The 112,181-nt window shown below is 40.0% G+C and overlaps 4 protein-coding genes across 11 annotated transcripts; 2 read left to right on the forward strand and 2 right to left on the reverse strand.

Moving 5' to 3' along the window:
• Positions 1–1,075: 1,075 nt before the first annotated feature.
• On the reverse strand, positions 1,076–10,733 carry cep126 (centrosomal protein 126). Of its 3 annotated transcripts, none has more exons than XM_023280485.3 (11): positions 10,372–10,732; positions 10,019–10,138; positions 8,241–8,386; positions 8,026–8,140; positions 7,678–7,810; positions 4,243–6,220; positions 3,170–3,288; positions 2,770–2,839; positions 1,971–2,180; positions 1,800–1,864; positions 1,076–1,710 (listed from the first exon to the last, which is right to left on the reverse strand). In XM_023280485.3, exons 1-11 carry the CDS (start codon positions 10,404–10,406, stop codon positions 1,627–1,629), a joined length of 3,075 nt encoding a protein of 1,024 aa, XP_023136253.2. In that variant the 5' UTR covers positions 10,407–10,732; the 3' UTR covers positions 1,076–1,626. The 3 variants fall into 3 exon arrangements, 2 of the variants coding, with proteins under 2 accessions (XP_023136253.2, XP_023136252.2); XM_023280484.3 differs by having other exon boundaries at positions 7,678–7,813; positions 10,372–10,731; XR_004848205.2 differs by lacking the exons at positions 1,076–1,710; positions 1,800–1,864 and having other exon boundaries at positions 2,119–2,180; positions 3,097–3,288; positions 7,678–7,813; positions 10,372–10,733.
• A 1,043-nt stretch (positions 10,734–11,776) lies between these two features.
• trpc6b (transient receptor potential cation channel, subfamily C, member 6b) lies at positions 11,777–19,582 on the forward strand. Of its 2 annotated transcripts, XM_055011930.1 has the most exons (13): positions 11,791–11,906; positions 12,245–12,346; positions 13,310–14,078; positions 14,276–14,461; positions 14,610–14,774; positions 15,226–15,442; positions 16,002–16,229; positions 16,630–16,894; positions 17,053–17,248; positions 17,492–17,698; positions 17,883–17,939; positions 18,281–18,356; positions 18,454–19,582. In XM_055011930.1, exons 3-13 carry the CDS (start codon positions 13,332–13,334, stop codon positions 18,618–18,620), a joined length of 2,511 nt encoding a protein of 836 aa, XP_054867905.1. In that variant the 5' UTR covers positions 11,791–11,906; positions 12,245–12,346; positions 13,310–13,331; the 3' UTR covers positions 18,621–19,582. The 2 variants fall into 2 exon arrangements, with proteins under 2 accessions (XP_054867904.1, XP_054867905.1); XM_055011929.1 differs by lacking the exon at positions 12,245–12,346 and having other exon boundaries at positions 11,777–11,906.
• Positions 19,583–20,528: 946 nt separating this feature from the next.
• pgr (progesterone receptor) lies at positions 20,529–27,237 on the forward strand. The gene is made up of 8 exons (XM_023280490.3): positions 20,529–21,820; positions 22,228–22,337; positions 23,174–23,290; positions 23,557–23,862; positions 24,167–24,311; positions 24,484–24,614; positions 24,974–25,131; positions 25,230–27,237. The coding sequence occupies exons 1-8, from the start codon at positions 20,937–20,939 to the stop codon at positions 25,383–25,385; spliced, it is 2,007 nt and encodes a 668-aa protein (XP_023136258.2). The 5' UTR covers positions 20,529–20,936; the 3' UTR covers positions 25,386–27,237.
• On the reverse strand, positions 26,323–97,917 carry LOC111575400 (rho GTPase-activating protein 42). 5 transcript variants are annotated; one of them, XM_023280487.3, is made up of 25 exons: positions 97,632–97,917; positions 79,177–79,272; positions 76,221–76,282; positions 49,667–49,738; positions 41,073–41,174; positions 40,736–40,846; positions 39,242–39,346; positions 38,310–38,439; positions 37,795–37,895; positions 37,158–37,267; positions 36,490–36,546; positions 34,702–34,780; positions 34,350–34,389; positions 33,982–34,044; positions 33,721–33,795; positions 33,063–33,147; positions 32,807–32,865; positions 32,103–32,208; positions 31,747–31,906; positions 31,098–31,248; positions 30,424–30,819; positions 29,937–30,093; positions 28,673–28,735; positions 28,490–28,569; positions 26,323–27,750 (listed from the first exon to the last, which is right to left on the reverse strand). In XM_023280487.3, exons 1-25 carry the CDS (start codon positions 97,783–97,785, stop codon positions 27,662–27,664), a joined length of 2,703 nt encoding a protein of 900 aa, XP_023136255.2. In that variant the 5' UTR covers positions 97,786–97,917; the 3' UTR covers positions 26,323–27,661. The 5 variants fall into 5 exon arrangements, with proteins under 5 accessions (XP_023136255.2, XP_054868361.1, XP_054868362.1 ...); XM_055012386.1 differs by having other exon boundaries at positions 30,424–30,864; XM_055012387.1 differs by having other exon boundaries at positions 30,424–30,829; positions 31,096–31,248.
• Positions 97,918–112,181: the final 14,264 nt, after the last annotated feature.

The following is a 112,181-nucleotide window of genomic DNA, read 5'->3' on the forward strand; positions in this document are numbered from 1 at the left end:
TTTGTTGTTGTTTATATCTATGCATGTACAGACACTGGAAATCTAAAGGATGGAGTTCATGAACAGGATGTTTTTTCTCAAATATGCTTCTTTTTTTAAGAAAATGCACCACTTTGTCATGAAAAGAAAGTCCACAGTGAGGCTTTGTTGGGCTGGTTATTTCTACTGAGCAAATTTTTGGCTTTCTGACAAGACTATTTATCCTATTCAGATGAAATTTTTGTGTTTTTTCTCCCTCTAATCACCTCATGTCCACTGGTTAAAGGTGACACCGATGTCCCTTCTCAAATAACCACAGCAGAGAAGAAAATCTCTTGGCACACAACTTGTCAAAGGGCTTCTGCCGCTGCAGGCATCGTCATACACCAAAGCTGAACATATTTCCTCTCTTTGTGGCTGCTCTCAGTTTTGGTGTAAGATAACAAGAAGGTGATGTGGCAGTGAAGCACCGCCGTCCTGTCACATCATTTTTTATAGCTCCTTGTTGAAGCAGTCAAGAAACCTGCAGTTAAACCAGAAAAGATAAAAGTTTCATCACCGTTCAACTGAGCATGGGCTTCCTCCATCTCTTGGAGCAAGTCCTAGCAGGCTGACTGAGGGGCAAAACCAGACACGCCGGCGAAGGAGGGGCAACTGAATTCACTTCAATAAACCCTCCAGCCTTTTTCCCCCTCATGCACCTATTGTTTGGCAAGGAAGACAGAGAAGCTTTTAATTAATAATACATAAAAATGCATTTGCTGACAGTTAAATTAAATAAATACGGTCTTTTGTCAAATGATGCTGCTGTAATTAGAGGGTATTATTAATTGAATCAGGACTATTAAAGCAAGAGTAAAGTTCAGGGTAGATGCAATCGTAACAAAAGATTCTGGAAGCCCTCTGGCAGGGACTCAGCTTGCTGAGCCAGTAGGTTGAGTCTCGAAGACATAATCATGTATTCTACTGCCCTGAAAGAAAGACAAACACACCTTCAATGTTGCGACACTTCTCTTCAGAAGCCATTTCCGGACCTCGCTGACTGTGCATGCAAGGCTAAGAAAAATTACAATACTGCCAAAGATAGTGAACCCAGTCAGCTTATCAGTGTGTTGACAACAAGCTTTATTCAGTTCACCGCCAATATTGTCGCAAAATAGTTCCCATGAAATTATAGTTTTACTAAATAAAGTAAAATCAGAATGGGGCAGCCTTGAAAACATCTCATACAAATCTACACTTTATGTATTTTGCAGTCAGTGCTGGCCGTGAGTCAATTATAAGATGGTATAAGCGAAACAGAAACAGATTGAAGCCAGCATCACTTTCATAGGCACTTAGGAGTTTGATTGCTTATTATTATGTTGCTTAACAAAATCTAAATTAATTCTTTGTGGCAATGTGTCCAAGCAGATGGTAAAAATGCAAAACTAACACACAAACTCAAAATTCAATTTGGTTTAATTTCGCTTTTGTTTTGTTTTTCGTCAATCTGCTGTTGCTAATCTCTTAGATCTTTAAGTTGCTGCAGTAGGCACGTTTGTTGAAATGCATTTTGCTGGGTAATAAAGTGCTTTGATAAACAGTATGGTGCAGGACAGTATGCACTGAGATCAATGGAAAGTACACAACCGTACAAGCTTCACGTCAGAATTTCTTCTGGTGTCGAGAGCGGTTGTTGACTGAGGATGCACGACGCTTGTAATGGCTTGTGACTTTCGCTTCTCTGGTCTGCAAACACAAACAGAAGGGAAGGAATAAAAGATTTTCAACAACTATTTGTGTTAAGGAAAGCAAAAAAATCCCTTAGAAATACTCACATAGGCGGGATCAATAAGTATGAGACCATGAATGCCAGTATTTCCCCCAACATGTTCCTGTACACCTGCAAATAATAACAAGAAGGAGTGCTTATTCTGCATTGAAATGACATAACACATAATACAATTCAACCGATCTGCTAATGCAAACAGCCTTTGCAAAGTGCTCACAGTGCAGCTGGCGGTTGAGTCTGTCTAGAGAGAGAAGGATTTTCTTCTCCTCCAAGGAAATGGTGGTGAGCCCCTGCTGTCGGCTGTGCTGCTGCACTGTTCCAGATCTCTCTGTTTGGGCGGTCTCCATGGCAGCAACAATATCCCTGTCTTCTAGCAGGCCTTCAGCATGTACTTCAGCAAGGTGTAACTGGGCTGCAGTCTCAAAACCTGAGTGCACATGACAAATTACATTAAAGGCATGCAGTCTCACCCGTTTCCACTTTAATTCTGGTGTAGAATATGGTGTATAGCATAGCTGTACTATTATACTTCTAAATTTCTAATGTTTGGCTATGCATTACATAATATAAAGCACCGTTGAAAAGTTTGGGGCCACACAGACAATTTCATGTTTTCCATAAAAACTCACACTTATTCATGTGCTAACACAACTGGGTTTTCTAATCATCAATTAGCTTTTCAACACCATTAGCTAACACAGTGTAGCATTAGAACACAGGAGTGATGGTTGCTGGAAATGTTCCTCTGTACCCCTATGGAGATATTCCATTAAAAATCAGCTGTTTCCAGCTAGAATAGTCATTTACCACATTAACAATGTCTAGACTGGATTTCTGATTAACTAAATGTTGTCTTTGTAGGAAAAAAAAAATGCTTTTCTTTCAAAAATAAGGACATTTCTAAGTGACCCCAAACTTTTAAACGGCAGTGTACATACAAGAGAGAACTTTTGTAAAATTTAAGAAATTAAAAGTTTGGTTAAAATCCAAACACAGGCACAAAATGTACACAATACCTTCATTTGGAAAGGCCGTGTTGTGATTAACTGCAAATGGTCTGGCCAGCTCTGCAGTCTGTTTTGTTGGCTACACAAAGCAAAATAAACACGTCAAACCACTAGATTGACCTTACATAATATTTATGCAGCCTATAGAAAACTGTAGATGACGCACAATTACAGAGCAACTTGTAAAGAAATTATTTGTGGATAAAACTGCCAACTCAAGTCCATCCGGAATGTCCTGTCTGGAGGAGCATAAACTGCCATATCTAATCAGCTCAACCAACACTATGGACAGCACGAAACGGAGTGTAAAAACTGATTCAACAAGTTGAAACACACCCATTTATTATGCTTTAGAAGTTGCTCTCACTCTTCCTTCCCACAGGGCAACTGCACAACTGCAAGCAGGTACCTGAGAGCTCTGAAGAAGTCTTCTGTTCCCTGAGCCAGCAGGCTGTCGGCTCTGCTCAACGCAGGGTTTCCGTAAAACTTGCCCACTCTCTGGGGCATGTCTTCTGAGGATAGTTTTTCCTGTAAGAAGATGCATTCACTGGAAATATAACTACATCAACAAGCAAATTTGAGAAAGCACACATGCAAGACAAGATACAACTTCAGATAATTGTAATGCAATTGTTATTGCTGTTTGGTGTATTGCTAGGAAAGCGAAATTGATTATTTGGGGTATATTGTGCAGGCACACCTGGATGTATTTATCCATGTTGCTTAAAACGATAATGCGAGAATATATTCAGCTGCAACCATGAAGTAATTATGTTAAAAGTGCATCCTTTAGGAGTCTTTGATGTAATGGAAAATAATGTCTTAGTTCCATCTGATGTCTTTAGTAGAAGGAGCTAATGTGAGTTTCACTGTTCAGAGCATTGTGGGAGATTCAGGTTTGAGAAAAGGCAGACAACAGACTATTATGAGGCAGTAATTAAATTTTTAAAGGTAAACTAGGTCCGCCTTTCCAGATATTGTTGTCTTCTGTATCTGAAGAATATGTTGTCCTTTCAATATCAAAACATGAGTTAGCTGATCCATATGTCAGTAATTGTGTGGATCAATTTGCAACATGTAAATAATGACAAACACTAAATGTTTGAGAAGACAGATATTTCTGCAAACAATGAAAAACAGCTTTCAGTCTGAAAGGATCTCTTGGGAATCTTACACAATTCACACAAACAGCAATTAGGTAATTCATTGCATTTCCTATCAGTGTGACTACATGTGAGGACAACTGCAGTAAAAATAACAGACTCAAATAGTACCTGAGGCTGTATTTATGTTAAGAATAAGGCATAAAAAGGAACAGTATGCAGTACAGTTACTGTTCTTAAATTGTTACAGTTTGAGTTTGAAAGCAAGTGGTTAAAAAATAAGCCTGAGAGAAGCTCTTTGTTAATTTAAATGTCATCTCTGCAGGCGTACAACTAAGCCTACACCGTGTGAGGTGCTGCTAGCCAAAATATACATTACCATCCTTGGTGGTTAAGGCACTGCGGACGCCGTGCCAGAGCTGTGAAATCTCCTCATCTGTGGGGGTGCAATCTAAACAGATACTTCTTTCATTGTACGTCATCCCTCTTCTTCTGCTGTAGCTGTGAGTTTCCTGCTGACCTGAGTTGGACGTGCTCTTTGTGTTGACCTCTGAGAAGGGGCAGGTATACGAGGGTGGCAGAGGTGTGCACATAACAGCACTATCTGTTGTGATCACATGATGTGCGTTAGGTGAGAAAAAGCCCTCAGAGTTGTTCTTGTGCAGGGCCTGCCCTACAGCCAGGGCCTGTTTATAGCCCACGGTGGCAAGATCCATGCCATATGGAGTCTTAGTGATGTACGCCGTCTTGTCTTCCACTGATTCTATCCGAGGAGGTGGGCGGGGCACCATAATCTTCCCTTGGGTTTTGGCAATCTGACTCACCTCAGTGGCAGATTGAGGTCGTATGACAGTGCCCTTTCGTGTTCTTGAGGAAACAGGACCCGCTCCGGCTCTGGCAGAGCGTTCTCTCCGAGGGACCTTGGGGCCACCGGACCTGGTGCTGCTCCGCGGCACCTTGACCTCGTCTGCTCGTTCCTGGGCCGTGCTGACTTGAACCCCAACATCTGCCCATGCTTCTTTTGTAAAGTGATAACCAGTGGAGGCTGCCGGGGTCATGCTGGGTCCTGGCTTGAGAGTCCCTGAGACTGTAGCGTGACTTAGCTGGTGGTCCTCTGAGTTGTTTTTTGATTGACAAAGATTGGAAGACTTGTCCTTCATCTGTTTCATTGTGTTCTGGTCTTTGGCCTCTTTTTCCAAATGTAACTCGTCAAACCAGCGGAGCTTCTTTTTGACAGTGGTGTTGCCTGCCATGTCCTTAGTTTTAGCCCTTGTTAATTCAACACTATCTCTGATTGCTAATGCTACTTCTTTTGTAAAAATCAAATGTCCTGAGCCGTATACACACGTGGTATCTCTTGACATATATTTTGACTGCTTTTTAAGGATTCCTTTAATAAATCTGACTTCACATATTGAATGAGATGTCGCAGCTGGAACAGGGAGTTTTGGTAATTCTTCCTCAGGACATTCAAGACATTTAGGTGTGTCTGGCTGAATATTAGATTTGCATACGTGTTGCAACAATGCCGTATTTGTGGGCTTCTCAGTTTTGGGTTCTGAGTTTGAAATCTTATTGAGATTGTTTATGATTGCACTAGATTCTTTCTGGGATGACATATGGTGGTTTTCTTTTCCTGTTTGCTGAAAAGTTCCTTCCTTTGACAAATTATCTGTTGTTTTGTCATTCAAGAAAATACTTGGCTTTGGGGAAGCCCCAAACAAAATGTCTTTGCTGTTGCCATTTTTGGAAGCCAAAGGAATTTCTGTAGCTGATGGATATTTTAATTGTCTGTCATCATGGATTTTCTGCTGTCTGAGATCCAACAGAGCCTCTTGTTTGGGATATGAAGACTCGAGTGCTGCGTTGCCAAGAGCAACTCTATTTGTAACAATGGTGTTGTCAGTGGGACTGTTTTGTGCGGAGTTTACCTCGAAGTGCTCTGGATCTCCACTACTAATTTTACAAACAGTTAATAAGTTGCTGTTGTGCAGAGCGGGCTGGCTCTCTGTTTTGGTTGTTTGCTCAACAGATGTGAACCCCCAAGAAGTTTTAGGAATTTGAACCTTATGATTAGGCCGTTCAGAGTCCATTTGCTTGCTCTGCTTAGGTTCAGGCAGTTTTCCTGATCGGGTCAAGTTATCACCAAGAAGCATCATCGCTGAGAAAGAAGTTAGGTCTGACGATGGACACAAATCCTGCTGGTTTCTCGGGTCTGGATGGGTCTTCTCTGAGTGAAGCAAGAATGATGAATAGGAACTCTGCAGATGTTTTGCGCTGTGGTTGGGGTCCTCATTCTCCAAACTGTCCTTACTTGAAAGGCTCTCAGAGTTACAGGAATCAGACAGGTGACTAGCCTGAAATATGGAAGCAAAATTGAGCTGTTGTGCAAAAAATATTAATATAGTTTACAATTGTCTATATATCTAGGGGTGGAACAAGTAATAGTTATTTGAGAAAGAGATAGGAAGTGGTCCAGTTATCTCTCTTAAAGTGAATGTTCATTTCTGGTGGTCCTGTTGAGGTACATCTTAATTTCATGACTGAGATTACATTTCTAATTTTTTCTCAACAGCAATGTCACAGAGTAAAATAGTTTTGCTGGTTTCAGAAAGTATTTCTAAATGGTAATAGGAACTTGTGTTTTATATTTCTTGCATTTGAATGGAAAAATGTGTTTTATTGAGATTTCCATATTTTTTAAAATTTTTTTTAGTGTAAGGAGATTTGTTAAACCAACAGTTAAGTCAAGTCTAACAATTATCCACCTGCACCCAGGGATTGATGGAGCCAGATTTGTAATTTATTTATTCATATTTATTAACTTAAGACTATTGGTTACATGAAATATAATTTTTGGAAGGACTATTCAGTCACATTTCACTAGAGGGTGCTGTAGCTTGTGTCAGCATTGTGAGAGAAATGGGTTCACGTCACACTGCTGCCCCCTAGGGTCATTTTGTGTAGAATGAGGTACTAATAGGATGTACTTTAACTATACAGCATTCTCATCTATGAAAAATTCACAGATTCAGCCATGGACTCAATCTATCAACATATTTTGCCTCACACACCACAAAAGAAGTGTCAATATTTTAACTGCATTTTTAGATTTGTTATGTCCATAGTGAAAGTGGTTTGATTCAAATTATCATTCTGTACAATGAAAGCATAATATAATTCCACAGTTTCCATCAAGATAAAAAGAAATTTGGTGTATGGAGGGACAACACAATGATTTATTAATGCAGAAGTACTGTTAGTTGAAACCAATATGGCCAGTTCATGCAATGCAACTGATTTTTGTCACCAGAATCTTCAAGTTTTGATTACTTTGTTAGAACAAAAATGAAATTCCTTATTAGAGACCATATTTCAAATAGTAAAAATATATGGAAAGCTAATTAAAGTAGAAACAAGAGAGTAATTTCTGTGACAGTGTGTCTAAGGCTGCAGACTGACAGACACAACTGGATGAACACAAAAATTGCGGTTGATTAAAATTTGAAATGACAGAAAATAAAGTGTCAAGGCCAGACTTCATCGACTCCCTCAGGCTGTTTTTCCATTTGCTCATGTTAAGATAGGAGCTGGCAGACCTTCCCTCCCTGGAAGACTCTCATTCTTATCAATTTTTCAAGCAATTTCTAAACTTCCAAACTTAAAATAGATGGTATCCTAGCAAATACGTAACATCAAACAATAATAAAGACTGACTCATTCATTGGAATCTGGTTTTGGAGGAAGTAACCTCCTGACCACCCACAAAATGTTTTGTTCCTCACACACTGCGGTGAAGTAATAGTAAAAATACCTGTGGACTGGTATCTTGGTGCTTCTCTGTTCTGCTCTGTTCCTGAAGCAGTTTAGTGTAGGCCTCCACGGCAGAAAGTGCTTGGCGGTAGGAGGATTTGGAAACTGTGGGAGGCTTAGGAGAGGGCGTGCAGCTTCTTTAGGAAACAGCAGAAAAACATAAACAAAAGGCATGACTCTTCAAGCTAGTAAGAAAGGAAAGATTACGCAAAAATACTTTACAAATCAAAAGATTTTGGACATAAATATCACCAATGTTTGTGTGAAATTGTGAGATTTTACACTGACAGCAGTGACAGGGGTGTATGCAGTATGTGAAATGATAAAACTGTCAATCTGACTTTTTTACCTGCTAATATTACTGTTGCTGGACAAGAAAGATGATGACTGCCGGGTGTATGAACTCAAGGTGCCTTGAATTTGGTTGAGTGCATCTTCGATATTTGTGACATTCCTTCTAAAAGCTATAACACCATAAAGAAAAACATAGAAGCAGGAGTATGTCAGGAGTGTTGGTGGGTTATTTCTCATTTGTAAGCAGTATATTTGATATACTGCACTAACATTGTCTACGTCTCTGAGATGGAGGTAGATGGGCTCTTTGGAAGCGCTCAGTGGCATCCTGGACCTGCTGTCTGCGTTGCTGTAGGATGTTTTCTCTCAGACGTTGCTCCTGCATGTCCCATTGCTTCCGTCTTTCATCCAAAGCCCTGAGCCATGAAAAAGAGTAGAGCATGAACCTTGGGCACATTTTAACTGATTAAATCTAGTCTGGCCATGTTTTTGATACAGAAACCTGAGTCCATTCCCCGAGATATGATTTCAGCATTGTCATTAATAAATTAAAGCTACCGGTCAGTACTAAGTTCACTAAGACATCAGCAGAGTTAAAGAAGTTCATCATTATTGGATGTGTCAAAATGGTAAATTAAACAGTGTTGAGAACCAGAGCAAAAAGCAGCTAGGCTTTAGTTAACACATTTCTGCCCTGTTAAAAATAAACAGATTCACTGTTATCTTATACACATTATCTAATATCATTAATAATAAATGCAACTTATAAGAGCTGCACATTTGGAACTTCAGTAATTAGACTCTGCACTACAGTCCTGCATAAAAAAGGTCTTGGCCCCTAAAACTTAAATGTACAAACTTGTACCTAATATGCGACCTTGTTTAGATTAAGAGGCACAAAATAAGTTTCGGTTCAAAGTTTAAATCTTCCATTTCTTCCCTCTATTTAAATATTGTATAAAAATGTGTTTCTGGATCAACTATGGCAGACACTGATTTGTTATGTTAGCATAAAATGGAAGGGCTTATCCACCGCCTTATAATTTGTCCCTGCTTTGAATAGAAACAAAGATTATTTTTAGATTTTTTTCCCTTATGTAGACATGTCCATAAGCTACATATAATTAAGAAATTATTGTCACCGTATGGGTAAAACCCAAATCTGGCTCTAATATTAGACAATACATGTGACCTCACAGCTACAGCTATCCTCGCATTAACCTTTTTTAAGCTCTTGGTTTAAAAAAACGACGTCTCGCTTTTAGCCTCTGCTGATAACTATGGAAACACACATTTAGAACAGTATTAATATCTGTATGGGGCTGAACTTAGCAGCTTTAGCCGTCAGAGAAGTGACCCTTCAGTCACCGCTCTGGGCCAGCGGATCTATTTTCAGGTCCAGACAGCAAAATCCTGTCAACATCATCCATCCCTGAAAGGTGCTAAGCCCGGGACAGAACTCTGAGCTGTCAGCCCAGGAGGTGTGTACCGTGCAGAAGCAAAACAAACAACATCCACCTAACAAGAAATATGGAAGATGCTGTTTATGTATTAGGAAGAAACAATAAATGGACAGGTTTGGGTTGCAGAAATCAGAGAGTAGCTTGGTCTAGGATAAGAGATTCTACACTTAATGATAGCTAAAACATCAGACACTTAAACCTGAACAATAATACCAATAACGTTTGCAAAATTACTTTCCTCAATGGTATGTGCAACATTAGTTTGGATTTTGCGTTTGATATTTCATTTTTCATGTGTAAAATTTCATTGTTATGTCTGTTAGTACTTTACTACCCAAGTATCATTACCAGTATTACTTCTTACTTTTCTGCTCTACAGTTTTATTTTAAGTTTACTTACTTTATTTTCAGAAATGTATCTTACGTTTATCTTATTGTTTTCCTACTAGACACTGCAGTCCTTAATGATATGCAATTTTGTCTCTAGAACAATATCTGGCTAAAGAGTTTCCTTAGGGATTAACAAAGCTTCATCTTGTCTAGTCTTGTCTAAACACATACATGAATAATTATTTTAAATCTGACCTCCTGCGTCGGTTGGTTTCCAGGGAAAATTTGCGAGCTCTGGCTTTGCATAACGTCTGTTCTTCAGCCAAAAGTTGTCTCTCATTTTCGAGGCCTCCATTAAGTCCCAACCTCAAATTTCTGGAGGCAAACAGCTAAAGAATAGGGGTTTAAATGGCAGTTAAAACATGGATGTATGTTACCTAAATGTAACTTTCCACTTAACTGAATGAAAAGTACTTATTAAGTTGTCACAAATTAGACAGACCGGTAAAATAATACCACAGTTTTGGTCATGACTGATCTTAACACAGGTCTAGACATGTATTTTTTACAAACTTGACAAAATAAACAACTACATATGTGAAGGATACGGTTGGTAGAAGAAGTTTTCCTGAAGAACTTGCATCCTCCGGGGCTGTCGATCCTTGCAGACACCGAGCAGACATACAGGTTGAGCTCTGAGCAAAGCTGCTAGCTGCTAACTTGTCCTCTTTAGCTAACGTCGGCGGCGCTAAGTCAACTTATTCAACCGTTTTCAGGACGAAGACAAACTAGCAGAGGAAAAGTTCGAAACCACATCGCGGCAGCTTCTCCAGAAATGCTTCTTGTGTCGTTTAAAAGAGTAAAAATAAGTCTTCAATTAAGTTGGTTCGTGTAGCCGCTTCAGCTGTCTGTGTACAATCCGTCCATGATAGCAACCGAGGACGCAGTTGCTTGACAACCGGCAGAAGGCTGTTATTCCCGCCGCGTCCAGCAGAGGGCGCCGGGCTCAATGTTAATGACGGTATGCTAACTTCAGTACACCCGGAAGTGTCGTAAACTATACAGATTCAGCAACAAAGTGTGCAGAAAAACACGTGAAAACAAATATCTAAGTAAATTTAAGCGAAAAAGAAAGCAAATTAAGTGACTAAGAAATATTCAAAATTAAGAGGAGCTACAAAGAGTGATACTATTGGCTTAAAACGATGTTTACTTTGACGGTTTTGGTAACTGTCAGAAAACGGCAGCGTATTTGAAAGCACCTTAACGTTTCATATCTACTCCAAAGTTAGATGCTTTGATTGCTGATAATCAGTCATTAAAAAATGTATGAATTTTAAGTTTTGTTTGAGATGAACATAATTTATAGAATTTTAACTGGTCTCTTACAATAGTATATAAAGGGATTTTTACAAAATGCCCTAAATATGAGACACAATTTACTTACTTAAATTGAAAATAGAATGAAAAAATATGGACAAAAGACCGGTTGTGTTTAGTGCATATAATGAAATGCCCATATACTGTGAGGATTGTCAAAATCTTCATTTAAACAGTCTGGATCCTGATAATAGTTTGTTTTTGCATAGCTGGAGTATTATACTGTACTAGTGCTATATAAAGATGCATTGGTATTCTGATGCAACCGTGCTTTAAGAGGATTTGGAAAAATGAATATGCTCTTCCCCTGATTGTTTATGCTGTTATATGGACAGGATGCTACTGCATAATCTGTCTTCACTGTGTCACACCATATATGGGGGGGCTATTGCTTGTAGCCAGCACTCTATAATTACAAATTGTTTTAAAGAATCTTCTGTACCCATTTATGTCCCACCCAATAAATGATTTAAACACAGCTCTGCTTTAATAACTTGCAAATTAACAAAATTAAACATAATCTCCACACCAGAAAATAAATGTACACATCGTGTTCTAATACAAACACTAAACTCTGTAAGGAAACCGCCCACTAGGCGTGCAAAGGCAGCGCTGTCAGCATCCAGATCCAAGGTGGGATTCTAGTGGGTCTGACAGGTGGTTCAGAGGCTGACGTGAGGAGGGTTTACATGAGGTGCAGATGGTCGCGTTTGGACTTTAAAAAGAAAAAGTAAAGTCATTTGGAGGACCAGTCTTTTCTAAGGTTAGTGGAACATCCTCTTAGATTTTATTATTTCTGTAAAGCATGAGATGCATAATGTGGATAATGAAATTCTGTGTCTTATTTCCAGAGAAACATTTGAGAAATATCAATGCTGGGAAACCCTTTCAAAGAAATATTGCTGTTTTTTTTTTATCAGTTTGTCTTTCATTGACATATATACTTATGCTTTACTATTTTATAGTATTAGAAATGATAACATGACATGCACAGAGCCCATTTGCAAAAGAGATAAAAGGCTACACACACACACACACAGCATCAGTGTTATTTCCAGTTTATCATGCCACATAGCATCTTTTCTTTCCTTTCTCAACTAGTCACTGACCCACCACCGTCTTTGAGCCACATCCCAGCTACCTGTCAGGATGCAGAAGTGCAACATAACAAAAATAACAAGGCTTTCTCAGAGATCCAGGCAGGTAAACCTTGTGGAACAACCAGATATGCCAGTTCAAAGACAATAAATCTCAGCAAATGTTCTTTTTCTATGTCATACTAAGGATTTCATCTTAGTTATTATTTTCTCACCTTCCCTAGCTGAACTGCAGGGCACCCTTCTTAAATGATGTAGTCTCTGCTAATATTGACTAGGTGCCAAACATGAATCATTTGGCACTGCTCAAATTCTGCATATAGTGCATTGGCTCATTAGATTGCTTAGTCATGTAAAATCCTGTTTACTGTAATTATGACTGTATGAAGGGGTGTTGTCATCATCTTTTATCATCTGCCCCGCAGCGATTTGCTCTTGAGGTAACAATGTTATCCCAATTTAATTAGTAGGCAGAAAGTAGATTTACTTGTTTGACAATGACACAAGATGTAATTAGCATTAAAAATAGCAATTCTTGTAAGGTAGTACTTAGCAGATCTTTGTCCCAGGTATGTGGTGAACGCCACAGTTAACAAGTTTACCATGATTTTACAGAGGTATTGTTGTTAAATATTCCAGAAATGCAAAATAAATGTGGTCAGCTATCAGGCAGAGGCTGAGTGGATGGACAGTGTGATGCCAGGAAATGAAGGAGAGCAGATGATGAGACTGTGGGTGGTGTCACACATGTAGTGTGAGTTATAACTCAGCTGAGACCAACTGTGCATTGGACATTGTTGTCCATTCACTGCTTGGATCACTGCTGTCTCACTCTCAAAGAAATCTAAACAGAGCTGAAACAATAAATAAGCAGCCAGATCAATAATGTGTCTGCTTAGAGAAAAAAAATATAGGAAGTCCTAATCCTCCTGAAATGGGAGTGATTTGTTTTTGGGAGTGAAAACTAAGTGTTTTAGTGTAACAGTCACAGCTTCACAAAGTTACAATCTGTATTTGCCATCCCGTGAGAATCTTATCATGTGACTAAGCTGTGTTTACTTGTGTTTAGATGGAGCAATAAAGGGAAAGGCATGATGCTACGACAGACTGCAGCCAAACCCCACAGACAAGCTTTACGAGGAGCTGGTTATCTGCTTCACGCCCAATCTTCCTCCTGCCTTTCTCTGACAGAGGAACTGTTTTTAGAAGCTGCAGAATATGGCAATATTCCCGAGGTGAGGCGGATGCTAGAAGAGCTGCCAGGCCTCAACGTCAACTGTGTGAACTACATGGGCCAGAATGCACTGCAGCTGGCAGTTGCCAACGAGCATTTGGAAGTTACTAAGCTTCTCCTTAAGAAGAAAGACCTCGCCAGAATAGGAGACGCTCTGCTGTTAGCCATCAGTAAAGGTTATACCCGCATAGTAGAGGCCATACTGAGTCACGAGGCCTTTGCAGACAGTCGAAGGTTGACTAACAGCCCCGGCCAGGCGGAGACACACGATGACTTTTTCTCCTATGATGAGGACGGCACACGTTTCTCTCTTGACATTACTCCCATTATACTGGCCTCCCAGTGCCACGAGTATGAAATCGTGCATATACTTTTTCTGAAAGGGGCCCGTATAGAGCGACCCCATGACTACCTCTGTCAGTGCATGACCTGCAGCGAGCAGCAGAGGCACGACTCTTTCAGCCATTCACAGTCCCGGATCAATGCATACAAAGGTCTAGCCAGTCCGGCATATCTTTGCCTCTCCAATGAAGACCCGGTGATGGCAGCTCTGGAACTGAGCAATGAGCTTGCAGTTCTGGCCAACACTGAGAAGGAGTTCAAGGTGCAGTATATAACTTTGAAATTAACTTTTTTCAAAAAAATATAGCTCTTTATCATCCATCTATCTACCCATCCATCCATTATCTATGCTTCATTAGGGTCATGGGGGCTGGAGCCTATCCCAGCTGACTTGGCAGCTGGGATAAGAAGTGGACAGATTAGAGTCTTTAGTTTATAGTTATTTTTTTACTTTTACAGAATGATTACAAGAAACTGTCCATGCAGTGTAAAGATTTCGTGGTGGGGCTCCTGGATTTGTGTCGAAACACAGAGGAAGTGGAGGCCATTTTAAACGGGGACACTGAGGCACGTCAAAGCTCTGAAACCTGCAGTAGACAAAATCTTATCAGGTTAAAACTGGCAATAAAATACGAACTTAAAAAGGTAAGCTTGAACTTCTTTGTTTGCATCTTCAACTTTGTGGTTGAACAGATAGTAAGTAATATTTTTCCCTCTTCTTGTTGTTGTCCATCTGTCTGCCTGTCTTTTTTCGCACAACCACGCAAAAACCAAACCCGCTTATTTGAAACAGTTCGTGGCACATCCAAACTGCCAACAGCAACTTCTTTCCATCTGGTACGAGAACTTGTCCGGGCTACGCCAGCAAACAACAGCAGTAAAAATTCTTCTTGTGCTTGGTGTAGCTGTTGGGTTGCCTGTCCTGGCATGTATTTACTGGATAGCACCGTCAAGTAAGGTTAGTCACAAAACTATGTTCAACTTAGTAATATTTTTCTAAGGAAGCATTTCTGACACCTTTAATAGAATGAAAGAAATAAACATTGGGCTTGGCATCAAGGTGGTTTCATGTTTGCTGGAGGTTGAAATGGGCCAGTGTGACAACAATGCTAGCAACTAAAGCAGCAATATAAGGGAGTTACGGATTTGTTAGATTTGTATGCTGTTTTTCTGTTCACAGATGGCTAAAAACTCTTCCACAGATATGCTTTTCTTTTGGTGACTGGCTCAGTCACTGCTATATAGGAGACAGTTTCGCCTTTTGGCCTTAACTTTGAATTTATATCTCATGGTGCAAAGATTAGATTTTGTCAGTAGCTGCATCAACAACATGCAGAATGGATATTAAGAGTTTGGTGCAGCTCATACTAATGTTAAACTATGTTGTCTATATCGTTCTCTTCCTCCAGATAGGGAAACTAATGTGTGGACCTTTCCTGAAGTTTGTGGCCCACGCAGCTTCCTTCATGATATTTCTTTGCCTGCTGGTCCTGAACGCAGCAGACCGCTTTGGGGGAACATCACTGCTGCCTAACATGACCACCCACGATTACCCCTCACAGCTTTTCCGTATGAAGACCACCCCGTTCACATGGATGGAGATCCTCATCATATCTTGGGTCATAGGTCATTAGTGTAAACATACTTTCCGGTCCATCCTCTGTTTTCCTGATTAATGCATGCAAGTCACAACCACCCATCAACTCCTTTCCCATTAAATTACTATATTTTACATTATGCAGATTTTTTCCTCTCTCATTTTTCTGATCCTCAGCCTTGTCTGCTTCTCATGATTCAAGTCAGGCTCCTACATTTACAATTACATCACACTCCTGTGCATGCCGGGCCAAGGATATCACGACTCATTCAGGAGTTATAAATCCCCAAACATCTATCACGGCAGGAAATTGCCCACATAGATAATTATGCATTCCTACCACATGAACCATAATAAATCAACCTGGTAATGACTTTCCAAAGACAAAAAGGCAAGGTAACACTTTCAGTTAGCTCTACAGGTAAAACTTTGCAGCCACATTACTTATGCTTTGCCAGTACACAGCGATAATAAATCCTGTGTTGACTATCAACTCACATCTTATTTATTAAGTTTGTATCTATTCAGTATTTGAGAGAGAAACACTGTAGCTGTCAATCAAATGTGTGATTTTTTTTTCCCCAACAGGGAAGATCTGGAAGGAATGCAAAGGTATTTGGTCGCAGGACTTCAGGGAATACATCTCAGAACCCTGGAACCTTCTTGACTTCAGTATTTTGGCCATTTTTATGACCTCTTTCATTGCCAGATTAATGGCTTTCTGGCATGCATATTCTGCACAGTGTTATATTGACAAGCACTATGCTGACTTGTCCAACAAGACTTTGCCCTTCGAGATACAATATTTCCAGCTGGGTAAGTGTGGGCTAAAGAATTCAGATATAAATAATGAGTCAATAATTTGTTTCTCAGAATAAACTTTAAATGTTGTGTAAAATGTGTAAAAAGGGATTTGATTTTCTGCCTCAGACTTAAATATTAAGCTGCACCAGAGTTACTCTGCTTACTTATTTACAGAAAAAAGCATTAATCGCATAGGTGATTATCTTTTAATTTGAGACCCAGAACCACCAAGCTGAGTAAAATATCTGCACAGCGTTTGTAATCTACTTCATTTTCTGGTTAAGTCATTATCAAAAACATCCAGGCTATTTAGTTCTTTAAATTAAGAATCCTAACACCAGCAGCGATATTCACAGAGTGAAATTTTCTGGCATTAAAACTGTAATCATAATCAGCATTTCTTTATTTTCAGCTCGAATTCACTGGATGCCCTCAGACCCACAGCTGATTTCTGAAGGCCTCTATGCAATCGCAGTTGTGCTGAGCTTTTCTCGTATTGCATACATCCTGCCAGCCAATGAGAGCTTTGGACCTCTGCAGATCTCTCTGGGAAGGACCGTAAAAGACATCTTTAAATTCATGGTGGTCTTCGTAACAGTCTTTGTGGCTTTCATGGTGGGAATGTTCAATCTGTACTCGTACTACCTTGGAGCCAAGCACAACGACGCCTTTACGACGTATGTGTCAACCACAGACATTAATGCAGCTTTCAGTAAAATGGCTAAATCTTTTATCATTGCGCCTCTGGATACCATCTGTGTTGAAATAATACCATGCAAGGCGAACACATTGGTTGCACTATACTAATTTAATTCCCATTTCTCCGTACCTCCAGGCTTGAAGAGAGCTTTAAAACGTTATTTTGGGCCATCTTTGGATTGTCAGAAGTCAAATCAGTGGTCATTAACATCAACCACAAGTTCATTGAGAATATAGGCTACGTGCTGTACGGGGTGTACAACATCATCATGGTGATTGTCTTGCTGAATATGCTCATTGCCATGTTTAACAGCTCCTTCCAAGAAATTGAGGTACAGCTTAACAATCCTCGCTTCTAAATTAGCGTTTGTTTTTGTGTCTTGAGCAGTATCTGTGCACGATAATGAACATTTTTTTGTATTTGTTCAAAATTTGTTTTTGGAATAAGTTATATTAACCAAAAAATGGCTATAAATGTCAAGACTGACTATGAAATTCATCAGCATTCTAAACATTCAATCAAATGTTTTCTCTGTCTCTTATCCTTGATCACCCTTTCTTCTCTGTTCATTCAGGATGATGCAGATGTTGAGTGGAAATTCGCCAGAGCCAAACTTTGGTTTTCTTATTTCGAGCACGGTGGCACACTGCCCGTGCCCTTCAACCTTGTACCAAGCCCCAAATCTGTAGTTTCCCTCCTGCTGGGCGTAAGGGAATCTCTCTGGGATGCACCCTCAAGCAAAAGCAAAGAAAATTCAACCGATGAGATGGAGCTTAACAATGTGAGGCAACAGCTGCTGACACAAATGACATTTCAAGCAAGAAATGACTGAATTAATTTTGTTGGATGTAAAATAATTACTACAGATTTCAGTTATACATATTATAGTGTTTACATGTCTACGAAACCCCAAGTGTACTTGCATTAACTGCACTTCTTTTCCTGTTTGTTGTTTCTTATCTTAGCTGAGGCGACAGGAAGATAGAAGTGGGGATGAACCTCTTTGTCCAACGCGGCACCAAGTAAGGCAGTTTTTATTTCCACATGTTGACAAACTGGTGAAGAACTGAGCTGTTCAAATGACAACAAGCTGTCTTTCTTGAATGGAGTTTTACCCTCATAGTGAACATGAAAAATACAAAGCCAGTAACTCATTTTAGTGCCTTATACCCAAAGGACTCATTAAGATACTTATAGGAAAACTGTGGTAACCACCCAGAAAATGTGTCAGTCACTGCCACGTAGTGTATAATCAAGCATGTTCATTGAGCAAGTTGGCAGCTGTTTCTTCCTGAAGAACTTGTTTTTATAGAAACAGATACTGAGTCCTTTGAAGACTCAAATGGTCCGTTCTTCATTGCAGAAAATAATGACTTGCCTCATCAAAAGATTCATCTTGAAAGCGCAGAGAGACAAAGATAACGATGAAGTGAACGAAGGTGAGTTCAGCAAGTTGTCTGGATCCACCGCTTTTTATGTGTTGATGGCAAAATTACGAAAAACATCACTTGACATTGTTCACATACTGTGCCACAGGTGAACTGAAGCAGATCAAACAGGACATCTCCAGTCTCCGCTATGAGCTGCTGGAAAGGGGGAACCGTGACATGAGAACACTGGGAGATCTGGTCAGGCAGCTGGGAGAAGACATGCATGTTCAACAGAAAGGAGACAAGACGGATGAGATGGACATACTTTCATAAAACATGGAAATATTAGAGATGTGCTTACTGGTCATTCAGTCTGGGTCAAAAGGCCCGTAGGCATAAACTTACACACACAATACATATTTTCAACAAGAACTTACCAGTTAAAAGTAAATGTTATGCATTCACGAAGAAATTGTTTCCCTTTTTTCTGTAAAAGAAATCATCAGATGCTCTCTTCTCCAGTGCCTGTATCAGTACAGTTAACCACATGGTGGCACTAATGAAATATTTTCTTGTTGCTCAGGCTCTGCTACACTAATCTACACTAGTGACTGCTAACATATGATGCTGCCTGTTGCCAGCTGTTGATTTGATGTGATTTAGAGATTATTTATCCATTTGAGCAGAGAAGTGGAAAGCACTTGAGATAAAACAGAAAAACATATGTGTGAATATGTTAGTGGTAATTTGTAATTCACCTAAAATGACAGCTTTTGATGAGAAGTTACTTTTAACTGTAACAAAACTGTAACAAAACTGTAAAAATGAATCAACAAGACGGTCGCATAAACAGAACATTAACTATGTTAGATTTTTTTGTGTGTGTTTTATTAAAATGTTCATTATCTAAGCATAGCGTCTAATGAATGTAACTAAAATTTATGTTATCTAAACTTCCATGGATTACAGAGGGGTTTTGGGTTTTAAAAATCTTTGCTGCAGATGCTGTTGTGCTCTTTGATACATGCTGTGACGCAAGATAAATGTCTAAGAGCAGTCTGACCTGTTGTGTCGACAAACAGCTCACATCCATATAGCAGACCAGAGGACTAAAAGCTACCACCAGACTTAAGCTGTCAAACTCCTGAATAAAGCTACTTTGAAGCATTTATGTCAAGAAAAATGGAGGGACAGACACAACTGCTACTAAAGCATCACAATGGATGAATTGACCACAAAACTCTGTAAGGTGAACATGATGAAACCCAATAAAATGCATTCATGTGTCTGCATTATTTGACTGCAACAGTACCAGAACGTGGCATCATGTAAGAACTGAAGGCTGCTGGTCGTCACCACAAGCTTCATTTACAGACAAAAGTCTGGTGTAAAAACCAGGCCATTACAGCATTTGAAGAATACGTCACATAGATATGAATGCAGGACTGTTATCTAAGAATTAAGTGTGCCACCGTGTGAGAATCCCCTCGGTTGTCAGAAACATGACGCAGGAGATAGGACCAAGGCCTGTGTGTGCATCATAATTGCAGGCATCAGCAACATCCAAACTTGACTGATTATGTGGAATAGTAAAACCACCTTTGTTATCTAACTCCGATAACAGAAAGGGAAATTAGATGAGAACTGAGAGAGTCACTCTTAAGACACAGTGACCTTAAGACGTATAGATGACTGCAAAACACAAGATATTCTCAACTTAATTAAAGTCTCTTCACGTACAATTGGTCTAGTTCACAGTAAAACCTGATTTTTTTTGTCTTAAGCAGCATTGAATTGATATATATATATATATATATATATATATATATATATATATATATATATATATATATATATATATTTTTTTATATATATATATATATATATATATATATATATATATAACTAACTGAAAAAGACATGGAACTGGATAATTATATTTAGTAGAAAACAGATCTTACACAACCTTTCATTAGCTGACTCAAACTAATAAGATAACAGCTCACTGTCAAGTCATTTGAAGTAATGGAAAAAAAAGATTGTTAAAGATAAATTGGTGAAAGCGCCATACACTCATCGGTTCCAGTACTTTCTAATTAGCTAAAAATGTCGTCATCTTGCATTTAATTCATGAATTGTGGGGCGGAGACTAACGGCCTTTGGCATTGTGATCCATTGTGGATTCTCCTCATTGGGAAACCAAACTTTGGGTCTCCTTTTAGACCACTTCAACTCCATACATGTCTCCTAGCATGGCTCTGCATTGACTCTTCCTCTGGCATCATGTGGACTATGTAGTTAGAATAAGGAATATTGGAAATCTGTGAAAAGAGGAAAGAACATCCATTCAACTTCGAAACATGACACCCACAACCACAATAAGGACTTCTTGTTAAATGTGCCAACTTTACGCATCGGTTTAATTTCTTGAGAAGTATTATAATTACGCTCTCAGCAAGATACTGCTTCTTTTCTGACTAGCTGCAAAAATTACTCTGGATTAGACCCCATGCGAAAGAAAGGAGAAGTCACAGCCTTTCTCGACGGGGAGGAGGATTACAGGAAGGTCTCTGAGCCACAAGTTATCACACACCTTTCAGCCTCCGGGGTGCGCTTCAATCTCAGCTGTGCGCGTCGAGCATTCACCAAATGGAGAGCAAAATAAACGGAAAGATGGACACCATCAGTACTTCTATCGCTGATTCTACTGATACAGGAGTAAGTGACTTGATGGAACCTGGCTACAGTAAGTCTAATACTAAATTATCTGCGTCCTCCTCTGTGCGTAATTTTGGAAACGCTGGCACAATGATCCACGGACTAAATCCAAGCAGCGACGGCGCAGTTTTCAAAGACTGCACCGTGCTTGATACTTCACTTCCTCCAAAATATTTTTATGACCGTGGCAGTGATTTTTTTAAGAGTGACGGTGTCCAGTGGGAAGATTTAGTGAAAGTTCAGAGGACGAACGTGGCCACATCTGAAAGTTTGCCAGGCGCAAGTCTGAGCCTCTCTTCCACAACCGGAGCTTGTAAGTTCATCAAGGATGAAAAGGAAGCTTCAGTGATCATGGACACCCCCTGTCCAAACTTTGATCCCTCGTCTGAGATTTCTGCTCTCGACACCTGCTGTGGCACTGACCGGAAGCAACAGTTGGGGCTGAGCGAAGTTGAATCCACAAGCTTTACGCCGGCGACAGGGGTTCCCAGATCAGGGTTGGAGGGCTCTTCAAACTTTTTTATCGACTTAAATCAGTCAGATCAGTTAGTGAACCCGATTAGGACAGACTCCAGATGCGCCCTGCCCGGGAAGGCGGTCAATAACTTTGACGGCAGCACGCAGACATCAGGACAGGTGACAATGTACAGGAGTGAAGTTGCTCGTTGGCAGATGCAGACGTCTCCAGCTGAGCCTCAGTACTGGTGCCAGTCTGCAGCAGTAACCGGTGACCCGTTTGCACCCAGCAGCTATGATGGGATCCAGAACCAGAGTCTGTCTCAGAGGAACCCTTCACCTTTCTCTGCATTCCCCGGGTAACAACTATTTTCCACTTATTAATAGAACTTTGCACTATTAATAAAAGCTGCGTCAAACGTAATATGAAAGCAAATTTATTACACAGACCTATTCATGTGAGTTAGGTTTGCATAACGAGTAGATCAGAAAATTTACGACCTGAGTGACAGCAAATTGTTAGCCAGGTTATGAGTCAGACAACATTTCCGAGTCTGAGATAGTAAAGAAAAGAAGACAACAGTCTCTTCTGCTCACTCTTTTCATTAGTCTAGATTGCCATCTGTCTTCCATTAAAACACTGTGTGCTAGTATAATGAGTACATATCCAGTGTGTTCCTTCTATAAACACATGGGGTGGAACTGTGGAACTTTTATAGAGAAGCTCTTCAGTTTCTATGTTGTCGTTTTTTTTTTTTTTCTGCAGCATGCCACCCCAAAGACTGTGTGTGATCTGTGGAGATGAGGCTTCTGGTTGCCACTACAGCGTCTTAACCTGCGGGAGCTGTAAAGTGTTTTTTAAAAGAGCAGTTGAAGGTAAGTGAAGACAACTTTATGAAAATGATGAACTTATTTCCCGATCACTTCCAGCAAGTGAAGGGATCATTTTTCTTTTGTGATCGTGCATAATGTCTATCAAATACTTTCCGCCCATGTTTGTTTTGGTACAATTACAAAAGGGGAATTCACAAAGTGCATCTTAAGTGCTTTGTTTTATATCTGGTTTCATTTCAAGAAGTATTTTGGCATCTGGCCAGTGACCAAACCTGAATGACTGTTGGCCTTTTAACTGTATTTTCATTTCTTTACTTCATACTGTACTATACAATGTGTATTTTCCCGTTTCTTTTTTCCCATTAAAATACGGTATAATTTATATTACTTAACCTTCCAGGTACCTACAAATGAAAAATGTTGCTCTAATGCTAACTTATTTTATTGCTCCTAACAAATAAACTCCAAGACCAGTAATAAAAATACCCAACACTCAAAAAACTCTTGAATCTTGACTAAAAAATATTAACTGACCTTTGATGGTGGTGGTTAAAGATTCTTGGCAACAGTATCACATTGAGCTCACTGTGTTCTTTTTTTTTTTTTTTTGTTATCTGGCAACACAAGACATATTAGAGCCACTATGTCTCACCATGGCCATGTCACTCTGTCCTCACAGCCTTGCCTCTATCTAATTTTCTTCTTTAGATCTCTCAGAATGCGCTCTCGGTGTGGAGTGGAGTAGCCATGCTAATAGTCGAGAGCCCTTCAACACTTTCTCCCTCCTCATTATGTGCCTGTCCTGCTCCCTACATGTTTGGCAACCAAGTGCTGTTAGCATTGTGTGCATTGTCTGTATCCATCCATTCACTCTACAGGCCATCACAGCTATCTCTGCGCGGGCCGGAATGACTGCATTGTGGACAAAATTCGGAGGAAAAATTGCCCGGCGTGTCGCCTCCGAAAGTGCTACCAAGCCGGAATGATGCTCGGAGGTACCATTTGGTTGGATTTCTTTTTTAGGCTAAAGCACCTATAGAGCAGAAATGAAACTGATTTGTTATATAGTGCCAATTAGCACGCTCATATCATGACAAAAAAGCAAACTGTAAATCAAAATGAAACTTTTATAAGCGGAAGGATTCAACTTTTGAACAGTGCTACAACTCAAAATGTAAATGTAATTCACTGCAAATGTTTAATTGCCACGAACTGAGCCCTTTACCATCAGACCTAACCAGGCCTTGTATCCATGTCACAGGCAGGAAGCTGAAGCGATTCGGGGCCTTGAAAGCCTTGGGTTTGGCCCCGGCCCTGATGTTCCAGTCCCATTTGACCATGTCCAGCGACAATCAGGCCTTGACCTCCATGGCTTGCATTCCAGGCATCCATGAGATTCAACTCTCCCAGCAAATGATCACCGTGCTGGAAAACATTGAACCAGAAATCGTGTACTCTGGCTACGACAACTCTCAGCCCGATGTTCCCCATCTTCTGCTCAACAGTCTCAACCGGCTGTGCGAGAAACAGCTGCTCTGGATCGTCAAATGGTCCAAGTCCCTGCCAGGTAACGACTCTCTGCATCTCAGGGTCATCACGGTTGTTGCCATGGCGTTCCACACTGGCAGGTCTCAGTGAAGGTCTCAGCCTTAAATACAGACTGTAATAGAGGGCTTTGTAATTCCATGAATAATTGATGTAAGTGATTCCAAGTGGTGACAGGAAATGGTATAATAACGACTTGCATAAATTTGAAAAAATAAGATAAATTTGGGGCAAAAAATAGTACTGGAAAGGTTTTATGACACTACACAAGGGAGCAAATAACTCTTCAAATGGTCTGTAATAGAGGCTTTTATTTTCTTTCTAAGGGTTTCGTAATCTTCACATCACTGATCAGATGACCCTCATCCAGTACTCGTGGATGAACCTCATGGTGTTCTCCCTCGGCTGGCGCTCCTTTCAGAACGTCACCAGTGAATATTTATACTTTGCACCCGATCTGGTCCTCAGTCAGTAAGTTACTATGATCATACAGGCAATTTAAGCTGGGTTTTGTGACATTATGATTCATAACTGAGAATTTTTGAGGTGACTCTAATGCATTTATTTACAAATCAATGAGTTTGGATGAAAAAGAGACTCTTGATTGCTCACAAACAAACATTTTTATGGCTTTGTCTGTCAGGGAGCAAATGAGGAGATCTCCGATTTATGACCTCTGCCTGGCCATACAGTTTATTCCTCAGGAGTTTGCAAATCTTCAAGTTACCCGCGAGGAGTTTCTCTGCATGAAAGCCATAATATTACTCAACACAGGTAAGTATCAATTATTCCCTTGTTCGTATTTTTTTCTTTGAGTTAGCCACACTGAATATAAAGTGTTGCAAACAGAGATGCGAAGCTCTGATGACCATCTTTGGTACAGTAACACATCAAAGGCACTTTTGTACAAGGTGGCTGGACCTTGACAAGTTTAAAGTAGCAACTGCTATCAAGTCCTACTTCTGCAGTGCCTGAAAAACATTGTTGTTTTTATAGCAGCATATCCATTCCAAAGCAATAATTGCTAACTGGTATTTCTGTAACAATTACTCAGTTTTTGTTCAACTTTTATAATAGAAAAACACTTTTTCTGAATTTACAAGTGCATAAAATTGCAACCTTTCTGCTCTCAGTGCCTCTTGAAGGACTCAAAAGTCAGGCAGCCTTTGAAGAAATGAGACAAAACTACATCCGGGAGCTGAGCAAAGCCATCCAGATGAGGGAGAAGGGTGTGGTGGCCAGCTCCCAGCGCTTCTACCACCTCACCAAACTGATGGACTCCATGCATGATGTAGGCTTCCTTCACAGGGCTGAGTACAACAGCATTGATCTGTGCTACTTTAATGAGTGCCACCATAAACCTCTGTTCAAATGTCTCTCGTCTGACAGATAGTGAAGAAGGTCAACCTGTTCTGTCTGAGTACCTTCATCCAGGCAGACGCCATGAAAGTGGAGTTTCCAGAGATGATGACGGAGGTCATCGCCTCCCAGCTTCCCAAGGTCCTGGCAGGAATGGTGAGGCCCCTCTTATTCCACACCAAGTGACGATGCCAGCAGACATCCCAACTCCGTGGAGACAGCTTGTGACTGCATCAATCATCACAGTTACTGGATTCTTCATAGCCTTCATCAATGTAATCTGGCATTTATACTTTGCCAAAAATGCCTCTTATTTCCTTGAGGTGAAACAGAATGAACACCTTTCTTAGATTGTTTTTAATAGATAAATATCTTGAAAATGATAAATTTAGAGGCATCAGATATTAAAGCTCTTCTGTGTAATTCTGATTCATCCACCATTTTCTGTCCTATAACTTGTGTACAGTAGGTTATGGAAACCATTAGATATGCTGATATTTTTGTACTGAAGCTGCACAAGAGGAAAAAAAAAACTACCTACAATGAACCAAACTAAAATTCTATTCTTAGTAAAGCACCAGTGCAGAATACCATGCAACCTGCCACGTAAATTCATGGAAAACTGTGTATACAGGGAGGTGAAGCTTAAAATATCCATCTAAAAAAACCCAACAAACTTTACAGTAAGCTTAAGTGAATTAGAAACAACTTGGCACACATCTGCAACAAGGCAGTAAATTAACCGAATGTGGTATTTTCTTTTATGTGCATCAAATGCTACACAGTGACAGATGCTAATGGGATGCGTGTGGCAGCTTTATTTTCAGTCAGTGCAGTAATTCATGAAAAAAAAGCAAAAGTGAAAATTGATTTGACAAGCTTACAAAATCCCCTTGCAGTGATTCAACACCTCATCACACCTTCCTTATCCCAGGATTCAACTTTACACCAAATCGCATTTAAGTCACTGAGTTTTTTGGTTAACAAATGGGACTCGAGATGTGAAATATTGCTGCCTTGACTGAAGAAAAAATGTGCAATAAAAAACAAAAATTTATCTAGCTATGGATCGGCAGGGCCCCGTTTTATCAATCATTACCTGTAACAAAGAAGTAGAGATAGGTTTAATAAATCACACTGTTTATTTATAGACATGTTTATGCACTGTCAAGCTACAGCAGATGACTGCAAGGGAACAAACTTCCAATATATAAATGGATGTTACACATTCAGGATATGAATATCATTTCCGTGCTATGCCCCAGAAAACTCAGACTGTAAGGGAGTGTTTGTCCAGCGTTTCTGTTCAAGGTCATATCACATTCTTCGAGATGTAAATGGAAAAGAACACCCTGATCTTGGCACAAGAGAGGCTCTCAAAAACCCTCCCAAATATATTTTGGACAATCAAGAGCAAGTTCGACATTTGAGTAATCTTACAGTTTGTAATAACTGAAGGGCGAAACTTTTTTTTCTATTATTATTATTTCCTTTCTTTCATCTTATCCTGAAAAAAAATATCATTGAAGTTAACTTTTTAGAAGATTATGTGATTATGGACTTTCTTCTTTGCTAATGTTGTGACAGAAACAGAAAATTAACTATTAAATGGCATCTTTGGTATATAACACTACCCAGCTGTCTTTACGAGTACACCAGTGTACCAGCGAGTACAGTACCACCACACACATTAAAGCTTCAGGCTACATCTCATGTACTTTTCATTATAAAAACACATTTTTACACGTGACATATGTTTGATGTGACAGTGAACAGTAATAAACAGTTATGAGAAGTAACTATTTTTGATGAGCAAATGTTAAAAAAAAGATATGAGCATTAATGTACAGTACAGTCCCATGGAGCTAACAGAAAGTGCGCTGCAGCAGTGAGCAGATTCAGTGGATGAACAATGGTCCATAAACATGAAAGTTAAGGTGCAAACCCATTACGCTGTTTTTCTCTATTAGATTCTAATAGATTAGATTACTATCCTCATTTTAAATCACAGCTTGTTCAATTACAGTTAATAAAAACATGTTTATGAGACAATAGAATTCAATTAACAACTTGATGAAGGCTCTATGTTTATAATAATGGGAAGGTAAATGATTATACAATATATTTCTGGGAATAAAATTTGTGAAATGGGATATGATTGTTTTGTGATTCTGTAGGCTAATACAGAGACTAAGAACATCAGTGCAGTCAATGGGTGACATATTTACATGTGATAATAATGCCATATCTATTTCTTCTGAAACTCTGCAGAGTAATTATGGAAAAGGAGGTATATGTTTGCACTTTGATTAAAGCAGTTACTGCCTCACTTGATACCTGTTAAAACTGCATTTGATGTTAAAAAAAACAGCAATAATAGGACCATCACAATAATTAACCCTATTGTATATTCATTATTTTTTTCATGGATACCATGAAAAAGATGCAACGTTTACCACCAGTTAGAGGAAGACGACATAATTCTCCGGGATTAACCCTGTTTTTCCCTCGTATGTTGCCTGGAGCCAGCCCGGTTCAACAGAGGGGTAGACTACAAGACAAAAGAGGGACAAAAAAAAGTTCAAGAGAAAACAGATGCAGAGTCCTGATCTTGTGTAAGCTGTTTTGAATCACTTAACCTGTACTCAACGGCATTACTTTTAAGACTCGGTGAACAGCAGATCGGAGCAGATTTAGAGTAACTGCCTTTTAAATTTAGTCGAGAGGAACATAAACGGTATAACAATGGAAATCATTGCCAGGATGATTCAAACTAAAGGCTTTAAAAATGACCAGTCGAGATATGCTGAATAAGAATGCAGAGAAAAATGATCCGTTAATGTGGAGAGCAATAAAAGTGGCCCGTCTGCTCGTAAATGGAAGGGAGCATTTGTTGACGTTTTTGTGTTCGTCTGCTGGCTCTGCTGGCTGTGTTAACAGGGAACAGGCACTGGTGCCTTCCATCACTAGGTTACTGTGACCTGCCTGCATTGGTTGTGGGCCAAGTCATCTCTTAGTGGAAAAAAAAAACAAAAAACTAAGAGGCAATAAAAATCCTGGGGCTGACTGGGTTTGTGCAGCGTCTATGAGGGTTGGAGCATATTTATGTCACAAGTAACTAACACTAAGTATCAAATCCTTGCTGTAAGCTGTCAGTATACAAAACACACACTCTGTTTTTGTATACACTGTTCAAATGTCCAGTCAGTATATGCAAGAAGGCATGAGGTGAACACATCAGCACTAAATGTCAGCTGAAGAAAAAATTGCCTTGTTCTGGCTCTGCTTACCGTTTGAGAAGAGCGCCCCCTGGGGGAAGCTGAGCTCGTGGCTGTGCTCTGCCTCACAGGAATACATCGCCTTGGCGTCTCTACAAACACAAAAACAGGCAATGTCATATGAATGGGGATTAGAATATTTTGAAGAGTGGGATAAATTCATTTAAACTGATGTGTGTCATGTCTTTGCAGCACCTTCCAGCTGGTGCAGACTGTGAAGAGGAGGCGTTTTCAAAAAGCAGTGCTCTGGCAGCAACCCTGAAACAATCAGAAAAACAGCAGCACGTCCGTATTTAAAGGATGCCGTTAACATATAAAGCTCAAAAACAAAATATTTCATGAATTATGTAATTGCAAGACAAACAGGTCCTGTGATCAGATGATGCGGAGTCAGAAACATTGCCATTTATTTTTGAAAAATCATCTATTTCAACATTAGATTCTATTTTCTCACTGATATGTTTTATATCAGTGAGAAATTCAACTCATCTGACCTTATCTGACCAAAAGAAGTCTGTCCACTTTCTCTCAGCCATGCCAGCATTTCATTGTTTAGAATGAGGTGAAAGGCAGAACGACACAATACGGGAGGTTTCCTTCCTCCGGGCGGACTTGGCTTCAGCACGGTGCTGAGTTAAACTATATAACGAGGCTGCACTTGACCCTGCGCACGACAACCTCAGAGTCAAGGGGACAACAGAGCCTAGGGCAGCCTGGGCGGGTGCTATACAGGGAAACTACTCAAGAGAGAGCGTGTGACAGGCGGCTCAGACACGACAAGTCAAACAATCTATTTGTCCCGAGAGAACGAATGCAGACTGCTGCTGGGTCACATCAACCCTTAGAGCAGGCAGAGTGTAATTAAAGCCAGCTCTCCCACCAGAGCAGAAAAGACATAACTCTCTGAACACATACTCATCTGATCTTGGAGACCTCTCAATGCTCATAAACAGACGGAGGAGGAGGCTGACGACTCAGAGGGGAGAGACAGCGAAGAAGGGGGGAGGAAGACAGGAAGAAATGTTGCTGAACTGTTGTCCTCGAGCGTTACTGACTCCTAGTTATTTTGTGGGGACACATGAACTACATAATGTATATACTGTATATGTACATCCATAAATTTAGGCTGTTTAGGTCATTATTAATCGTTTTGTATCTTGCTCTCACTTATAAATTCATCATTGTGTCTAAAAAAGTTTCTCAGAGCCAGTGTGATGCATTTAGGTAGCTTGTTCACAGAGAAATTAGATTTACTATTGTATAAAACCAAACAAGCTTGAATAATTGCTATCTTTCCTCCCAGTCAGTTGATTGAACACCAGTTTCATAATAAAGTAATGACTAAAATGCCCTCAAGATAAGGTTCATGGATGACGTTACACTGCAGGTGATATCTTCATTGGAATCAGAATGAGTCATTTATACAGAGTGAAATTCTTAGTTTTTTAAAACTCATTACACTGAGCCAGGTCTCTGGTAGCCGTTGCTGACTGAGGTGTCCATCCTGCGGCGGATCACTTGTTTTGGTGGAAGATCCGGGTGCTCAGTAGGATTTAAACCCTCTTTGGACTCCAGTGTTGACAAATTATGGACAGATCCAGAGCAGCTCCCGTGGCCTTGAGGGACACACAAATAATAACTCGAGTCTCCTTGTAAGAAACACAAAGACACAAAAGTCTACCATAGCTGACACAGAATAACCCAGAAAATGAAACGTGTAAATAATATTTTAACACTGCTGTTAAAATGCTGCTTAAATCACGGGTGTACTGTCAGTTCCTAAAAGCTCTGGAGGAATAAATCACAACAATAAAACTATACAGTTTATGAATTCCATCCTGCAAGTGACATTTTCATGAGATTCCACTTCATTACCACAAGGCAAACAAAATAAATGGACTAATCACAGGCAAGTGTGAACTGGCGTTGCTCGACGATCAGCTTACCTTCAGATATATGCAGCGATTTCAGAGATGGAGCGATGGAGCGGTTCAGCAGCAACGGCCGGAGGTCAGGGCGGCAGTGGGGGGCTTTTTTGGGCGCGGGAGACAGCCTGGGTGTTGTGCTGACCGAGGACAGGCTTAGAGCGTCCTCTGACTCTCCATCTGTACGTCCCGTGTCCTCCCTGGAGCTCGACTCAGGACTGCTGACACATGCGGCGCTCCTGGGGCCGTTTGAAAGCTGTGACGGCGTCCGACGGACATCCAGGAGCGACTTGTCACGACTTGTCCTCTGTCCAGAGCAGGCTGTTTTGGAGGAGGCGTTCTGCTCGGAGGAATGGGACGACAGAGACTCCATGCTGCCCATGGGGGTGCTGCTGGGACTGCTGCTGAAAGTGTCACCTATGCAGGGACCGGTGAGGAGGCATACAAGGCCCTCATTAAAACCTGCTTGGTAAGAAAGTGCCTTACAGTGCAAGTTAAGACTAGAACATAGACCAGTTTTGGAAAAAAAAATATTATTCATTTGGACGCTATATTAGCCACATCAACAACTAATCTGAATAAATCTAGTGAGGCAATGTATGCAGATGTCTGACCAACTTTAAAGGCCACTGACTGACAATTGGCAGTTTGCGGATATGGTGACCTGTGGCACTATTCGCTGCTTTGGTACTCACTTTCTGCATCTGCCAGGCACAGCGTCGGGGTGTAGATGCTGCGGGGTTTCCTGGGCCCCGTGGACAGACAGATGGCTCTGCTCCGGCGAGAGCCAGGCCGGCTCTGGGGTAGAGGGAGGGGCACGTTGGGGTCCGGAGGCTGGTGGAAGATCTGTAGGCCCAGAAAAAAAAGCACAATCTATCCATCTCCATGCATTTTGGCATAGTTTTAAGTTAATTAGCAACTTTGTAAAGCTGGAAATGACATCTACACCATGAAACAAAGGAATATTAGAGACTCACAACTTGGTTACTGAACATATAACCAGCGGTAGTAACCTACAAATCTGCATCTTGATCCAGAAATTGTGCCTCAGTTGAATTTAGGAGGAAATATATTATGTTAGAATTTGTATTAATCTTGTAATATGTAATTCCATATACAAGATATTGACCGCATCCCCCATACACGCACATGTTTAGTGCTTTCTGTCAAAAACTTCAAAATATATTGTTCATTATCAGGGTTTTGCCCATGAATCTATTATTGGAAATATGAAAAAAGCCGGCATAATTGCAGTGGTAAGTAGGGTTTTGTAATTAAAGACCTATAAAGGAAGACATTATAATAATTAAATGGTGCTGATAGATTTGCAAATGTGACTGTCACCTTGTTGAAGTTCTCAATTAGTATCTCCACCACAATGTTCTGGAATTTGATGTTCATCATGGCGGCCACAGTCTCCTCTTGCGACCGCATCAGGGTGGGGCCGAAGATGACACCCAGGTTTGACACCGTCATCAGATTGTACTGGTTTTGTGCAGAAACTCTGCATGTAGACAACATGGGCATTTCTGTAATATTTTACTACGTGATACAGACAGTTGTAGAGACACCTACACATGTATACTGTGCAGACCAAACTGTCACAGCTTTATCTAGTTTCAACAATTTTTATTTTGTCTTATAGGGCCACTTCTTTTTTTAAGGCTGCAGCGTAGCTGATTTAATACAGGAGCACGTACGTGACAAGGTGTTTTATTAGTAACTCCAGCATTTCCTTGTTCCTCTCAGGCAGCTTGTGAACCAAAGCATGAACAGCACACACCCTGTAGTTCTGGTCATCGGACTCTGAGGGAAAGAACACAAGTTAAAATAATAAGGAGGCTGAGGTGCTAAAACTAGCAAACTGGCAATTATTAACTTTTAGAATATATTAGACCAATCAAATAAGCATTACAGTGACTGTGATCTGAGTAAATTCATACTCTGTTGTAATTATACTGTCAACCTGCCGTGTACACAGAAAAAATCTTCAAACTCTTCAAGATCAGTTTTTCTCTATTCACATTCAATTTGAGATTCCCTATGCAGACATGTAGAAGATGCACATGAGCACTGATTAAACCAATTTAACTTCTCAGTTTGACACGACGTCACAGTGATGTGATGCACGGAGCATGGAGCCATCTTCTGGGATGGAAGCGGTTTAATTGGTTCAATCTTTGCTCGTTTGATTTTTCTACTGTCAAGACCTGGATCACACTTCAGATGACTGAACGTGGACGTACACCAGTTCAAAATAAAATTCCCCTCCAAATGTTACATACAAATTCACAATATAGAATTGTAAAGATTCAAATGATCTTCTGGCAATGATAAAATGTACCTAATTAGAAACAGAATCTGCTACAGTAAAAAAATAAATAGATTTTTTCTAATAACTTACTGACAGCCATGATTAAATCTTTGTGGAGCTTGAACGTCATTAGAGGCTCCGAGAGACATCTGATGGGAAAAAAAAAAGAACATTTGACATTTTATTTCTAAAGTGACATGGGTCTTTTGAATGCAGCCACCTTCCTTTGTGAGTCAGTGGCAGCGCTGAATGCATGACTAACACCAAAAGAGGTTTCAGAGATGCATTATGGAGGCAATGATGACTCCTGACAGTTAAGGAAGCGCAGCTGGTGGGGCGAGCTGACCTGAGGTAATTCTTCAGGCCGCTGGTGATAGTTTTGTTGTCCCACGTCTCTGGATCCAGATCCATATCCACAGGTGCCTTGGACGCTATTAGAAACACATTTTACGTTTATATCAGCGATTAGGCTTTGAACTGTCTTAGGAAAGCAATGCAGCTCGACACAGCCCGACAGGCTGCTTAACAGAGAGTTAAAAACACTGACTGTCTACTTGTGTGACGAGACTAAAAAGGATAATCTGAAATAAATGTAAGTACGCTGAGTACATGTGTGGCGCCTCACAGAGATGGAGATCAAGCTTTAGCGAGATTTTGGTAATACGTTCAGACATTTCCTGTTGAAATGTATGAAATGTATGCAAACAGGATTACGCCGGGTAATTGAATTAAGTAATGACAAAGCAATATGAGGCCAGATGGCGGTTACACTGTCACACCACAAGGAGGACCTCTTTCCTTAATCTGCAGGATCATATCAAGTTTAGCTAAAGTAGTGGATCCAGTCTGAGAAAATGGTGAGAAAAGCTGCTCATATACAAGAACTTTCAAAGCCACAGAAAGTGCAATAGTGAATCAGCTACTTATAATCGCAGAACTGCTCCTGTTTTGCTATGTGGCATATGAAAAGGTCACTGATGATACTTTAATTTTCAGCTACTTACAGAAGACTGTGGTCATCAGCTTCTGTACTTTGGAGTTGACTCCTCCAATCCTGTACAGCCCCATTGTATTTATGCCTATGGAACATTGAAAAAGATCATTCATTAACCGGAATAAGGATGAAAGATTTTCACTCAAGACTTGTGCCAGTGCGATGTGTTGCCATGTCCACTAACGAATGAAACGCATTGTTGATTCTAATCACAGCCTGGCTGCGTTCGAGTCAACTGACACATGGAAGCAGAGAAATTTAAAAGCCTCACCTCTCATCTCGACCAGGTCAATGCATTTCCTTATGAAGTTAAAGCCTGCCTCATTAAGAAATGCTGTAATACAACAAAGGATAGGGTTGACATGTCAATTACCATCTGGGTTAACCACGCATAATGTAGGAAAAATCCCTTATGGCTGCGCTCAAACTAATAAGATACAAACCCTGCGCTGGAAGGCTCCGCTATGTCAGCTGAGTAGGCGTATGTCAAATAATTGTGTTAATGAACAGAGATAGCTATAGGTAACTACGTATGTGTGTGTTGGAAACTTCCTTCTGTTAGTCTAAGCCTCAGAAAGCTGATACCATACATTTCAATGATGAAAGGCTTATTAAAACAAAGAAAAAAAACACACTTACTCTCTTCCTTTTTGCTTAATATGGCTGGAAGGTTGTAGATCTAGGAAGAGTTTACAAAAACATCATTAAATTAAGGAACCCTTTGCTTCAAAACTGAACACAATTATAGCATATTTGCAAGAAAAGCTGTGAGACATTATTCTCTGCTGTCTATCACTAGCACCAGTAAAGGGTGAGGTCATGATTTCTGAAAAAGTAAATATCCTGAAGCCACCAGTAGAGGGTGCCAATGACAAATTCTTCCGTTTAGTTTGGGTTTCTTTGGGTCTCAAAACAATTACAAAACATCCGGGGCCAAACAGTAGCCAGCACAAAATGAATATTTCAAAGACAATCAGGCAAAGTTCCTCACCGGCTCCTTGCCATCCATGGCCTCCAGCCACAATCTTCTATTGGACTCTGACAGTGCCTGCAGTGTCATAACACCATGCCTGCAAAGATTTAAGAGAAAAAGCTGGTCCCAGTCTGATCTCATTGCCTTGGGGCCCATGGACAGAGCATGTTTACACTGGCTCAGACCACTATAAAAGGACTCGTGTAGCTAAAATAGCTCGTGTGCAAATGCTTGACTTCAAACTGTGCCCTCGCTTGGCTTTGTGCTTCACATTCCACTCCCAATTAAAAGCCACATGTGCTTAACATTAAAGTGAAGTAAAGTAACTTTTTGCACCCAACATGCATATACTTTAATCTTCTCTCACTCTGCTCTTGCGCTACGTAGCTTGAAACTGACCTAAAAATGATCTGCAGCTGGTACTGATACGACAATACAACAACATCGTATGATATTGGCAAACAAAGAATTTCACCCCACCCAAAAGCCATCGTTAGTACAGCATGGAGCCATGTCACCTTGCATGTGTTACAGTTAACAGGTCATTTCAACCAAATTACAAACCCCCCAGATTTTTATCTCTAGCGATATTTTGCTATGATGACAGTTCTTGATTTATTTGACCAGTTTTTGAGCTGTCTAAGATCAATACCTCCAACCAGTCACATTGAATGTGGAAGAAAATATATACAGTTGTGATGCTCACAGCACTGGAAACATTGAAAGATTCAATAACAACATCTCTTTCCAGAAAAACTGACTCTGCTTCTCTAATCGATAACACAACCTGGTTTCAGTTTTCACTGTAGGTATTTGTTGCTAAGTTGCTATGAAAACAGTTGACAGTGAGGTCTGGGTAATATTTACAGCATCAGGGACACTCTTTATAGAAAGACATGTTGCTGCTAAATTTTAATAACATTCTTTCATTGCTTTGAGCACCGCAAATGAAAGCCTATTTATTGATGTTGCAGCGGAGGTTTCAGGGACAGATGTCTCAAAATTTTGGGCAAATAAAATGTAATTATTTGCATGAATACACCTTTAGTAATTTGGGTGAACCAACCCTTTTAAAAAATGAGGTTCGGAGATGGTTGGCCTGATTATGGCTGGGATATAGGTGCAACAGCATGTTTATTATAATGAGAATGAATGGATGAGCTTGAAGCTGACTGGAGCTTGGCCCACATTGTCCTTGTGTTTGGAACATGCACCTTGGGGCATCACACTTTATGATAAATGAGTTGTCCTGCAAATAAACTGCAGTTACTGTCCGTGCTCGGCAACACTTACCAAGGGTGAGCAGTGCCGGGCCTGCTGCCGTAGTGCAACATTAACACACAGTGATGAGCTAACTCTACGTTGAAGAGGTGCACATCGTAATAATGAGTTCATATCAAGCTTTCATGATGCTTGGCCAATACAGCCACTATTAATCAGCTGGCAGCCACTTAAAGGTGTCTAGATCTTTGGTCGATCCCTGATCCTTTGCCCCAGTAAAACATTATATTCAAATCAATTATAGATGCTCCCACAAAGCTTAAAAAATTCTTAAGAGGCAAAAATGATCAATTGAAGTTCAATTACATAAATCAGTGCGTTACTTAAGTGAGTGCAGATAAGTAGAAAGAGTTCAAGAATGTATCCTGCAGCCCATATTGGCCAAGTGTCTGATTTTGTGAAGCGGTAAGAAGGCAACAGCATTTCATTAGGTCTGGATTTGAGACTGAGTGAATAATACGATTAGCAGCACACATGCAGCACATGCAACTGCTCTGAGAGGGCAGCACTGGTCAGTTCACATACCGGACTTTACAGAAAAACTGAAGTGGTCTGAAAAGAGTTCCACGATAGATGTCATTTCTACATTGACATGAACACAGAGAAAAGACGGAATGGGTTCAAAAATAGGATAAATACTGACGTTCCGGACATACAGCAAACAAGGCCTTGAGAGGGAGAGGGCTGGAGGAACATGCAGGACACAAACAGAGCTGAGGACATCTAATGATGGCAAACTGGGTCTTTGAAGATGTTAATCAAACCTGAACAGTTCTTGCATGTTCAAATGCTGTGTACTTTGTGGGCTAATCTGGAGTTAATTTCCAGTAACAGCTGGGTTCAACAGGACACAAAATGCATGAGAACAAAACACCCAACATGCAGTTTATCAATCGTAAAATAAGTTAGTTGTTATTTGTAATTGCAAAAAAACCTGCTTCCATATGTGAATAATACACTTGGCAACTATTACTATCCACAAGCCCGTATATTATGTAGCACATTGTGCAACAAATTAAGATCAGATGGAATAATCACAGCATACTGACGTGTTGATATTGAATTAGGTGATGTGCAATGTGTTTTCTTCAAACATACTGACTAGAAGTGGGGGTTAAAGTATTAAATATCACATTCTGTGCACATTTCCAGTCCATTAAAGTGAGACATTATTGAGAATATGCATCACAGACCTCTCCACCACTTCAATATCAAAACAGAAACGCTTGTCGATGGAGTCCGTTTTCCTCCGAATGCAGGACTTGAGCTTGAACATCTCAGGCTGATTCAGGACAAGGCCATTCTGAAAATAAAAACAATAAGTATTAACAAGTATAAGCTAAAAAAATGAATAAAAACAGAAGTATGAATAGATATGTTAAGGTTTAAATTCTAATTCTGCCAGTCTGGAAACATCCAATTAGTGAAAACCAAAACTTACAGGATGAGTTTCTTAATGTAACAGACAAAGTGTGAAATAAATATCTGTCATAATTTGATCTGCAAGACGTCTGATGAAGTTATTCTGACGCTCCAACTCTGTTAAGGGTTACTTTCATTTCTCCCCTTTCTTGTTGTTTGTGGAATTTGTTATCTTTGAAGAAGTTTAGTGTTCTTTGAGTTGACAATTCTTTTGTTTTCTGTGCCCATTTTTCAGTTCTGCGGCTTTGAATTTTTCCCTTTTATTCCCTGTGAGGTGTAAACATTCTGTTAGGCCTCAAGCAGCCTGTTGGTTTCACCCACACAGATTACACTTACTCAGTCTTTTCTCAGTTTGCATGTACAACTAAGCAAAACACACCTAAATTACACTAAACTAAACTAAACTACCTGTTTTCCAGATGATTTAGTTTCAGTGTTACTCATGGAGAAGGTCTTGCTGCCTTTGTCATATGTGCAGTAGTGACGTATCCAAGTGCATCCGAGAGGACCTAGGAGGAAAACATGAGGAAGAAAATAGTTGAGCCAAATATTCATTTTTTTTCCCCTCTGAATTACAGGCTTCTGGAAAGACTTCTGAAAATCAATTTGCAATTTAAGTGCGATAAATCAAAAGTTGTTTATTGCAGCTGATAAAAATCTACCATTTTTGGTTCTTCCTCCTTCTCCCCCCCACTCCTCCACCCCCATACAATCCCTGTTTGAGAGCACATCAAAGTGAATCTGTAAACAGGATGAATTATGAGCTCTGTGCGAGAGGATCTTTTCTGCAGAGGCATGAGAAAGAACTCAAGACATGTTTATGGTGATGAATGTAAAACCATGCACTTATAAGTAGAAGACTGGGGGGGGCGAGGTGGGGAGAAAAAGCCCTAAAGGCTTAGAGTCCAGTGAGGAAGACTCACGTTTCTCCTGGACGTACAGGAAGCCTTCCATCGTCCACTGGCCGGGGGGTTTATAGTCCTGATCTGCAGACCTTATCCTCTTCATCAGCTTCTCCACTTCCTGCTTGGTGCTCACAAAGTTGTTCCGTGTCTATGTGGAAAAATGCAGGATTATGTTATCAAGCCTTGAACAAATTAACTCTGTTATACTGGCATTTTGTTGTGGTTTCTCATCGAAAAAAAAGACCTTATTTGCCTCCGACAACAAATAAAGGAAAAATGTCCAACAATTGACAAATGCTTTGTATTTGTGCAGCTGCATGAGAACACCTGAGGAAAAGAATAACTGACATTTGTGAGCCGTTGGGAAATACAGACACAAATCTATTTCCAAAACATTACATTTTTAATACTGTATCAGAAAAAAAAAAAAAACGTACTTGCAGGGATCTAAAATTAGAGCAAAGACTCCGTTGTTAATCCTCTTTTTGTGGAGTCATAAAGGTCACCATGGGGCTGTTTCATAGAGTGCTGAGACAGCCTCACCTTCTCTGGTACCTATTAGAGCTCGCTGCATCCCACGACATGGAGAGAGGGTTACGGAGTGAAAATTGTCAGGGCAATGGCGGTGACATTTTGGGTCAGAGAGAAATTTGGACCCTCAGGCTGGAATTGGTGAGGTCATAGAGATGGAAGTCGGGGGCAAGGCAACAGCTGCAGGTTTACTCCCGACTCTAAGTCTTTTTTGACACAGTACCAGTAAATGGCCCGCAGAAACTGCTTGCAATGCAACGCTGAAAATATCGATCCTCTGTGCAGCAAAGAATTCCATTTAATCACGCAGCTATCCATTTGTGAAAACTCTGCTTGTTATATCAGGGTATGATAAGCTGCAGAATCTGATTACGTGGCTGGTTGCCTTTGTATACAACCCCTGAGGTGTTGAGACTTACGTTCTGTAGGTTGAACTGGAGCTGCTGTTTGTACGGCTCAAATTCATGAGCCAGCTCATATCCTTCATGGTAGAATGTAAACAAACCCTGAAGAAAGGCCAGGAGCTGGAGAGGGACAATATGCAATGTGATTTATTGAGGTATTAAACATTATGGAGCTTGATTACCAATTCACATGATGGAGCATGTTTTAAGGGTATATTGTAAAAAAAACAAAACAAAAAAAAAAACACCATCAATTATGAGCACAAGAAACAATAATCACTATCATAATCACACTAATTATAATTTTGTTTCTATAAAACATCAGGGATTTCTCAGCCATGCATTAAATTATTACATTGTCATCTAAAAGTAACACTATTCAGTTTAATTCTGTGCTATCACTCATTTTGTCAAAGTATCTGTCAACCCGCCTTTGAAGGAAAACTCTAATTATGATGTTCATATCGCACAGTCAGTTACAACAAATTAAGTTATCATTAATTAGCATATTAGTTGAAATTAAACACTTTCACAATGAAGCACTGAACACTGCATATAAGAGATAGTGAGAGAGAGAGAGAAAAGGGAAAAGTTTCAGAAAGCTGTGGCTCTTTATGGCTGACAGATATTGATCTTATTTTCTGTATAACACAAACATCCTTGACCATTGTAAAGAAAAAGCACCAGGAGTATTGTTGGGAGGAAAAACTGATCCCATCTCTAGCATGGAAGATCCCGCGAACACAGAGCTACTCTCAGTCAAATCCTCAGACACAACCGCTGATTTGATTTCTAGGATGAGGCTTGGTATATCAAATGTTCAAGGATGAACCATCTTATCTGTGCCCAGATTCATCACAGGCAAGGTTGAGCCTTGTCATTTTTTCCCCAGCACTACCTGGGGCCTGGAGATTTACATTTCTGGCCTGGGTTGTGGGTAACTTGCCAGTGGATGTAAACAAACGTGAGTGGGGCTTTTAAAACAGACTCTTTGCTCCCATGTCACGTTCGCAGACTTTTAACACCCACAGAATTTATTGCTTCCCGAAAACCTCTGCACTAAATATGTTAGAATTGACTTTACATATCTGTAATGCGGCCGCTTTTATGAAGCCTTTGATATGCACTTGCACTTTGTCTTGTTGTGTTTGACAACAAATACTTCATCTAATTTTATCCACCGGCTAAATGGATCGACTGTATTACAGAGAATTTGTGATGAAGATGACAAATGTGTGGAATATACAAGTGCAGATATATAGAGTTTGTACCTTGGAGAGATGTATAATTGCGGCTGTCTTCACTCAAGGGAGGCATAACAGACATTTAAAAAGCCACTTCCAGTAGCCGTAAGTACAAAGATCTGATGTTGTTTTGACTATATGCCAATAAAACTAATCTTTTATCTAAATATACAGCAGAAAAAAGACACAGCTATTACTGCAACTTCAATATGCATTTAGCACTAACTGAGAATACAGAAATATGCAAAACTGACACGTCTCTTACCGGCTCAACAAACTCAAATTTCTTCTTTTCTTGCACTTCTTGTATTTTGAAAACGTACTCAAGAGATGCATCATAGAAGAGTTGTCTCTCCTTATCAATCTGCGTGTCGGCCTGAGAATGAACAAACAAAGCAGGGTTAGAGTCGTAACAAAGACAGAGGTCAGACCTGTGTGGACACAGAGTTAATGCTTGCATCTCCACATGGCAACAGTGTGTGCTTAAGGAGCAGAGAATAGCGCACAAACAATAGCTTTATTTCCAGAGGGACACTCAGCTGACCATAAAACCGCATTATTCAAAGACATGTTGGGGATGAGCAAATTTGTTTTGGTCTTACCTCCTGCAGATATGCCTCCTTCTTTTTGCATGACAAGTTGAGGTGTCTCTCTAGCGTGGAGTAATATTTCTCTGTTTCCTTATCAAACTTCTTCTTCCCCTCCTAAAAAAAGGCCCAAAAGAAATACAAAGGGGCTTAAACATTACCAGAAATAGGTTACCTATTCCTGATCTTGGGGGTATGCGATTCCATTGCCACTAGGTGGAGGTGTAACTGCATTTTCACATGCCATTTGCCCCATGTCATTTAAAATTCCTGTCAATACATTATTACAGGTCATAAAAGCGGCATATGACATGTGTAATGACGAGCAGACAATGTCGGCATGACTGTGCATTATCAACAGGGCTTCTGAGAAATATGCGTTGTAATTCTCACGCTGCCCCAGCTGGGGACATAAGTTCACAGCAAAACATAACACTGTAAATCACCAATAGCATAATGCATTTGGCACCGTCACAGACAGGACCGGCTGGATGCCGTTTGCATTTTCTCCCCTCCTTGTTATGCGTCGCTATCCACCTGGAAAGACAAGTCAAGCTCAATAGCCACGAGTCCCAGGAGTCGAGACACAGTGTTCCAGAAGACGTTGAGGAAGGCACAGGAAATGGGCTTTTCATTCCAGATGCCCATCTATACAGCATATGGACTAAGAGATTGAACATTTCACACCAAAAAACGATCCAATTTGCAGGCCTTAATCAAACTCTGTCCAAGCAGAGAGAACCTGTCTGCGTCAGGGCATTCAAGTGTCTCATCTGCAAGTCTGACCTCCAAACCAAGATGTGCCTACTTAATGCCCATCTCGCTACGCAAACATTCATAAAGGAGCTAGAGGACAGACAGAATAAGGGGTGGGGGGCGGGGAAAGTGTGAGGAAATGGCCACTGTAACCAGATCCTGCTTGTTTGTTTTCATTCCCATGGCCCTGAAATTTAGCAAGTCTAATCTACGAGCTACTGATATGACCTAGAACGGCGTTCTGCTTCAGCAGCCCCCAGAGCAGTTAAACAGAATGGAGGAATTCACCAGCAGACACGGTAACGCTCCTACATAACTGTTACAAGTACAGCAGAGAAATCAATAGATAATTTCATGTAGTAGCATCTTATTTCCATCTTTCCTGTCATGTCTGGCCCAGAAATGATCTTTTCTGGAGTGGGGGTGAGAAAAAAATCAATTGCGCCAGTGCCCTCTTTTCTGAAACAAAGAAACAAATAAACAGGTGGATAGCAAAATAAACAAATGATTAAAAAATGATATCATACTGACAGGAAATAAATTTCCCTTTAGGATTGTTTTATTAGAGAACAAAAAGGAGCTCACTGTCTGCTCCGCCATTGTCAGTGCTGTTGACGTGACATTATTTTGTAAGTACGCATACAGCTGAAGCCCTGGGGAGAACACACACACAAACACACACACACACACAGCCCAGAAACACACACATTGCCCAGAAAAACACACACACACTCATGGAGGATCACATTAAATTAAGAGCTTTAGGTTTAGCTGAGCCTCACAGTCACAGCAGGAATCTCCCTGCACTGCTGACCAGTGTGAGCTTGCCAGAAAACTCCTCACTAAAAAAAACAACAAACTCCTCTGTACGCCTGGACTAACTCTTTCACACTTACAAAGAGCAGGCAGTGACTCAGAGCTGCAGTGAATCTGTGAGGCAGAGCCAACCTGATTAAGTCACCCAAAGTGCACTGCTTTGTTTTGATCCAAGCAGGACGTGTACAAACTGGTGCTGTGGTAATGATACCCTAGCAGTACACCAGGTGTTTGTTGGTCGGTCCATGTGTTCGGTGCATCCCCCCCACCTCCAACCCCCCGGATATGTTTGTGGAATATGAGCGATTTAAATTGCAAAGACTCTCGTCGGGAAGGTGGTTGCAGCGGCAAGCGAAAGGCTTTGAAGGCCGACACGTGTGGGACAGAAGACATCGGTGTGGATAGATCTACCCTGAAGCACACATGAGGTGGGAGTTTCTGACACAAACTGAAGCCAGGCGCCAGAGAGCAATCAGCTATCTGGGGATGAATAAAGTCAGAGTACTTCCCAACAGTCTGTCGTGCACAAAACACACATGAACCTATCACTTGGGAGATTTCCTCATCTGATTGCTTTGTTGGCCCTCATGAATAAATCAGACGCAGGAAGAGAATATTCTGATGCAGATTGCTGTGTAGTGGAATTTCTAACTGGTGCAGTCTCATGTTGCCGTTAAGAGCGCTTTGATGCCAGCTGTAGTATGAGCAACTTTGCTAATTGCTAATATAATGTTGCAGGGAGGGAAATGATGAGCTAAACAGCAGGCGGCCCAGCTTCTGGTCATCAGGTGCTCTGTTCTTGCTTCGGAAAAGATGCTGAGAACAGACACGAAGACCGCGGGAGGAATATTTGGACTCTAGCTGTACATCGCCATTTTTGACACTGGCCCTAACAAGCCTCAGGGCCATCATTTCTGAGCCTCTCATCACCATGGTAACAGATGTAAGTGGCAAGGGAGGTCGGATGTGTCTGTGTGTGTGTATATAGAGCGAACAACCCCAGATATCACACACTGTTCCGCCACACTTCCTCATTTCTGTCCAACACCCTGGAATAATACAAACATCTATGGTTAGCGAGACGTCACGCGTAGCACGTCTCACCATGCATTTATCTTAAACGGATTCTCTGAGCAGTGACATGAAAGGGATAACTCCGCAACCTATCTGTATGAGCTCATTAGAGACAGCTAATTGGAGCAGGGGTCCAGAATGGCGATTAAATAGCAATAGCTGGATTATTTTGATGCTCCACCACACATGAGCTGGTCTTGGCTCCACAGGGGAGATGGTGAGAACACAAGGCTTCAGATTGAGTTCAGTTACTTTGCTGCAAAGCCAAAAAATGTCTCCCTCCTTACCTGGAAGCCCACTTCCCGAGGAGACATCACAGAAAGAAAGAAGTTGGCCAATTAACAGGAAATAATTACAAACATCTGCTTGTGAGGAGTTCAAAAACAAATACCCAGACCTCTAAATAGACCATGATTAGTATGTGAGGCGTACTGCGAAGCTTTATTCTAAAAAAAAAAAATAAAAAATTTATCAGTGCTTTTGCTTTCCGTGACATGTAATACATCTAGAGTAATAAAATGAAAGTACAAAATATATTATGTGCGTTGCTGGTAAACACAGATATTTCCTTTGTATCTGATTTCAGATGGACTGTTAGAGTAACGCTGCCAGGAGTAAAAAAAAAATGAATAAAAAAACTGTTATCTTCATAAAATCCATCTTCAAAAACATCTTTCTTACTATGTGGTGAAAAAGTCTCCTAACAAGCTCTTGGATATCGGTCTATACTGTACCCTATAGGGATCCCTTAGGCTTCTCCCTGTCAAGATCAACCAAAACGTCTCTCACCATGCAACCCAGGGATAAAAAGGTCGGAAAAAAACAACTTGAATCATCTGGAAGTTTAGAACTCCTTGTTCAGATGACACATTTGATGACTATTTGTTTTGAACTATGTCATAGGTCAACATTGCTCATGACTAAGTCCATGACTAAAGAAATCTCTCAGACCATTCATTCATTCAGATTTTATATCAAGTGTCAGTCCAGAGTTTGTTTAGTTCAGCATTTCATCTCACTGTCCATTTTAATAACTGCAGCATCCAGCTTTAAAGGTTAAAAATTACATCACTGAGTGAACTTAAATAACCGGCCACTTGTGAGTTTATTTATAAAGACAGTTTTCGCAACAGTTCAGCTTTATTAAACCTAAAGGCATTGAAGTCTATCCAAAAATGTTCACTACCGAGAGGGACTGACAGGAAACGCAGGCACCATACAGTCTTGTGTTCAGTGTCACTTTCAGCTCCAGAGAGGAGAGAATATATTAGAAAGAAATATAACAAGACCACAAGCCGTCGTGTCAGTTCATCTTTCAAAATTATTCCGTGAAGTCATTGTGCGGAAGATAATGTGGGTTAGATTAAGGATAAAAAAACGAAACCCTCAAATTCTCAGGTTAAGAAGTTCCATGTATACAGAAACAACACAATGGTGAGATTGGTTATCCATAAGAACCAATCATCAGTTTCAGAGATTACGGTATATGAATCTATGATAACAACTTAAACAGTAGATAATGTGTAATTAGAAAACTTGTTTGCTTTTCATCCATCCATCCATTATCTATACACCGCTTAATCCTCACTAGGGTCATGGGGGGTGCTGGAGTCTATCCCAGCTGACTCAGGCGAAGGCAGGGGACACCCTAGACAGGTCACCAGTCTGTCACAGGGCTACATATATAGACAAACAATCACTCTCACATTCACACCTACGGGCAATTTAGAGTAATCAATTAACCTCAGCATGTATTTGGACTGTGGGAGGAAGCCGGAGTACCCGGAGAAAACCCACGCATGCACAGGGAGAACATGCAAACTCCATGCAGAAAGATCCCAGGAAAGCCGGGACGCGAACCAGGGACCTTCTCGCTGCAAGGCGAAAGTGCTAACCACTACGCCACTGTGCAGCCCCTGTTTGCTTTTCATCTTATTTTAAAATAATACATACCAAAAATAACACATAATACTCTTGACTTACTGTTCTTTCAGTCCCTTCAATTGTAATTTAAGTCTAGATGTCATCACTGTTTGTAATGTAATGTAATTTAATATAGATTGCTTTTGCCAAATGACAAGAAGCAGATATATTTACAGTGGCTGGCTGCTGCCTTCAAACAGGTAAAGACCGACCTCTCAAGGTCTACTTTGACTGCCTCGTGAAATTCTGATGATCAGGGGAAAAAGTAATTACTTTTTGAAAGATTGTTTTAATGGTGTTTCTGGTTTATTGGGTAGGGCACAGTGGAAAGTGATGGGACAGATATGAGAATAATGAAAAGAAATGTGTTCAATCTGCATCACATTATTTACACATTTTGTTGGTTTTGCACCACAAACTTTGAGTCTGATTACATTTTTCTTGACTTATTGCAGTGTGTGTTTTTTGATGAATCTCTAATATATTAGCTGACAATCCGTAGAGTTTATTATGCAACGTTTATATGTGTGTGTGTGTGTCTATTTCCAGGACATCACTACCATCTTTGGATGGACTGTATTTAAACAGCTGGGAGAACTGTGATCACAGCTTATAATCCTTAAACACACCAAAACAAAAAAATTAACTCATCATGCATAAGATTTAAGTTTTCTTGGTCTGACAGCATTTGGTGGTATTTTCAGGACAGAATCCGTTTCCATCAAAGTCTCCCTTCACCCCCAAAATCTATTTGGGTCAATCTTACTTCTCTTTAATGGTCGTGTTACACTGTACCGAATGATGCATGTTCAGAGCTGACACCAGAAGGTTGCTATTAAATTCTTCTTTCCACAGTGCAAAGCTTGCATGTGCTTCCTTAAAACCTTAGTTTAAGGTTTGTGCCTGCGGGCAGGATTTGGAATATCACAATTAGTCTGGAAGCCAATCCTGCTGCAATTGGCAACTTACTTACTTATACGTACTTGTGATATGGAAACTAAAAGCCTGCATCCCACATACATTGACAACGTTCTTCCAGTGATGTAGGTGACATCTTGTGTCAAGTAGTTGTAAATTTGAAATGGAAAACATTTATAGATCATGGATTTTTGATTGAAGGACAAGTTATTGGTGTCTTTTTAAAAACATTTCTTAGGTAATTTAACTTTTTAATGGAAAAACCATGCCAGACACAAATTGTTGCTCAGAGCAGAGTATTCTGAGACTAAATGGGATCTTAATCACACCCAAGAATTTTGTAAAATGGTAACACAATAAGATTATACTATCACAATTCAGGTCCCCTGAAAATTAAAATGATCGTTTTCCCCCATCTTTGATTACAAGTATTTGTATGGATACACAGACAGGCTTTCGGTACTTCACTGAGGTCTACTGGCTGATCATAACATCCCAAGGTTAACGAAAGTCTAAAAATAAACTGCTCATATCTGTATGATTGAAAATGTTTTAGCGAAGGCCACAGCTGGCAAGCGTATCCCTGAACCATTTTAATTGATCCCTTTACTCCACAGCGTCTTGTCAAGTATATTTTGGGATTTCATAGCATGGATGAAAATGTCATGTCTGCCTTTGGAGACCATAACTAGCCGAGCAGCATTTGATGTCTGAACTCCCTTTGTGTGACAGTGCAAATTATCGTCGGCCATCTGACTCCCATCTGGGTCTGTTTGCACTAATTCTTCACACTCAGCCAGTGTGGGACCCCTAGAGTGCCCTTAATGTTCAAGAAGACCCTAGTAGGGAATATAATGGTGTCAAAATTTCAAACAGGAAGAATGCCACCCACTAGTTAGACACCCCCTGGTGTTTTCTTGAGAAAGTGTCCCTGGGGTCTGTTTAAATTTCAAGACAACCAACAAACACACACGTACAGACAAAAATACCATCGACGAATGCTTCAGGCAGTTTACCTCAAATGGTTTTCAGATTGAAGAAAAAAAAAAACATGTAACAGCAGGTCTGAGATATCAGTGTGATTGAGGATCGGTTCGCAAATTAGCGGATGAACACTAACCATGACGGACAGCTGGCTGTGTTGACATAGTGACAGAAACCAGCACAACTTTTCATTCCTTATTTCACTTCTGAAAGCACCGTTCTTTTCCTGGGAAGTCATCAAGTTTCAGCTCGCAGAAAAACGTATCTGAAACTGAAAAAAAACTGGAAGTGTAACAATGTCAGGTCTACGTGCCAGTTTGGCAGCCGGCACATATGGTGTTCCAGTGAAAACACATGATTGTTTGGGTTCTCGGAGGCTTTCTCGATGTGTATTTGCTGTAAACTGTGCAAAGTTTTGGGGGGGGGGTTATTCCAAAACATTTGGTTCAGCCTTGTGTGAAGCAGACTGTGCCTAATATGTCCTATAGTGCTGCAGTCAATCTGCTGGTGCGTCATCATGGCCGTGGAAGTGTTGTGCTTGTTCCTAGGAAGCCGATCCACTGGTACGTAACCTCAGTGGGATTACTCGCAGTATTCCCATATAAGGCAAGAGCTGCCCATTTGTCCATCTGATGTTCTCAGACACGAAGCGCAGTAACTGGAAGGGTCAGACAGCCTGCAGATCTCTCCAGATTCTCGGAACAGTGGAAAGTTGCTCAGCCACTCGTGATGTCTGCCTTTTATCTCTCTCTAGTTGGGCTAATGTTTGCGGGGGATAGGCCGTAGGAGGAGAGAGCCATTAGGAGGAAGTGGTCGGAGGGAATAAGTGGCAGTGGGAGTGACGGGAGCTGTGGCTTTTAAGAAACTGTTTTATAAACATAGACAGTCAGTGCAATAACACGGTGCACTGTGATGAGTTGGAATGAGAGAAAGAAATGCCAGCAAAATGTGCCATTTCATTACAGTAGATACATGTGACGGCTGAGCATGAAGCGGCAACTGTTATTTAGTCAGGCCACAAAAAGAAAGAGTGACTGATGTTCATACCTCGGCGCTAGGAGGAGGAATAGTTGCTTTGTAAATTGCAGGTTGACTCAAACAGACAACAATGAAACACAGTCAGGAGACTATTCTTGCACACCAGCAGCTGAAAAGCCATGTAAAATCATTTAAAACGGGAGAGAATCTGACTTTGAGGCAAGGATGTCACAGGGGTCAGGGCTGTGGAAAGATGTGCAAATGACGCATAGTCCAGTGCAGAGTTAGCAGAGGACTCAGAGACTCTGTGGGAGATCTGTGCAAAGGCTTCAGTTCTACCAGCATGTTCATGTGTGATCTCACCGAGGGAATGACCACAAACAAGCTGCTGCACTTTCATTTTATGCCTTTGCGTTGGCCAGGAATGAAAGCATGGCTTGTAGCAACAAACCCACACTGTTCTTTGCAGTCAACTCCAGTCTCAACAGCATGTCCACTGTAAAAACTAGGATGCCTTCAAGCAACAATCTGCAGAACCCCTACTGATATCAATCCTTTATATCCAATAAGTTAGGCAGAACTGAATTACATGTAACAGGATCACAGTAATCTGATTACAAAAATGGTGAAGGCAATATCTAAGATACTGTAACTTTGCAGTAATCGGATTCTAGATGCACTTAAAAAAAGTCCTTGCTGCTTGATCCTGCAGAAGTGTCTTAGAAGGAAGAACTACTTAGACTGTAAAGCTACACATTTACTATTTGCATAGAAAATGCATGAACTGAAGTATAGTAATCTGTAAAATACAGTTTGCTGTTTTTGTAAAGAACCTAAGTCCAATTGGCGAATGATGTGAAGACAGATAATTGTTCAGTTAAATAGGGAACCTTTAACTAAACACCAACCTTAAAGAACTAGAAAGCCTTAATATCTTTTAATAGCACAATCAAAAACTCACGTCTTTGTTTATACCCCCTACTGCTCTGATTAATTTGGAGCAGGTCATTTCTCTTGGCGGTGTCACGTTTTACTTTTAATTAATGATTTACATACTGTAGGGGAGATGAAGGAGGTGAGGAGAAAAGACAACAATGTCACATCACATGAAATATCCTCCGCAGTTCAGCTGCTAATTGCACATGTAGGTGGTCTCTTACCTTCGCAGCACCGATTTGCTCCTTCCGAAATTTTTCCAAGGGAGTAATCAAAACATCATCTGCATTCTGAATCTGAAACAAACGTCAAAGAAAACAGAGACAGACAGATGTCAGCCGGCGGGAGATGGGACCCGACTCGTTGTAACCTTCCGAATGGTTCAAAGTGACTGTTAGAAGGCATAATATCACAAAAACCTCATCCAGAAGTCATTCAGTTTTATCACAATGCAATTGCTCTATAAATGTGTCACACAGGAAATTATGACTGAGAATCATCCAGCTCAAGTAACATACAGATGCACTGAGTCCAAATACATGTGGATGATAGAGCAATCACATTCATTAATATCTCTTAAACCAGTGACAATGAACAATGTGCTACTGTGAAGGACCAAAACGAGTACAGCAGAGATATGAGATAGAGCGCTCGACAATGGCCCTGCTAGGCAGAAGAAAATGGAGCCCTTTTATGTGAGCTGTGAAGCACCAGCATTGTCAAACCTTGCTGAAATATGACACAGCAGAGCAGATGAGGGAGCTTTACAAGTGCAGCCTGCAAAGCATTTAAATTTTTGAGGTATGTGTCTACATATTGGTGACCTCTCCCGAGTCATGACCCAAGTAAAAGGTCTCTCCAGGAGCCTTTCCCCTTTTTATTCCAGACAGGAACTGATAAGGTGAGATATATTGTGACAATTACAGTCTACGCTCAATCCTTGCGGATGAGCAGTTCGGAAAGGTGCCATTAAGGCGCTAGTGAATTTCCTGCGGATGGGCTTTTGCCCACCGAGATCAGATGACATCAGATTGGTGGAGCCGCTCTATGGGAGGCGCTGTCACAAATGACATGGCTCTTAGGTTGATTTAAGGTGTTATTCCGTGTGGTGAGTGTATGTGATAAACTAAAGGCTGAGCTCTATAATACATCTATGATACCAACACTAATTTAGTGGTGTTGGCTCAGATGGACTATCAGCTCTGCAGCTACAGTCCTCTGAACACAAACACACCTTCCCGGGATCGAGTTTTTGTTTTGAACCATTAATCACGGCACATTTTCATTGTCCAAAAATAACCCTGTCAGCTCCATCACCCAACCAGAATGAGAGACTTCAAAGGAAAGCTACAATCTCTCTGAGCCTGCATTGTTTTCCTTCTCCTTTTATATGCAGCGATGCGGGCTGTTGTAAGCTTGTAGTGTAAATCCGGGGCTTTGTTGTAGTAATATAATTTAATTACACGCCAATATCTACAGCCCTTCGAATATAGACAGATCCTTCAAACGGAAAACCAAAATATTTCAGACAAGCATGGTTACACCACGTGACAATTCCAAATATTTGCTTATACTACTGTCATTTATTCACAATTCCCTGCATAAAACATTATGATCACAGACAAATGAATAAATAACTGTGATAATTGTGTAGCATTAGCGGCTGTCACGGTCTCAATGGAACAGTCGGTTCTCAAAGAAAACCAACAACAGGCAAATTGTTATGGTCAGACAGACGGCCTGGTCGGAGGCAAAGAGACAAACCAACAACCGGTGACATATTTTGGGGATGTGCTGGAACAAGTCTGATATGTAGCAGCTTCAGCTCGACACTTACAGGACTTAAAGGCTCTGCTGTTAATGTCTTGGTGCCAGACACCACAGGGCACCTTCAGAGTCTATTGTGCAGCAAGTTGGAGCTTGTTGCTTTTCTTACTGAAGATTACGGCTCCACCTGTAAGTCTGGGATTACTGAAACAGTCGATCAGACATCTAAAGTGCATAAAACGTTGGCACACTATCGTTCATAGTAGTTTTTCCTCGTGATGAGTCAGTGACGGTGCAGTGTTGCTTAACATTCATTTATGCATCGTCAAGGCAAAGCATTGTTTTAGCAAAAAGTAGTACATTCTTCTCCATTTTTGATGATTTTTAGCCTTTGTGTGTGCACACAATTAAACTGACATTAACCATTTTTTGATTTTTCAAAGTTATCATGCACAAAATATAATTACAATCGTACAGAAAGATGTTGAGTGGAACAAAAATCTGGAGACTCTCCTTCCTTCGCTGACATGAGTAGACACTAAACTCTACTCACACTACAGTCGCCACTTTCATCACGTGTAGTGCAAAATGACACTTTCATTTTTACAAAAGAGGGTGTTTAATTTACCTGTGAACAGCAGTTTTTAAAAGACGGTAACAAAAACAGTATTTTTTTTTTAGACATAGATGCTATGGAGTCTAACAATTAACTGAGAAATATTATTTTTAACCTCCATTTATAATTAGCTTTAATGTATGCACAAATTGCTTCACATATGACATTAGCACTCCCAACTCATCCATTAGCAAATGGGGTTTACAAGCATAAGGAAGAGAGCACTTCTGTAAGATAAATTAAGGCAATTTGGTTAGAAGTGACACTCCACTAGAAGCATGGAGGACATTTGATGGTCATCAAATCTAGCTATTATAATCCTCCAGTCATATCCAAGTCATCATGTTATCTACTGTGTCAACAGCAAGAATTACTACTCTGCCGGTGTGATAATGTCATTTCCTCCATCTTATCTCCCATGCTTTCAGTTTAATTGAGCCTGCAGTATTACTCTGCTTTAAATGTACATTTCTAATACCATTAGCTTTCTTTCATTTCCAGCTAAATGGACAGGACAATTAAATATAGAGCACTCTAAGCTTTGGAGATTATATTCAGATATTTAGAATTGAGTGTTCCCTTTCTGGATTTCTATACGCTTAGTAGTCGATTTGATGGATTTCTGAAAGCTAGTGGTACCTGAAACCAGCCCGTGTGCAGCGTTTGGATGTTTCAGAACAATAAGCGTGCTCAGAATTACACTTTGGAATGAGAGGAACGTATAATCAGTGTTCATTTTCAAATAATTAACAGTGGAGTGCCACTTATGGCAGTTAGCGCACATTCCTGTATATCTAAGACAATACGGAACACAGACAAAAGGGCAATCAGCATCACGATTTAAAATGCTCAAGATTTCAGATCTGTTTTGAATATTAATTTCAAATAGGCTGATTCAGATATTTATACTTGAAGGAGGCCAACTTATTTAAGACTCAATGGATTACTTTCAAACTGGCATTGTGCCGAATGCCCTCAGCAACAGCCTCTCTCAACAGGATTAAATCCATATGAGCGAGCACAGTGTGATGCTTGAAAGGATGCAATAGCGCTAAGCAATTTCATTACCAGATAGGCGGAGGAATGTCAATGTGCTGTATTTCCCTTGCTCCTGCTTTTACCAGTCCAAATATCAAGCTGATCAAAAGTGTTACTCTGAGGTTAATTTGCAGGGACGGACCAAAATGCCACCAAGGCCACATCAGATTGAATAGTGCAAAGTGTACCAGTTGGAATTGGACTGTGTCAAAAAGTATGGCTAGCACTGGTATAAATGTGAATATCTGCTGTGACTAGTTTGGATAGACATTTAATCGTCTTTGCATCATTCATCTATTGATCCAGTGAAGGAGATTACACCTTTAATTCACATCATTTCCAACACATATGACATATCCTGTCTGACCATTTGCTCTTTACAGAAGAGAAAAACTGTCAGTGAGCATTTTCCACTTCAGCTCTAGTGAACATTTTCAACAAAACCATTCGGTTCATTAAACAAATACAGTATTTATACAGTATTGTGTTACAGACCTACTGGAATGGCTTTAAGCGCATATACTGTGAGTTGTATATGTCACATTCATTCATTGGGATGTGTTGTTTTGTTCTTATATGCCTGCGGTTCATAATCACAATCGCATTTAACTGTGAATTGCTCTGGTTCAGTGGTGACAGTACGTTAGTCTATAACTGCGGAGTAAATAATTTTTATAGGCTTTCTGCCCGTTCCGTTTTGACAGTGTCCTCACAATAAAAAGCCAACTTAATACACCTAAAGCTCCACTTTTTTTCACCGCAAATCAACTGAATCTCCTGGTATATGAACACACACAATCCCACACATGCATGCATGCATACACGCCGGTCTCGCCGTTTTTTTTTCCCAGCTTGAAGAGGCGTCATAAAAGCCTGCTCGGTCACCGCGCTGCACTATCATTCACATGAAAAAGCATATTTTTGTTTGTTGTTTAGCAGTTTCACCCTCACATACACTATACAAGCAAGCGTAGCTCCAGGCAGAGAGGAGAGTTCTGGAAAAAAAAAACAGGCAACTGGGCTTTGACAAGTAGGTGTTTTATCATTCTGTGCTTGCCAGTTAAAATCTGCACACTGTGACAATTTAGCAAAACTCTCTGACAGAAACAGGTCAGAAATATAGTGACATTTTAACATCTGAACAGAAAAAAATGTCTAATTGTATTTCCATGAGGCACATCTCTTCTGATTCCAGTTTATTCAAATATGCATCCAGTTTAGTGTAAATATATTTATGATATGATTAACAGAAGCAACCATATCGTCAAGCAGCTTTGGGCCAGAATCGATTTGTTTTACTGTTGGTTTCGACAAGAAGATCGGGCACACAAAATTGAAGAAATGAGGAGTCAAAAGGTGACAAAACACCAACTCTGAATGTCAGAAGACATAAACCTAGAACTTCTAAAAGTTTAAGTTTAACAAACTATTGACCTCAGATCAGAACAAAAACATAAGTTTAAATCTGTTTATTTAATCATAAATATCCCCACAATGTCTCCCTCAAAGAGGTCTTGAGATGACAAATAACATTAAATTAACTAATCATGCTGACTGTGGCCTGTATCCTTGGAAGTGATTACTTTTTCCCATCAGGTCCTCACCTAAGTTCAGCGCTCATGTGTGAAAGATCCACTGAAGCCTCCGAGGCTGAAACGCGGTCGATCTGAATGTACAATCGTGTCAGTTTATTAAGTGTAAAATCCAGCAGTGAGACGTCAACAAGTGCAGCTGAGGAATGTTAATAAGTGCCACTGGTACAGCTAGAGTGGGATAATATGGGTTGTGTGTTTTCCGTATGTGAAGAAGACCGTGCGAGGGCCAGACATCTGCACTTCTTTGTCTCGAGTCGTATTACAGCCAGTATTAGCCGGCAGCGTGGAATAAAAATATCAGCAACACTCAGACCAATAACCACAGTGACAGCAGCGGCAACCAAAAGGAATTAGCCCAACTCATTAAAGTAGGTGTAAGTAAAGCCCCCAAAACCTAATTAATGTGTTAAATGCATAATAAACATTATTGCCCTCATCATCAAGGCAGAATAAAACCTCCTATTTCATGCTGACGGTGTGATACGACCTTTATTGAAAGAGGGAGTGCAGTAGCTGGGGTGTTTCTGTCACTTCTGTCGGCAGATTCTTTTACAGGGAAAGTGTGTGAGTGTGTGTGAGTGTGTGTGAGTGTGTGTGTGTGTGTGTGTGTGTGTGTGTGTGTGTGTGTGTGGCGCAGGGGGTAGCAATCTCATTGCAGAGCTAAATCTTTATCTGGCACAGCACCGGCACCTGCAGCAAGCTGAAAAGTCGTCCTCCCCTAACTTTTATGAGCTATGAAATAAAAACAAACCTTCTGCAGACAGAGTCACACAACAGCGTGAGAGTAGATGTGACACATTTGCCCTACACTTTTCCTTTTTTTTTTATTTATCAGAGAGTAAGCTGTTAAGCAAGGGTACGAGGAAGCTGCTGCAATGGACACAGTGGCTGGTTTGTGGTTCCCGTGGGGATTTTGTGTTGTTTAAGTACAGTTTGGCTGCTGGTGAGATGCTGTAATGCTTCTAGATGCCACAGTTTGAGGCTTCTGTAGTCACTGTTAATGTATGTTTATCCCTAGGTATTAAAGCTTCCCCGAGTATGGAGCATTTTAGTAATCAAAGAATGAAAAAAGTGTAGAAAATTTCACACAGAAATTATTGAAAACTAAGCCATGGACTGATCATAACTCAAAAGTCAAGCCTGATTTTCTACCTCAGAATCAGAAAATCTGAAAGGATCACATAATTTCAGACTCTTGAAACACAATCTGCTGCAATATTTCTCGATGCCACTGTTTGAGTTTTCTGTAGTTGCTATTTATGCATGTTTATTCCTACATGTCAAAGTTTCTGCAATTAAGAGAGCATTTTGGTAATCAAAGAACGACAAAGTATACATTTTCACACAGAAATGATTAAAACATAAGCCAAAAATTATGATTTTTTGATGGGATTTTCCTGGACTGATCATAACTAAAAATTCAAACCTGATTTTACATCTCAAACTCTGAAAATCTGGAAGGATCATATCATTTTAGACACTTGAAGTACAAAGTGCTGTCATGTTTCTGGATGCCACAGTTTGTAGTACAATCTTAGCTTCTCTAGTTGCTGTTTATGTATATTTAACCCTAGATATTAAACTTTCTCCAAATACACAGCATTTTATTAATAGCTGAGCCACACTGTATGCATTTTCACAAAGAAATTATTTAAAAAGAAGCCAAAAATTGTGATTTTTGGGGGGATTTTCATGAACCGATTCTACCTAAAAATTAAAACCCGATTTTCCATCTTAGATCAGAAAATCTGGAAGGATCACATCATTTTAGACTCTTGAAGTACAATCGGTTGTAATGTTTCCTGATGCCGCAGTTTGAGGCCACTGTAGTTGCTGTTTATGTACGTTTATCCACGTGTTAATGTTTCTGCAAATACAGAACATTTTAGTAATCAACGAACAACTAAATGTATACATTTTCACACAGAAATTATTAAAAAATAAACAAAAAAATATGATTTTTGGGGAATTAACTGATCACAACTTAAAATTCAAACCTGATTATCATCTCAGAATCAGAAATTCTAAAGAAATTTGCCTAAATTCACAATTTTAGACTCTTGTACTACAATCTGCTGTAATGTTTGTTAATGTCACAGTTTGAGGATTTCTGTAGTTGCTGTTGATGCATGTTTTTCCCGAGGTATTAAAGTTTCTGCAAATACAGAGCTACTACAGAGTACACCTTTCTACACAGAAATTATGGGAAAAAAAGATTCTTCCATGTTATCATCAGAAAATGTGGAAGGATCACATGATTTTAGACTTTAAATCTTGATGACACTGCGTATTAATCCTCTTCCTCTGCATGTCAACAACTTAACAAAGACATCTGTACAATTATGTGGCATAGTGGTGGTAGTAATGTCTTCTATTATTCTGAAAAGCTAAGCATAACGCTTTGAATATGAACTGAGAACGGGGACATAACAGCAGGCTAATTCAGAAATAGTATTATTGATTACTCATTGTACCTGTGTGTCAAAACTGGAAGCTTTGCAGTGAGTCAGATTGTCTGAGTCCCAGACTGTGTGGAACCTGTGCAGAAATACAACCGTCCACACACTGAAACACAACATTTACAACACCAACCCAACTACTGTCAATTAAAATGGATCCTAAAAAAAAATAAAAAATAAAGCTTGCTGTCAGGAAGTTAGTAAAGCCAGCAGTGAGTGAGCAGGATAATTTGTCTGCTGAAATAACACAGATAGTTAAGTGCCATATTTTATGTATTAATTAATGTATGCCTGGTGAACCCTCAGGATGATATATTGGAACATAAAAACTCTCACCGTGGAGAGGTATTTCAGCACGACTGGCTCGGTGTCTCCTTAGCACAGACTAGCGACAGCAAATACATTATGTCAGTAAACGGCTTTTCTGGCGACTGTCTAAATGTCTGTTTTGCTCTTTCCAAGAAACGGCTGTCTCCAGGCCGCGAGAAAACGCTTTCCATCAGATGAATCGGTGACCTTGCTTTACTGAAGCGACACACAACGAGCAGCATGCATAAAGATAACGAGGAAAGGAGTCACTGCAGTGCGCTACGAACAGCTTTTAAAACAGTGACATTCATCAGCTCTGCCGAGGTTATTTCTCTTGGGTTGTCTCAGTCAGCAAATGATCTGAAGACACACCTATAATGCTCCCATATCAATCAATATTCTTGCTTTGTTGACGCATACGATAGTTCTTTTTGCTCCTTTAAGTGCGTCTTTGTTGCGAAAAGTGTAATTTTCACATGATTTAAAGACAGAATTGTTAACAAAACCTGGACGTATTGTCTTAAATCTCATTACATGCAAGAAAAACACCCATTACTTCCTCATATATACATTAATTATGTATGGTAAAACTAAATTTCAATCAAAATCTTGCATGTCACCCATGATTCACTGCAAAGGCACTACTAAGACAGTGGTATAGTGATATGTGTATATGTAAGACATCCCTGGATGAGTTTAATATTTTGACTTTCAGTACACAGAAGATTGAGGTGAGTAATGATATACACAGCAATATCTTGGCTCAGGCTGAGGTTTACTTTAGCTGCAGGGCGGACAGCACAAAGGTTAGATAATGTTCATTCCAAATACTTTTCAGACTTTCATTAAACAGGCTACTAGGGATGTGGCAGAAGAACAATGACTGCCTTTATTTCACAGTGTTGTTTCAGGGTCAACGGGACATTCCTCAGTTCACAGGCCAGCACACAAGCTACCCACAGAGCAGAGTTACTGTACTGTTAAATCCTGAGAAAACAGCAGCAGCGTACGCCTCTCCACAGACACAGACACACTATATACCATTTTGGTTTCAGTTTTGCGGCGAGAGATAAATTATGTGTAATTGTACGCATTTAAAGAAAACCTAAACCAAAGGAAGCCTCTCATTGTGGGAAATACATGCAACACAGAGCAGAAAGGCAGCACTGCAGGAACTGTGAGGGGTTTTGTTGAAAAGGAGAATGTATCTTGTGCTTATTACTGAGAGAAAAATAAGAACGGTACAACAGAATATTGCTAAGCTGCCTGAGAGCTGAAAGATAGCTCTGAAGGAACTTGTCATTCTTTCCCAGTCTGTTTTTCAAATTAAAAACTAAAATGAGGGAACATTTGACCCGAAACAATGATTTTATGTCATTCATATTTATTACATGATTGCATTTATTACATTATCGTTTCACTGACAGTGCGCAAAGCACAAAATGTCTTTATTTTTTCTGTCATTTAAATGACAAAAGGTCTTTGTGCAAAGCTTCTTGATGTTTACAAATCACTTTTGGACTTGAAATATTGACCAGCTCAGCGTTCTTCACAAAATCTGCTTCAAACTAAAAGTGAAAATGCCCTCAGAAGGCAAATTCTAACTAAAACTAACCAAAATTTATGCTCTCACTTCTTTATGTTTTTACAGAAAAAAGTGGCATTTTAAAGATAGAAATAGCTGTAATTTAATGTAATTGTTCACAACTCTTAAATGAGTCAGAATGGCAATGAAACGTGAATCTAAATAAGCCACACCTGATTGGGTTTTTTTGTTGTTTTCTTTTTTTTTTGCTTCCTTTCTGAAACAGCATCAACAACAACAGGAAAACTCAATCTGTTTTCCATTGCGGCCATAAAAGGCTGCCTCCCAGGGGGATATGATCATCTCCAAAAGCCACAACATCAGGGCACTGCCCTTCCACTCCTAAACGCCATCCACGCTCAGCAGTGCTGAACCTTCTCAAACCATGCAGAACTTGAACCACTTTCTCTCTTTTTATGCTGCTGAAAGGGTTATCAACTGGGGAGTTATAGCAGAAATCTTTTGAAAAAGATCAAATTTGGAAAGTTTTCATGTGGAATAACACACTTGGGTAGTTGGCAAGCCAATCACAAAGTGCAAATCGAAAAGATTTTAGGCCTGGCCAGCTGCCAAGCCAACAGACAATAAATTGCTCCATGCTTGACAAAGCCTGCAGAAATTGGGCTACTAGACAGACTCTCTTCCAAGCAGCAGAGGCACCTTAGATATACAGTATGCTAGTTAACACCAGCAACACACAAAGGACATGCAGGTTTCCTCTCCATTGGATTTGAAATGTCTGGCATCCACCTAGTCTTATCAGTCTGTGTCCATCTACTTGTAGTTTGCAGACTCAGTCCAGATGTGAAATGGGAGGAATCTAGGTTTTATTTCAGGAACTGCTTCTGAAAGTTTACACCCACTCAGTCTGAGCCCGACAAGTTTCTTTTTTATCAACGTGTGGCTCCAACCACCACATCTGTCTGCCATAATCTATCAGGAGCAACAAACCTTCAAAACAGGAACACCATCTGGCAGAGATTGTGGTTTAAATATGGCAGATACTCAAGTCTCAACTGGTACATCTCACAATATTTTATGTTTCAAGGACAGTACACTTTCCTTGTTAGGAGAGATTTTATACATTTGGTAAACATATGTTGGTTTGAGATGCACTAATTAAGTTCTGGAGACCAACTGCTGTCAAACTACAGAAAGACTGGGATGAAACGTTCTGGTCATCTGCGCTTATCTCACTTTTTCATCTGACCAGATGCATACACTGTGTGACACACTGGATTTGGAAAACATTTAGGGAATTTTCACTTTGCGCTCTCTCATGTCACGGTAAAAGGTATATCATAAAACATAAAGCGTTTAGCGCAAGGTGCTCTGATGTAAACGCTTTTCACCTTTCATAACTTAACAGATAATATTTGATGGACAGCTGAACTTGCAGCATCTCTCTCTGACAGTCACACATCTCTCAATAATTGGATTATTTCTGAATTGACAAGTTGAGTATTTTCTCATAAAGGAGATACTTCAGAAAGAATATACTGAGAATACAGCCCCCAAAGTAGGCTTGGGGCAACAAAAGTGGGTTGTGATCATGGAAATAAAACTGAACATACCAGTAATTTCCAATTTAAAAAAAAAAAAACATCTGTGAACTTCAGAACCTTCACATTTTTGACCTATGAGCTTCATCTATCTCTATGTCTGCACTATGGCTCTACAGGGTAAAGAACTGTCAGAGGAATCCAAAAATCTGATTTTGAGACTTTACAAAGATGGATACAAAAAGATCAGACTGACTAAATTAGTTGAAACAAAGTTGTAGCAGTAATTGAGGCATAGAACAAACTACAGTACCACTAATCAGATGTACCATGGTGCAAGACATGAACAATCTACCTCTGATAAACAAATGGGCAAGTGCTTCGGACTTGGCACAGGGCTTATCAATGGAAACTGGAGAGCCTGTGACAACTGCTTGTTCTTTGGCACTAAACTGCAAGAATAAACTTTGTTGAAATGCACATTTTTCTGGTCAGATGACAGCAAAATAAATGTGTTTGGCTCAGATGGGTTCCAGCATGTTTGGTGGGAATCTGGCCAGGGCTACTATAGTGAATGCACAGTCCCAACAGTGAATGCAGAGTCCCAACAGTGAATGCAGAGTCCCAACAGTGAATGCAGAGTCCCAACAATGAATGCACAGTCCCAACAGTGAATGTATGGTCTCAACAGTGAATGCAGAGTCCTAACTGTGAATGCAATCCCAACAGTGAATGCAGAGTCCTAACTGTGAATGCAATCCCAACAGTGAATGCAGAGTCCCAACAGTGAATGCAGAGTCCCAACAGTGAATGCATGGTCACAACAGTGAATGTATGGTCTCAACAGTGAATGTATGGTCTCAACAGTGAATGCACAGTCCCAGCAGTGAATGTATAGTCCCAGCAGTGAATGGAGAGTCTCAGCAGTGAATGCACAGTCCTAACTGTAAATGCAATCCCAACAGTGAACGCATAGTACCAACAGTGAAACACAGAGATGGAAGCGTGATGATATGGAGCTGCATGACTCCACAAGGTGTTGGGGAGATGGCATTTATAGATGGCACCATGAATGCTTGCGGATATTGCAGAATACTGGCTGACAATATGACTCCCAGGCTGCAGTAGCTTGGTAGAGGAGGAATATTGTAGCATGATAATGATCAAGCAAAGTGCCAAAATCACACAAGAGTTTCTAAAGAAGAAAAAAAAGTGAAAAATGTGATTTGGCCAAGTATGTTGCCTCGCTTGAATCCAATAGCAAGCCCTCCAGCAAAGAGCATCAGAAAAAAAAAATGTCTGAGAAACGGCAGCACATCTCTCCTGAAATTTGGTGTCCTCCATGCCGAGGAGGATGGAATCTTTCAATAGAAATTTGAAAGTTGGAAATACAAAGTATTGCGGAAATATAAGATTTGAACCTCCAAGGAAATGAAATGACTTTTGTTGAGTCAAGTTCCTACTGTGGAGCCTTTATTTTTTAACACGGCAATCCTAAACTGTTAGTTTTTAAATCAGTTTTACACTGTATTTTGCATGTTGTCATCCTTCGTTTTGTATATTTGCAGCTCACTTAAAGATACACATGTGCGGTTTGTAAATGTCATAATATATTACACTGATACAGCTGTCAAAAATCAGCACAAACAGAAGGAAAAAAATGTAATTCTCTGTACAACAAACTGTGTTCACTTTCAAAATAAATGCCAGAGAGTAAACAAACAACATAAAAGCCTCCTTAGAAGTTTCTTGTTTTTTTTTGTTTGTTTGTTTTTTTTTGTTTGTTTTGTTTTCCCCCCCTCAAATTCTCTGTTGGGTCTCGGCTTGATTTTATTTTTTGTTACAAAAACTAATGAATACAAGGATTTGATAACAGTGCAGCAGCTCACTGTTTGCGATAAACTCGAAGTCATGAAGTGAAAAGTCCATTTTGTATTCTTTTATTCCTAATGGAGCCTAAATAATTAGCTTGTTGCCTTCAATGTGTCTTTTCTAACAAAAACAATGAATTATTTATCAGCTGTATAAAAACACACCAGTTATAAATCTGATAGCACCAAATGGCCTATTATCCATGTCTGTGTGTTTTAAAAGAGATTTCATTCCTGCTTGATACAACAGTGATTTAAAGTCCCTCTACGCTGAGAAATGTGTTTTAGCTGTTACTTCTCTTGGATGTTTGACCTTCATAGTACAGAATGACGTTAACGGTCCAGCTGGCTGTTTTCAAATCTAAAGTGGAAAGTTTTTCTTTGTGTTTATCCTGCAAAAAGGACACGATAAAAGAGAAATATGACATGTTTTTTCATCAGGGTATTTCAAACCCTCCTGAACTGTCACTGATCACAATGACTGGAGCCATTTCAGCTTTGACACTTTACTGTATGATGAAATTATTGCATCATTTCCCAAAAAGAGAAACTATTCTTTTTGAAAAAAATGACATTGCTGGATCTCACTTGAATAGCTGTTTGTCATAATTCTTCAGTATTTGAAAATTATAGGGTGTGTAGGATATAGTCAGGATGGTTACTGTCTGCGTGGATTCATTGATATTATTTGCAATCACCAGCACATAATAGAACAGTGAGGGAACATGCAGAATACTTTTAGAATATGAACTGAGTAAATGCTCAGGTTCATTTTAGAATTGGCAAGGTGTCATTCAATCTGGAGTCATATGAAGCCTGCAGTTCCAAAATATGACATCCGTATTATGGAGTTACATAATGTTAATTAAACCTAAAAACAACAGGAAGCCATCGCAGTCTTTTAAAGCTGCCGACTGAGCTTACACCAGTTAATGTTAATATCTAATATGGGTTGATAAATTGCAAAACAACAGGAGCAACAATCATGATTTAAAAAAAAAAAAAACATACATGCCATACATATTTCAGGCAAACCTTTTCTTATCTGGGTCATGGATCTGTAAAATAATGAAGTTTTGTTCAATTATCAAGCTGTGTCTAATGTCAATTTTTATTTAAACCAAGGGCAGAGCTGCACTGTACCACTGGAAGCCTAAACTGCAACTGTGGCAATAATAATGAGACCCCTTTATGTGCACATACTGCAAAAACGACCATTTACTAATTATTTTTACTAGTTCTCAATTCATGCCAACGTGGTGCTGCTGTGATAACTGTGAAGGAGAGAGACAGTTTTTGGAAAGTAAGGCCTCTAAATATGCTCAGTGGCTGGCAACCTGCCTCATAATCACTGAACTTGTTACAACCAGCCTGTTTCTGTAAAAAATGAGCTTCAAAATGAGCACAGTACCTGCTGTAGCTTATTAAACAGTGTCAGTCACAGTTCCACATCCAGTAGTCATGTGAGTCATTTGCAATTTACAGTTCATTTATAAGAGCAGAAAAGGGGAGGGAAAAAAAAGGTTGCTTTCAGCTCAAAGTAAGCACCATCCAAGTATAAACTTCTTGGAAAACTGTATCAAAAAGTCACTTTTCATATCAAAGGGACCCCCCCCCCAAAAAAAAAAACTAAGTTTACATATGACATTAGCTACATCGCCAGCACTTGTATCCCAAGAGGTTTGAAATCTGTACAAGGAGAGAATAAGTTTTTCTTCCTGCATCACCAACATTCAAATCAGCTGAAAGTGCAGAGATCAGAGGCGTTTCTTGCATATTCCTGAGATCTGATGAGACAGAGTGCCAGGTGAAGTGAAAAGAGATGATGCAAGGAGGCGTTTTTCAAGCAAGTACAGAGCGATGAGGGGGAGTGAGTGTTTGCATGTGTGTGTGTGTGTGTGTGTGTGTGTGTGTGTGTGTGTGTGACACAGATGAATGAAGTAAAGCATCCTATAGATCCTGTGGCTATGGCTGCTTTGATTTTATTAACTTATTTCCATTACTTTGCAATCATGCATTTTGTTGTTCTCTTGCAGCTTCCTCCCACTCAGCTGTGGCGTGATTTAATTTCTCTTATCCAGCTCGGCCTGTCTCTGCTTGTCATCTCGGCTCGTTCCTTGCACCCTTTGAAATGAGATGATTTTAAAAACATAGAAATAAATAAATAAGCCTGCTAACGCTTGCATTAATATGTATCTGTCTTGTTTCTTTGTTTCTCTTGTTTAGGCATATAAATGCTGCAAACACGTGAACTGTAAAATGCTGTTGCGTCTTTGTGCCACACAGATATCCGACGTTGCCGTCTGATTTTCCTGCATGACATGCACTCAAAAAAACATTACAACAACAACAACAACAAAGCCACATGCCAAAACCTTGTTGGAGGCACAAATCACAACACATAAATAAACTAATTGTGAATTTTAGTTTCTTCAGGAGATGAGGAACTTCCATAATTTGCAGCAACTAAGACATCACAGCAACAAAGTCTCAGGTATCTACATACATACTGGTTAAAAGTTTTAGAACACCCCAATTTTTCAATTACAGAGGGTAAAGCATGGCGCTGCAGAATGCTGTGGTAGTCGTTTTGGTTCAGGCTACTTCTTACTCTGTACAAGTCATCAACCCTGGATCTAGCAAAACAGCCCCAGACCATCACACTTCCTCCTCCATGTTTGACAGTTGATGTCCCACACTGAGGAACCATCCTCTCGCCTGCTCAACAGCATACAAAGATCCTGATGAACATGACAAACCAAAGATTTCCACTTTTGATTCTTCAGTCCATAATACCTGCTTCCAGTCTTCAGTAGTTCATTGGTGGTGTTTCATGGCCCAGGCAAGTCTCTTTTTCTTATCTGGATGTCTTAGCAATGGCTTTCTTGCTGCAACTCCACCTGTCAAACCTGTAACTCCAAGTCTTCTCTTTACAGTTGAAACTGAGACTTGTTTACTACAACCACTATTGTTGTCCTGTGAGTCGCCTATCACCAAGCTGTTGACTCTCAGAAACTTGTCTTCTGATTCTGTTGTGGCTTTGAGTCTTCCAGACTTCTTCCTGTCAGAGTTTCTCCCAGTTTCTGAGCCTTTTGATGGTGAAGGAAAATCTACTCACTGGCAACTTGACTTTCTGAGAAATTTCTCTGTAGGAAATACCTACATTTTAAGTCTGATGATGGTCTATCTCTCTTCTATTGTTAATTGCATTTTCCTCATCATTTTACAGCAACACACTACTTTCTACAGTACAATACTGTTCAAATAATGCTCCTGAGGGTATGGTGCCATGGTGTGTTCCAACACTAATTTTATGTAGACACAGGGGGTTGTAAGTAATCAAAAAAAGTTGGGACAGCTGTAGGATTTGGTAGCCTCCAACCTCCATTGCTACAGAACAGCTTTAAGTTGTCCTTTCTGTACAATTCTGAAATGTACATTATTTTTCAGTTTTGGGAAACCTTACCTTTTTGTTAACCTCTGGCAGTTCACCACTTACCTTTGTACCATTTCAAGCTATTCATTGGACTACTTGAATTTCAATTAAAAAATGGAAAAATTGGGGCATTCTAAAACTTTTGACCGGTAGTGTACATAATCAGTCCATTCAGAACATTTTTATACATACTAAATTCTGTTAATATCTTGTAAACAAGCTTTGATGCCTGTCTCAGGTTGTCCAGGAGTTTCAGGCTACCCAGTTCCGTGAGGTAATTTTTGCTGTATTTCCTTTCATGTGCTTTTCACATGAAGACCAGGATCAATTTAAGTTTGTCACAAATGGTGCTGTATGCACATAAAGAAGCAGTTCTGAGTAATCATGGTGTTTGCATTTTAAATGCTTCATGTGTGTTGGTTAGAAATTATTAAAAAATAATGAAGTGAAACAAATTACTTTAAATTTTTTTAGCCATGCTAAACACGAATGTTGTCTTTCCAAGCTCTTCATCGTTTGCTAAAATATCTTGATATTAGTGGTGGAGGCAGACACGTTTGTTACAGGGAATGTTTCATCTACAGCAAGTAAAAAATTTACAACGATCAGAGCTTCTAGGGGGAAAAAAAACCCCTCTCCATAGGTGATATGAATATATAAATGGTGCCTTTATGCTTGTTAAATGATTAGGTTGACACAATATTCCATAAAGCTACATAGTCTGCACAGAGGTGACCCACATCTTCAAAGGGCAACTCTTTCCATCATAAAAATTTAGCTGCGCTTTGAATGTCAGGAGGGAAATGCTCACATTGAGACATCACATAATTTTACAACAACTGTATGACATGCCTGTGTTTTAGCAGCTAGTACTGTAGGAGCTACTCTGTACAATGCATAGTACAGAATCGGTGTATATCCATTCAGATCAGCTATACTGTAAAACCTTTAGCAGTTTAATCACAATACTGACACATTAATCACCTTAAACCTCAGAGTGTTTGTCCTTAAAGTCACATTTAAACTTCAAACTAAATACTGTCAGTATCAAACACTCACCCCCGGAAAAAAAAAGTGTCTGGAAAAAAATTTTAGTCTGCTCCTCCATGGAATCTCAATGAAAATGTCTCAGGTCGTTACAAAACGTAAGACAGGCAACCTGCAGCTGATCTCATTTGCGTTATCAGACTTGGTAAATCAGATGCACAGCTTAAGTATGTGGACTAAGATAATCTCTGCCTTGAGACATCTCTCGGTAGGTACCACCATCTAAGACGTCTACTTTTACTAATTAAATGCTGAGTGCAAGCTCTGGCTTTTTTCTGCATTAAAAGTGCAACTCAGTGAAAGTTGTTGAAGTGAACTTGAAGTGAAGTGCAAAAGTTATTTTTCAAATTTTCAAAAATGTGATGTAGTTTTAAAGCTTTACCCATGGGCACTTTTTTCACAGAGGTGAAAATATTGAAGAATTGCAGTGAAATAAGAAAGAATAAGGAAATAAGGAAAATCTTAACACAATGTACGAGTATATCGATGAAGTACAAAGCATTCCATGTTCTGCTCTATTGTATCTATTCACATCCACACTGTGACTCTGAAACATTTTGTGGAGTTTGAGGCTAAATCTAACCTCAATGTATTTGAATAGAGCACCAATTCCTTTCTGAATAAGGTAAGCAGTAGAATATACACATCCTGTCGACAGTTCTGTTTGGTCTGGAGAAAGAAAAATGGAAAAAATGAAAGGCGAGAAACCTTAAAATCTTGTATGTCTACCCTCTATACTCGTCCATTTAATACAAATATGACAGCACAAATCAGTTGTTGTTGAAGTGGTTACCTTAAGGTGTTCTGACTTAGTTTTTATTATATTTACACCATCTTTTTTTGTCTTTTGTGCATATTATTGTATGAGATGGGGGGAGGATGTGCTAGTTTTTCCACATTCGTTGGGACATATGCCCTCCATCCCCCACCTCCATTGCCCTTGCCCTTTACGTCACGCCTGGTTTGTCTGGAGACATTCAGCATAGTTGGAGGCTTGTTTTCCGACCTTTAAAGCAGCCAACTGGAGCCATAACTGCCACTTTTTGTACAACACAGAAAAAAAAAACAAAACAATGTCTGCCGACTTAAAATTATCTGAACTCAAAAATCCATCACAGAAAACATGAAGCCTTTAACTGCTTCTGCCAAAGTTTCTCTGTTCCGCTGCTGTTTCATTGAGATTACGCTCAGCATTTTCATATTGTTTGACACTGTTTATTATGCTATGCTCTCTTTGCTGTCAATCATCTGAAACACACAAGAAGAAATCTGGCAAGAAAAAGCTCTCCAAAGTCTATTAGTTTCTCACTCATTGCTCCTGTCCTCAAAAACCAAGGTTGCAAAGTTGTACAATTAGTTTCCATGATCTTCTGGACAACAGTATACAACAGAGTTGGAAGGATTGACAGTATGAATTAGAATTCATTTAGTTTTGGAACAAATTGTCATAATTACACGTTTATTTTTGTAAATTGCAGCTGAATAATTATTAGTGTTCAGGCTAAAACCTAATGGCATCTATCACTGTAACCACAGCCATAATTTACTTTACGTTTGTTGGTCATTATCTATATTGACGGCAATACATTTTAGATATGAAATCAGAATTTAAACCATAATGTTTGGACTTTAGCAAAGCAAAGAAATAAGAGTTATGTTTTTACTTTCACTCACTGTTTAATTAGGTTTAAGGTTAAAATAAAGCTTTTCAAATCTGCAACAACTACAGTGTGTATAAACCCCGCATTCTTTTACTATCCAGCAGGGGGTGACACAGAGATGGAAGCGTGATGATATGGAGCTGCATGACTCCACAAGGTGTTGGGGAGATGGCATTTATAGATGGCACCATGAATGCTTGCGGATATTGCAGAATACTGGCTGACAATATGACTCCCAGGCTGCAGTAGCTTGGTAGAGGAGGAATATTGTAGCATGATAATGATCAAGCACAGTGCCAAAATCACACAAGAGTTTCTAAAGAAGAAAAAAAAGTGAAAAATGTGATTTGGCCAAGTATGTTGCCTTGCTTGAATCCAATAGCAAGCCCTCCAGCAAAGAGCATCAGAAAAAAAAAATGTCTCTGGGTAACGGCAGCACATCTCTCCTGAAATTTGGTGTCCTCCATGCCGAGGAGGATGGAATCTTTCAATAGAAATCTGAAAGTTGGAAATACAAAGTATTGCGGAAATATAAGATTTGAACCTCCAAGGAAATGAAATGACTTTTGTTGAGTCAAGTTCCTACTGTGGAGCCTTTATTTTTTAACACGGCAAACCCAAACTGTTAGTTTTTAAATCAGTTTTACACTGTATTTTGCATGTTGTCATCCTTCGTTTTGTATATTTGCAGCTCACTTAAAGATACACATCTGCGGTTTGTAAATGTCATAATATATTACACTGATACAGCTGTCAAAAATCAGCACAAACAGCAGGAAAAAAATTTAATTCTCTGTACAACAAACTGTGTTCACTTTCAAAATAAATGCCAGAGAGTAAACAAACAACATAAAAGCCTCCTTAGAAGTTTCTTGTTTTTTTTGTTTTGTTTTGTTTTTTTTGTTTGTTTCGTTTTTTTCCCCCTCAAATTCTCTGTTGGGTCTCGGCTTGATTTTATTTTTTGTTACAAAAACTAATGAATACAAGGATTTGATAACAGTGCAGCAGCTCACTGTTTGCTCGAAGTCATGAAGTGAAAAGTCCATTTTGTATTCTTTTATTCCCAATGGAGCCTAAATAATTAGCTTGTTGCCTTCAATGTGTATTTTCTAACAAAAACAATGAATTATTTATCAGCTGTATAAAAACACACCAGTTATAAATCTGATAGCACCAAATGGCCTATTATCCATGTCTGTGTGTTTTAAAAGAGATTTCATTCCTGCTTGATACAACAGTGATTTAAAGTCCCTCTACGCTGAGAAATGTGTTTTAGCTGTTACTTCTCTTGGATGTTTGACCTTCATAGTACAGAATGACGTTAACGGTCCAGCTGGCTGTTTTCAAATCTAAAGTGGAAAGTTTTTCTTTGTGTTTATCCTGCAAAAAGGACACGATAAAAGAGAAATATGACATGTTTTTTCATCAGGGTATTTCAAACCCTCCTGAACTGTCACTGATCACAATGACTGGAGCCATTTCAGCTTTGACACTTTACTGTATGATGAAATTATTGCATCATTTCCCAAAAAGAGAAACTATTCTTTTTGAAAAAATGACATTGCTGGATCTCACTTGAATAGCTGTTTGTCATAATTCTTCAGTATTTGAAAATTATAGGGTGTGTAGGATATAGTCAGGAAGGTTACTGTCTGCGTGGATTCATTGATATTATTTGCAATCACCAGCACATAATAGCATAACAGTGAGGGAACATGCAGAATACTTTTAGAATATGAACTGAGTAAATGCTGTGGTTCATTTTAGAATTGGCAAGGTGTCGTTCAATCTGGAGTCATATGAAGCCTGTAGTTCCAAAATATGACATCCGTATTATGGAGTTACATAATGTTAATTAAACCTAAAAACAACAGGAAGCCATCGCAGTCTTTTAAAGCTGCCGACTGAGCTTACACCAGTTAATGTGAATATCTAATATGGGTTGATAAATTGCAAAACAACAGGAGCAACAATCATGATTTAAAAAAAAAAACAAAAAACATACATGCCATACATATTTCAGGCAAACCTTTTCTTATCTGGGTCATGGATCTGTAAAATAATGAAGTTTTGTTCAATTATCAAGCTCTGTCTAATGTCAATTTTTATTTAAACCAAGGGCAGAGCTGCACTGTACCACTGGAAGCCTAAACTACAACTGTGGCAATAATCATGAGACCGCTTTATGTGCACATACTGCAAAAACGACCATTTACTAATTATTTTTACTAGTTCTCAATTCATGCCAACGTGGCGCTGCTGTGATAACTGTGAAGGAGAGAGACAGTTTTTGGAAAGTAAGGCCTCCAAATATGCTCAGTGGCTGGCAACCTGCCTCATAATCACTGAACTTGTTACAACCAGCCTGTTTCTGTAAAAAATGAGCTTCAAAATGAGCACAGTACCTGCTGTAGCTTATTAAACAGTGTCAATCACAGTTCCACATCCAGTAGTCATGTGAGTCATTTGCAATTTACAGTTCATTTATAAGAGCAGAAAAGGGGAGGAAAAAAAAAGGTTGCTTTCAGCTCAAAGTAAGCACCATCCAAGTATAAACTTCTTGGAAAACTGTATCAAAAAGTCACTTTTCATATCAAAGGGACCCAAAAAAAAAATACCAAGTTTACATATGACATTAGCTACATCGCCGGCACTTGTATCCCAAGAGGTTTGAAATCTGTACAAGGAGAGAATAAGTTTTTCTTCCTGCATCACCAACATTCAAATCAGCTGGAAGTGCAGAGATCAGAGGCGTTTCTTGCATATTCCTGAGATCTGATGAGACAGAGTGCCAGGTGAAGCGAAAAGAGATGATGCAAGGAGGCGTTTTTCAAGCAAGTACAGAGCGATGAGGGGGAGTGAGTGTTTGCTTGTGTGTGTGTGTGTGTGTGTGTGTGTGTGAGACACAGATGAATGAAGTAAAGCATCCTATAGATCCTGTGGCTATGGCTGCTTTGATTTATTAACTTATTTCCATTACTTTGCAATCATGCATTTTGTTGTTCTCTTGCAGCTTCCTCCCACTCAGCTGTGGCGTGATTTAATTTCTCTTATCCAGCTCGGCCTGTCTCTGCTTGTCATCTCGGCTCGTTCCTTGCACCCTTTGAAATGAGATGATTTTAAAAACATAGAAATAAATAAATAAGCCTGCTAACGCTTGCATTAATATGTATCTGTCTTGTTTCTTTGTTTCTCTTGTTTAGGCATATAAATGCTGCAAACACGTGAACTGTAAAATGCTGTTGCGTCTTTGTGCCATACAGATATCCGACGTTGCCGTCTGATTTTCCTGCATGATGTGCACTCAAAAAAACATTACAACAACAACAACAACAACAAAGCCACATGCCAAAACCTTGTTGGAGGCACAAATCACAACATATAAATAAACTAATTGTGAATCTTAGTTTCTTCAGGAGATGAGGAACTTCCATAATTTGCAGCAACTAAGACATCACAGCAACAAAGTCTCAGGTATCTACATACATACTGGTTAAAAGTTTTAGAACACCCCAATTTTTCAATTACAGAGGGTAAAGCATGGCGCTGCAGAATGCTGTGGTAGTCGTTTTGGTTCAGGCTACTTCTTACTCTGTACAAGTCACCAACCCTGGATCCAGCAAAACAGCCCCAGACCATCACACTTCCTCCTCCATGTTTGACAGTTGATGTCCCACACTGAGGAACCATCCTCTCACCTGCTCAACAGCATACAAAGATCCTGATGAACATGACAAACCAAAGATTTCCAATTTTGATGCATCAGTCCATAATACCTGCTTCCAGTCTTCAGTAGTTCATTGGTGGTGTTTCATGGCCCAGGCAAGTCTCTTTTTCTTATCTGGATGTCTTAGCAATGGCTTTCTTGCTGCAACTCCATCTGTCAAACCTGCAACTCCAAGTCTTCTGTTTACAGTTGAAACTGAGACTTGTTTACTACAACCACTATTGTTGTCCTGTGAGTCGCCTATCACCAAGCTGTTGACTCTCAGAAACTTGTCTTCTGATTCTGTTGTGGCTTTGAGTCTTCCAGACCTCTTCCTGTCAGAGTTTCTCCCAGTTTCTGAGCTTTTTGATGGTGAAGGAAACTCTACTCACTGGCAACTTGACTTTCTGAGAAATTTCTCTGTAGGGAATACCTACATTTTAAGTCTGATGATGGTCTGTCTCTCGTCTATTGTTAATTGCATTTTACTCATCATTTTACAGCAACACACTACTTTCTACAGTACAACACTGTTCTAATAATGCTCTCGAGGGTATGGTGCCATGGTGTGTGTAGGATTTGGTAGCCTCCAACCTCCATTGCTACAGAACAGCTTTAAGTTGTCCTTTCTGTACAATTCTGAAATGTACATTATTTTTCAGTTTTGGGAAACCTTACCTTTTTGTTAACCTCTGGCAGTTCACCACTTACCTTTGTACCATTTCAAGCTATTCATTGGACTTGAACTACTTGAATTTCAATTAAAAAATGGAAAAATTGGGGCATTCTAAAACTTTTGACCGGTAGTGTACATAATCAGTCCATTCAGAACATTTTTATACATACTAAATACTGTTAATATCTTGTAAACAAGCTTTAATGCCTGTCTCAGGTTGTCCAGGAGTTTCAGGCTACCCAGTTCCATGAGGTAATTTTTGCTGTATTTCCTTTCATGTGCTTTGCACATAAAGACCAGGATCAATTTAAGTTTGTCACAAATGGTGCTGTATGCACATAAAGAAGCAGTTCTGAGTAATCATGGTGTTTGCATTTTAAATGCTTCATGTGTGTTGGTTAGAAATTATAAAAAAATAATGAAGTGAAACAAACTACTTTAAATTTTTTTAGCCATGCTAAACACGAATGTTGTCTTTCCAAGCTCTTCATCGTTTGCTAAAATATCTTGATATTAGTGGTGGAGGCAGACACGTTTGTTACAGGGAATGTTTCATCTACAGCAAGTAAAAAATTTACAACGATCAGAGCTTCTAGGGGGAAAAAACACTCTCCATAAGTGATATGAATACATAAATGGTGCCTTTATGCTTGTTAAATGATTAGGTTGACACAATATTCCATAAAGCTACATAGTCTGCACAGAGGTGACCCACATCTTCAAAGGGCAACTCTTTCCATCATAAAAATTTAGCTGCGCTTTGGATGTCAGGAGGGAAATGCTCACATTGAGACATCACATAATTTTACAACAACTGTATGACATGCCTGTGTTTTAGCAGCTAGTACTGTAGGAGCTACTCTGTACAATGCATAGTACAGAATCGGTGTATATCCATTCAGATCAGCTATACTGTAAAACCTTTAGCAGTTTAATCACAATACTGACACACTAATCACCTTAAACCTCAGAGTGTTTGTCCTTAAAGTCACATTTAAACTTCAAACTAAATAGTGTCAGTATCAAACACTCACCCCCGGACAAAAAAAGTGTCTGGAAAAAAATTTTAGTCTGCTCCTCCATGGAATCTCAATGAAAATGTCTCAGGTCGTTACAAAACGTAAGACAGGCAACCTGCAGCTGATCTCATTTGCGTTATCAGACTTGGTAAATCAGATGCACAGCTTAAGTATGTGGACTAAGATAATCTCTGCCTTGAGACATCTCTCGGTAGGTACCACCATCTAAGACGTCTACTTTTACTAATTAAATGCTGAGTGCAAGCTCTGGCTTTTTTCTGCATTAAAAGTGCAACTCAGTGAAAGTTGTTGAAGTGAACTTGAAGTGAAGTGCAAAAATTATTTTTCAAATTTTCAAAAATGTGATGTAGTTTTAAAGCTTTACCCATTGGCACTTTTTTCACAGAGGTGAAAATATTGAAGAATTGCAGTGAAATAAGAAAGAATAAGGAAATAAGGAAAATCTTAACACAATGTACGAGTATATCGATGAAGTACAAAGCATTCCATGTTCTGCTCTATTGTATCTATTCACATCCACACTGTGACTCTGAAACATTTTGTGGAGTTTGAGGCTAAATCTAACCTCAATGTATTTGAATAGAGCACCAATTCCTTTCTGAATAAGGTAAGCAGGAGAATATACACATCCTGTCGACAGTTCTGTTTGGTCTGGAGAAAGAAAAATGGAAAAAATGAAAGGCGAGAAACCTTAAAATCTTGTATGTCTACCCTCTATACTCGTCCATTTAATACAAATATGACAGCACAAATCAGTTGTTGTTGAAGTGGTTACCTTAAGGTGTTATGACTTCGTTTTTATTATATTTACACCATCTTTTTTTGTCTTTTGTGCATATTATTGTATGAGATGGGGGGAGGATGTGCTAGTTTTTCCACATTCGTTGGGACATATGCCCTCCATCCCCCACCTCCATTGCCCTTGCCCTTTACGTCACGCCTGGTTTGTCTGGAGACATTCAGCATAGTTGGAGGCTTGTTTTCCGACCTTTAAAGCAGCCAACTGGAGCCATAACTGCCACTTTTTGTACAACATAGAAAAAAAAAAAACAAAACAATGTCTGCCGTCTTAAAATTATCTGAACTCAAAAATCCATCACAGAAAACATGAAGCCTTTAACTGCTTCTGCCAAAGTTTCTCTGTTCCGCTGCTGTTTCATTGAGATTACGCTCAGCATTTTCATATTGTTTGACACTGTTTATTATGCTATGCTCTCTTTGCTGTCAATCATCTGAAACACACAAGAAGAAATCTGGCAAGAAAAAGCTCTCCAAAGTCTATTAGTTTCTCACTCATTGCTCCTGTCCTCAAAAACCAAGGTTGCAAAGTTGTACAATTAGTTTCTGTGATCTTCTGGACAACAGTATACAACAGAGTTGGAAGGATTGACAGTATGAATTAGAATTCATTTAGTTTTGGAACAAATTGTCATAATTACACGTTTATTTTTGTAAATTGCAGCTGAATAATTATTAGTGTTCAGGCTAAAACCTAATGGCATCTATCACTGTAACCACAGCCATAATTTACTTTACGTTTGTTGGTCATTATCTATATTGACGGCAATACATTTTAGATATGAAATCAGAATTTAAACCATAATGTTTGGACTTTAGCAAAGCAAAGAAATAAGAGTTATGTTTTTACTTTCACTCACTGTTTAATTAGGTTTAAGGTTAAAATAAAGCTTTTCAAATCTGCAACAACTACAAAGTGTGTATAAAACCCACATTCTTTTACTATCCAGCAGGGGGTGACACCTCTGGTTGCAAAAAGGAGTCTAATTGTATAGAAGTCAATGAGAAAATGACCTTGCTTCTCATTTGCTTTACTGCCTTAATAAACATTTTCCTAATGAGTTCATGGTCTCAACTGCTGGTTTCAAGTCTTTTGCAAAGCAACATGAAATTAATTTTCTGAATTATTGCCCTATTCAGAGCAAAATAAACCATCGAGCAGGATGGTGGCTACTTTAAGAGTGGCAAGTCACTATTATACGGACATGCTTAGTGTTCTCAGGTTCTCACTCAAATCCACCCCTGTCCAGTTTCAAAAAACCAAGACGGCAACGGCTAAAATACCACATTCAAGGCTCACAAACCAATGAATGATATTACAGCAACTAAATCCATCTTTTAACTACTTTCTTCTCCATTTTCTTGGTTGTAAAGGGCAAGTCCAGCCCGTATTAAAAGCAGTAACAGTGACAACACCACCGCCTTTCTGACATGCTGCGAGATTTGACATGCACTTATTCAAATTACAAGCGGTTGCCTATGTAAACATGGGTTGCTTTAAACTCCTAAAAATAGAGAAATGTAAACTAGATCATGTGCAATATGTGATTTTGTGTTGTTATGTAGTTTTGGTGTTTTATATCAATTTGTAATTAGTGCCTTTAATCAAGGGACACAATAAAAAAACCTAACAATTTCTTTTGCAATCTTGTTTTTTAAATTGCATACTCACCAAGCGTCTTCTCTCTTCTTCAACAGTGTTCAACAACTGGGAGAACTCTTTGAATGACTGGGCTGAAACACAGAGAGAGATCACCATATTAAAGGTGAAATACTGGCTGTTTGGTCAATAAAAGCAACAACATGTACGCCGCAATCATCTACAATATGTTCCCCGTTGATCAAGTACACACAGTGAACCACTCTGTTGCTTCATTCAGATGATAAAAAAAGGTATTAAAAAAAAAAAAAAACAACAACTCAGTGGCACAGTGGTCGTTAGACATCAGATGTTCCTGGCACCCTACAAGCTCTGTAGCATGGTGCTAAAATGTTTACAGTATTTGCACCGCAGCTTCAGACCTTTCAGTGAAGCACATTTTACAGCCTAATAAAAGCATGCAGCTGTCCAATTTAAAACCAAGACTAGCAGTAAAAAACAATACTTCAATTGAATGGAACCCACTGATTGCTTCCCTTTATTTTCTTCCCCTGCTAGGCTCTACAATTTACAGTCACAGTGTCGGGGCGAGTGATGCGGTGGAGATATGCTCACGCCATCTGGGCTATACTTCAGAGGCCTATATTACATTCTGCAGCGCCAGATGAATTCAGCATACAATATATCGAACCTTATTTGCCAGAGAACTGTGCCTTGATAGCTTCACAGCTTCATTAAATAGAGGGCCAGATACAATGTGGCCCCCGTTGGTCAGCCCCTGTGTCACCCTGTGTCCAGCCATTTAGCAGCGGTCGAGCTGCTCTGCTTGCCAAAACAGTAACATCATTATCGTCGCTGACAGCCTGGCATGGGAACTCATGCATCATCTTAGACACCTGTGGTCCATTTACACACCAAAGCTTTTAAAGACCAGGGAGCAATGATTTTGTGCCAGTGATCCTGCAGGCAGCCTGGCCTCCTATTAACGCTACCAGCTCCTTTATCAACGGTGCAAACCTCTCGGGGGGTAAAGGGCACAGCTGGAACTGCTGATGGGACAAGATTAGACTCTGAAGAAAGGAAATGGGAGTCAAAGTGAGGTTATAGCTTGCATATCAGTCACTGGTAAATGGAAGGAAGGCAATAGCCCTGATGAATCACTGAACGAAATCAAATTTAGTGCCTGAACAATGAACAAATAAGGATGATAAGCTTACAGGAAAATAAAAACATTTCCTTTATGTGCACATTTTTCTCTGCATGTTATAATAAGAGTTGTGTGCTTATGTTTTTTAATTCCATGGGCTAAAATGTTGCCTTACTGCTTGGTATTTAACTCTTCTGGTCTAGACTCGTGTTCGTCTGACTTGTTCCACCCCACAAGGCTCTGAGCTGTTCTTGGAGACTGAAGGATTGACCTTCTGAGAGAGGGGCCTGTAACTTTTCTAAAAATTTAAATTTCTATAGCCACATCAATCTTTTGGCCCCATTGATTCCTACATAACTGGCGTGGAATGTGAATGTCACTGCAGGAAGTCATAGAGTGGAATCAATAAAAGGTCAGGTGAACCCGTCTGGCAGCACATACAGGATCCTGATGTTACGGGGGGGAAGTTGGGAGCATCAAAGTGAACTACACCAATACTGCATCAAGACCATGGCTGGCATTCACGCAAGGGTCTGGCTATGTCTGTCAGAAAGCTCAGTTTCATTGATGACTAGATTGATTTCAACAGGCTGTTTCATTTTTTCCCCCTCAAATAGTAATCATGGCCTTTTCTCTCCAAGACAGTGAGCAAACATAGCGGAGGAATGTGAGGAAGGAACACTTGACATCAGTGCTTACAAAACAGTGGTTCGATTACGCAGCCAGAACTTGTGCAATGTGGATGCAAGGGAATTTTGCACACTGTTAAACAACATCATGGCAGTTTGCATTTTCAGCTTCATATGTTGATCTTAATTTAATACCCGCCTGATGAATTTTGACAGTCACTATCAAAAAAAGAGAGTCTATTAATCGGTTGCCAACAGATGGCACAGAACTGCCATTTGAACCGTTTTTATTATGCCGGTGGCTTGCATTGCAAATATAGAGACAGTTCAGCTACAGGTGGACAGCTAAAATATCCATTGTCCAATCTGAGATCAACACATCCTTGATTGAAGGCCAAGGAAGGGGAGCATTGCCTCCAATTAAACTGAGCTTTATTCTAATGAGGCTTGGATTTGGGTGCAGATTTTTCCAATAAGCATAATTGGTCTCCTGCACTCGCGGCCATCATACAGTCGCGGAAGCTTTGTGAGAAAAAAAGGGGAAAAAAAAGGACTATTCATTTAGCATTCAGATGAACATTACAGCCTCATGTAGAGGAGGTCGATATCCCGTCTAGCCCTCACAGATGGACAGTAATTCAGCAGTCTACAGCTCCATGGAGTGAAGGACTCAAGCTGGGGATAATGAGCAGCGCAAAAAAAAAAAAAAAAAAAAAGAGGAGGACTGATAGGCCAGACTGGGAGTCCAGCCCATTAGAGCCAAAGAGGCCCTCTGCACAGCTGCTTTCATATTCCTGTTGGAGGCTGGAAGGTTTGCACCTCCATTAATCTCTGACACTGATCACAATTAGTCCCTTTGATCTCTTACAGGCCAGAAAAGATACAGGGAAAGCATCATAAGCAAATCAATAGCATTAATTATACATGCATAGCAGACAACTGTAAGATCCATACTTAAAGTCAGATCTCATTCTAAGAGTTTGTAGGGTATGCTGAATTTTTCTGCAGCGTTTTCTCCTCTTTATTAGCTACTTTCACTGATGGAAAACTGCTTAAATATAATTGCATATGTTGGTAACTTCATCCTCACCCAGAGGACATTAGCTGTCATAGCACATGTAGGAAACAGTCAATTGTTCTCCCTCAAGAACCTTTACAGAAATGTCAGAAAAGGTTCTGATTCAGGTGAGGAAGGAGATGAAAGACTAGAGAGAGATACGTAGCCTCCTGGGCCTTATTAATGTGAACTTACCAATGTTCACCTCATCATCCGTCTCTGCGTCACCTATGCACTCAAACTGGAACTCCTGAAGGGACTGGGAGAACTTTTGGACAGCAGCAGAAAGATCTGAAAAAAAAAAAATCAGAGGGCCTGAGCATCAGATAAAGCATTGCACAAATTAATCAGACACTTTCTCAGTTTGACATATGTGCAAAAGGCAGCAAATTTAATGTAGCCTACTTGGCCTGTGCAGACACTTATTATAAGCTGCTTTAACAGCACAGGAGCCTAATAATCTGGAACCTTAAGCCTGAATTTTATGAAAACTTGTAGGCAAAAGTAGTTGGTTCTGCTTTAGTTTCTCGTTGGATTTCACAAACTAGGAGGCGTCTCGTGTAAGTCATTGGATAAAATGAGCTGTACTCTGTTCCTCATTAAGAAAACAAGAAACGTTCACACAGAAGTGAAACTGGGGTTACGGCTACATGGTACAGAACCAAAAGCAGAACCCGTGACACCGGTACAAGTTCAGTCAGAGGTCACAAAATTCCCACATTGGAAAAGGCCACAGAAAAGAATTCTGTGTGACTGAAAAGTCACAGGGACCAGTATGTCAGCACAGCATTTACATGATAAAACAACTCTTCAACCGCTGACAAGTTGGTAAAAAGGTGACTAGAAAGACAACAGAGAAAATTCAAGCGCAGCATTATATCCTTTAAGTGTAGTTCATCGTATTTATTGATTTGTATTCGCTGGTAAAGATGCAGTTTCTCCCTTTGGGAATAAAGCAGTGTTTTTAGTGACTAACTCAGCAGTTCCACTGTTAAAGTTTGCTATTAAGCACAACTGTATCAACAGCGTAATAGAACTCAGAATGACTGGTGCTTTGACACCTTTAGACGGCAGAAGAGCAAAAGAACGCGCTTTTTTGATCTGCTGACTGTCCGACTCTATGCCCACTGACATTCATTCAATAGCAGCTGTGTGAGTGGCTGCAATATCAGCTATATTTACTTTATCACTCAACCATAGATCATAATACTTGGATCTGTCCGGAAAAATTAAGCCCAGACGAACTGCTGTGTCAAAAATGATAAAGAGTACATAGATTAAAAATTCCACCGTTGGATACTCTCGCTGCTAGATATAAATCTGTGGTGTTTATGGCATTCCAGGAGTTCCGTTGTAATAAAATGTGTTACATTTTGAAGAGTGACATTTGACATAATATTTTTTGCATTCCACAAGTTTCCAGCTGAATAAATGTGAGCCTTGCCTGGTATGTTAGTGGAAAAAAGTCATCTCTGTGGTCTTTGAAACGATTCGACGATGGCCTCTAAATGAATTTAACCAACTGAAGTTTACCAATGCAGCAATGCCATGTTGTAGTCATGTGCTGCGTCTATTTCAACTTTGTCCAAGCGATTTGTTTGTCCATTTGCCTGGCCTCTACAGCACCAATGAGCCTCAGCAACGACCGCTGTGGAGTAGATGTCAGCTAAAGGTGCACGTCAGTCAAAACACATTTCCAAAGGTCTGATGTGGAAGCCAGGAACAAATCACTGCATCAAACTCTGCTGTCATCCTACTGTTCAGAGCCACAGGCAGCACAGTCTGAGTAACACAAAGATCCAAGGAAGTCACAGCTGACTTTTCTTTAAAAGTTTTCTTCACATACACAGTCTGGTACCTTCGACTTGAGCCACAATTGGCTGATTGTTTGTGGCGATGAGTCAACTAGAGTGTGACATGTCCACTCAAGAATTGCTTTAACAACCTGTTATCTAATACTCTCTGCATTGTTGTCATTTCCAGGATGACCGTTGCCTAATATAAAAAAAATAATAAAAACTCCCACTTTATTTCTTTTATCCATGGAATAGCCAAAGACAAAAAAAAAAAAAAAACAGCAACCAACAAAATAGACTGATATATCAAACATCTCACCGTAACCTATAATTACTGGTATTAACCTTTTCTAGCTTAAAAACCTCAATGATAAAATGGGCTTAATTTCATGCTGGTAGTCATTTTTAGTTATTAAAAGTGCTTTAATTTGGACATTTTCCAAAAGTTCAAGTGAAGTATAAAAAAAAAAAAGAAAAAAAAAAACTTACTTTTTCTTTCCCAATTAGGCAACATCAAGGCATAACGTGTGAACTCAGCTACTGATTTTTATGGTTTCAGACAGTTTTTTCCTCTCTGAAATAACAACATGTATGAGTTCATTAAAGAATTTTCAGAGAGGAAAACGGAGAGTCCAATTTTTAATTATTGATCACATTTTTATTATAGCACAGAGTTATAATAGGGAAGTAAGTTCTAACTACTGTACAAGACAAGACAGAAGCAAACACTAAATTAGAGAGTAAAACAAAGCATTAAGACAATTTCTAAAACACAGATCTGCAGTAGAAACCACTAAAGGATATGCACGATAGAAATCAGACGAGGATCTGACGGCAGTTATGAGAAAAGTCATTTGTCAAACTGAAAATCAAACATGTCAGAAGGAAAAAGCAATTAAAGTTTGTTTTTTTTTAAGGCAAAGTAATTACAGTTCTGACATGCATGTCACCTACCAAGTGCATGATAACTCTATTTTACTTTTTATTACACACCTGGTTTCAATTTGTTTCATACCTCAGCTACATGAAGGTTGTGTGTGGGTTTGCAGAGGGGAAAGCCGCCCGCTTCATAGTTATAAGAGCGAGGTGAAGCTTCAGTATGCAAGGGAGGCTTTTAACAATATTTCAGCTGGATTTTTAATTAAAAACAAAACAGGACGGAGATTCTAAAATATTCTGACATTTAAGCTGTCAGCCCACGCTTTAAATGTACACATTTTTCCCTCATATCCATTGTTGACAATGAGTCACTAATTGCCTCTCGCTTTCTTTTTTCTCTCATCAGCAGTCATGTCTTCACTTCAAACAACTGTGAACTTAAAAGACTCTTGTCTGGAAAGTGAGAAATGAGCGATACAGCGGGAGCTATATGGCTGATACTGTGATAGAAGGCTCATTAATTACTATACGGGAAAAATAGTGGTTGAAGCTGTGATAGATTGTACTTTGTGCGCCTGAAACTAAACTGCAGTAGCTGTTTTGAAGGTTGTAAGTTTACATAATGCATGGACATGTATGATCACACAATTTTTATATTGTTTGTGCTTGTATGTTGCTTTATTGCCTGAAGAAAGATCCCATACACTGTTTCTACAATGAAAGCACAATGTAAATGATGCCCAAAAAAGCAGCAACATTAAGGGTAGTAGTCAGACATTTTTCAATGAATAATAAGGCTCATTGTGACTTAATTAATAATACATACATTTTATTAACTACAACAAAAGAAACCACTGAAGAAAGTTAGAAAATTGCTAACTTTTCAATTGCTTCTATTTGCTAGAACTTGTCTATACGAGGATGTTAGAAAGTCCATAACGGATACTGTGTTGAAACTTATCCAGCTGTGGCAACAATAGGTCATCTACCAGCCCTTTCCAATGTACAAACTATCCTTAAAAGCCCACAAAAAAAAGAAATCAATGGTTTCATCTCCACAGAATCATAAATTGCTTTGAAAGCCTGATAAAAAAGAATCATGTGATATTTCTCAGTAAGTATTTTTCTATACCCAACAGCCGGAATTGTTGGATTGTATTTCAATGTATTTTAGAAAGAGACTAACGAGGCTTTTACTCAGTGATACCACAGACTGAAAGCCTCTTAAAGATATCCGCACTATCGTGGTCAGACATACTATCTTGAGTACGCCTGACCACTTGCTGGGGTCAGGCGTAAAAGCCGGGTGCCACTGAGCGGAACATTTACACAAGATGCATCATGCCATTGATGTGCTCCTATCATTCCTACTTTGGCTGTAAAGCTGCAGATTTGAGATCAATACTGAGCTGCAGTTGTTTGGATGTGCTCGCAGCATCATCAATAATGGATGATCTTTTAGCTCTGACGGGCCCCACCTTCTCAAAACAATGTTGCACTCAGCCGGATGCATTGTTTCCTTACAGCCATCACTAAAAACACAGGAACACCACCGTAAAAGATAATAACTACATCAATAGTTTCATCTGATCGTTGCTTTCTTTGTGCTAATTAGTTTGTAAGTGAATTCCAAAATAATGTCAACTACCGGCCACTCAGTGCCAAGTCTAATGTGTCAGTGGAGAGCTTCTACTAACTTTCTTTAATTGAAATTTAATCTGATGCGGTCCAATTAGTCTGGTTCACTTGCTCTTTAATCAGACAGTTTCGGGCCACTTGCATTAGGAAAACATTTCACATTTGAGAAGACTGGCTCCATTTGTTTACAAAAAGAAGGAATTTTGTAGAAAAACATTCATATATGAAAGTGAGGAATCGAAAACGAATGGGGTTTAAATTTCCAGCAGCCTCTGGATCCATTAGTCTCTTAAAGTTTTAAAAAGGTGCACTCATTTTTGAGGTTGTTTTCCTTCTTTTAAACATCAATCACACCCATGAGCATTCTTGGCTGCCACGACGGGCACACGCTAAGGAGATGATGGCATGTCAGACGTTACTGTACTCTGTGATTAATTCCGAACACCTTGTCATTTAAAAAAGATTATTTTTTCATTAGCATTTCAAAGCTGCAGCTCCCATTAGGCTTTGATAGCACTCCAGTGCCAGGGGGCTCGGGGGAGATGTGGTTGACACAGCTCCGGGAGAACAAGCGAACCCAGAGGTGGGACGGTGCCTGGTTTCTCCATTACTGAAAAATACTGCATTACAATATTTTTGGATAGTTACTCACTCAACTCACTTGGAGCTGCCAGAGAACTGACGGAGAACACTTAGCGCCTTCTGAAATAATGTGCATTATTATAAGTAAGTGAGTGGTCGACCTCTTTCACTCCTCACAGCTGGATCCTGTACATTTTACTGGCTTTAAATAATGCAGCCACAGAGGAAGAGAAATATAAAGTGTAGCAATGAATGTATTTAATGTAAGTGTGAGAATTTTTGGTGCAATATCCACACGTTCATATCTGTAATTATGGATATTCTGCACATTTAAAACTCTGTATCATTATAAATTCTTCTACATCTACTAAAATCAGTGCAATAATATTATTTTTCTACTTTCTACTTCTCTATCAGTATTTCTACTCATGATGAAATCTGTGCAATACCACTGACATGTGCAATATCGTTATTTTTGTACTTATTGAGAAATCTGTGCAATACGGACAAAAATCTGTGCAATGTTAACCCTCCCGTTATGTTGCGAGTCAAACTGACCCGTTTTAAAGTTAAAAAAAAAAAAAAAAAAAAATCAAATCAAATCAAATCATGAATGATACGACTGAGCAGCCTTGGTGGAGTACTACACTGAGTGTTTTTCTTGTTTTCATTGTTTCAAACTTCACTAAAATGTGATATTATTAGTATTTTCTAACTGTATTTCATAATGTACACTACTGGTCAAAAGTTTCAGAACACCCCAATTTTTCCACTTTTTTATTGGAAGTTATGCATGTTAATGTCTCATTGTACTCGGAAATGAAAGCACAGAACAAATGAAGTTACAACAAAAAATCGATTTAGAAACCAAAATGTATTCAAAACGTTTTCCTCATCAAAGTAGCCACCTTTGGCAGATACAACAGCTGAACACACTCGTGGAATTCTTTCCACAATGGAAATCAAATATACTTCAGAAAGTTCTTCTAACTCTATTGCAGAAGTACCTAGATTTCAATTTCAGTAACAAAACTGGAAAAATTGGGGCTTTCTAAAACTTTTGACTGGTAGTATATGTGTTTATATTGGGTCAGTGTGATCCAAGGAGCTGAATTTTTCTTCACCCTCAGCAGAAAAGTTTAAAAAGTCAACTCACTTTCACATCTCAACTTTAAACTGCAGCAAACGATATCAGCCATAACATTCAGCAGCAGTTTGCATACACAATGATGCTTGCTAGTTCTGTTGTCACCATATCTCACTGTGAATATTTACATAAATGTACCATATTATAATTAGGGCACTGCTTTAAAAAGACCTGGCGCAACTATTTATTTGATTTATTTTCTATTTATATGCATTATTTACTAAGTTTGGGAATTGACACAAATGATTTTGGCCCTCAGCTCACTTATGGGTATTGCAGAAAATATTACTCAGGCATTTACAAAGAAACCGCCTCACTTAAAGTGATCACAGGACCGAGCAGCAAAGATAAATGGAAAGAGAATCAGCATAAAGGAAGATAAATGAACAGCTTAATTTTTTATCCTTAGGCAAGCAGTAAAGGCATAATCAGTGCAAACACTTTCCAGGTTGCACATTTAAAAGTTTCAGTGGAAACAATACAAACAAAAAACTTGCTTTCCTAGTCTTTTATTGGTTTAAATATCAATGCTTCGTAATTTGCATCCAAATATACACATTTTATTTTAGACAGCCAGTTGTTAAAGATGTTGGCAATAACACAATATTGATTAGCCACACTGTAGCCAAATCAAATTATAGAAAACTCAAGGACAAGGCAAGTCAAGTTAATGGAATAAAACAACAAAAAAGTACTAAAGTTATCATGTTTATGCTGCTCTGTGCACTCTTGTCCTGTCATTGCTGGCTATTTTGCAATGATCACAGTAAATAACATCTCATGGGCGACACTATACAAGAACATAGAGCAGCAGCCCAGATTAGCTTCCATTATAGAGGAAAATGGAAAAAAAATATGGAATAAAGGCCAGGAAAAAAGCTCCTTTGTTGGGTATATAGGAGTCTTCATGGTTCCCCAGATATTGCATCTTACTACATCTCCTCTGACAGCAGCAGGCGTTTGGTGCACACTGCTTTCAGTACACGTGGTGAAAAGGAACTGTGTTGTTCAGGGGAGCAATAAGAAGAAACAAAGCATACCTGAAACAAAGTAACATGGAAGTAAGAAAAGGAAAAGAGCCACTGCAGCATGAGGAACAAAGAGCACAGCCGATTATTGAAATTATACACCCTTCAACACCAGCACTTTAAAATAGCGTCTTGAAAGTATATCATAATTAGTAAACATTTTATCTCACTCCACATGCAATTTTCCTGAATCTGTACTTGACCTGCACTAATGATTCCTCTCACAGCAGGCACACATAGATGGAAAGGTGAAAGACACATGATGTACCTTCCTGCTATACAGGTTTGACCACCCAGAAAAGGATGGAGAACCCCAGTTAGTGCCCAGCGTGAGAGGTGTAAGAAAGGACCAAAGCTGTCAGTCACCATCAAGCAAAGCCCCCTGGGTACAACCTTTATCTCATCTCCAGGGCAACCACATACTACCGAATTCCATCTGCTGACAGTCGCTGACAAAACACAGACAACACGGCAGGGAAGTCGTCAGTCTTCCGGCAAACGGCTAAACTGCATGCTTATTCCAGTAGATATTAAGACATTAATTATATAGATGTTTTGAGGCAGTGACAAAGGCTGTTCTTCTCTAAAATTGCATTAATGTTAACATAAAAAACACCCAATTTCCCTTTTCTTGCTCTATTGTACACTTATGCAACACATTAACACACTCCTATTATTTCATTTCATGCTAAAAATGCAATAATACTGCAAAAACCGACTCAGTGCGGCGTGTTACTTTATGCTCGTGCGGTATCATTCATTAGCTTAAAATAATCTTGTGAGTTTTAATATCCAAAATCATAAAAAATAGACACTTTTCTTCCCCCAGTAGGATACCAAATATTATTACTTCATTATCTCAGAAACACACTACAAACACAGAGGTGGCTGATGCCAAGTTGAATTCCATCTAGCGACACTTAATTGCTTCATGTTTCAATGTAATGTGAGAAACGCCTCCAAGGACGCCAAAGCAACTGGACCTAAATTGCAAGGACAATGGCTATAAAACTACTAAATTCAATATCATAAATAGTTTTTAAAATCACACCACAAAAGAGAGACAAACTGCACAGGCAAAGAGGAGGCATAAAGCTTAAAATAAACCTGCACTGCTGTGACAAACTCCTGACATAGAGACAAAATTACAGATGCAAACTCCTAAAATATGATAAAAAACATATTTAATAAAACATCCTGTTGATTTGCTTATGCTGAGACATGCTAAAACATCAATGTGCTGCTTCCCCAGCACTCTGTGTTATGTGACCGACATACTCATTACAAGACTAATTACTAGGCAGCATCCTTGTTGTGCTTTCACTCCTCTGAATATTTCTTAGAGGTTTTAATGAAGTGCCTTAACACAAATTAGCTGCAGAAAAGCTTTTAAAACCTTAAGTCACAGGCATAAATGTATTCCATTAAAAAGCTACACTCTGCATGATAAATAATTTTCTTCTCAACAGCTACACATGTACGACTCAAATGACTCACAAGGTGTTTTGTTTACAAGCCACATTCTCACACTTCACTACATATATTCACCGTGAACAGCGAAAGAGTCCTGCAATAATGCACTGCTTTGGTGGAGACAGCTCACAGTCTGCCTGTACATCAACGCCGCAATGAGAAACGCTATAGCTACTTTATCTTGTCAGTGGGAAACTGCTGATTTCAGATGAGAAGGTCTTCAAAGGGGAAAGCTTCTTTGCACCCAGCTTAATGAGAGACGGGGGGGATCTCTTTGATGCAACAGTGGGGCGCATTGTGCCACTTTGATTCCATTTGGAGGGATTGTAACGGGGGAGCGGCCCTTCAGGTAAGGCCCTCTTCCACCTGCTTACTAGTTCGTTTGGCTGTCAGTCGCCCAGCAGGGGAGGCGAGCGGAGCTGTGCGAGGAGAAGACGGCAGACGGGCCCTCGCACTCGCCGAGCATACCAAAAGTTTCCCACCGCCAGCTGTTGTCTGAAACAAAGCCTTATCGAGTATCATCACATTTGCTGCTGTAGTAGCAGGGAGTGACTCTGGCTGGCAGTTGGACAGTGACCAAAAGGTTTTATTGTGTCTGTATAAAACATGAATAATGAGACTACTAGGGAATATTATAATCTCTGAGGTGGAAAGATAGAACCTGTAGACAGAATATTTTAAGGTTGTGATGCTTTTTTGTATTTCCAGAGCAAGAAAGGAACTCCAGACGAATGACATTTGTACTTGTATCTCCAGTATTTTGATGGAATAAACTAAATTAGCACCCTAGAATGACTCATTTAGAGAAATCTGCTAAATGTATTATGACTAATTGATTCAATCAACCAATTTGTCTGGGTTATTGATGGTCAGAAAATGACAATAAAGGAGAAATCTACGTCTAATAGTCACTTCTCCTTGCAGAATATGCATCTGCATTGTGTTCAGGTATCTAAATTGCTGAAAAACCTCAAGGATGGGAGATTCTGACTCTGGGTCTTTGATATGAGGCTGATGCAACGCTACAACCTATTCTTAAGCTCCAAAAAAAGAGATCAGAGTTATTATCCCTGCAATTCTACTGGAATGAAAAAAGCCAGACAGGCCAGCCTCCACCATTTATCACCAAGTCCACAGCCTTTAGACTGAGTTGAGAGATTTTCTTTCAGAAGACACACAGACAACACATCTGACACAACTTCTGAGAGAGATGAACTCGCCTCTGAAAGAAAAAGCACTCAGAAAAAATAAGCAGAATTTCACAACTGCAGTAGCGGTTGGCTTGAACTTTTCCCCCAAATAAGATTTTTCAAACAGCTTTATACTTTGAGGAATTCTTGCTCCTATCGAGGTAAGTACAGTCAGTCGAAAACATCCGAATTAAGAGGTGTGCAAAACTAATTTTAACCTCCAGTTGTCTAAACACTCTCTGGCAAACAACTGGGCTAAGATACGACTTTCTAATGTGACTTCCAAATCCTGAGTTAGGCATCTTCACAGGAAACATGCAAACTCACCATGTTTTGCACACAACAACCTCTTAGTTAATCATAACAAGGAAACAAATGGCTCAGTCCTACTTAGGGATCGACCAATATGTGATTTTTAGGGCCAATACCAGGGATGGTTATTGGTAATCAAGAAAAGCTGATAACCAATATTTGGAACTGATAATGTAATATTTTAACATCCAAAGTTGCCCTTGGATTCCCTATGAGCGATGGTGGGAAGGAAAGAAAAAAAAACTAAAATAGGGAGAGGACAAAAAAAAAAACGTCCGACAGAACCAGGCTCAGGTAAGGCGGCCATCTGCCTCGACCGGTCAGGTGAGAGTGGGGATGAGGGGGGTGGTTTATGTCAGATCCACTGAGATTGATCAGTTTGTCTCATGCTAATATTTCATTGTTCTAATACTTTTATTGCTTCAACTAAGGTCCAGATCTTAAATCGTTATTAATTATTGTTTTCCAGACTCTATTTCAGGTTAATTTGTGGATGCCTTCTAATTTAGCCACTAGCCATTAGCATAGCCTCAGCCACTGTGAGAGAAGCTAATATCCCGATTTGTGGCAACATGTTATGTCAGTTTTTCTGCTTGAGAGACATTTCTGAGACCACAGAGTGACAACAGACAGGGAAGGCTGCATCAGACTTGAAGTAACACAAATAATTCTTTAATAATCGGTCAATAATTTATCAATACGATAATCGGGAAAATGCCAATTATCGGCCATGATAATCAGTCTATTACGAGTCCTAGTCATTTCATCTTCGTCTTTGATACTCTTTAAGAAACACTTGAGTGAATGAGTACATGATTTAATGCTATAGAAAAGAAGCCAATATGAACCATCTTATCTTTCTCGGTCTCAAGAGGCAACAAAAGTACCAGCGAGCATTGCCAGGTGAAAGCCTGAGAATAGCGCGGCTTGCTGTGACAATCACTTTGACTGACAGAGCAACAACAGAGTGCTTCAGAACGGTCCTCAATCTGGAGTCTAACACATTTCCCTGCGCTGTCTGAGGGGAAGCAGCTTTTAGGAATACAACGTCTAATCCTTTTATCAAAATCTGTCCACAAAAATAGCCGAGTCCCTGGCAACGCCGCGTGAGATGTGCTCACCGCTTAGTTCAGCTTTATTGCTAAACAAGTCGCATAATGTGCTCCTGTATTTCATTCCCATAACACGACTTCAAATTCATCAGAGTAGTCAAAACAGCGGCAACACATCCTAAATGGTATAATCCTGCAACACACACAGTCTGCCTTAGTCACAGTCCAACAGACACAGACAGTGAGAAAACGCATACACACACCCACACAGTGAAGCAGAATGATGTCAGGCCAAATGCTATCTGAGGGAGGATGGGGGATGGTTATACAAGCATGTTTACAGGACATTTCCTGTGGCTGAGCCTTGGGAGCATCATCTGTCCTCAGACAAACAAACACTCAGAGTTCCCAAAGCTGAAAGCTATTGTGAAATCACTTCGGACAGAAAAGCCTGCACGTCATCTTGTCATTTATTAAAATAACACTGACTAATTACGCCTATATTAAGTCGCATAAATACGTCAGAATTATACAGTTGGAAAGAGCAAAAGTGCTGTTTACAGACTCGCAAAATACTGGAGTTTTTTTTTTTTCTATAATAGCCACCCTCGTGCATGTCAGCCATAATTACTGCATATACCCCAGGAAGGAAGAATCTCTATGGACTAGTGAACAGGCATGGGCTGGTGGCAGAGACACACTGTCAGGTAGCATAATAACGGCCTGTCTTATAGCTTAGACTAATCTGAAACATGACAGGTTATATAAATTAAAAGCTCACTCAGATTTACAACTATTTAAAAAGCATAACTTTTTGTTAGCTTATAATAATGAATTTGCAGAAAAAATATGTTTTTGCATGCACTATACACCTGAAAATTAAAGCTCCAGACCTGAACAGTAGATAGCTGATAGAAGCACAGTTGAATAAGGTGCATTCTGTACCCGCTGAAATCACATGCGAGGAACAAGCAGCTGGTTCGTTGTTTTACAAATATGTACAAATTATGTGTGAAGGACAAAAGCCAGCCAGTCTAAGCAAGTCTCGAGGGATTCCTACACCAAAGGGACCAGCGTTGAGCCTTCAGTACGCAGTGTGTTCCCGTGTTTTTCATACACATTTATCAATGTCATTAGAATATGAAGCAAGCTGTGTATATTCTGAAGCAAAAATTTACTTTTTTAAAATTTTTTTTTTCTCACCAGCAGAAGAGTCTATACAGAAAACATGAATGGAGCATCTGTGATATCAGTCTTAGCGCTCTGAAAGGAATCTTCTTTTAAATCCAGTGACTCACTGTAAAGCCGCCGCTCTCAAACACCAGTCAGATGTACACGACAGACACAGCTTGAAATCACAAAAACCAAATAAAGAAGCGGCTGCTGAAAAAGGTCAAACTTTCAGCAAGAAAAATATTTTTCTTCAGGGCGGACCAGTCCAGTCAATCTGCACCTAAAACATTGATGAAAATTTGACTTCTACTACATGACAAGTGGTTAGAAAGAGATCTGCAAATAAGATGCCCACAGTGTTGTGTCTGATTGATAGAAGTTCTCATAAATGATGAGATGTTCTGATGTACAGATACAATTAATAACGAACAAGATATGAATCTTAAAGCAACAGCTTTGTCATCTTGGGAAATATTTGAATTCCTGCAGAGAGTTAGATGAGAAGTTTGGTACTAGTCTGTGCAGTGAACAGGCTGATGAAACTACAGGCAGCGGCTTGTTAGCTTAGCTTAGCAAACATAGCTACAAAATCCACCTTCCAGCATCTCTAAAGCTCAATAATTAACCTGCTATCTCACATTTGTTTAATTTGTGTAGTTGTGTCCAATTCTTGTCGGGATTAAGTCACTTCCTGGAGGCCTGTCATCACCGTGACGGTGCATAAAGTTACTGTGGCTGGCCAAGAAGCAACTGGCTTTTTACTGATTTGTCAGTCTAGATAGAGTTCGTTTATTTGTGGGCTTTAGAGGTGCTGTTGGGCAGATTTTGCTGCTGCTGCTGGACAGAGTCAGACTCGCTGTTTTCATGCTTAGTGTGAAACTAAGCCAACTAGAGTCCACTTTGTATTTACTATACAGACACAAGAGTAAAATATTGACCCATTCAAAGAAAGTTTTACAGTAAAGTTAAAACTGCAAATCAAGCCGCACAGATAGAGTTAGAGCATACAAACAAACTTTACCCATATTTTGTTCCAAGTGTACAGCATTAGTTTCCAATGATGCCTCACGGACCAAACGTACCAACCACATTCTACCATGCATCATTATTTGCCTTGTACATGTAGTCTCTCCCACCCTAATCACAGTGGGATAATTAGTGCCTTTAGTGCGTTCAATTACTACAGTCAGGCGGAAGGATTAACAAAAGCCAGCTGTTGTTATTTACACCAGCAGTGAACAGCAGGTGACAAACACTAAAGCTTAGCTTGCACTTGTCTGAACTATTAACAAAGAGTAACATTTAAAAATGGGCGTGATTTTTGAAACTTTAGACCACAGTACTCATTATAAGCTTCAATATATACAGTGGATTATAATGGAGCATTAAAAGCTGGTCTGCTATGACCGTTTTATATCTTACAACCATGTTTATGCACAAATAAGGTAAGAAAACACATTAGATACATCGCAAAATTATACCACATTGTGCAAATATGTCTTTTTTTAAATGATCAACTTCCTTCACATAAGAAAAAAGTGTAATAAAACAAGTCAATTCATTATTTGGCGTGACCACACCGTATTTAAAACAGCACCACTTCTCCTATCTATACTGGTGCACAGTTTAACAAGCTACTTGGCAGGGAAGGTTGTTTCTGGCATCTTGTAGTGTTTGCCACAGTTTTTCTGTCTCCTCCTGTAATCTGAGATCGGGGCTCCGCCAGGGCCAGAACATCCGTTGCAGGGTGTCTTGTTCTGCTCCTGGCTGGACACAGTTCTTGCTGACTCTTGCTGGATGTTTAGGGTTTGCTGTCATGCTGCAGAATTTATGTGGTAACCGTCAAATGTCTCGCTGAAGACACTGAATGATGGATAAGAATTTAAACATTTACAGTGCCTAAAACTTTTGCACAACATCATGTATATTTCAAACAAGGAAAGGACACACAGAATCCAATTTCATCTCCAAAGCCGGGGTTGACGGACCCTTTCTTTACCATTTCAATATGTCATTAAAAATCTGTAGTCAGGGCTGTGAAATTCAATTAAATTTCTCTGTATATTTGTCAGTGTTGTTTGATTTCTCATACAAAGAAGATACAAAGCCACACACGTATATACTCACATATGCAGCACACAAGCACAGGATCAGCATGTGTGGCCATTTTTTTTTTTTTTTTTTTTTTTTACAGGTAATGTATTAACAGTCTGGCTCGACAGTCCCTGTTCACATAGGCAGCATGTGAAGACCGATAAATTCTGATATTCTATTCAATTCTGAAACATGAGATGATTACTGTTAGAAAGAAAGCGTCCCCTAAATGTCCTCCAGTAATGTCACCACTGATGGCGAGTCATAAAAGGTCATAAACCTCTGTGGCGTCCTAAGTTAAAGATCATCAATAATTTACTTCCGTCTCTTCGCTTCCTGCATTCTCTCACCAGCCCTGACTGAAACTTCACATTCCAGACATAGGAAAGACAAATACAACCCAAAATTCCTCCCAAGCAGCTCTGATGCTGGTTATGTTGTGGCTATGTATTTGATTTATTTACTGCAGTAGTTTACACAATGGCATTCATTACTGGTCGATTATAAATCCGACATTTTAACATTAATTTTTCAAGAGAACAGAGATCTTAGGGTGGGATCTAGTAAAACCTTACTTCTGCAGTTTTCCTCCATCAATAAAGCCAATCCAATTCAATCAAAGTCTTCAATCACTTGTTACGGTCTTGTATGCAAAGTACAACCTGGTGTGTTAAGGTCTTATTTGGTATTAAACCGTTTGCATGGCCTTTGACATCCTGGTTCTGAGTATCCTCAGTGCCATGAATAAAACATTCAGCGGGGTATTCCTGTCCACCTGCGCTGCCCTGCCCACCGACAGAACAGTTTCCCTGCAAAAAATGTATGAAATAGGTTTTGCCTTGAGCTGCCCTGAGTGTCAAAAGAAAGTACAAGAGAAATGACATATTATCTTACATTAATGACTACTAGCACAAACAAATATAAACAGAGAATATTTATTCAAATTAATATTACTAAAGAAAAGCTAACTTATTTGGTAGGTGCACAAAATGTTTCAAAATGAGCATTTTCAACCTTTATACAGCAGTTTTGGTAAACGCAACATTTATGTCTGAAATATCAGAAGCCCTCAAGTTGTTTCAGTTCATTTTAAAGGGGAAGCAAATTTTTTTTAAAAATTCTACCTGAGGAAGGAAGGACTGAAACTCCTGCAGAGTGTGCTTTTATACCTGAATGTAACAGCTGATGCAATATTACATCATCACCTATGCATGTCAGCATAGGAAAAGTTGCCACATATACTGAGGTTGTCCAGTACCACAATTAAAATTTTAAGGGGTGATGCACTTGAACACCAGTGTGGTGGAGTCAGCAAAACAGTGGGAAGCGATGATCCCAATACAGAAACACTGAAGTGAAACTGTGAGAAGGAAATTAAAAAAAAAAAAAAAACATCCAGTATCTCACCATAACAAGCTATAGCCGTCTTAAATGTCACTTTGTTGAACCAGTGTTAGACGAAGTGAAGTGACGGTTTTGCTTTACCTCCATTTCTGTGTTCATTTGCTTAAATGCCTTATTATATGCTCAAAACTTAAAACACCAGATGGGATATTGTCATACAGAAAAAAACAAACAAACATTGGGTTATGATGTGCCTCACTTTCCAATTTTTTAAAATAGCCGGGATTGGCTCCGAAGAGTCCCAAGGAGTGTCATTTGCAAAGACAACAAATTCACTTATTTTTGAAAACTATCATAACTTGCGCTGTGGCTGAGCTTGATCAAAACTCAGGATAGTGCTCAGCGCACAACAGATGGATATAATACAAAATGAGCCTAGCTTGCCAATCATTCAATCCTGAACACACATGATCTGACAGAAAGCTGCAGGTTAAACCTAACGATACATAGCCATAACATTAAAACCACCAAGCTAATGTTGCGTAGATCCCCTTTGTGCCACTAAAACAGCTCTGATCTATCAAGACATGGACTCCACAGACCTCTGAAGGTCTCCTGTGGTGTTAGGCAACAAGACAGTAGCAACAGATGGCATAAGTCATCCTAGTTGTGAGATGAAGCCTCCATGGACTCGTCCCACAGATGCTTGATCAGACTGAGATCCAGGGAATTCAGAGGCCAAACCAACACCTTGAACTCTTTTCTTGAAGTGTGCAGAAAAGGTCACTGCCATCAGAGAGTACAGTTGCCATGAAGGAGCTGGTTCGCAAAAGTGTTTAGATAAGTGGTACGTGACACAGGAAAACCCACATGAATACCACAACCCAAGGCTTTCCAGCAGAATATTGCAGACAGCATGAAAATTGCCTTTTTTCTCACAGTGACACCCTGCTGCCATCTCTTTCTCATGTAAATGACACACCCGGCCGTCCACGTGATGGGAAAGAAAACCCGGTTCATCAGACCAGACCACCTTCTTTTATTGCTTCGTGGTCCATTTCTAATGCTTAGATGTCCATTGTAGGCGCTTTTAGCCGTGGATGGGGGTCAGCATGGGCACGCTGGCTGGTCTGCAGCTACACAGCCAGCAGTGATGCTCAGTGTGTTCTATCACAGCGGCACTGAGGTGCAGCCTTCACTCTCCACACATGTCAATGAGCTTTAAGTGCCCATAACCCTGCTGCCGGTTCATCAGCTGTCCTTCCTTGGAGGACATTTGGCAACCACTGAACACCACGAAGACCCTACAAAGCCTGCCATTTTGGAGTTGTTCTGACCCAGTCGTCTCAATTTAGCCCCTGTCGGAATCGCTGAGATCCTCACGCTCCCCCATTTTTCCTGCTTCCATCAATTCAGCTTCAAGAACTACCTGTTCACTCGCTGCCTGACACATCCCACCCCTCGACAGGTGCCACAGGGACAAGATAATCAATGTTATTCATGGTACCTGTCAGCGGTTTTAATGTCGCTGCCGAGTGGTGAAAATGCACAGCGCGGTCCAAAACCTCGAGATCACTTGTGATGCATTTAAGACATTTTTGCGTCAAACATCAGCTAAATAAGTTCAGTCAGACATGAAATCTCTGAAAAATGGGGATGGATTTCATAATATCTTAGTATTTTTCAGCATTTCCCCAGTTTGCTTCAATAACAACATGCACCAGAGCTGCATTGACTCCACAAGTTCATGTAAAACCTGATAATGAGTGTTTTCCAGCATGTTTTGTCATCATTCTTGGACTCATCAGTAAGTTTGACCAGTCATCCACCATGTCTCAGCCCACCTGAAGCCTCTGGCCTTGTTTTTATTCCTCAGAAGTGATTTAGAGACACGACAGACGTTCTGGGACCAGAACTAGACAACCTTGTATTGACAGTATATTTGGTGATCCGAGTCTTGCATTCTTTATCAAAGTCTTTAACTGTGTTGAAGTTTCTTTTTTATCTCTGAGCAAAGCTTGATAAATTGATCGTCTGCTGGTGTGGTCACTTTTGGGCAAATCTGAACACGTGGCTTTACTAGAAAGGAGTTAAAATGGTCAGTACTGCCCTGAAAATACTGCAGTTTTAAATATCTCTTCTCCATTTCACACATTTCTTCTTCATTTTATGTGCTATAACTTCCTGTGTTTTGAAATGTTTCATCTCTTTTAAATGTTTTAAATGTTTCAGCCGGCTCTTTTCCATATTTATGAGGCCCATATTTCCTAATCTTTCTCCATTCCACAGCCATACTTCTCACATTAACAGACCAAACTGCCGTCCCCACAGGGATACAGCACTGTCCACTGTTATCAGCATAGTGGAATTTGAGCCTCATCTTGGAATTTGAGAGGAGAATGAATTGACAAAGTGCTGGCACCCTCATTCGTGCAGTCAATAAAAGGTACAAAGGACTACATCCTCTACTCCTGATAGGTGGACCTTGAGAGTGAGAGCGTCTTTCATTAATGAATTGGAGACAGAGCAACCTGGCTGTGCACTAATGATAACCATATGTCTCACTGTGGCCTTAAGACTGGGCATTAGAGCAGAGGAAACCCATTCATATCTCACAGACACTTCTGACTGGTTTTTACTGCAGGATCTGTTAGACAAGCCACTGCATGCAGTGCAGCCAAGGAGGCAAACAAAAAGCCAAACAAACGTCTAGGAATTACAACAAGCTCCGTATAATGAATTGCGTGTCGTTTTTGTGTAGATTAAAGCTTTTCACCAGCAGTATAAATGTTTCCCAACGGGAGGCTCCAAGCTCCTGGTGTTTTGACTTCGAGGAACCATTCAGCCTCTGCAAGTAAGCTGTGAATGCATCCTCTAATTGCGAGTCGCCTGCGGGTTTCAGGTAGTTTATTTTTGGACCAAAAAAATAAAGTGCCACTTACTCTTGAGCGCAGTGATGAGCATGTTTCCATCCTTAATGAGGTCCTTGATGAATTTATTCGTCCGCTCCAGCTCGATTTCATGGCATTTGAGACGCTCTCTGAAGTCCGGACTGTCCAGGAAAGAGTCACTGAACTCCAAAGTGGGGAGTCCCATTGTCTCCAAACGCGGCTTTTTTACGCACTGCAACTCTGCGTAAAAAAGTTTGTGCTTTGCATCACGCTGCGCCGATCTCACACCAACTTCTCCAAGTTCCCCCAAAAAGTTTTCCTGCTCCACTAAGTTCCTCCCTTCCGCTTTGATTGAGCTTTTTTTCCTTCTTTCTCCTACCTTTCTTAAAACCAGTGGTCGTATGACTCCTGCTGGTTAGTTTTGGATAATTTAAAACAGGCGCCTCTGTTCGTGTCCAACTTGACATTCAAGGTCTAGTTTTCACCCTTCAAAGTGGAAGTATAATTTCACATTAAACCTCTGACACGCAGCAGTGTTTAATACAATTTAGATAAAAGCAAAAATAATAAAGTATTGACAGTTTTATGGATTCATTCATGAGTTTTTGCAGAATATAACTCTTATCCTCCTTCATACCTCATGGGTTTTAACCACAGATCACTGCAAGAAAGAAACTTGAACTGAATTTATATTCAGTTTTCATTCAAATGCTAAAAAAAACAGCACAAAACCATGAGACAATAGAGCATAAACATACTAATTTTATGCGAAAATAGCAGCCAAGTTTTCCAAAGCACCATTTTTAGCATCCGAATGCTGCTTTAAACCTGCCAAAATATGAGATTATTGGCAGAAATTTGTGACAAATTTAGTTTGTGCTTCACATCCAAAAATTCTGTAGTCGGCTTCTCTATTTAAAATGTGTTAAACATTACTCCAATTAAACACGTTTTTGACACATTTCTTGACTTGATTGCATCTTATTTTGACCCATTTTGACCTCTGACCTCTCCGCATTTTGTATTTTTGGTGGAAGAATACCAGCAGGATGAATTTCTAAAGTTTTAAACTCTACATGGTGTTGGAATTATGGATGACAATCCATCTCAGTGGTATTAGTGAGAGCTTGTGGAAAGGGATCTGAATTAATACCTTGGTAAATGGAAGTAATTAAAGTGGAGCCTAATTGGAGTCAGGAATTTGTCACATTCTCTTCATGCAACAGGGAAGAACTGCGATAATAATGTCAAACTCCAAATGAGTACATTGGTAGTCATGAAGCAGAGGCTCTGTCACTGGTGGCACTAAGCCTTCTGGATGACTCTTTCTACTTATGGTGCTTCACGGCGTCGGGGGGGCCAAGAAGAGGCTTTATCATTGAGCAGAGTGTAAAAACAATATCAGCGGAGACAGGAGGATGTTGCAGCATTTGTTAGAACCAACACACACAAATGAAAACGCATAAATAACTTAATGCTTCACAGTCACAAGCAGACTCCGCTGTGGGTTTTTGCTGAGTTGTCTTTGAAAGGTAGCCTTGTTCTGATAACTAACCAGCAACCTTTCCTAGCAACGTACCTGCTCCGACTCCAGGAGCGGTGAGATAAATCATCATGGACAGATAACCTTCCTGGGCAACATTGTGTGGCTGCAGTCGAGTTGTTAGTGTGCGTTAACGTCATGTTCCTGCAATGGCCGGCGGGCATGTGGTCAAAGTGCATTTTCAAAACAGATAATAAAGACAATAAATTTCTTATAAACCGATCAGCCGCAACATTAAAAACACTGACGGGGTATAACAGTGAGCATGGTCATGACTTTCATTGTCAATGTAATGTGCAATATTCCAACTTTATGTGCATTATTTCATTATCATATGTGATATTACTTCAGTATCTCAGTATATTTCCTAGTATTACTTCTTACTTTTCTATTCTAGTCTTATGTGTTATCTTACTTACTTTATTTTCAGGTAATTTTCTACAAGGCGCTGCATTTCCTAATGTTATGTATTTGATTTTTCTGAGCAACACCTGACAAAAGAGTTTCCTTTGAGAGTAATGAAGTTTTGTTTTCATGTTTGACTCATACTATTAACTTAAAACTTGGTTCCAGACCAAGCAAGCCCCTCCTGGAACAGCAGCAACCTCCTATGGCAGGAAATTGCACCTTGTCACATGTAAAAACTGCCCAGGAACTGCGTGAGGAACCCGACCAAGAGCCCAAAGGTGTTGAGTCGGCCTCCAAACTCCACAGAATGCACAGAAGAAGAAAAGTCCTATCCCACAACCCACTACACCCAAAGATTCATCTCCAACATCCTGGTACCAGACATCGCCAGACTTTCCCCCAGGGTCCTGTTGGGTCAGAAATAACGACCAGGTGAGAAAAATTTCATGGGCGGGATGCTTTCTGATACATGATCCACAGTAATGATGTTCTAATACAATATACAAACCAAACAGCAAAATATTACATCTGAAAGCACGATGGAAGTACATTAGACTACATAGGTTCCCAGTTTAAGGTCATGTTGGCTCTTCTGTCTGGATTATCTGCATTCCCTGATGAAATAACTCAGTCCTGTCTCCAATCGCCCCTTCATAGTTACTGTCTCACCTCCGATTTTAGCTGCTATCTATAGATTCGACACGGCTACCTATTTTTGACTCTGCAACCCACATATGCAAATGCGTCAGACGTGTTGGAGGAGCGAGCTGCTCTCAAACAGCTGTTAGGACGTGGAACTGGAACAAAGACTGGCCTCTGGCTGCACCTGAGGAATCAGCAACAGCGGCAGCATCTGTGTCCTCACTCGTATGCTTTCACGGTGATGAAATCTCAAGTCCCGTAATGAAACCTTGAGTGATTCGTTCAGGGGTAAAAACTCTCATCGTGTCCACAACTAAAATTCACATTAAATTTGCATGTGACAAAGCGGGCCGGGGATCCCAGTTAGCCCGGGGATGTGTGATTATTGCAGCTGCAATAATGTCCTTGCATGCATTATCCATTTGGTGGGACATGACCGTGGGAAAAGCAAAGGTTCAGTGAACAGGTAATTCTCCACAAATAAAGCTAAATAATAGTGCATTCCAGCCATATGCCGCTTTTGAAGAAATTATGCAGAAAAACAGTCTAAAATACTGCCTTAACAACACACCAGTGGAGACCTGAGGACGAGTGGTTAGCTGTATGAAGCATGGCTAATTGCAATCTAAAATAGCTGCCTGTAGAGTCTTTGAGGGAAATTTGGTTTAATTAAGATGATACTCAATAGAGAGCTGTGCCCGTGTACTCCTCTCTCATAAAGGCACATTCGTATTAGTCATGCAAACATGAGTCTGCTGAGAGGCAATGCACGTATCTTTCTCTGCGACTGCACCTATGAAGACCAACCGAGAGCCATGAAGAGGCTGCCTGGGAGCGTGCACACACGAAACACGCACACGCTTGCACCACACAGGCTTTCTGCACACACTAAGTGAATAAGACATCTTTCACATATCGCACAAGAGGGGGGAAGAATCTTTCCATGCGCTCCCTCTTGTTCTCACGGCATTAAACGGGACCACTCTGACGGAGGATCAGCAGCTCGGACGACTCGGATTTCACAATGATATCAATAATCCACGCGGAATAAGTATCGATTAGCTCCACGATAAGTTATGCGCAAGTCAGGCAGCTTCTGATTAGATTTCCTCCGGTATCGCTGCATCACACAGTGGGGCAGTCGGCGGTGGTGAGAAGATGTCTGGCCTCCTTGCGGTGGCAGAGGTGGGGGGTTGTTGGTTCCTAACATGCCCCCGTCAATTCCAGCTCTCGTGCCATCATTCTGCAGCAGCCGCCCTCAGGGGTGCAGTTTGTTACATTGACACAGTGAGCAGAGAAATGTAATACATTAGTGGAAACCCTGTTGCTTCCAGTTAATTGCTGTGTGCACTCTGCAGCTCCGAACTGGGTTATTGGGTGAAAGATGATGACTGAGATGGACGATGTGAAAAAAAAAAAGTTTCCGCTCAATTCACAGCTCTCAATTTTCCATCTGAAAGTGCAGAGATGATAGAGTTTAAGATGTCACGCTTGACATGTGTATTACTGGTCAGGATGCAGCAGCCTGCAGACATTTTATATCACATTCAGCATCAGAAATCACTGCAAAATGTGAGGAAGCAACAGATATAAGTGAATTTAAGGCCCTTCTGTTGCATTAATTATGATAAAGAAAAAGACAGGATTAGATAACTAGGTTTCTTGTGATGGCAATTACCTCCAAATAATATGAGCTGTTTTCCCCAAATTAACAATTGACACCACCATGCATACTTTTAGTTTAAAATCAGGTGTTAAGGTAATTGCACAATTTCCGGGTGGCACTCAGCTTAGTTCCAGAGGAGAGCTTTCGTGAACAAGACCTGTCACTGTTTTCCTAGCTCATGATTAATGACCCTAATTTAGGAGTTTTTTTTTAATCCAATCACGCTCTGACATTTTCTATCAGATGAGTCCTTCCTCATTCGTCCCGTTGTTTACCTCCTGACAGTGTAATCTGCCTAAGTGGCAAGTGCTGGGCTCTCGTTTATGACTTCCATGTCCGGATGACGTTTGAGCAGTTATGCGTGATTACCTCTTCTTTACACAAAGAGGCATCTCTAAAGCACGGAGTGTCCACAGGGATTCCATTTATTGCTTTTCACTGCATAGTTAAAATTGGGATGGTAAGCCTTTTTGCTATGTTTGCTTTTTTTTCTTTTTTTTTTGCTTGAAATGCCATGGCCGCATTACCTGGTGTCAGGTAAAGGACACGTCCCCGGGTAAATGCACGAGCTGGAGAGTAAATGCAATGCAGCATGCATGAAAGCCTCATCTGCTTCTCTGCATATGTAGCTTTTGACTTCCAAATCTTCTCAGGCCACATAAGAAGGCTTGTCCTCAGCAGCAAAAGTGGTTTTATTTTCTGCCTCATTGACCTTCATAAGGTGATACCTGTCCGGCCGGACCCCAGGCACGAATTTAAGTCCAGGTGATAAATTACAAGAGCTGCTCCACCAGCTTTGTAAGCAAACCGTTGGTGTGCTTTGCTAGGACTTTGGCACTAATTTGGAGCAGCAGAAATTCAAAAAGAAGCCTGTTAACCGCAGTGCGCCCCTGTCGAGACAGATAAACTACTCTTTGACACCTTCATCTCTTAGCCCCACACTGTGAAGGTGTTTTCACCAATCACAGTGCTGGGTGTGAAAAAAAATTTGTTGCTAAACTGTGGAGCGTTGCAGAGAATAGTGCTCAAAAGACTTTAGAGTTACTACACTAGAGAGAAGCTTTTGTTCTTATTTTTAAAACCAAATGTACGACGCAGGTTACAGCTTCAAGTGCTGGCAGCTGCTTTTGATTTCCTCTGAATCACGGGAAAGGCTCTGATTCCATTTTAGCTCAAAGTAGAATATTTCACATCTAACATGTCATTGAAAAATGAATGATTCACTTCTCCTCAGATTCTTTCCACCTTGCCCTTTGACCATAAAAAATATATAATTTGGTTTGGAAGAAAGAGAAAACCGAGAGTGAATTTTTATAATGACATGATATGAAAATACATTTCTTCCCTAACATTTTTTAAACAGGCATGAGAGTTATTTCTTTACTCTCCTAGTGTCTTTTCAAGTAGAGCACAAACATGAAATCAAACTTGGAACAGTTTTTCTTGCTGTCCAAAGCCACAAACTCTGCTTCATTAGTTTTTAAAAATGACAGTTTCAAAGAGCCACGGTTAAAAACGTAGACGTATCAACGAACCTGTGTAATTTATTGGACAATTTGCTTTAACCATCTGGGAGTTAATGGCATGGGATCCAGTCGATATCCCATTCCCACCAGGAAACAACAGACTGCATGCAAAACTGGATCATTCTTTCTTGCAGCTTATTCCATCTGGAACTGCTTTTGACCAAACATCAATTTTGAGAGCCATTTTGGTTGGAAATCATGCCGCAGCTTTTCTTTTTTTCATATCAAATACCGGGTTGTAATTGCTTTTGGGGAATCATTTGATACTGAGAGAATATTGATAAAGTTTGGGGATAAACTTTTTTTTCTCGAGTGGTGGTGTGTATTTAAAGATTTGCTTTTTCATCAGGTTATTATTGACTATTAAAAAAATAATAATGCTGCTGAACAGTAACCACAAAATAAACACATTTTCTCGCAGTTATTGCTTAGAATTGTGAATGATCGAACATTGCGTTCTCAAATTGTGTTGTTTGTAAAGCCGTGGCTCCGTTTGTATCTTCGCTGAATAGGCCTCCATTGAACAGTTTATTAGTATTCCTTGAGCAGACCTGAGAAAGCTGTTGAGACACACTTGATCAGATAAATCAGTATTAACGGTTTTCATCAGGGGGAGAATTATATAGGTCCTCTGATGCGGCACACTCCTCCTCAGGGAAGCTGAATTATAATTTTAGATTCTTCAAAAACTTTTTCAATCATCTCTCCTTCTCATGGTTAAATTTAAAGCCCATTAGTTTTATGTCACTTGAAGTTCCTCCATCCAATATTTTTTCGGCTGGTGACAGAAAGAAAAGGGAGCGAAGAGATTAATTTCCACAGGATATTCGAAAAGAGAAATCAAGCAAACAAAATTCTCACAAATTTAAACTTGCACCGCTGTGATATGACAAGGTCCTGGAGGCAAAGTAGGAGTACTATGCTCCTCAATAAAGCATTTACATGTATTGACACGGAGCGGCAGCAGGCTGCTGGAAAGTTAAAAAAAAAAGATGAATTTCAACTCCAAACTCAAAGAAAAAAGTTCAAGTTCTCTGACATTTTCTGTACAAATGTGAGCGACACATTGTCGGTGTGTGTCACCACCAGTAACTGACACAAGAGCAATCTTTAGCAACTGGTGATGAAACAAAAACTCCTCTAAAGTTCAGGCTGAAAAACAGCTACAGCGGCTGTTTCATATTTGAAGAAAAAAAAAACTATCAGTGCATTGAGAAAAGCTCCCTGAGAAAAGATCAGATTTTAGTGAGGAATGTGCTCTGAAGGAAAAGCTTAATAACTGTGTAGCCTTCAATTTTAAAGGCACACAAGTACATGCCTCCACTGCTGGTGATTGACTGATGGAGGCTTTGTTTGCTCTCTCTGGGATCTCTATAGCTTTGTGCCAGGTAATTGAAAAGGCAAAAGAAAAAAAATAGTCTTTGTGTGGGTCATGCCTAAAAAGAGCCCACACAAAAAACTAAAAGCAGTACATGTCTGAAAGGAGCATCAGTCACTGCTATTTTTCTCTTCGACGCTGTTATTAATGTAGCCTACGCTTACACGCTCATAATACATTCAAATTAACTTAAGATTTTCACAGTCCATCAGCCTGGTGCATAGAATACCATCCGACAGGTTAAATGCTGCCACGGAGCAGAGAGAAAGGCTAAATCCTAAAGCAAGGAACAAATCCAGAACAGTAGCAGCCTCATCAGTGGTTACATAGTTTCGGAAGGGCTCGATTGAACGATGCCTCATAGACCATATTCAATGTGTCGTACTGCGTCACAGCTGTGGCTTTCAATCAAAATACTCTGGATGTTGTGTAATGACATCCAGAAAGAAGGGATTTAATGGCAGGTAACTATGCCAGCACAAAACAGCAGCTACTATTACTGTTGCTACTGCAGAAACTTTGGCACACTAATTGCCATTTTCAAATCAAAATACACCATATAGCCACATAAGGCCCCATGAGACTATGATAACAAAATAAGAGGATGCATTACAAATGTATTCATGCCTCCGCTGCTCTTAGGTCCTCTGGGGCTGAAAGTGAGACAATATAACCTTTACTGAATATCAGTTGCTAAGGCCAGAGGTGGCAATTACAGAACAATAGCAAGCTGGATTTCTGTTGCTTTAAGGAACCAGTGTGATGCTTTAAAGAGATCATCATCAGGATTATCTGAATAAGCGCACATATAATGTAACAGTAGCACAAAAGGACATTTTATGAACTCAGCAAACTGACTAAGCGTGCTATTGTTACCCACCATAAGCTACTAATCATAGCAGACTTAGCAGCAGAAATCTCTGAGTGCACTGAACTGAGCCAGAGTGCTTTATTACTTACTGATTAACTGTGATGTGCTTTGCAATAATGTGCTGCTGATTCAAGAGTTGCTGATCTGTGTCACTCAAGATCAAAATTTTGAGCCACGCAGACAATAGCTGACCATGAATTACAATCATTATTATATGAGATGCTTGTTCACAATAGCAAAACCACCACAGAAAGACAGTAATATACCCCGATCAGGCATTACATTATGACCACCTGCCTAATATTGTGCTGGTCCCCTTTTTCTGGCCCGTCGAGGCCTGGACTCCACTAGACCCCTGAAGGTGTGCTGTGGTATCTGGCACCAAGATGTTAACAGCAGATCCTTTAAGACCTGGAAGGTCTGAGGTTGGGCCTCCATGGATTGGACTTGTTTGTCCAGCACATCCTACAGATGCTCAATTGGATTGAGATCTGGGGTATTTGGAGGCCAAGTCAACACCTCAAACTAGCTGTTGTGCTCCTCAAACCATTTCTGAACCATTGTTGCTTTGTGGCACAGTGCATTATCCTGCTGAAAGAGGTCACAGCCATCAGGGAATACCGTTTCCATGAAAGGGTGTACATGGTCTGCCACAATGCTTCGATAGGTGGTACATGTCAAAGTGACATCCACATGGATGGCAGGACCCAAGGTTTCTCAGCAGAACATTGCCCAAAGCATCAAACTGCCTCTGACGGCTTGTTTTCTTCCCACAGTGCTTCCTGGTGCCATGTGTTCCCCAGGTAGGCGACGCACCAGGCCACCTTCTTCCATTGCCCCGTGGTCCAGTTCTGATGCTAATGTGCCCATTGTTGGCGCTTTTGCCTGTGCAGAGGGGTCAGCATGGACACCCTGACTGGTCTGCAGCTGTGCAACTACATACACAACAAACGGATGCACTGTGTATTCTGACGGGTTTCTATCAGGACCGGCATTAACTTCTTCAGCAGTTTGAGCAACAGTAGCTCATCCTTTGGATCGGATCACATGGGGAAGCCTTTGCGCCAGTCATGCATCAATGAGCCTTGGCTGCCCATGACCCTGTCGCCGGTTCACCACTGTTCCTTCCTTGGACCACTGTTGATAGATACTGAACACTGCAGACCAAGAACACCCCACAAGAGCTGCAGTTCAGGAGATGAAGGCTCGTTCAAATTCTTATGCTTGCCTGTTTTTCTTGCTTCAGATACTTTGAGGACAAAATGTTCAATTGCTGCCTAATATATGCAACCCACTACCAGGTGCCATGATGAAGAGATAATCAGTGTTATTCACTTCACCTGTCAGTGCCTGATCGGTGTATTATAATAAGAGTAACCCTCAAACAAAAAAGGATAGGGTAAAAGAACAAAAGGCTAAAGTTCCTAAAATTTTAAATACAAAGATCCAAAAATTACCACGTCTTACTTTAAATGGATCCATTTATGGCATTAAATCACTGTTCTGGATTTGCAGATCAAGGATTTTCTTCCACAGCTTTTGAATATACAAAAGCTGCTGCAAAAAAAACCTCCAAATTTATGACCACATAGTTGTGTTTTGGTACATTAAATCAGTTCAGTATCCAAGCAGGCATATCTTCAGTAAACTAGCCATAGTGACATTTGAACCCAGCCATTGCTCAATGTGTCTGAAACATTTTCCCAAAATGGAGGAACGAGACCACATTCCCACATTTCTCATTGCAGCCACAGACGCTGCTGCTTGCAAATGTCAAGTTATTATTTTCACTCTCGCCAGCGCCATGCTAAACATCACAAAATAAGCCTCCCAGCCTACGTTCTGAGTGCCAGGTGAGGTCGGAACTAATGACTGTCTTAAGTGTCTGTAAAGACAGCTTCAAAACTGTCATCTATCTCCTCAGCACAATGTCCTTACACAAGCACAACGCTGGTAAATAAGCAACGGGGAGTGGAGACTGCAGTTGACAGAAGCTCAATAATCCAAGGTCAGGGCATTTAACAGACAAAGACAAAAGGCTTATCTAACCACTTTTCATTTGCCTCACATCACCAGTAATGCCAGTCAAACCAAATGAGTGACAGCTTCCACTTTAAAGATTTATGCTAATCTAAAAGACTGCGGCTGTTGTTTTGTTGTTGGGCTTTATAAGCATGTAAGAACAAAAGACGTCCGAAACAATTAAAACAATGTGCTATTTAAACTGATTTAGTTTCATTCTATTTAGAAAACCTTGATATAACTTTACCGTGGCACCGACAAGACATCGGGGTATCCACGCTATCAATACCTCACTCTCAGCTCACGTGTGCCTGGATTTATCTTTTTCTCCAAAGCAGATTATACCCTCAGCTTTCATGTGTCGTGTGATTTGATGTGCCGCTTTGCCAAATATCTGCCTCCTGTTAAATGTAAGGTATTGTAGGAAAAGGGAGGAGAAGGGACATCTGATATTTGGATGCTCAGGTGTGACAAATCCCTCAGTGATGGTGTTAAAAAATAAATAAAAAAATCTGCAGATTATAAACAGACTGCTCAGAGAAGGATGCGACACAGCCGAATGACACAAAGATATCATGTCATTTGATTCTAAATGATTATTTACCCCTTCTGGGCGATATAGATCACTTTCAAGAGATGTTTCTTATATCAAGTTGTTGTGAAAATGTGTAACTTTCAAATAAAAGGGGTAAGTTTGCTTGCACTGATGTTTGAGGTAGTTATGAAAACTCAGCTGTAATATCCAAGAATTTCAAGAGAATATCATAAACATATATGTTCAAGTGTTTCACTTCGTTATAGTATGAGAACCTTTGGTGTATATTTATACAGTTTTGGTGAACAGAAGATAATCCACAATGACTACTGAATCCTGTGCGAACATGTGATGTGTAACTCTGCTGGATGTTCTTTTGCTTTCAATTATGTGAACAAAATGTATTGTACGAGTAAACTTTTCTTGCCTAACCACAGTAATTTTATATTTTCATGGCTAATCTAACAGTTTCCACAACAGCTTTATTTAGAAGTCTGCATAAAAATAATTAAATCAGTTGTTATGTTCACAATGCCCACAAAACCACATTTTTTTTTCTCTTTCATCTGGTTCTTATTCATTTCTCTGAGAAGCAACACGATACTTTTTTCACGTTTTTTTCCTTTCTTGGATTTGAGAGCTCAGCGTGTTGTTTGCTTTCATTTTTTACAAACCTATCAGCTTGCATCTGTGATTCTAATACGAGTTATAAATAGCTGGTAAGTGCAGGAATTGACAATTACCACAGAGTTCATTAGTATGCACGGGAATGCTAATAAACCCTCGTATTTTCCCCCCTCATTTTTCACTTTTTGCTACTTCTAGTACCTCTCTGCCAGACATTTTAGCTCGCTCTCAGCTGAAGCATGCTCTCTGACAAACAATGCCGTCGCTGGTTGTCCACAACTCACGAACACGGAAGCGTCCACGCCAAAGCGCCAAGGCCTCAAGGACAGTTCGACTGAGCTGCGGCTTACAAGCACCAACTGCCATTTCAGAAATATTCAAACAGCATGTCATTTTTTTCACAAACGGCCTGATATGAGGCTTCTAGTGGTCTGCCATTGTTTCAGTAACCACAAAGACAGCTTTTGTGCGGAAAATGCTAAACTGAGATTAGCCCCGGCAGTCTAACAGGCTACATGGAGCCTCGGAAGAGAGCACAGTAATCGCACAGTTGCTCTGATGGCGTGGAAAACCTTGTAACTGACCCACTTAAAACAAACCGTACAGCTGCTGAAAAAGAAACCCGCAGGAAATCTCTGAAGATTATCCACCAATTGCGCAAGTTAAGACGTCCAGCAGGATATTCTGAAGCCCACGATACATTGATTTTGTGCCAGTGTACAATGCAGTAAACATATCAGTGACTCTATTGATCTTAGTGGGGTTTTTTTGTAGGATAAATGGCCTTTTTGATACTAAATACGTTCATGTAAAATCTCAATTTTATCCAGATATCTCAACATAGGTTGAAAAATGCCACGCTACAGCTGCGCTTTATTGCAGTCATTTATCAGTACATGAGGTTGATGTTGGTGCCTCCATGCAGCGCCTTCACCATCATTTCAATTTCACTACAGTAGCACATTATTTAGATCCTTACTAACTTAAAGAGGATATCCATAAATCATTTGTCTGCGCGCAGTCAAATTGTTTTCCCCTCAAATCCTGATAGGAGTTTCCAGTTGTTAAAATGGACAAACGGTCGCTCAAACAATATGCTTATCTTCTCATGTGCATCATCAAACATGTGTGCATGGCTGTTTTAAAATGAAAGGCATCTCATTTACTGTGAGGAGTTTGCATGCTGTGATGTGTGAAGATGATAGCTCCGACAGCTCCCACTAATATTTGATGATTTATCGTAACTCTCTCAGTATGGGCATCTGCTTTGTTTTCAGATCTTTACTTCCCAGCTCCCTGCGGTTCTTTCCTGTCGTGTGTGTGGTTTTTTTTGGTCCCAGCCATAAAGGAGCTGTCTATGCTGCTGATTTGTCTGTGAGGCTGAGTTAATGAAGGGGCCTCCTCAACGCTAAAGACCTTGATGTCCGGTCCACCTGAACAGACAGTGCAGCCATCTGTGGCGTGTCCCAGCTGTATGTCGTACAATTTCAAAATTAACTTGGCTTCTGTTTCCAGGACGAGTAAAACCAGTCTGACTAATCTAGTATCCAGGGAAACACGATCCCACATGTGACATGCTGGTCTGAATGAAGGGTAAAGTGCACCGCTCTTGAGAGCAATTTCCTCATTTGAGCTTTAAGTCAATAAGGTCATGCATAGGACATTAATCACCAGAGTTAAAAGAAAAAAAAAAGACACAAGCTCTCCACGTCGCAGTACAAAGAGAAGTGGCTCTCTGCTCAGCCTATGTGTCTAAACCTAGATTTCCAGCCTACAGCTCATTAAATCTGAATTGAATTTCTTTTCAGTTGCCTGTGTTGCAGATCTGTATTCACCTCGGGTGATAAACCTCTTCTGGCTACCAATTAAGGGAAAACATTTACATGCACAGCCCAATTTAAATGCACCACCATCAGAGCAGACATGCTCAATCACCTCCAAGTCTGTCTCATTTATCATGGCCTTACTTACAGCTGCAGTCTCTCTGTATATCGATTCTGTAGCACATGTGCACGCCTGTTTTCACTCAGCAGTCTGCGAGGAGGCTGCAGCTCGGCTGGGACGATACCTCGGGTTGCTGTTGTGCTTTGATGGTGTGCAGCTGTCATACAGGGAAGACGAACTGACAGCACCTTGTGTAAGACATCAGAGGTGAATGATTTAAGCCTTGAGCATATTGGCAGTCTGTACGGTATCGACGCCGGCATCGATTCTACAAGTATCATTGTTGTATCCACCCTTTAGATGTTGGTTGCCTGCCGGGCATCTGAGGTGTACACCAAAATGACCTGCTGCAGCTAGCTAGGCTATTCTGTGCAGCGTTCCTCGGCTCAAAGAGAATAAAGTTTGGCTTCACTGTTGCAGACTTGTGGTTTATTCTGATTTGCCTGTTGTAGTTTTGGTTTTATATGCGAGTTTTGAGACTTCAGTTCTGAATTTTATGCTGCTACAGTCACAGTTTCCAGAACCAATGTGCTTGATACTCTGAATTCATGTTTCTTTAGCAGAAAGAAGCTCAGGTGGAAACTGTTCACACATTTGCATTATCCAGAGAAACTGATGTTATTGCTGCAAGGACAAGCGGATGTTGAGATTCTGAATATTTTGAGCATCACAAGCAAAATTTTACCGAATCTGGTGTTGGTTAGTGGAAGAAAAAATCTCAAAGATGCATATTTTAAACTCTTTCCACAAACAAACCTGTCTGAATGGCTGCGCCTCGTTTTAAACTACTTAGCTTTAATTTTTACTGTATTGAAATTCTTAGCGATCATGATCATTTGTTCAGATTAGGCCACACTCATTTCATACATCATGAACAAATGGGTTGCTTCACACTATTATTTGTAGAGTAAATAAGTACTAAAATCACAAATGCTATTACTTTGCACATTTCAAGTCAACCTAAATGAAGAACCCGACGACTATGCTCTCAGTCATGGAAATTCTCACATCTCTCCTGGTGCAGGATCTGAATGGGCCAAAACGGTGCTTTCTGCTAATCCAGCCAATTTAATCTTAGATAAGAGCAGCAAAGACAGAAGAGGACTGATTAGGAGAGTGCAGCCTCTTTACTGTCTTATTGCTTAGTTTTACTTTGAAGGAACCCTCAGACTGCCTCAACTGATCCAGGTTTTACTGTGGCCTGTGGCCTGCCACCCAGGGAATCTTTAAATCAGGCAATATGTCAGCTCCACGAAAGGTTCGCTGCACCTGGCTTTACTATAAAGTAGGCAATGATACTGTAAAAGGCCAAGCAATGAACTTGGATGCTCTCTAGCACAGGCAGGATCCAGACCAAGGATAAACTCAGCATTTACCTTTCTCTCCTTACCTCCACGGAAAAAAAAAAGGACGACGGAAGCTGCAGCGAGGTATCAGTG

The sequence above is a fragment of the Amphiprion ocellaris genome, chromosome 7 (assembly GCF_022539595.1).
Source record: "Amphiprion ocellaris isolate individual 3 ecotype Okinawa chromosome 7, ASM2253959v1, whole genome shotgun sequence".
Classification (NCBI taxonomy): domain Eukaryota; kingdom Metazoa; phylum Chordata; class Actinopteri; family Pomacentridae; genus Amphiprion; species Amphiprion ocellaris.

Bases quoted from the DNA above. Each gene is read 5' to 3' on its own strand.
- pgr (XM_023280490.3), top strand. From the start codon at position 20,937: ATGGAGAGCAAAATAAACGGAAAGATGGACACCATCAGTACTTCTATC. The intron at 23,291-23,556 runs GTACCATTTGGT...TCCATGTCACAG, and splicing joins AGCCGGAATGATGCTCGGAG to GCAGGAAGCTGAAGCGATTC. The intron at 25,132-25,229 runs GTAGGCTTCCTT...CTCGTCTGACAG, and splicing joins TGATGGACTCCATGCATGAT to ATAGTGAAGAAGGTCAACCT.
- cep126 (XM_023280484.3), bottom strand. From the start codon at position 10,406: ATGCAAGTTCTTCAGGAAAACTTCTTCTACCAACC. The intron at 7,814-8,025 runs GTAAAAAAGTCA...TGTTTCCTAAAG, and splicing joins AGCAACAGTAATATTAGCAG to AAGCTGCACGCCCTCTCCTA. The intron at 3,289-4,242 runs GTAATGTATATT...ATCTTCTTACAG, and splicing joins TGCCTTAACCACCAAGGATG to GAAAAACTATCCTCAGAAGA.
- LOC111575400 (XM_055012386.1), bottom strand. From the start codon at position 97,785: ATGGGACTCCCCACTTTGGAGTTCAGTGACTCTTTCCTGGACAGTCCG. The intron at 37,268-37,794 runs GTAGTTTAGTTT...TTTTATTTTCAG, and splicing joins CTAAATCATCTGGAAAACAG to AATGGCCTTGTCCTGAATCA. The intron at 36,547-37,157 runs GTCTGTGATGCA...ATGTCAATGTAG, and splicing joins GATATTGAAGTGGTGGAGAG to AAATGACATCTATCGTGGAA.
- trpc6b (XM_055011929.1), top strand. From the start codon at position 13,332: ATGATGCTACGACAGACTGCAGCCAAACCCCACAGACAAGCTTTACGA. The intron at 14,462-14,609 runs GTAAGCTTGAAC...TATTTGAAACAG, and splicing joins TAAAATACGAACTTAAAAAG to TTCGTGGCACATCCAAACTG. The intron at 14,775-15,225 runs GTTAGTCACAAA...CTCTTCCTCCAG, and splicing joins GGATAGCACCGTCAAGTAAG to ATAGGGAAACTAATGTGTGG.